The following is a 144,179-nucleotide window of genomic DNA, read 5'->3' as shown; positions in this document are numbered from 1 at the left end:
ATCTTTTTTTTAGTTGTATGTAAATTTGTTAACCATAATAGAATTGTAGAAAAGCCTCAGTGGTTTAAGTATACTTCTTTTAAAAGGAGGAAAAAGCAGTATATATTTTGGTATAGCCAGATGTGATATTAGTGGTGCTAATAGGAAAAATTGTAAGAGTTAATAGCTTGAGGTCTATTTCTATTCTAGTTGTAACCAAAAATTGGTTAAAATTTAGTCTCTGTTCTTTTTTTAAATTGAGATATAATTGACACATGATTAGCCATAGTGTGGACCCTAAACCAGGTACCAGGTACACATTAGAAATCTTCATGTTTACTTTAAACATGCTGACAGCCTAGTTCATCTTGACCCACTGCCTTGGGATTGTAGAATAACATCATAATCAGTAACTATGTAAGCAGTCCTATAGTTTAGTTCTCAAAGTTTGAATAATGGTCATTGTCATGGGTACAGACATCTTCTTAATCCTCCATGTTTTGAAACTGGTCTGTTGACTCTGCATGAGTAAAGACAAAATAAATCTACGTCATTTTACTCCTACCTCCTTTTTCTGCCATCCTACTCTTTCTTCTCCTAATTGTAGTTAGTTATATTATTTTCTTGCTTATTTGTTTAGCTTTACACTTTTAAATATGCCTATACATTTGATTTGATTTATCAGTCTTAGATGATATCCTTTGGTCACCAACTTTAAAGTATGAAGAAATCAATACACCCTACCTTTTCTCTCCCTCCCTATCTTTATTTTTTTAGTTATATAATGTTTTGCATTTTCATTTATAAGATTTCTATCTTACTCTGTAACCATAATTTCCAGGGTTATTTTAATCTTAGTCCTGTAGTTAAGTGGTTTCCGTGCTCAATGTTAATGCTCTTGCTAGAGAGTCTCCATCCATCTTTTGAATAGGCTGACATTTGTCCTGCAGCAGTTTTTTCAAGGTGCGCTTACTGGAATGTTATTCTATAAATTCTTGTATAATCTAACACATTTGTTACTTTTGTTCATGAAAGACTATGTAGCAGATTATGGCTGACATTTTCCTTTTTCTGAAGATTTTGTGGACAGACATTGCTTCACTTTCTTGTAGTGTTGACTGTTGCACTGGAGACATCTGAGGCCAGCCTAATAATATTCCTTATCAGTGTCTTTCTCTTTTTTTGTCTAGATACCCAAAGGGTTCTTTGTTCTTGAAATCTAGTTATTTTACTAAGATATATTTTAGTGCTGAGTGTTCTGTGTCAATTTTTCTAGGGTCATGGTATGTTTTTTTCAATCTATATATTTGGGTTTTTTGTTTCTGGGGAGATTTAAATATTTTCTAGTCCATGTTTTGTTTTATTTTTTATGCTCCTCAGTTGTATTTGTTTTGGATCTCCTTTGTCTATCTTTTACATATCTGTTGTGTTATTTTGAATCCTGTTAAACTTTTTGTTCATTTCCATTTTTTTAACCTTTTTTTATCCTGTATACCATATATTTCTTACCAGCTTTTCAACAGTATTAATTCTCTTTTGTGTTATTTGCAGTGTGGTTTTATTTTCTTCTTCCATTGTCTTTTTTTTTTTTTAGTTTATCAGTAAAAAGTTTTATTCTTATATATCATTTCCTCTAGGAAACTTTCTCTGACCCCTCAATTGCAGCTCTTACAGCCTTCGGTGCTTTCCTGATTATAGCACATCACACAGATTTGAAAACTCCTGTTTGTTTGTCTGGAAACTAGACTCTAAGCTTTGCGAAGTCAGGGACTGTGTTTATTGTTCTTGTTCAGTGATGCATCCCCAGCATCTGGCTTGTAATAACCCTGCCATTTATGCCCTGAATTGTCTGGAAGGGCTTCGAGATGAAGCTCATCACCAGAAAGAACACAATCTTGTGAGTCTCTAATTATGAACATTCACTGAATTTTTAGCATGGTGCAAAAAAGAGTTCTGTACTTTTTCCAGTTGTTCAACTTACAGTTCTGAGTTACATGAATGCTCTAGGAGTCCGATCTTTCCCTAATGACCCTCCAGCTTCCATTTTCTATCTTTTGCCTTCCCCCAGTGTTCTGGCTCTTTATCTAATAATCAAAGCCATGGACTTTCATTTGAGACTTTTTTCAGGGAATATTGAGGATGATTTTGTAGAATAGTTGATTAAAGTCTTTCTTGGAAGCAGGCTTAAATCTTTCAGTTTCTTCTGAGTGGTACGTGTATGTGACAGATATTTTTCTTATTAATATTGGTGGCTCATTATTTTGCTAAAATTGTCACTCATCACTAAAGATGCTAATAAGAAAGAAGGTAGATAGGGATGAGGGGTGAGAAATTCTGCTCTGCTAATTCTAGGAGGTGCTCAGTAAATACTTCTTGAGTGAAAGAATGAGTAGTGTAACTAGGAGTGATGCTTGCTTTCTTTTTTCTGTGTGTTTGCATGTGTGCACATATGTGTACACATTTTTCAAGTATTCGTCAATGTGTATATAAAAAGTTTGCAATAAGAAACGTTGTTTTAAATTTTAAAACTTAAACTGTAAAGAAAGACAATTTAAGTGGGGCTTATTACCATCCCGTTACCACCTTACATGGTATGAATTGAGAGACTCTGAAAGATGCCTCTTACCAAACTGATCTTCCATACTTGCCTCAGGGCCTGCAACTCCACCATCCTTTGGGCTGAGGTGTTAAGACATTTGAATGATTACCAGTTATATCCTGGCTTCGTGTAGCAACCCCTGCCCATTTAAATACTTTTAACATGTTATGATTCTTTTTCCTTTTTCATACCCTTCTTGTATCGTCACCCGTTTGCCCCTTTCGGTTAGGCTGTTGCTTTCTTAGTCACTTTATTGTTTTTAAGCTATCCAGCAGGAATTAGAGAAACAAACAACAACAAAATAAAACAAGTGGGCAGGGACTGGAGGGCCTAACATTTGGAGTGTCAAGCTCTGCTTACTAGCCCCAGACACATGAGCTGAAGCCAAACAAATAACAGTTCTTAGGTTGACATTCGAGTCCTATAATCCTAATCTGCAGCTCCCTAAATATTACCTTTGGTCTCTCCTATGTTTGTGCTTCTCTGAAAAACTGTGCATCTTGTTGTGGGTAGCTTTGTGTGGGGGATAGTGATGGAGATGCATTCAGACTTCTTAACCCTCTCCAGCTCTGCCCTGGAGAGTCTGGTAGCTGCTGCTGCTGCTGCTGCTGCTCATGCAAGTTGTTTCAAAGGGAATGCCTTCTTCCTAGCTTCTCTAAATCCTACAGTTTTTAAGGGTCTAGCTCAAATCCTACCATCTCCATGGTGTCTTCTGTGAATTCCTCAGTGTTCTTTTGGTCTCTGAACCTGACTATCTGGATTCAAATCCAAGCTTCATCACTATAAGAAGTGTGACCTTGGACAAGTTACTTAAGCTCTCTGTGCCTTGGTTTTCTCACCTATAAAGTGAGAATGGTAATAGTGCCTACTTTATCAAGTTGGCTGTTGTGAGGATTAAATGGGTTAATATAGGTAAAAGACTGTGGACACTACCTGGCAAAAAGAATAGCTCCTGCTCAGCAATTATTAGATATTATTGTTATTATTCTAATGTGGTTTATAACATACAGTTAATTTTTTGGTTAGGATTTTATGGCTCTACTTTATCTTCTTAAGTGATCTTGGGGTAATGTAATATAATGGAAAAAGTGTGAATTCTGGATCCAAACTGCCTGAGTTTGGGTCCTAGCTGAGGTACTTACTAACTCTCTCTCTCTGATCTTGGACAACTTGTTTAACCTTTGTGAGTCTTGGTTTCATCATTGTATAATGAGGATAATTATACCAACCTACTGCAGAGAATCTTTGTGGGGATTAAATGAGATAATGCTTATAGGGTACCAGATACAGTAGATGCTTCCTAAATGGAAATGCTATTATTATAAATTTTAGCATCCATAGTGCCTAGGCCCAGATTAGGCACTCATTATATGTTTTCTAAATGGTCTAAAAGTGAAATATTCTGCTTTTTCAGGCATCTGTCTTTTGTGTTATTCAGGGACAGAGTGAACAGAAAGAGATGACTGCATCTTTGAGCTCTTAAAGTTAACTCCAAGCTCAGTATCTTTCCTACCTATCAAGCTCTGGCCCTTTTTCTTGTGTTAGGTCCAATGATGATGATGAGGAGGAATAATAATAAGAGCAACTACTGTTCATTGATTTCTAACTATATGCAGTGTATGTGCTAAATGCTTTACATAAATTATCTGTAGTCTCATTTCCCTGCGTGCTACATTCTCTCCCTAAGTATTCTCATCCATTATCTTGTCTTCAAATACCATCTATGCCATCTATGTGCTGATGACCCCCAAATTCCTATCTTTACTCCTAGACATGAGGAGCTAGACCTGTGTAGCTCTTCTGAGCTCTAGACCTGTATATCTAACTGAAAATTTGACATTGGTGTTTGGATATTTCAGAGGCAACTGAAACCAAATGTTTCAAAAGTGGACTGTGCCTCCTACAGCGCCTGCCACCTCAATTCCATTCTGCTTTTCCCTCTGTGTATCCTGTCACTACATGGCACCACCAACTATTCAGTTGCATCCCACATTCAGAACCTTGACAAATTCTGTTAGTTTTTCTCCCAAAATGTATAATAAATCTGTCTCTTTCCTTCTTCAATATCACCATCATAGTGGAAGCTACTGTCATTTTCTCTGCGGATTATAATAGCTTTCTAACTGGTCTCACCGCTCACATACTTGTTCCGTTTTAATCTGCGTCTATACCTTGGTCAGATTTTTTCTGTTTACTTTTTAAAATGAGGTATGACATACATATAGTGATATGTACAAAGTGCATTAATCTCAAGTGTATAGCTTGATTAATATTTCCATATGTATATACTCATGTAACTATTCCCTACATCAAAATAGACTGTTTCCAGCACTCCAGAAAGCTGCTTTGAGCTTCCTCTTAGAGGTAACTGCTATTCTGTAGTCAGATTTCTAAAAGTGATCATTTGGGGGAAAGAAAAAAATGAACAAATCTTGAACTCCAGTTAATGATATGCATGGTGAAGTATTTAGGGTGAAGTGTATTGAAGACTGCAACTTACTTTGAAATGCATATGAAAATAAGGTGGACTGGATGCATAGAAGGATGACTAGATGGACCTACAGGTGATAAAACAAGTCTAATAAATGTAAATTATAGACTCAGTGGGTGGTATGTGGGTGCTTACTGTAAAATTCTTTGAATATTTTGGTAACTTTGAAAATGTTCATTATAAAATATTGGAAAAGGGGGATCTTTTGCAAACACAGAAGCATCTTGTTGTAGTACCTAAAACTCTTCAATGGCTTTCAATTGTACTTGATATAAAATATATAATCTTTAATATATCCTGAAAGGCCCAATATTGCTCCTAACAGACCTGTCCACTTTGTTCTCCCTCCACTCTCCCATCTCCCTCACTGTTCAAGCCACACTTGCCTTTTTCCAGTTCCACCAATATACAATGCTGAATGAGTGAATAAAAACAGCAAAGTTGTCCTAATAAGCAGCACACAGCAATGAAAGCAACCTGGAGAGAGGGCAATTTTTCAGAAATACGGTCTCAGGCAGGTAGTATTGTGGTTAAAGGTGGGCAAGAGGCCTAGTTTCTAGTTGTAAAACACATCCAGCCATCAATTATTACTGCCCTGCTGTAAACATGAAGTCAAGTTATAGCATAGAGGGGACACTGTTGTCTCCCCCTTGTGACTGTAAGTTCCATGAGGGCAGAAGCCATGTCTAGCTTTTTCTCTGATGTATCTGTAGCACCTAGCACGGTCTCAGCCAGCTATGAAATAGACATTCCCTAAACATTTGTTGAATGAAATAATCTCATTATATCCTTATAACAGACCTATGGGATGGTTACCAATTTGACCCACATTTTTAGGTGAAGAATCTGAAGCTCATCCAAGCTAAATACCTCTCTCAAGCCCACACAGCTAGTAATAGAAGAGCTAGGATTCATACCCAAGTTAGTGTGACTCCAAAGCCCAGGCTCTTAGGTGCTCTTTGCCTTCTCTAATGTGAATATTCTACTCTTTGTGGAAGTCACCCTGAGAGTGAAAAGGGCAGGGCTTGAGAGGGCATAGGAGAGGAAAGGGTGGTTATTTAGGTGCCACTGGGGTGATTTCCCCTCCCCCATAAACTCCTTTCTATTGGCGCTGGAAGCTGCAGTTTGGAGTCCACACCTGGAAGTGAGCAGTGCCCCTGCTGAGCCAGCACTCCTCCTTAAATTGGTGATTCATTTTGGCTAATCACCTTAGTTATATTCATTAGTTTTCTTTTCATTAAGCCAAATGTAATAACTGCCATTTTGGCTGGGTGTGGGGTTACGGTTGTGTAAAGCACTATGATGGAAAAATTGCTAGCATAAATGAAAAAGAATCTTCCCTAACCAAACCAGTTTGAGAAACTTACAAAATGAGGAGATCCATAGGCAGTCTCTGTGGCCTGACTTTCCACTGGCCTTTGGACCAAAGCACTCTCTGGCCCTGTGCCTAGGTGGAATAAATAGCTGCCCTCCTGCTGTGAAGTGAGGGGGGGGTGCTTAGAAGTCCTTGATTACCATCAAGTCTTCCCCCTTATATGTGCCACAGTATTTGAAACCTTCACTGCTTCAGGTTAAGGGACCTAAGGCCTTATTAAACTTTAAATGTATCCTCTTGGGCCACCCGAAGTCACTATCAGCCATTACCATTTTATTAGCAGCTCTTGCCCTATTTCTTTATTATCCCTCTTCCTCAGCTTTTCCCAGCTGAGCCCATATATATCCAAAAGTACAGATTTGGTCATGCCTCCTGAGCCAGTCCTGAATGAGAAAAGAAGTAATAATCACAATTGTTAACATTTATTGAGTGCTTATTGTGTGCTAGGTACCCTATTAAGTACTTTACATGTATTATATCAATTTAATTCGTAGAACAACTCAGTGAGATTTTTATCATGCTCATTTTGTGGAGGGTCAAATAGAGGCACAGAAAAGTTAAGCAAATTGCCTAAGGTTACATTTGGTTTGGACAAACTAGGATTTTAATCCAGGTGGTTTGATCTCAGAGCTCAGTATCTTAACTGTCATGCAATATGGCATTTGTCAGCCTCAGTCTGACCATTTGAAATTGTCTTATTGTTTATCTCCAAATGTGGTATACTTGTGAACTCTGAACTCCTACATGATCTTTAAGTCACAGCAAGAGAAGAACAGAGGCTGAGGAAAACAAATGGGTTTCAGAGTTGGCCTAGTGGAAAGCAAGGGTAACCAAGCAGTTGTGTTGCAGTTTTCTAAGTAATTATTATAAGAACTAACACTTATTGTGGACTTATTCTGCCAAGCACTGTGTTATGTTCATTATTTGTATTAACTTATCTGGAGGCAGTAGTTTCAGAGGTCTAGCCTAGGTCTGTCTCCATCTTATCATTATCATTACCATCTAGGATAGGATCCTATCAGGAACACTGACTCAGTTAACTAGGGCTCTAATACTCTAAAACATCTTGCCAGTACCTTCTTGAGAGGTAAGAAACGGCTGTCTTTTGGTTAGCTGCTTGTTTGGGGACTTGTTATATATGGAAGAATCAGTTAGAACCTGACTACTGACTAAGTGTTTGATTACTTCTTGGATTATTTGCTGACTTAGTAACCGACCTTATTGGATAGTAGACCAATGTTTTCAGGTTTAGGACAGAAACCATCATATCCTATGGGAGACTGAGTTGCCCTCTCGTAAACTGGCCTTTGGGGCCAATTACCCAGTCTCTATACAGACTAGTCTTATCATCTTTGCAATTCACAAAGGTGCCTTCTTGGCAAGGCCCCAGCCTGCCTTGGGCCTAAGCCTCCTTGAGTTATGCCAGTGACGATTCAAACAGAAGACAGCTACTTAGACCTTTTTCTTGATGGGATTTTTAATTTCTTTTATGCTCTTTAGTGGAAATCAGAGAAGAATTCAGAAGTCCAAAGAATCATATGAAAAATATATTTCCCTTTAGACAGTAAAAACAACTATTGCATTTTGTTTTTATTGAGGTATGATTGACAAATAAAATTGTATATCCAACTTTTGCATTTTGAAGCTACCTTGGCAGAGTGCTCTCCTCCATTTTACATCCATCCACAAAGCACCACTAACCACACTTTTCCTCCCTACTTGACTCAGTTAGAAGGATGCTTTAGCATACTTATCTAAAGATACAAAAGGTGGCACATAACACCATTATATTTGAATAGTCTCAGGTAAAAGGTCTGGTTTTACTTTATTTTTAAAAAAGGTAGTAGTCCTACCCATTCTTATTAAAACATGTGCTCTACATCTTCATTATATTCACATAGATGGGATATCTTGCACAGAGCTAGCCACACTCTGATGCCTAGTCCAGTTATATTTGCTCATTGGTGAGCTGGGGGAAGGGTAGAGTCTGTTAAGTGATGGAGAACAGCTATATAATTCATATGTAGATTAAACTCATAACCTTGGCCTCATGAGCTTTATGCCTTAACATACTGAGTTAACCATCAGGCTTACAAACTTGCTCATATATGCAAATTACATTCCCTTTACCCTGTTCCTCCAGTGCCAATTTGCAAGTGCATTTTGAGTCTTGTGCAGAAACTACCTTTATGCAGATGGCAAGAGCTCTGAGACCAAAAACCATGAAGTGCCTTCTTAAAATGTGAGGTGTCATAAAATTTTGACACAAGGGTGGTTAGGTATACAAAAGAAGTATCTTCTGTCTTGTGATTTGCAGGACAAAAAAATAATACTCATTTTATACTTGGAAATTTGGCTTTTATGAAGTCAGAAAGATAGGTAAAGGAAGAACTAGCTCCATCTCAGGCCGGATTGGTTCAGCATGCCATCACTCAGCAATACCAAGGGATCAGGATTGTATCTCAGTGTGTACATGAGCCAGTTTCTTCAGATGAACCCAAACTATTACCCTTGACCCTCAGTGGGATTTCCCTGAACAGCTCTACAGATGAACAAATTGTATGTGACTTACTAAACCTGTTTCTAGATCAGTGTTTCTTAAAGTATGATCTATAAACCACCATTATCAGAACTGTATGGGGCATATGTTGAACATGTAGACTTCTGGACCTTACCCTAGACTTATGAGTCAGAATCTCTGGAGGTAGGGTCCAGAAATCTGCACGTTTAACACATGCTCCTTTTCTAACTACTGCTCAACACTTTATATAGTTTTGCTTCATTTTGGAATGCTTTTTCCTTTATCCTTGCCTGTGGAACTCCTGCTCATCTCCCAAGACCCAGCTCAAAGGTTGTCTCCTCAGACCATGTTGGTACACTTCCCTCATTTCCACCAGATAAGTTGGCTATGGAATGGGGAACATGGGGCATCAGAACTAGGGTCCAAGGAAGAGTTGAGAGAACTGAAATGGGATAGTATGGGAAGAGTTGGAAGATGGACTTTGAGTTTTACAGGGAGATTTTGCGCTGGGTTTCACATGTACTGCAAGGGAGAGAAGTTGGATAAACCAGCAGCAAAGTAATAGCAGATATGATTGGTCACAGCATTGAATTCCAGTCACATAGCAACCATGTTTGAGGGGGAGGCTTGGTGGCCATATCAGGACAAGGAAGTAGGAGGAAAACAGAGACAAAATGCCCACTTGACAACAGCCTCAGGAGTAGGGAAGGATAAAATTATTTTAAGAACTTCAGAAAATACTTGTATGAAACTGGATAAATATATTACTTGCACATGTATGTAGCCTTATTGAATGTATATATCCTGGGATTCAGTTACTATTTGTCACCATGTTTTCTCAACCATCAGTAGTGAAGTATAGCTATTGTCATGTGGAGGTCTGAGAAAATGTTTGATGGTAAAGAGGGGTTCCCATATTTTCTGAAAACAACTAGAAACTGTTAACCTAGTGTTGCAGTCAGTTTGGGTTGCTATAAAAGAATACCATGACTGGGTGGCTTATGAACAACAGAAACTTGTCTCTCACGGTTCTGGAAGCTGGAAGTCTAAGATCAGGGTGCCAGCATGGTTGGGGTTCTTGGTGAGGGCCTGTTCCCTGGTTCTTCTTGCTGTGCCCTCACAGTGGTGGAAGAGGTGAGAGAGCTCCGTGGGCCTTTTATAAGCATATTAATCCCATTCGTGAGAGCTCCATCCTCATGAACTAATCACTTTCCCGAAGCCCCATTTCCTAATACCATCACAGTGGGGGGTTTAAGATTCCAACATAGAATTTTGGTGGGGGGGACACACAAACATTTAGTCCATACACCTAGTTATAAGATACCACAGTGTACAAAGTTTAAGTCTGCCGAAAAGAAAGGTGGAAGCCAGTCATTGCTGCAGTTAGCTCCTCAGGTAAAAGATAAATACCAGCAGGACTGGGCTCGGCTATGGTGAGAGTAGAAGCAGCTTGCTTTCTCCTCCAGGGTCACCATTCTGGGACCCTTTGTCTTATGTCCATGCTTGTCCTTCCACACATGTCACTCCTCTGCTACCCAGCAGCGCCTCTATAGGTGGTGGACTGTGACCTCTTATTGCCATGGGACATGACTGTACCGGAGAAACTTTGGTTTGTGCACGAGTCTTTTTACCTTGAGCTTTTACTGCTTTCCTACCAAGCTTCTGTCATGCTAAATGAGGTACCTGACATCCATGAACATTAGGCCTATCTCCCAGCAGTTATAAGGAGACAAAAGAAATGACAAAAGGTCACATATTGGTAAAAATAGCGTTGGGTGTCATAGTGCACATTGCTTTGAAATACCAGAGCCTTTACATTTTTCAAAAGCCAGTTAATGATCTGCCTCATTTTAGGAAGAAAGCATCTAATTGGACTAAAAGGACTTGACAGAGAGAGACTTTCATCTACAGATAAACTACTTTGTGACATGGAATGATCTAGTTGCCTTGAGCTCTCATTAATCTGTGTTACTCAAACTCACCATGTACGGACACGATAAATAGTTTTAGTTTTTGGGAAGTGCAGCAGCTATGTAACCCCTGAGGCTCTTAGCGACTACCAGGGTTCTCATGCAGTCATAGAATGACAGAGCTCATTATTTTCCAAAGCCCTCATTTCATACTTGGGGAGACTGAGGCCTGGAGAGGCCTCGAATCGTAAAATATCAGTGTTTGAAGCCATTCTAATCTAGTCAAGGAGCTAGCTCAAACTCACCCAGTTAGTTAGCAGATGAGGCAGGACCACATTCCTGAGAGAATATATCATCATGGTTATGTTTAAAGTTTTGTACTTACTATGTTCCCAGCACTGTTATAAGCTCTTTATAAATGTTAACACCTATGAGGTGTTCACAACACACCTATGAGGCTGGTAATACTATTTTCAGCTCCATTTCACAGAGAACAAACTGAGTCACAGAGAATAAGTAATTTTCCCATCATCACCCAACTATCAAATGTTTTTTAAACCTAAATCTCAGTGTTTTGAGATTATTGGAAGGATTAACAGAAATCATACCTGTGAGGTTAGTAGCAAAGGCTTCGGATGAGTGTAAACTCTCATAATTATGGTTATTTTTACCACATGTTGTAGTGGCAAAAAGTAGATTCTGAAGTTAGACATATCTGAGTTGCAATTCAGGCTGTGCCACTAATTGGTTGAGTGATCCCTGAGAGCCTCACTTTCCTCATCTGTGAAATGAGTATGATGAGTATTTTACAGGGCTGATGTGGAGATGAAATGAGATGATCTGTGCTAAGCATCTGATGCAATACCTGGTATACAGCAGATGCTGTCTTCGTTTCCTATGGCTGTTGTAACCAATCACCACAAAGTTAGTGGCTTAAACAACGCAAATGTATTATTTTACAGTTAGAGAAATCAGAAATCTGAAATGAGTCTTACAGGGCTAAAATCAAAATGTCAGTGTGGCTGGTTCCCTATAGAAGCTTCAGGGAAGAATTCATTCCTTGTTTCTTCCAGCTTCTGGTAGTTGTTGATATTCTTTGGCTTGTGGCCACATTAGTTCAACCTCTGCTTTAGTTGTCACATCGCCTTCTCTCCTCTGTCGTAGTATCTCCCTCTGCATCTCTCTTCTAAGGATATTTGTGATGGCTTTTAGGGCCCATCTCAAGATAATCCAGGACAATCTCCTTATCGCAAGATCCTTAATTTAATCATACCTGCAAAGTCCCTTTTGTCATATAAGGTAACATGCGCAGGTTCCATGGATTAGGACCAGATATCTTTGGAAGACCGCTATTCAGCCTACCTGATGCTTAGTGATTCTTCTTCTTATTAGAACCCAGGTCTTCTCAATACAGGGATGTTTCCTTTACATTTCACTTTCTTAGATCAACTTCCCATGGGCACTGTCTATAGAGCATTTAGAAACAATAATGAAACTAAAAGTTGATCTGCATTTTATCACCATATAGCAAAAATTCTAAACAACATCAATGATAAAATATTCTTTCCAACCGGGCAGACCTCTCGCTGCATCCCCCACTTTTGGTATATAGCTCCTCAGGACTGACTGTGAAGTCCTGGGAACCAGAGATAAGGAGCGATTTGGGCACAGTACTGTCTCCTGTCCTCTACTTATTTCACCATTTATTCTTGTACCCAAGTTCTCTTCTATAACTGAATGGGGTGTCATCTTACCCCTTATCCAAGGGTCCTGAAGGATGCTTTGAGGATAACTGGCAGGTGAAACTGGATGGTGTCCTTTACAACATTGGATAGCAGTCCCCCCCGCCATTCTCCTTACAAAGGGCCTCACAAGAAAGGTTTAGGGGATGGATTCAGAGCTTCCCATAGCCCTTAATTTAGAATAAAAGAAATTATTCTTTATTGCCAGGAAATGAGGCAGAGATTGCCTCGTGGGAGGGTACATAAATTACTGTTATGACAAATGGAAAATGAAGGCATAATTAGAAGATGAAGGAAAGATACAAGGAAAGGAAGACTTACTCAGTCCCTCTGTGGTCTTTGTACCTATAGCTGAAATCTAGATTTTCAAAAGGAGTTTTAGAACCAGAGACTATGAGAGCTGCAAGAGACCTCACAGATCATTCATATTGAAGCCATCATTTTCCATTTGGGGTAGATGAGTCCCCAAAAGGAGAAAAGACTCATCCAAAGTTCCACAATAAGGCAGGGGCAGAAATGTATTATGTTTTAAGAGGCAGATCACAGTTTGCACAAGACGTCTCTCTCTCTCTCTCTCACACACACTCACACTTGCAGTCATACACACTTGTTTCCTTCCCCTTGTCCATTAATTGATTTTTAAAAAATTATTCTCCAAGGACGTAGCAACCATATTTTACTTATTTTTATGGCTGTTCTTTGGCATTCTTTTTACTGTGGCTCAGGCTGCCAAATGTAAAGAGTGGCAGTCCTAGTGATAGAATAATCTGCAGCTACTTACCTCAGTTGATTGGAACACACCTTTTTAAACTACATGCAGAAAGCCTATGAGGGCCATAATTGTGGCTTAGCACCTGTCAGGAACCGGGTAGTTTAAGTCTGTAGCAGGGTCTCAGACCGTATCCTTATCTTGGGCATCCTTTTGATAAAAGCCTTTTGTTGGACTCAATTAGATAGAGTAAATACACAAGCATATATACTGTACTTCACTTTATTGTGCTTTGCAGATATTGCACTTTTTACACATTGAAGGTTTGTGGCCACCCTGAGTTGAGCAGGTCTATTGGCACCATTTTAGCACTTGCTCACTTCATGTCTCTGTGTCACATGTTGGTAATTCTCAAAATATTTCAAACTTTTTTATTATTACTATAATTGTTATGGTGACCTTTGATCGGTGATCTTTGTTACTATTGCAAAAAGATTATGGCTCGCCGAAGTCTCAGATAATGAACGGCATTTTTAGCAATAAAGTATTTTTTAAGCAAGATATGTACATTGTCTTCTTAGACATAATTCTATTGCCCACTTAATAGACTGCAGTATAGCATAAACATAACTTTTATATGCACTGGGAAGCCAAAAAATTCATGTGAGTCACTATGTATTGCGATAATCACTTTATTGTGGTGGGCTAGAGCCTAATCCGCAGTGTCTCCTAGGTCTGCCTGGATGGAAATCTCTTCCTGCACCTGGAAGGGCAACTTGGTGCTCATATTAGCTTGCCAGTAGCCCTTTAGTGCCAGCTTTAGAGGTGAAGGCAGATTGCCAGTCTCCTGGGGGCATGTTAACTTAAGCATCTGGCACACTGCTGGGTATTTTTAACCACACAGCCACCCAATCCTTATAGGTAATCCACATTCCTGAGTCCATCACTACACTTATAGCAAAATAGTTACCATTGTGCTCAACAAAGCTTGGTCTGAGTGTGTGGTCTGGGAGGTAGCAGTATAGGAAGGCAGCTGGATCTATACCTTCTCTCTTGTTATTCATTCAGCATCCCTCTTACTGGAACCTGTGCATGCCTAAGTCTTAACCCTTATTTCCTAATCTTTTGCCTGATTCCTTGGCCCTTTATTGCTTTGCTCTGCCTCTAGGCCAGGTTCGCTGCTGGCTGAGGCTTGACATCACCAGCTCTTAAGCTGGTGGGTATCCTGGTCTTCCACACTTGATTCAAGGAGAGCCACTCTGCTTATATGTTTCATGGACCGAGTTGCTATGTAAGATATTTTTTGTTTCAGGTTGGGTTGAGGGGAAAGTGCATATTTCACTGCTAGAGAAAAAAGATCAGTTTGAATGTCACTGGCCTACTGGATGGGTAAGGGATCTTGTGTGATTCTGTTTTAGGTATGTATTGGAGCCTCAAACATTTCTCAGCATGTTTAATGTTTGATACGGTCTTTTTTTGTCAAAACACTCAGACATAGAGGGTGAATTTCCAGGAGGCTTTTGGAATAATAAAGGTCTGGTTCCTTTGAGGGCCCATGGAGAAATGTTTTAAGCATTTTCAAATTATTTTGTTGCAAGACTTTTAGAAGTATTCTTATCTAGGATGGGATGGAAGAGTCAGATTAGGCAATAACCAGTAGTAAGATCCGGTGCATTTGTGAAAGCCAAGCCATTCCACTTGCTGGCTGTTTACCTCTGCTTCTGCTGTATTACTTACAAGTCGTAAAATGGCATTAATATAGAGAAAGTTGATAATAGTGGTGTCAGAAATGATCAAAGAACAACATAAACAAATGACAATAAGAACATTAAAGTTTATGAGCTGGTGGAGATTGAACACATGCTTTCGACATTGAAACCTCTTTTTGTTTGAAGAGCAGATTAGGGATAATTGTTTTGTTCTTTAAAAACGATACTCTTTAAACACCACAAGTTTCTCAGCCTGTTTGCTTGAGTGAAGTACATGGAAATTGAACACTAATGCTCAGAAATGCTTGGAGTAGGTGATAGGTGGTGTAGGAGGGAAGATGGCAGAGGGGGAAAAAGATGTTGTTTAAGGCTTTATGAGCAATTCAGTCTTAAAAGAAATTTGCATAAAATGTCTTCCCTAATACATGGCATGCTATGGTTTATCTACTTTATAGATCAACTGTATATTATTTTGGTCAATGAGCTGGTTGGAATAGCTGAAAACAGAGCAAACCAAGGAAATTAAATTCTTTATATGTGTTTGAATTTATATTGGCATTCTAAAAGCGATTCCACCCTTACAGCTTTGTAGAAGACAGAAGATTTCTCTACTAATTTGTAGTGATGATTTCCAAAATGGCAAAGCTTTGGAGTTAAAGTTAATAAGGGGCGCTGACTGGAACACCGTGGGGACTATTGCATTAGTCCACAATTTGAATTTGAGTAATAAAATTTCAGTGTTTTAAAAATATTCTATTGGGCTTCCGTGGTGGCGCAGTGGTTGAGAGTCTGCCTGCCGATGCAGGGGACGCGGTTCGTGCCCCGGTCAGGGAGGATCCCACATGCCGCAGAGCGGCTGCGCCCGTGAGCCATGGCCGCTGAGCCTGCACGTCCGGAGCCTGTGCTCCGCAACGGGAGAGGCCGCAACAGTGAGAGGCCCGCGTACCGCAAAAAAAAAAAAATATTCTATCACCTTCAAATACACTTAGTGATATCATCTATTCTTTTACTTATTTAGCAACTATTTATTAAACATCTCTACATGCCAGCTAGTGTTCTAAGTGCTGAGAATATAGCAGTGAACAAAACAGATGAAACCCTATTATCATCAAGCTTGATTTCTAGTGGAGGGAGAAAGACAAAAACAATTAAAATATTATAAGAATTAGAAATATTAAAAGTATAGTTTAATAGGGTTTCTTAGAGGAACTTCCTTAGTGAGTAGGTAATTATAATTTTCATATCTGTTATTTGCATATCTGTTATTGGCAAACAATGGACTTCTTTTAAAATGCTTGAAATTGTTGGTTAAAAGTATAAATATGTTCCTTGAAATTTTGTCCGTGTTATAATTTTGCATACCAAACTTTTTAAAAATGATAACAAATTTCACATTATTGTGGTCTAAATTAATAAGGTTCTTTTACAAACCAATCTGTAGATTTATATTTGTCTTTTGTCTCATAGTATCTTAAGGAGAAATCTTAACTATTGACCTTGGCATTAGATGAAATGTCAATAGGTTTAAAGTATATAAGGTACTTTCTTCAATTTGCTAAACAAATACAAAATAAAAGCAAACCTGGTTTAGACAAGGCTTTGGAAGAGGCATATTATCGTTGTGATTAGGAGAGACAAAAATTGATTGCCTGTGGTGCCTTTTTATCATAGGCCAGAATAGAATGACTTTCTCCATGTACAAATAAAACTTTAAAATCTATTTTCTAAATCTATTATTCCATAGCCATTGACTGCACATGCATTATTTGCAAAGCACTGTGCAGTAGGAGAGAGAGAGACAGAGTGAGAAAGAATGTGTGTGGGGTGTGTGTGTGTGTGTGTATGTGTGTGTGTATGTGTAAAGCGGGGAAAGAAGAGAAGGAACAAGAGGGGGAAGTAAGAGAGTGCAGGAATTGAGTCAGTTCTCAGTATGTGGGAATACATATGCACAGGTAAATAGAATAAAAATATTAAAATGGTAAGTTCCCTATAAAAAATTTAAAAGAAAGTTCTATATGAGTTCAAGGCAGGGAGTTGTCATTTCTGCCTGATGACAACTGGAGAAAGTTCCACACAGGAGGATGTCTGAATTTACTTATCTTTCCTTTGATGTTTTATTAAAATGAGACCAGGGTCTTGTATATTATAATATGATGGGCACTGAAATGTCCACCTGCACAAAAATGTATTCCTCCCTGACCTTGCTATAGGACCCCAAACTGCCATTGTTATTTGGTTCTTTGGAAGTTTGTGTTATAGCCCAATTACGATAAGATGGATGGAAGAACATCCAAAACCATTTGGCCTCCATCAATGCCTTAGTTAGGATTTGTTTCTGAAATAAACCATAAAGAGAAAATTCCTGAGGAAATAGGACACAGAATTGGGAGGTTCTACTTGTCAGTGTGGTGAGAAGAAAAAAGGGGTCAGGAATAGTCTAGAATGGTAGGCTAGGAGACGGGTCTTGGCCTGGATAAGCAGATGACTGCATGAATTTCCTGCGTACTTGGTGCTGAGGAGTTCTGAAGGACGAAAGGCAAACTTACATCTTTGCCTGAACACCTAGTGGTCTTCCAGTGTTACCCATTTCAGCAGATGGCAACTTCACCCATCCATTTGTACCAACTGGGAAACCGCTGGTAGTCATGGACTGGAACCTGACATGCCTCTGTCTTTCTGTTTCTCTCCTCTGTTTGCCATGGAGGAGAGAAAACACAGATTGGAAGCTTAGGGCATGGGTGAAAACAGCTGCAGTCTCTCTTTTAAGATATTGTAATGGGCCGCTAAAAGTCAATCTTTCATGTGAGAAAATTCTAGAGTGAAGAAGTTCTTTATGAGGGTTGTCCTACAGCTCCAAATTACTGCAGTAAACCTCACATACACTCAGGAGCTCCAGAAAGCTTTTTTTTTTTTTCCCGCGGTACACGGGCCTCTCACTGTTGTGGCCTCTCCTGCTGCAGAGCACAGGCTCCAGACGCGCAGGCTCAGCGGCCATGGCTCACGGGCCCAGCCGCTCCGCAGCATGTGGGATCTTCCCGGACTGGGGCACGAACCTGTGTCCCCTGCATTGGCAGGTGGACTCTCAACCACTGCGCCACCAGGGAAGCCCTCCAGAAAGCTTTTGATTCTATGAAAGAGATTCAGGGTATCTGGAGGATCATTTTTCACATCTCTCTCATAGGGAGTCAGAAATTATGGATCACAATTGAGAGTTTATGAACCAAATGTTTTTATTTCTTTAAGTCTTACTCTAAGGTAGAAACTTTTTTTGGTAAGTCTTGTTACTTTAGTGAAGTTATACTTTGAAGGAAAAAAGAATGTTAGAGAATACATATACTAAGCGATCTTTGAATCAGTTTCCCACACCTTAGGTGAGATTAGCTAATTTGTCAAGTCAGTATAAACCAGACACCAATGTAGTTACCCAAATTGTAAGCATAGTGCTAAAGAATAAACGAATAGCTGGTGAACCTGGCAACACATTCACATTGAGTGTTAGTGAAAGTCATTACACCTATAGTGACATTTACTTGATTATAAAGGACAATAATTCTAAAATGCAAGTGAATTATCTGTTACTGCAATTAAAAAAATAATATTATATCATTGTTGTATTCATATTTACATAGCCATAGATTTATCTGGGATTTTCTTTTTTTCTTTTTTATTTTTTTTTGTGGTACGTGGGCCTCTCACCATTGTGGCCTCTTCAGTTGCGGAGCACAGGCTCCGCACGTGCAGGCCCAGCGGCCATGGCTCACGGGCCCAGCCGCTCCACAGCATGTGGGATCTTCCCGGACCGGGGCCCGAACCCGTGTCCCCTGCATCGGCAGGTGGACTCTCAACCACTGCGCCACCAGGGGAGCATTCTTTTTTTCAAATTGGAAGTTGGGTATAGTATGAGAGATGGCTTTTTTAATTTTTAATTTTATTTATTATTATTTTTTATTTTTGGCTGCATTGGGTCTTGTTGCTGCACGCGGGCTTTCTCTAGTTGCGGTGAGTGGGGACTACTCTTTGTTGCAGTGCTCGGGCTTCTCATTGCGGTGGCTTCTCGTTGTGGAGCACGGGCTCTAGGTGCGCAGGCTTCAATAGTTGCAGCACGTGGGCTCAGTAGCTGCAGCACGTGGGCTTCAGTTGTTGCGGCTCATGGGGTCAGTAGTTGTGGCTCACAGGCTCTAGAGCGCAGGCTCAGTAGTTGTGACACACGGGCTTAGTTGCTCTGCAGCATGTGGGTTCTCCCCAGACCAGGGATCGAACTCGTGTCCCCTGCATTGGCAGGTGGATTCTTAACCACTGCACCACCAGGGACGTCCCTATCTGGGATTTTTGAAGATGAGCTGGAGTTGCTCTTTATACCTAAGCCTGTAGAAATCTACATTGGGTAGTACTTAAGACAACAAATTGTGGATATTTTAACATTAAAGTTCAGCCTTTTATTGATTGATTGAATAAATAACAAAAATAAATGTACTGCAGCATGATTTTTTTTTTTGGCGGTATGCAGGCCTCATCACTGTTGTGGCCTCTCCCGTTGCGGAGCACAGGCTCTGGATGCGCAGGCTCAGCGGCCATGGCTCACGGGCCTAGCCACTCCGCGGCATGTGGGATCTTCCCGGACTGGGGCACGAGCCCGTGTCCCCTGCATCGGCAGGCGGACTCTCAACCACTGCGCCACCAGGGAAGCCCTGCAGCATGACTTTATAACAGTAAGGACATTAACATAGTGCTTCTTGTGCCAGATATTATTCTAAATGCTTTTTATATTATCTCATTTAACTCTTACAACAATCCTTTGATATAAGAGTATGATTACCTCCATTTTACAGGTGAGGAAACTGAGGAACATTAACAGTACTAAATTTCACAGACCCTTGCTTCTACCTACGTATACAAGACCTCTAGCTCTTTGCAAAGCCCTTCTCCCCTTCTTGCTCTTCCCTATCCTCTGCCTAATATTTCTCAGAGTGTCCAGATACAACTAGTGAACCCACACAGCTTATGCTGTGTGCTTCTGCTGGGCACTTCTTCTTCTCTGCTATCTTTTACCTGGCACTAGTTTCCCATTGGATACTGCTGTCACTGTTAGGTACTGTAGTCTACTGTTTGTGTGTGGTGGGGTGGTACTTGGTACTTGTACTCTACTGGCTCTTAGGGGCCGCATCATTGCTCTATTACCCCTCAGGGGAAATGGCAGTCTCCTGCTGGTTGCTGCCATTCTTCCCTTGGACACTATTGCTGCTCCTCTAGACACAAACGCTCTGATAATTCAAAGCACTGATGGTGGAACAGATAAACAGTTCTCTGTGGCAGAGAGACCTCTCTTTCATTTTGTCCTGTGTGGTTAGTGGAGTTCCAGAATAATATGCTTCTTTCCCAAAGTATTAGAGCTTTTTGTTGAAACAGCATTTTGCAACTTATACGCACAATATTCTCTCTTCTTAGAACTCAGACATGTATCCATGGGGGTGGGCCAAGGACAAGAGTTGAGCAGTAGTCATTTGCTAAATGTGGAGTCACTTCTCCCCTCAGATCACTAAGACTTTGTTGCAGGGTCAAGGTTTCTGTTTTTTCCCATCTGGCTCTCTCTCTTCCTGTAGGAAGAAACTTCTTTTCTCCTAGGCCCAGCCTACCAGATTTGTTCAAGAGTTTCTTAACCAGAGCAATGGCAATAGTTGAAGCTCATGCTTGGCTCACCTTGACGGAGAAGCAGCCATTTGATTTTGTAGTACCCAGTGTACCCTCTTCAAGGTGTAGTACTCAACAATGGTATAGTTCTGAATAGAATCTGATTTTCCTTAAAAAAAAAAAAAGTGGTTTAAGCTGATGAATTAACCAATAGGAGCTATCAAACTGTGTTTTTAAAATGAATTTTTACATTTCAAGCTTTTTAAGAAAGATTGCTTAATAAAAGAATACCCATCAGTACCCAAAGCCCCAACTACTACCTCTTTCCTCTTTTGGATTTATGCTACACGTCATTATTATTTCTTTCATGAATTCTGTCAGCATATTAGTAAGAGAATGTGGCCAAAAGAAATAGCTCTTGATCAAAATTAAGCAGCTTTGCAAAGTCACACTTCCACCTGGATATATTTTCAAAATGCATGGCTACAAAGAAAACTCACTCTGTTGTTGAGATCAAAATCTTTTAGTCTCTAGTGTTTGAGTGTTGGTAATGATTGAATTTAAAGAGCATGCATTAGAGAATTTCTGGTGGTTTCAGAAAGGTTATTTCAGTAATATTCCAAGCCTTAACATTTTTTATGGGAGGGTTTGAGAGTTTAGCGTCAGATTTGGGTGATTTAGACTAATGCTTATGTATGGAGCCTCCAACAGTATTGCTAAAACAAAGCTAATGTAGTGAAATAGAAGATTCTTTGAAGAATTGCAGCCCAGCCCAATTTCCAAAGTTTACAAACGAGATAAATTTGGAAGAAAGAGAGTTTATCAGGTAGTATCCAAAATACAAGCCAAATTCAAAGATTAGTAATTTAAAATATAGGCATTTCAACAGTGCAAACAATGCAGATGAAATGCTAAAATCATTCCTTGTGTACAAAGGAAGACACATTTTGGTCTGATTCTGTGAACATTCATTATTCACTTTCTATGTGTTAGGCACTGTGTTAGATGCCTACAATACCTTAATAAAATACTATTTACAGATGTCTGTGACTCTAAAAGCTACTTCTTTAAGTACTCCTCAGTACTTGTACACAGATTTTAATTATTTTTATTGAAAATAGCTTAATAATTACAAAACGTGTTTACTGTAGAAAGATTAGAAAATATAATCAAGCGAAAAGCTTCTAAAAATCACTCATAATCCTGTTATCCAGAAATAACCATCATATCAGCTGGGTGAACGTCTTTTCAGGCCTGTTTCTATGCATATACTTCATTTTATAGGGATGTATTTCTAAAACAACTTACTCTCTTCCCAGCTTTCCTTTTTCTTAAGTGTAGTATGCTAATTATTATTTAATTTCATCATGATTACTCAAAGTTAGGATTATAAGCATCAATTATTGTTCTTTTCTTTTAATCTAAGATTGCTATATGAAGTCTTCATTCCGGAGGTCTGGGAGAGGCAGCCAAGAGGCCACTTTTAATCTAAAGAGAGCTCCAGGACTCAATGAAATCAATACCACAATAGAACAAGGGTACACATGTTCAGAGATTGTTCTGAATTACATATGGACTGTCACCTGCAGAAATGGCCTTCACACTTCATGCTTGATAGGGTCTTTTGAGAGAATGCTCCAGTCCAAGGACGGGTATAAGCATAGTTGTTTGATGAGGTGATTTGAAGGAAAATTTTGGCTACAAGTTTAGCTTTTGTTACTAGTATGAAATCTAGTTGATGGCTTACAGGTTATGATTTGAAGAGTATTAGAAAATATCTCAGAGATATCTCTCCAGAGATATCTTTCATCATGTATAAATTCACCATTAGAATTACTTCCTAGGTATAGGGTATTCAAGGTCACTGTGAAAATGCAAATGTCTTATCTTGGAGGGGGAGTATTGTAAACCACCATCATATAAAAACACCCGAGTTTGAAGGAGAAATGGAACTCAGCAAATAGCAGAGTACCTGGCATACAGTACCTGCATGATAACTAAATTTGTTACTTGAATGTTGCATGAAAGGGTACAGAGGTTTTGAGATAAGCTTGAACAGAAACAGCCCAGAAAGTAGGACAGAAGAACATCAAATACAAATAATGGTTCTTCTGCTGGTCTCAGTTTATGGAATATTCAGTGTTCACAACTTGTGGAATGGTGAATATCCTAAATAAAATAGATGAGAAAAAATATGTTGTACCTTTTGCTATTCTAAAAAGACATGTAGACAGGAGATTGAATTCCCTAATCCAAGTTGAGTTGAATATTATTCCCAGGATGACCAGACAAGAACTAGGTATCTTTAAGAGGAAGGAAAGATAACCAGTTTTCTAGACTGAGTGGAAATTATTGCCAGGTTCCAGCAAGGCAGTCCTCACCTAAAGGTATGAGACAACCGTTATTTGAATGAGAAAACAAACCTCTTCCATAGTTGACTTCATCTATGGCTGGAGCTTCAGATCAAGAGTTTGCTCATCTCCTTCCAGTGCTCTATTTATAGGAAAATTATTCTAGAGCAAATAGAGTATAATGCTGAACTTGATAGTAAAGTTAGACTGCCTGGCTTGGGATCCAGCATCTGTGTACCCTATCTGATGAGCCTGTTACCACCCAGAGACACATGGAAGAGTATAGAATTATGAAAAGACAAGAAGTTGAGCAAAGTTTGGTTAAGAAGGAAATTCAGGTGCCTGTGGTGCCATTTTGGTTAGGCATCAGGAAAGCGTCCTGCTTAGGGCTCTGTCCAAAAGGAAAGAAGCTAGGAAAGCTTGAGAGGAAGGAGGTGGAAAGGTATGAAAGGATAAGACTGAATTTGTGTCATTTTACCATGGCTGGCAGAGTATTCTCAGTCCCATGAGGTATAGGAGAGGTAAGAACGTTTAGATATTACATGGCGTTTGCTCTTGCTTTCTCTTTCCACTCCTTGGGTTTTATACTATCTTTTCTCTCTGTCCCTCCACATTGGCTAGAACATTTTGTAATAGCTTTGGATGATGAAAATAGGCTGTAAGTGTTAAAAAATGCCAGAAAGTCAAAATTTACCTTTCTGCCTTCAAATTTTCTATCTACGAGTGGATATTTTAGTTATGAAAATTCAAATTATAGTAAGGGTGTCAGGGAAAGCCCAGTAAAGGTAAGCTAATGCACTTTCATATATGCTCAATTTTAATGCTTGCAATTTTAATTTTAGGAACATACTTAAAATATGTGGCTGCTGTCTTTGGTGAGAGAGAAGTGGAAAAAAATCTTTGCATTCCAGGAAGCAGCCCAATTTTAATTAAAAATGCCGGGCTAATTTGTCTCCCTCCCAGAGCCACCGATATTTTGCCTTTGGGCTGTTGTGTAGACTTGTCTGCCATTTGTCTGAATATAAATAACTCTCATTTTCACACTTGTCTTTTCTTGCAGTTTGTCAAAATGGTTGCTTATAGCAATAAATTAATTTCCTATCTGGTGAGCATATATATATATATATATATAGAGAGAGAGAGAGAGAGACAGACAGACAGACAGACAGACAGACAGCAGACAGAGAGAGAGAGACAGCTCAAGCACACAGTGATACAAGAGCAAGCTAGCACACAACTTATCAACAAAAGACTATTTTATTAGTTGTATGAAAATAAGAAAACATAGTTGTGTCAAGACAACTCTCTAGTTGGATGATTTGCCAGAAGGACTCATAGAACTTAGAAAAGCTGTACTTGCCGTTATGGCTCATTATAGTGAAAGGATACAAATTAAAATCAGCAAAGGAAACAAGGCACGTAGGGCAGAGTCCAGGAGAAACTGGGCACAGGCTTCCAGTTGTCCTCTCCCAGTGGAGTTGTAGAGGCAGCATTTAATTCTCCCATTAACAAAGTGTGATAGCACATGAAAAGTGTTGCCAACCAGTAAGCTCATTGGAGCCTTGGTGGCCAGGGTTTTATTAGGGGTCAGTCGTGTAGGCATGGAGCTCCACATGACTGACCTTAGCTACTCAGTCTCCAGCACAGGCCCGCCACCGCCCCCCCACTTCCTCCATGATCAAACTCCAGTGTGGCCCAGGGCAACAAAAAGCAGTCTTCAAGTTAAATCACGTTGTTAGCATATTCTGTCTGGTGTGGTCCAAGGCCCCAGGTATACAAAGACATTCTGATCAGGCAGGATGTTCCAAGGGTTTATAGGTTATTTCCCTGTAGCCTGTTAAGGGTCAGTCCTGAAGACCTTTGGAATAACCAGGCCTTCTGAGTTAACTCTTTACTGCACACGGTGGTGCCAAATACAGAGGTGTCTCACACAATTCTGAATGCTGAATTAACTTCTTTTGGAAAAGTGTGAAGGCAGCATGGTTCCTTTGCCCTCAAAATGTTGAAGGAAGTGGACAATATTGCCTTATGTTGAAGGGCCTTCTTCTGTAGTGTACATGTTCTAACGGGGGATCAATTAGCATTGTGGAAGCCAATACCAGAGACTTGTGGAGTAGTCAGTACCACTAGTCATATGTGTGTTATGCTTGTTTCTAGAGACCCCTTGTAACCATTTAAAAATATTTCCTAGAAGGGGAAATACCACATGGTTAACTATTCTTGCCTCTACATAAATTTCTTTATCCTTTTATGTAACATGTCATCTAGCAGAGGAGAAACCATAAGGGAGTGGTGGATGGAAACATTTTTTATTTGGAAAAGTAGGAGCAAAGATCTGGGCACAGAGTGCTAAAAATGGTAAGCTCCTGACCTTTCATGGGGATTCCTGAGAATCAAAGGAACATTCTGATGACAGAGGGTACATGGGGAATTTTCAATATGAATTCAATATGAAGATATATTTCTCTAGCTTCCCAAAATTTTTTTGAGGGCAGGCCCTGGGGATATGATGTGTTTTTAGGCTTTGTGTTTACCTGTCAATCTCACTTGGTTTCAAACATTTAGAAGAATAATAATGGATATGTAGGGTATATGGGTATCCATGGCTTATATCAAAGACCTCTTACCCATGGTAACAAGATTAGTTCCAGACCCCACCTCTGGGTAGAACAAGGATGGCAACAGTGGTGGGAGTTTAAAGGAAAGCCGTGACAGTTTGCTGAAGGTGAACTGGAGTATAGGGTAACATACCCGATCTCATTCGACATAGATATGGTTTAGTGAAAAGACCAGTATACTTTTATGTTATGAATGTATCATTTTATATCTAAATAATTTGAGTTACCTAGAAAATACAAAATTGTTAATCACATGGTATTTTAGAACCAAACTGAGTCCTCTGTTATTTGGATCCTAAATGTATAATAGGGCACATTTGGTGTAATGTGTAATAGGGGGCGTTTGGTAAACACAGATCTGAATAAACTTGGGCCTCAAGTATTAATTGTGATGCCTGAACATGTTTAATACACAGAAAACTTAATGAGAATAACTTATCACAACAGTAAATTATACTAAAAAAATTTTGGAGGGGCCTTAACTGGTAGTTCAGTTTTATGTTGGTCTTTGTCCCTTATGGAATATAGAATTTCTTGCACTTCAGATTCTGCCAAGTTGTTTGTATAAAGGACCTCCTGCATTTTTTTTTGTAATTAAGTTTTGAAAATGTTTTCGATTTTGTTAAAGAGGGATTGATTTGATATTTGTTTTGTTTTCCAAATGTATTTTACTTTCAAACAGTACAGTTTAAACACTGTTGTGATTTTTACTTAAATAAGGAGCTGCCTAATTCTAATTTTTCTACCCTCCATTTTCCCCTCCTTTCTTTCCTGTTGCTCTCATTTTTGCCCTCCTCTGCCACCTTTTCTCCCTTCTATTCATCAATCCAGCTATCCCTGGAATATTTACTTAACACTCTCCTATTTACAGGTACAGTACTGGTTACTAGGGACAAAGAGATGAGTAATCATATCTTTTCCTTAAGAATTCCACAGCCTCACTTATATTTAGTGTTGTCAGTCTTTTTAGTTTTAGCCATTCTTGTGGCTGTGAAGTATTATCCTCTTTTGGTTTTAATTTACACTTTTCTGATGATTAATGGTGTTGAGTACCTTTTCTTGTACTCATTGGCCATTCATATATTGATACCTTATTTTGTGAAGTGTCTAGCTCTTTGGCTATTTTTTTTGGATTTTTGTCTCTATTATTATATTGTGGGGATCCTAAGTTCTGAATACAAGTCCTTTTTTAGATATATGCATTGAAAACATATTCTTCCAAGTCTGTAGCTTTTCTTGTTACTCTTTTAATGGTGTATTTTGATAGAGAAATTAATGAAGAATTCATCAGTATTTCCTTTATGTTTATTATTTTTGTGTTACAAGAAAAATCTGCCTGCCCAAAGTGATAAAGATATTCACCTATGTTTACTTCTAGAAGCTTTCCAGTTTTAGCTTTCATGCTAAAACTGGATCTGTTATCCATAAACAACTAAATTTTGTTTATGCTGGGATGTAGAGGTAAATGTCCATTTTCTTTCTATTTTAATAGACAATTTTTTTAGAGGGGCTTTAGATTCCAAAATCAAGCAGAAAGTATTACTTAACTATTCCTCTCACCCCTGCCTCCCCCACTACCGTACATCCCAGATTTTGTGTAGTGTGTGAGGTAGAGGTCAACGTTATTTTCCCCCCCATTTTAATAGATTTTAGAGCAGTTTTCGATTCACAACAAAATTGAATGGAAAGTACACCTTGCCACCACACATGCACCACCTCCCCCACCCTCCACATCCTACGCCACAGTAATGCATTTGTTACAGCCTACGAACCTACATCATCATCACCCCAAATCCATAGTTTACATTAGGGTTCCCTTTTGGTGTCATACAGTCTATGGGTTTTGACACATTTTAATGACATGTATCCTCCATCATAATATCATACAGAATAGTGTCACTGTGCTAAAAATCCTTTGTGCTCTGCCAGTTCATCTCTCCCTCCTCCCTAACCCCTGGCAACCACTGATCTTTTACTGTCTTCATAGTTTTGCCTTTTCCAGAATGTCATATATTTGGAATCATACTGTATGTAGCCTTTTCAGATTGACTTCTTTCACTTAAATATGTATTTAAAAGGTTCTTCCATATCTTTTCATGGCTTGATAGCTCATTTCTTTTTAGTGCTGAATAATATTCCATAGTCTAGATGTACCATAGTTAATTTATCCATTCACCTGCTGAAGGACGTCTTGGTTGCTTCTAAGTTTTCACAATTAAGGATAAAACTGCTATAAACATCTATGTGCAGGTTTTTTTGTAGACATGTTTTTAACTCCTTTGGAGAAACACCAAGGAGTGCAGTTGCTGAATCATATAGTCAGAGTATGCTTATTTTGGTAAGAAACTGGCAAACTATGTTCCCGTGTGGCTGTACCATTTTGCATTCCTACCAGCAGCAAGTGAGAATTCCTGTTGCTCCACATCCTTGTCAGCATTTGGTGTTGTCTGTGTTCCAGAGTTTGGCCATTCTAATAGGTGTGTACTAGAATCTCATTGTTTTAATTTGCATTTCCCTGATGACATATGACGTTGAGCATATTTTCATATGCTTATTTAACATCTGTGTATGTTCTTTGGTGGAGTATCTTGTTAGGATCTTTGGTCCGGTTTTTAAATTGAATTGTTTGTTTTCTTCTTGTTGAGTTTTAAGAGTTCTTTGTATATTTTGGATAACGGTCCTTTATCAGATGTGTCTTTTGCAAATATTTTCTCCCAGTCTGTGGCTTGTGTTCTCATTCTCTTGGCATCATCTTTTGCAGAGCAGAAGTTTTTAATTTTAGTGAAGTCCAGTTCAGTTATTTCTTTCATGGATCACGCCCTTGGTGTTGTATCTAAATAGTCATTGCCATACTCAAGGTCATCTAGATTTTGTCTTATGTTACCTTCTAGGAGTTTTATAGTTTTACATTTAGGTCTATGATCCACTTTGAGTTAATTTTCATGAAGGGTGTAAGGTCCGTATCTAGATTCACTTTTTTCATGTATAGTTGTCCAGTTGTTCAGCACCCTTTATTGAACCATTTGTTCATTTATAAAATATGATTGTCCTGTAATTCCTACAACATATGTTGAAAAACCTTTTCCCTAATTGAAATGTTTTGGTACCTTTTTGAAAATCAGTCGACCATATCTATGTGGCTCTACTTTTGGACTTTTTAGTCTGTTAATCTATTTGTCTGCTGTACCAATAACCGTGTCTTAATAATTATATTTTTACATAGAATAAGTCTTTAAATTAGGTAATGTAAGTCTTCTGACTTTGGAGCTGTAGCTCAAATTGGGGAGAATTGATATTTTGAAGTCTTGTAATCCATGAGCATAATAAATATCATACTCTTTTTACATATCCTTTAATTTCTTTCATCACTATTTTATAGTTTTCAGTAGATACCTTATACACATCTCTTATTAAATTTATTTTATAAAATTATTATTTTGATGTTACTATGAATAATAATGTAGAATTTATTTTCTAATTTGCTTGTACCTAGGGTAAAAAACAATTGATTTGTTTATTGACTTTAAAATTAATTAATAATTTAAAATATTTCAAGGGTTTTTGTGGCTTCCTTAGAATTTTCTATGTATACAGTTATGTCATATATGAAAAAAAGTTTTATTTCTCTTCCTTTCTAATATTTAAGCCTTTATTTCTTTTTCCTGCCTCATTTCACTCATTAGGACCTCTAGGTCAGTGTTGAAGTGCCGAGAGTGAAATGCTTGTCTGATTTTAAACTTAAGGGCCAAATGGCCACTATTTCACCATTACGTATGATTTTAACTGCATGTTTTTCTTGTGGATGCCATTTATCAAATCAAGAAATTTTATTTCTTTTCCCAATGTGCTAAGAGTTTTTAGCAAAAGGAGGTGTTGGATATCATCAAATACTTTCTCCACATCTACGAAAATGGTTGTTTGATTTTTGACCTTTATTCTGTTAATGTGGTAAATAACATTGTAAAATCAATGTTTAAAAAAAAACCTGTTTTATTCTTGGAATAAATTCACCATGGTCATTTTTATATAATATGGGATACAGTTTGCAATCTTATATTTAGGTATTTGCACCTATGTTCTTGAATGATTTTGGCACGTAATTATTCTTTCTAATAATGTTTTTTTTTTTGGTCAGGTATTGGAGTTAAAATTATGCTGACTTTATTAAATAATTAAGGAAGTGTTCCCTTTTTTTAAACTTAAACTCTGTAAGAGTTTAAGATTGGTGATATATTATGTTCATGAATCCTGTAATATTTGATAAAATTCACTAGAAAAGACCTCTGAGACCTCTCATGGATCCTGTAATATTTTATAAAATTCACCCAGAAATCTCCCACTGTGGTTGTGGATTTGTCTGTTTCCATTTTCTCGTGTGTGTGTGTGTGTGTGTGTGTGTGGTCTCAGCTTTTTTTTCCAGTTTTATTGAGATATAATTGACATGCAGCAGTGTACAGGCATAACTCATTTTGCGCTTTACTTTATTGTGCTTCTCAGCTACTATGTTTTTAACAAAATGAAGGTTTGTGGCAATCCTGTGATATTAGATGATGGTTTGCATTTTTAAACAATAAAGTATTTTTAAATTAAGCTATATACATTATTTTTTTAGACATAATGCTATTGCACACTTAATAGGCTACAGTATTGTGTAAACATAACTTTTATATGCACTGGGAAACCAAAAAATTTGTGTGAGTTGCTTTACTGCAACATTTGCTTTATTGCAGTAGTCTGGAACCAAACCTGAAATATCTCTGAGGTATGCCTCTATAAGTGTAAGGTGTACAGCATAATGACTTGTCTTACATATATTGTGAAATGATTACCACAGTAAGTTTAGTTAACATCTATCTTCTCATATAGATGCAAAAAAAAAGAAAAACATGTTTTTTTTCCTTGTGATAAGAACTCTTAGGGTTTGTTCTCTTAACAACTTTCAAACATACTGTACAGCAGTGTTAGCTATAGCCATCATGTTGTACATTACATCCCTAGTACTTACTGATCTTACAACTGGAAGTTTGAACCTTTTGAACAGCGTATTTCCATTTTTAATCCTGTATAATTTTTCCTTATATATTTCAAAGATATGTTATTAGGTTTATATAAATTTAGAATTGTTTATCTTCTTAATGGATTGATCCCTTTATCATTACAAAACATCCCACTCTGTTTCTAGTAATGCTTTTTGCCTTAAGGTTTACTTTGTCTATTAGTCTAGCTTCATCATCTTTCTTTCAGTTGGAGTGTGCATGACATATCCTTCTATCTTTTTAGTTTTAATTTTCCATATTCTTATATTTAAGATGTATTTCCTGTATGAAGCATATATATTTGTATTTAGTCTGACAATTTAATTGGAGTGTCTTGTTCATTTACATGCACTATAATTAGTACATATATTTGCATTTAAATCTATATTGCCAAATCCTTCATATGTTTTCCATTCATTCTAAGTTCATTTTGTCCTCTCTTATCTTGCCTTCTTTTGGATTGACTAGTTCTTATTTTTTCACCTTGTATTAGCATGGTAACTACATACTCTTCTATTATCATTTTAGTGGATGCCCTAGATATTATATCGTGAATCCTTGGCTTCTTCCAAGCTTCAAACACAGTAACTCCACTTTAACCCCTTCTCAAATTATATGCTATTCTAATTGTATTTTAAATCTCTTTTTTTTTTTTTTTTTTTTTTTTGCGGTATGCGGGCCTCTCACTGTTGTGGCCTCTCCTGTTGTGGAGCACAGGCTCTGGACGCGCAGGCTCAGCAGCCATGGCTCACGGGCCCAGCCGCTCTGCGGCATGTGAGATCTTCCTGGACCAGGGCACGAACCCGTGTCCCCTGCATCGGCAGGCGGACTTTCAACCACTGCACCACCAGGGAAGCCCTCTCTATATTTTAAACCCCCAAGACATTATTATTATTGTTATTGTTGTTTAGAGTCAATACAGTTGACCCTTGAACAACATGGGGGTTGGGGTGCTGACCTTCTGTGCAGTGGAAAATCCACATATAACTTTATAGTTGGCCTTTGTATCCATGGTTCTGCATTCAGGGATTCTGCCAAGAATGGATTGTGTAGTATTGTAGTACATATTTATTGGGAAAAAAATGTGTATAAGTGGACCCTAGTAGTTCAAACCTGTGTTGTTCAAAGCTCAACTGTATTCATCTGGATTTACCCATAAAATTTTTTTTCAAGTAAACAAATTCTTTAATTAAAAAAATCAATGTTTTATGGGAAAAATGTAAATAAAACCACTGATGAAGTAGCCGCTTTAACAGGGATTAAAAAAGAAAAGATCCAAGGGTAGGTTATGAAGTGCCTCACATAAAATTCATTCAGTACATTATTTGTAGGCAAGTTAAGTTGAAGAGAGAAGCAAAATAAATGGAAGACAGAAGCGCAAAAGTGCTGCAGGATGTCATCAATATGGTTAATTTTATAAAAACTCACATTTAATATATACTGGAATCTATAAAACATGTTGCAATGATATAGGGAGTGCAGGGGGCCAGTCAGAGCATGTGCTTTGTTGTGCAACTGGACTCTGTCCTAGACCTGGCTGGACCTGCTCTACAACCTTAGTTATTCACCTAACGTCTCTAAGGCTCAGTTTTCTCATCTGTTAAAAAAAGGGATAGTTAAGCCTACTGTGAATGATATAATGCATAAAGCACTTAATTGTACAGAGATTTTTTTAACACCTTTATTGTAGTATAATTGCTTTATAATGGTGTGTTATGTTCTGCTTTATAACAGTGAATCAGCTATACATATACATATGTCCCCATATCTCCTGCGTTTTGTGTCTCCCTCCCATCCTCCCTATCTCAGCCCTCTAGGTGGTCACAAAGCACAGAGCTGATCGCCTTGTGCTATGTGGCTGCTTCCCACTATCTATCTGTTTTACATTTGGTAGTGTATATATGTCCTTGCCACTCTCTCACTTCGTCCCAGCTTACCCTTCCTCCTCCCCGTGTCCTCAAGTCCATTCTCTATGTCTGCGTCTTTATTCCTGTCCTGCCCCTAGGTTCTTCAGACCATTTATTATTTTTTTAGATTCCATATATATGTGTTAGCATACGGTATTTGTTTTTCTCTTTCTGACTTACTTCACTCTGTATGACATCTTTAGATCCATCCACCTCACTACAAATAACTCAATTTCGTTTCTTTTCTTTTTTTAACATCTTTATTGGAGTATAATTGCTTTACAATGGTGTCTTAGTTTCTGCTTTATAACAAAGTGAATCAGTTATACATATACATATGTTCCCATATCTCTTCCCTCTTGCATCTCCCTCCCTCCCACCCTCCCTATCCCACCCCTCTAGGTGGTCACAGACCACCTAGCTGATCTCCCTGTGCTATGTGGCTACTTCCCACTGGCTATCTATTTTACGTTTGGTAGTGTATATATGTCCATGCCACTCTCTAACTTTGTCACAGCTTACCCTTCCCCCTCCCCATATCCTCAAGTCCATGCTCTAGTAGGTCTGTGTCTTTATTCCCATCTTACCCCTAGGTTCTTCATGACCTTTTTTGTTTTTCTTAGATTCCATATATATGTGTTAGCATATGGTATTTGTTTTTCTCCTTCTGACTTACTTCACTCTGTATGACAGACTCTAGGCCCATCCACCTCACTACAAATAACTCAATTTCGTTTCTTTTCATGGCTGAGTAATATTCCATCGTATATATGTGCCACATCTTTATCCATTCATCTGTTGATGGAAACGTAGATTGCTTCCATGTCCTGGCTATTGTAAATAGAGCTGCAGTGAACATTGTGGTACATGACTCTTTTTGAATTATGGTTTTCTCAGGGTATATGCCCAGTAGTGGGATTGCTGGGTTGTATGGTACTTCTATTTTTAGTTTTTTCAGAAACCTCCATACTGTTCTCCATAGTGGCTGTATCAATTTATATTCCCACCAACAGTGCAAAAGGGTTCCCTTTTCTCCACAGCCTCTCCAGCATTTATTGTTTGTAGGTGTTTTGATGATGGCCATTCTGACCGGTGTGAGGTGATACCTCATTGTAGTTTTGATTTGCATTTCTCTAATTATTAGTGATATTGAGCATTCTTTCATGTGTTTGTTGGCAATCTGTATATCTTCTTTGGAGAAATGTCTATTTAGGTCTTCTGCCCAGTTTTGGATTAGGTTGCTTGTTTTTTTTGATATTGAGCTGCATGAGCTGCTTGTAAATTTTGGAGATTAATCCTTTGTCAGTTGCTTCATTTGAAAATATTTTCTCCCATTCTGAGGGTTGTCTTTTTGTCTTGTTTATGGATTCCTTTGCTGTACAAAAGCTTTTAAGTTTCATTAGGTCCCATTTGTTTATTTTTGTTTTTGTCTCCATTTCTCTAGGAGGTGGGTCAAAAAGGATTTTGCTGTAATTTATGTCATAGAGTGTTCTGCCTATGTTTTCCTCTAAGAGTTTTATGGTGTCTGGCCTTACATTTAGGTCTTTAATCCATTTCGAGTTTATTTTTGTGTATGGTGTTAGGGAGTGTTCTAATTTCATTCTTTTTTATGTAGGTGTCCAGTTTTCCCAGCACCAGTTATTGAAGAGGCTGTCTTTTCTCCATTGTATATTCTTGCCTCCTTTATCAAAGATAAGGTGACCATATGTGCGTGGGTTTATCTCTGGGCTTTCTGTCTTGTTCCATTGAGCTATATTTCTGTTATTGTGCCAGTACCATACTGTCTTGATTACTGTAGCTTTGTAGTATAGTCTGAAGTCTGGCAGCCTGATTCCTCCAGCCCCGTTTTTCTTTCTCAAGATTGCTTTGACTATTCAGGGTCTTTCGTGTTTCCATACAAATTGTGAAATTTTTTGTTCTTGTTCTCTGAAAAATGCCCTTGGTAGTTTGATAGGGATTGCATTGAATCTGTAGATTGCTTTGGGTAGTAGAGTCATTTTCACAATGTTGATTCTTCCAATCCAAGAACATGGTACATCTCTCCATCTGTTTGTATCATCTTTAATTTCTTTCTTCAGTGTCTTATAGTTTTCTGCATACAGGTCTTTTTTCTCCTTAGGTAGGTTTACTCCTAGGTATTTTATTCTTTTTGTTGCAATTGGATTTACCCATAAATTTAAGCTTTGTAGTCTACTGCTTTCTTCACGCATTTCTATGTTTGCATCTGGGATTGTTTTCCTTCCTCCTGAAGAACACTCTTTTACTATTTCTCTCAGTTTGACTCTAGGCAGTGAAAAATATATTTTGGTTTTGTTTAACAGCTACTTTCTTTCAGCACTTTGAGGTTATCATTCAGTTTTTTTTTTCCTGGATTCCGTTGTCTCTGTGGAGATAAGCAGCAAGTTTAATTAATATACTGAACATAATCTATCTTTATTCTCTGTTTCCTTTTTTTTTCTTTTTTGCTTTTTTTTTACTGAGATGAAATTCACTATTTTAAGCATTTTAAAGTATAGAATTCAGTAGTTTTTAGTATTCTGATTTCTTTTAATGCTTTCTCTTTCATCAGTTTTACTATGATGTGCCTATGTATGGTTTTAATGATTTTATTTCCTATTTGGGGTTTATAGGGTACCTTGCATCTTTCATTTTATGTCTTTCTCCAGTTTTAGAATCTTCTCAGTCATTATCTCCTCAAATATTACCTCTCCTACACTCTTTTTCTCTTTTCCCCTTTTGAGACGTTTTTCCTCCACCCTTTTCTCTGTGCTTCTTTCTGTTTTTTTCTGGCCTATTTTCTAGTTCACTAAATTTCTCTTCAGAGTTATTTAATATTCTTTTTTTTTTTGGCTGTTATGGGTCGTCATTGCTGTGCACAGGCTTTCTCTAGTTGTGGTGAGCGAGGGCTACTCTTCATTGTGGTGTGCGGGCTTCTCATTGTGGTGGCTCCTCTTGTGGAGCGTGGGCTCCAGGTGCACGGGCTTCAGTAGTTGTCGCACGAGGGCTCAGTAGTTGTGGCTCATGGGCTCTAGAGCACAGGCTCAGTAGTTGTGGTGCATGGGAGTTGCTCTGCAACATGTGGGATCTTCCTGGATCAGGGCTCGAACCCATGTCCCCTGCACTGGCAGGCGAATTCTTAACCAGTGTGCCACCAGGGAAGTCCCTATTTAATATACTTCTAAGTTCATGAGTTGAATTCCTAACTGTGGTTATTGTATTTTTAATTCTAGAACATTTGTTTCTTTTTTATAGTTTCTAGTGTTTTTTTCAAGTATTTATAATCTTTTATTTCATTGCATATATTTACCGTTGTTATTTAAAAAACCCATGTATGATATCTCCATTGTCTTTATCTTCTGATGTTTCTTTTGGTTTTCTATCATTATTATCTTGTCTGTGTACTCATTTTTGATTTAGTGCTGGGTATAATAAAAATATTATAGTAAGAGTTTGAGTCCTAGTATGACAGTAGCTTCCTAAAGAAAGGATCATACCCTTTTTCAACTGACAAATGTCTGTGGGAACTCACAATCCTGGATCACCTTAATGCAGTTTCAGTGACTACTATGCATAGTCCCTGAGTGAGCTGGTCTTTACCAGTCCATCCTATTCTTAGGACATAAACCCTTGTGGCCCCAACTTAAAGCATTTAGCAGCATGCACCCTCTCCTCCCCAGTAGACTCTGGATTTCAGTTTTTCTCCTCTAACCTCATCAGATTTTCAGATTTATTGTTCAGTTTCTTAGTCTCTCATCTGCTTATTCCAGAATGAAAGATCCAGCTTAACCTTTCTTGGTTTCCTTCTCCTTTTATATCTTTACAAGCTTTTGCCATCTTCTTAGTTCTCCACTGCCTTCATAGAGACTTAAATTTTGTTATTTTGTAAATAGAATTGGTTTTTTTTCTTTCTTTTTCAGATAATAAACTTTTAAAATATTTATGCCAAGTTTTCTAGTTGTTTTGGGGAAAAGTTGGTCTTTATTTCTTATTACCTAGTTCACCTTTATACAAAGTAGAAATCTACTAGTTGGTTTTAAAGCGTCCTTATTTGGTCAAATAAAATTTTTGCAACCTTTTATCAGATCCCCAGAGTCTTTTTGTGAAGATTTTACTTACCCATGAAGTCTCTAGGTTTAAGAGCCACTGATTGAGGGGATACAAAAGAAATAAAAGCTCTCATCCTTGTGATTAAGGAACTTATATGTAGTTAGTAAATCATATTTACCATGGATGAAGTAATTAGTGACTTGTAGAATACTGTTTTTATACAAGCCTTTGATTGGGTAACATGACCTATAATAGCAGTTCAGAAATCACCTAGAAGATAGGGCTAGAGCTAGGGTTTGAAGGATGGAGATTGCCAGAGGGAGGGGGAAGGGTATTTTGGACATGGAATGACATAAACTAAGTCTTAGTCACCATTGAACTGATTTAATTCATAGCATGATGACTGAATAGTTTATCCCTTAATCCTTCTTTCCCTTGGTATGTTGTTAATAGTAATCAGGCTGGGTTGAAACCTTGGGAATTCATTGGTGCACACTGTGATACATGTGTTAATTTGATTGCCTGTGATTTCTGTAGCAGACCCAGGGCTGCAGCAAACATGCAGGTAATTGTATAAATTCTGCATGGTCCCCCAGCAGGGTGTTTTACAATCAGCTCCACCTCCGGAGAATTTCAGCTAATCCAGCTGTTTTCTTCTAATGCTCAGTTTGGGGACTCCCCTGTACTCACTCCCCTGCCTTGCTACCTGAGTGAGACATGTGTGACTATAAGCCTAAAGTATAAAAGTAAAGATTAAGAAGGACCCACATTGCACCTGCCTATTCAGGGTGCTGATTTCACGTGGCTGAATGACATGTTTTTGGAACTCAATATTTTTTCCTGTGAATCTGGTAAAGATGCATGAAGCATCTTATACAACTCCTGAGGTCACAGAGCCTCTATCTTTTAGGTATTCAGTGGGTCTGAATTGCTGGCAGGGGTCAGGAGAGTTGAGAAGGTAGTGTTATGAGCATGAATTTAACTTCATAAACTCAGATGCACAAGAAATATTTTATATGTTTTCTCTAAATCAGATTTAATCTGCTCTGAGCCCCCAGTTTATCAGGCTAGTTGGAAATTCAATCTCAATTATTATTGGTCCTTTTTCCTATCCCCATGCCTCCTACATTGTGCAGTGATCCTGGGAGTCTAGCACAGAATAGGACGTGCCGGGAGGGCTCTTTGTTCTTTGGTTCATACTGATCACCACTGACGTACTCCTCATCCAAGCCTGCACAGTCCCTTGAAGGTAAGTTCTGCTGTGGCTTCCATGGATTTTTGCTGAGTCTTTGTGCCCCAGGGCCCAAGATGTAGCCTCTTTGGATACCGTCATGCACCCACGTTCCTCTGAGGCCCTGCCACCATCACAGGGTGCTATGAGGGGGAGAGCATCTAAACACAGTTCCCTCCTTAGCCTTTTAGAATCTTTTCTTCTTTCACAGAGGCAGAGATGAAAGTGTAATGGCAAGTACTCTGAACTTACCTTGAAACTATGCTACTAGTAGACATCACTGTCTTCCACTGGGTGAAAGGGGGTTGTGGGAACCTGGCAACTATGAGAAGCAAAGGGACTTTACAATCATCACTTGATTTACCGATTACCTATTTACCTCTTCATTACCTATGCAATGATTAAGATCTAGTCTGTTTCCTCAGGTTCTGTTCTAATGGAGGATGAAGGTGTAGTAGGAAAAGGGGCCCTTATTGCTACTGACTTCAACTTCTGAGGGGAACATCTTACCTCTTAGGTCTCAAAGTGCCTTTTTCAGTTTCATTGGTAATTATGAGTCAGTCATTCTTTGGGGCTGTTTGGCCTGTAACTGTGGGGGATGAGTGTGCCTATTTTTGCACTAAGTGCTCCTGGGCTGTGGCCTCAAAGCCTGGAACTGTGTGGCTCAGGCACTTTTCTGAAATCTCTGGCTTTACAAGACTTCCTGCTGCAGATAAGGACACTGACTTCTCTTATCTGCTTGTTCCTAGTTGCCTCTCTGGCGAGATACTGACTTTACCTGCAGAGCTATATTGCTTTTATCCCTGAACTATATACTGCAGACACTCGAGATTAGTGCCAGGAGAGGAAAAAGGGTAACCGTTTCTGGGGAAAGGAATTGTGTAGGTGGTAGTTGCTTTAAAAAACTGGGGGCTAGAGTGGTATTTAGTCAAATATGGCTGCCACACAGCAGTGAAAGAGCCTTTTGGCATCTTTTTCAAAGAGCTCTACACTGACATGCTTTGTACGCTGACAGTTATTCTAGGAAAGAGTGTTTAAAATGTTTCAGCCTTTTAAAAAAAATCCCTCACCTGTTTTAGTTGTATATCACGTTTTCGTTGAGGCTTCTGGAATACTAACGATGTCAGGTTTTTATTAATTCAGTGATGCTGCATTGTAAACCAGAAGGTTTATGTTCTTGGCGCATACTGTTTTAATTTTCTAACCATCTGAGCAAACTGCAAATATTACTTGTTAAGTATCTGAATGCTCTTCTTGTCAAGTATTTATTTATCCCAAAAATCTTGGTCCTGGAGAGAGAGCCTTTTATGTGCAATTTTGACTTTACATTTTGTAAACCTCTATTGATTTTTTTTCATCTCCACAGAAGTGGGGTTCCTTTTCAGAGTTTTATCCCCTTTAACAAATGTAAGTGAATCTAAGTGGAACTTCTACAGAGAGCCCTTAAAATTGCCCTAATGACTTAGGGGTATCAGGGTTACAGGCATTCTTTTTTATTTAGGCAGAAAGGAGTTAATTGTGAGGAAAAGACATGTTAAACAAAGTTCTCCCAGCAGAAGAGAGGGTAGTTCCTTAAAAATCTGTCTTCCTGTCACTTGAGATCTATCTGTATGAGAGAAGGAAGGGCAGCAGGCATAACTGGAGAGTATATAAAGTAGATCACCTGGTTCCCTGATTTTTTTTCCCCCACTGGATGGTCCCTCTCCTTAGCTTGTTTGGAGACCCCCCCATGCTTTCTATACCCTGACAAAACTTGGTCTTAGGAAGGAATAGGAAACATATTCACAGTAAAGTCTGAATAACTTAAAGGCTTAACATGTCACTATCCTAAGACATTTGCATTTGAATAAGCTGGCAAAACTCAAAAGAAGGCCTCTCATAGGAGAGTTTCAGACATCAGTCCTTCAGTGGAAAGGGTATTCTTTTGGCGAGTAGTACCTTTTTGCACCCCACCCCCAGCCATCAGAATATCCGTTTGGGGTCTCCCTAAGCTTTTTTCGTAAATGTGATTCTGACTAGTAGTATCCATGCTGAGTGGCAGTTGAACTGTAGCTGACCAAGTCTCTGACTTGATCTTTGACACTGTGTGTGTGGGGGGGGTGGTGGAGGTGGTGGAGGATAGAGATGTCAAGAGGAAGAGCAGTGCTGAGAAGGGAAGCAAGTCTGCCATGCACGTGTATCCTCTGTGGGCTCAATGAGGCTATATGTTGTGGAAAGATGGAAAAGCAAGCATAATTCCTGGTTCTTAGAGTAATAAGATAAAGGTGTATAATTTAGTAAACTACATTTGGAGTCATGCCAGTCTGGGATTGTATATATCATCCTAACTTCTTCTTAACTGTATATTCTTGGATGAATTCTTTTCCCTCTCTAGCCCCAGATTCCTCAAATGTAAAGTGAGACTCATGCCTACCTGCTGTTCAAGGATGCCATGAAGAACAAATGAGATAATAGATATAAAAGCATTTTGCAAACCCAAAGCTATAAAGTGCAGTTTAAAGCTGAGATGTTTGTAACTGAGGATAATAGTTTAAGAATATTCAGCTGATGTCTTTAACCCCCTTCTCCCTGCTTTTTGCTGCAGTTGCATTGCCTTTCACTTTCTTGGTTGGGAAAGGCCACACCAGTATAAAACTGGTGGCATAGCATGGTTAGACAGAAATACTCTAGTGCTCCTGGGCAGTGATAGAGGGCCCTGTACTCAGAAGGGCCCTGTACTGGGCTTAATGCTCTGTTCTCCTCACCTTGAAATTATTATTATTATTATTATTTTTTTTTTTTGCGGTATGCGGGCCTCTCACTGTTGTGGCCTCTCCCGTTGAGGAGCACAGGCTCTGGACGTGCAGGCTCAGCGGCCATGGCTCACGGGCCCAGCCGCTCCGCGGCATGTGGGATCTTCCTGGACCAGGGCACGAACCCGTGTTCCCTGCATCGGCAGGCGGACTCTCAACCACTGTGCCACCAGGGAAGCCCGAAATTATTAATTTTTGAACAAGGTGTCACACATTTTCATTTTGCACTTAATCCCGCAAATTACGTAGCTGATCCTGGCCCTGGGCTGCTCTCTGTTCCTTTGTGGAGTTGGAACTAGAAAGAAGTTTCTTTATGACTCTGCTGGGAGGAGCATATGGAAGTTAGTTAGCTGAGATTCTGGCTGGCGGGTTTCCTGGAGGGGGTTCAGTTACAGGAGTTAAGCAGTTCTCTAGATGAGCCTTGTGGGGTGGTTAGCCTGGGCTAAGGACCAAATGTTAATTCCGAGCCAAACATCTGGGTGTCCATTGTGCTAACAAGTGCCTAGTCAGCAGCAAGGACCATCAGGCCATGACCACGCTAAAAGAAAACTTAGAATTTACCAATCCCTGGCTTTAGCAGCAAATGCCAAGAGAGTGAGCGGTGACTAGGCAGACAAGTCACATTGCCACAGAGCCCCAAGGAATCAGAGTTGGAGGACAATTACAAGAACCCGTGCATGATTGTGAGCTTGCCTCCTATTTCCTTCTGCTACAAGGTTATGTAATGGTTACAGTGAACACGTAGAACTTAGTAAAGTGAAGTCATAAAGCGCCTGCACTCTTCCCATCTCCCTCACTGCTTGCTCAAACCTGCTTGGTGATTTGGTTCTTTCTTTGCCACAGGATGAAATCTTGGCAGGTCCTAAAGCTTTTGGATGATTAAAAGTCCCCTGGTCACATTTGCCCCAAGAATTGTCTCTTTTCAGTAATGAAAATTTCAAATCCTATGTAATAATTAATATTCTGAACTTCATTTGAAGTTAAAGCTTCTTCCCTCCCTGAGAATGGTTTGTTTCAGACTTAACTGTAGTATAAAAGGGGGCATATTTTTATCTTCTTTTCTCCTTTCATTGTGCATCTCCTTTTATCCCTTCCCCCAATGTGATAGCCACATTTTATGAACTCTTTCGGTCACAGTGGGTAGAAGAATGAGAAGTAAGAAATAAGAAAATCTTACCTGAAAGGTTTTATTGTGGCTTGACTTTGATGTATCTGTTTGGCAGGTATTAAACCTTACTCTTGAGGTGTCATCTTTAGTTATTTGGTGATCTCTTACCTCCACATTCTTTAGCAAAGTTAGCCTGTCTTCTGGATGGCTATTAAGGAACACTCTCCCATTCCTACCCACTCCTAATTTTGATGTTGTATCTTCAGGCTCTTTCTCCTGAGGTCCGATTGCTCTAGGCTTAAAGCCCTTTTGAGATGGAGGATTTAAGAAAGCTCACTTCTGGTCTGTGGTAGACTGAATAATGGTCTTTCAAGGATGTCAGTGTCTGAATCTCTGGAACCTGTGAATATGTTACCTTACATGATAAAAGGGACTTTGTGGGTGTGATTAAGGATTTTGAGATGAGGAGATTATCCTGGATTATCTGGGAGGGTTTGATATAATCACAAGGGTATTTATAAGAGGGAAGCAGATCAGAGGGGAGAGAAGACAATGTAATAGTGGAAGTAGAGATTTGAGTGATGTGGCCACAAGCCAAGGGATGCCAGCAGTCTCTAGAAGCAGGAAGGGACAAGGAATGGATCGTCCCTTGGAGCCCTCAAAGGAACCTTGTTTAGTCCTGTAAGACTCATTTTGGACTTCTAACCACTAGAACTATAAGATAATAAACTTGTTTTGTTTTAAGCCACTTAGTTTGTGGTAATTTGTTACAGGAGTAATAGGAAAGAAATATATGGTCCAAAAGAGATACTAATGTGTCATTTATGTGGACAAATTCTGGGAGTGTAGGTCACTGTCCATGCACCATCGTCTCTGTACTCTCAGAACAGCTAGCCAGCCACAACCTCTTGCCCTTTAGATTTCCAGATAGACACTAGGCTCCTGTTACCCCTAAATGGCAGGGGATAAAAAGTAAGCCCTCTGAATGTTCTTCTTGAGGGACCTCTCAGTTGACTTAAGGTAATGGAAAGACATCAACTCCCTTCTCCTATGGGGAGAAGGAAGAATAATATTACTAGAAGTCAACAACTGTTTCTTTTTTTATTGAAGTATAGTTGCTGTACAATATTATATAAGATACAGGTATATAATATAGTGATTCACAATTTTTAAAGGTTATATTTCATTTATAGTTATTGTGAAATATTGGCTATATTCTCAATGTTGTACAATATATACTTGTAGCTAATTTGATACCTAGTAGTTTGTACCTCTTACTGCCCTACTTCTATATTGCCCCTCCTGCCTCTCCCCACTGGTAATCAGTAGTTTGTTCTTCATATCTTTGAGTCTGCTTCTTTTTTTGTTATATTCACTGGGTTGTTGTATTTTTTTAGATTCTACATATAAGTAAGATCATTCAGTATTTGTCTTTCTCTGACTTATTTCACTTAGGGTAATGCCCTCCAAGTCCATCCACATTGCTACAAATGGTAAAATTTCATTCTTTTTTTATGGCTGAGTAGTATTCCATTGTATATGTGTGTATATATATATATATATATATATATATACATACCACATCTTCTTTATCCATTCATCTGTTGATGGACACTTGGGTTGCTTCCATATCTTGGCTATTGTAAATAATGCTGCTATGAACATTGGGGTGTGTGAATCTTTTCAAATTAGTGTTTTTGTATTTTTTTGGATAGATACCCAGGAGTGGAATTGCTGGATCATACTGTAGTTCTATTTTTAGTTTTTTGAGAAACCTCCATACTGTTCTCCACAGTGGCTGCACCAATTTACATTCCCACCAACAGTGCAAGGTTTCCCTTTTCTCCGCATCCCTGCTAACATTTGTTATTTGTGTTCTTTTTGATGATAGCTATCCTGACAGGTGTGAGGTGATATCTCATTGTGGTTTTGATTTACGTTTCCCTGATGATTAGTGATGTTGAGCATATTTTCATGTGTCTGTAGGCAATCTGCATTTCGTCTTTGGAAAAATGTCTATTCGGTCCTTCTGCCCACTTTTTAATCAGGTTGTTTGGTTTTTTGATTTTGAGTTCTATGAGCTTCAACTATTTCTGAAAGGAATTGTTTCTTCCATTTTCCAATCCCTCCTCAACCTCAACTCACTTATACCAGAGGTGGATATTGCACTAAGGGTTGTGAAACCTTTAGAGGTTGTTGGACACCACCTTCAAAATTCTTGTATTGGTGGTTCAAGAGCCTGGCTTTGGAATGGAAGCATACTTGTGAATAATTTTTTTATTCTTAATCTTTTGAGGTGTAAGATTAAATAGATTGAAAAGACTCCATTTTAATATCTTCTTATATTCATGAAAGCCCTTTCAGAATGCCCAAGTGTGTCATCTTAGGGATGAGCAGGGGGATGGAAAGCACATTTTAAAAACTTAATTTATATAAAGAGACTGTACCTTAGAGTTTACATTATTAGATTGGGCTAAAATGAACAAATTGAGCTAGGTAAATTTTTCTCTTCTATCTTTTCTATCTTCTATCAAGTGGGTGAGGGTTTATGAGGAATATCAGATCAGTTATAGAATAAATGAATAAGCTACACTTTCTTTATGCATCTGAGTGCAGTATGAGTGGATTTTTTCCTGCTACATGCTTGGTTTTTGAGTACCTAATGATTGGCAAAGTCAGCAATGCTTCTTCCACGTCAGGACTATCTTAGGGACTACCTTAGTGATTGCTACGGAAATTGGTTACCTAATTTAATTAAAGGTCTTTATTGAGTCGTAAAATTAGAGAACTCTCCAGGTGTAGTACCTGGCCCCTGGTGGAGGAAAGAAGACCCATCCATAAGTCTTCAATATTTCTAGTATACAGATTACTGTAGTGGGATAAAATATCTCCAAAGAATAGACGTAGAAAGGAAAATTAAGAATTATATCCCTGAACCTTAGCCCAGCTTGGAGGACTCTAGGTTCTAGCCTTCATACCCTGCTGTAAGGAGAGTTATCTGTCAGTACGTGCAGTGCTTGATTACTGCATGTAATATCTCAAGTGAGAAAAAAATTATAAAACTAAACACCCAGAAACATCTGTTGGATCTGAAAAAGCACAATGCTAATTTACATCCAGAACCATCATCTGCTGAGAAACGAATTAACAGTATGGCATGTTTAATGCATAGTATACAGCATCTTAGTTGCAAGTGTCTCATCTTCAAACAGAATATAAACTTGGCTGTCACACCTATTGCTCAGACGGTAATTAAGCAAATAAAGCTTATGCTTAGATCGCGAGTGATTGTAGGAAGCTAACAATATAATTTTAGCTCTATAAAGTGAGTGGCCTCATGTGTTTTGTTAGAAGTACATGTGATATCATCCAAAAAGCATGGAGTAGGGGTTAGGAAGCAGAGGTTCTAATCCCACCTTTGACATGTGTTAGCTATTTGATCTTAGACAATTCACAACTTATCTGGGTTTATTATTTTTCATCAATTAAATGTAGGTAATATTCCCTACCCTGTCTATTTCATAAGGTAGTTGTGAGGTTCAAATGAAGAAATACACATGAAAGAGCTTCATGTAATATAAAGTGCTATACACATGAAGATTATTATGTTAAGCTTTACAACGACTCATGTATGTGGTGTCTTTATTGAATTCCCATTACCTCTCGCTTTCCCTCTAAGGAATTCCCATCACTGTCTCAAGGATAGTCTATTTTCAGTGGGCCATCTTGAGTGTGGTCTGCTATTTTAGTTTCTCAAGACATTTCCCTTTGTATTTAATGAGTTTCCATTACAGGGAGGGATGGTGAGAGTCTGTTCCTGCCACCTGAAATTGTTTCAGAATTTATCTGTTTATTTTTTTATGTTAGAATTACTGGAATTGCTGGCATATATCTCCCTTTTTGCATGTTCTTTTTCTTTGTTCATAGTTCCAATGTTTAAATACAAGATTGCTTTTCTCTATATTATTTCATTCTTGGTGGAATGTTAATTGCTAGTAGCAATTAGATTCGGGAGCTTTGAAGAATGGGTCAGAGCAATTTAAGGCATATAAACTATGTTGATTATAGTAAACCAAGTCGTATTAGTCAGGATAGGCTAGATTATGCTGCAAGAACAAAGAACCAGTGAAATCTCAACAGCTTCAAACATAAAAGGTTTATTTCTTGTCTGTTCAAGCTGTGCATCCATCTCAGGTCTTTGGGGGCTGGGCTCTGCTCTGCATTGCCGTCACCTTCACCCTAACCTTACTCTGACTCAGGCTGATGGAGAAACAACTATAGGGAGCATTGCTAGTCTTTGTAGTAGAGGGAAAAAAAGAGACCTTTGAAGGTCCTTACAGTAACAATTCTCTGGTTCATAATCAGCATATGTCACTTTCAGTAACAACCCATTGACCAGAAGTAGTCATGTAGAACCTCAGAAACCACATGGAGGCTAGGAAGTGCAATCCTACTACATGCCTGGAAGAGGGAAAATTTAAACATTTTGACAAGTTTAACTAAATTGCTCACACTTTTTTGAGGCCTCTGATCTGCAAGAGAGGAGATTGGAATCATTTGTTGGTTTTGCTGTGGACAGTCTTTCTGGTGTCTGGGTCATTGTTAATTTGCCTCTGAGATCTGATTTATACAGTTAAATTCCTTGATAAAGTCAACACAAGCATTCTTAAGTCTTTCTCTGGTTTCAGTGATGCCACTTGTTATGTTGATGGCAGGATTTGGTAATCTCCAGCCCTCCTATGTTTCTTCTTCTAAGTGGTATTAGTGAAAAATGTCACGTCTTAGCAGTGGTAAGAAACAGAAGGATTCTAGTTTGTTTATGTGACTGTTCTTGTTAATGCTTCAAGTTTCCTATCATGCATTCATTCATTCATATCCATCCATCCATTCAACTAACAGACTTTTGCTGAACACCTCCTGTATGCCAGGCTCTGTGGTAGGTGCTGAAGATAAAAAGTAGAACTAAACATGGTCTCTTTTCCAAGGAAATTTCTTGTTTTCTAATCCATGGCCCTCTGATAAACATGAAATTGTCATACTGTTAATGTTTTGAATTTCAAAATGCCGTGACTAAAAACACATCAAAGAAATGACCATTTTAGAATTTCTTTTTAAAAACCACCCACATAACTCTTTCCCCAGAAGATTTTATGCTCCATCTCTCACTGCTCCCTGTCTCTGTAGCACTCTTTCACCTCCACTCCCACCCCAGGTTGAGAATGTGTTGTCTAATTATGTCATTTGCACTTATATCCATCGTTAGAATGGATATTGGGGAGCTTTCAGGCCGTGTGTATGAGCCTACAGTGACCTTGAAGGATGAAAAGACTTTGGGTGGTCAAATTCAGGTGAGAAGAGATTTTTTAACTGAATTATGACACATTACATTATGATTCTTATTCCCATTCTATTTCTGTTTTTAGTTTCCTTTGTATACCTTCGCAGTACTGTGAACACAGTAGATGCTTCTTCTACACTTGCTTGTTCTGTGGATAAAGGAGTTAACTTACCCTAAAACTCTTGTTTGGAAGCTCAGGTATTGACAGGCAGGTAGCTGTAAAATGTATTAACTGCAGCAGAAACAAATTCTCAAATATTAAAGCCTTTCTAACCTTTCACAAGGTATTCTAAAAGACTGTAATAGCCTGGATATAGACAGAGACTTTGGGGAAGAGAAACTCAAATTCACTAATTGGATGATTTAGAGACAGAGATATATAATCTGGGACTCCAGAACCTCCCACTGCTCCCCAGAAACAGCTAGTCCTTGGCCATGGTGTGAGAACTTTGTGTTGTTCTGATTTAGCCTTGATTCTTTAGGTCCTTATTACCTGGATTTAAATCCCCATCTCTGATCTAATTTTGCAAATAAAGACTTAGGGCATTGGCTCTGCAAGACCAGCGTTAAAAGTCAGAGATATTTCCAGAGTATGCATCCCTCGCCATATGTTTTTTTTGGATGTCATCTTGGATGTCACAAAATGTCTTTCCCAGAAACCCCAAAGGGAAGCAAGAAGGGACAGTGGGAATGAGGGCTTCATGAGAATACCTAGGAAACTCTGAGTGTCACATTAACTCTGCTGATGCCCTTTACCAGTTTGGACCTGTCTCCATCTTTTCCTTCATTCTCTCTTTGCCGTCACCTTTCCTTGCTCCCAGGCCACCTGACTTTACTGCTAGGTTGGCTTCCTTCCAAACTGTGTAGCCCTGCTGGTTTGCCTAAGGAATGGCCTTCCTCACCTACTTTACAGTTTCACTCTGATTTTTACCAAAAGATAGAAACCTATTATCAGCACTTCTTGTCTTCACCTCCAGATTTTACTTTGTGTAATTGCCCAAGTGAATTCCAGGGGGTAATTGCCATGGAACATTTGGTTTATTGCTTTTTAGAAATTTGTTGTTATCCATGTTGTTGCTGTTGTTATTATTATTGTATTTGCAGCAAAGAATGATTTTATAAATCTAACAATTGACTCAGATAATCTCTTATGTAAAGGGAAAAATAAATCACACATCAGGTTTCCTTTAAGCGAGACCTTCCTGTCATCACAGACTTCCTGCTGTTCCTTTTTCTGCAAAGCGGTCCTTCTGTTACTGTTCTGGGAAATTTCAGTGGGTTGTCTTTGGGAAATGCAAAAGGACAACAACCTAATATTCTCTTCAAAGGGTAATGCCTTCTTCAGGACATGGCCACTTTTCTTTTGTACTTCAGATAATCAGCAGCTCTGTATGCTATAGAATGAGACACGTGTAATTTAAAAACCATTTCCTGCATCTTAATATCAGACTTTACTAGGAAACCAAAGTCCTGTTTCTCCCCTTTCTCCATCCCTTTGCCCTTCAGAGCCAGTATTCCTTGAGGCTAAATGAACCCGGACCGTTTATTTTTGCCCCTTTTTTCCTCTCTCGGTTCTCCTGGAGGATCAGCATTAAAAATATTATATTACTGTTTAAGTTTTTGCAATGTGTGTTTCCATTCCCTGAATGCAAGGCTCCTCAACCAGATCAGGTACCTGATGCTTTTATTTCCCTGATCACCTTCGGCATTTCATGATTTCTAGCTTTGCCTTGTGTATAAAAACATGAAACTCAGAAAAACTGTGGATCAAGGCCAGGCCCATCTTCTATTTATAAGGTTTTTCTTCCTAGTGTATTTTCTAGCTCTTGGGAAGTTGCATTCATAAAAAGTTGTAAGATTCTAATTGGAATTACTAAACTGCCCAGAAAGAGCCCTATGAGGTGAAGTTGAGAAGGGAAAGCAAACTTGATACTGACCATACTGAGAGAGTTCTAGGAACATCAGCTTGGAGAGGCTTTCATTTTATAGACTCTATGGTGATCAACATCCAGGACAAACCCCTTTAGATAAATAGTCTTCATGGTAAAGATTAATAGTTTAAAGTATCAGAATTTTGTTCCAGTTACTTTGTTACTAACCCATGGTTAAAAATCCCAATTGCAGTTTGCATCCTCTGGGTAGCCTTCCTTGATGACTCTAGACCAAATACATTTTCTTCTTTTCTGAACTCTTAGCAGTTATCTGACAATTACATATTACTCTGCACATGAATTGTTGTCTCAAATTGCTATTTTACTCTGATATTATGATTTAAATGTTTTAAAATATGTGTTAATATATCTCTTACCCTCCCACCTCCCAGAACAGACTTTGTATACTTTACTGTAGCTCCTAAAACACTTATTGTCATCCTTTGTAGAGCCCCTGTAATGCTTTTTGAATAAATGAATGTATTAAGTGACAATTCCATTTTAAATTACCAGTGAACCATAAATTATTCCAGGCGGATAAGCATATCTTTTTTTAAGACCATTCCAGCCTTAGCTTGAGCATGTTCTTTTGTGATTAATTTGAATCCTTTTTGTTGCACTCTAGTGTAACTGTTCTTAAAGAGAGGTGCTACTTATTCTCTCCGTACTTCTTAAACACTTCCTATGCTTTTCCTTATCTTATTCCATCATTATGGTTGTTCTCCCAGCTCTGTTACTCGTCCTCTGTTCTCCTGATACATTCATCCTCTTGGCAAGTTTGTCTACTATCTGGCTTCAACTATGATTTCCTTGTAGTTACTTCCCAGATCTACCTTTCCAGTCCTGTCCTGTGGACCTTATTAGTACAATGTTGTCAAAATGGGTGGACTATCACTTGGGCATATTTCAATTACCTAAAAATCAATGTTTTATAAAAGAAATGTATTATTTTTTCTACCACCCAGCCTCCCTACTCTTTCTAATATCCTTCTCCATTCTTGCCGTTTGTGCATACTTCCATCATCCAAGTCTCCTAGGCCTTGGGATCTTCTTTCTCACTCCATTCTTCTTCAGCCTTCATGTGCAGTCTATCCCCAAATCCTGTTGAATGTCTCCTTGGAATGTGTTTGAGAGTCAGTTCCTCCTCTGTGTGGCCTCTATCTAGGCCTAAATAATAGATTACTTCTAGATTACTGCCACAGCTTCCTAATTACTTTCCCTGGTATTATTGGTAATGATGATAATAATGATAATTTTAATATAAATACCTACTATTTATTAATTAGTGTATGCTCGGCTAGGCATTGTAATAATGTACTTTATGAAGATTATCTCATTTGATTCTCACAACAACCAGATGAAGTATATATTACTATTCACATTTTAGAGACAAAAACATCTGTGGCTCAGAGGGGTTGCATAACTTGCCTATGGCCTCATAGGTAATGAGTTGAAAAAACTGGGGTTTTAACTTTGAAAGCCATGCATCAGTAACAAATACCCTGCATATCACTGCTGGACTAGTGTACCCTTTTCACTATGCCACTCAGCTGTTCAAGAACACATGGATATTCCCACTGTCTACGAGAAGAATGAACTAACTCCTTTATCTGATTCTAAGGCCTTCCATGATCTTATACCACCATATCTCTCCAGTCTTATTTCTCATGACTCTCAATATCTACCCATTGCTTCATCCAGGCTGACTTGATTATTGTTTCCCACTCTCTCCCCAATGCTCAGTTCTGCTTAATGATTTCCTCTAGGCCTGCGATACCCTTCCCTCAGCTCTTCAAATCCTGCCTATACTTTTAAGGTCCAGTTCATACCCTACTTCTCTATGAAGCCTTCTCAAAATAGTCCAACATACAAAGAGATCATGTTTCTTTTCTTAACTGTTCTGCCAGTTATTGTGTGTACCGTAACACTTAGCACTCCATGATATACTCTTATGATACTCTGTAGTACGAGATGATTCAAGGGAACTTTTCAAGTTTAGTAAAATTTGCCTTTGATACCCATTCTTTTCTTCTTACCTCGTCACCATTTTCCTGCATCTAGTATCTTCAAGTTCTTCTCTGAATTTCCTAAGTCCTTACCCCTACCCAAATGCTGACATACCCTGTCCAGACTGCTTTTAGGTCTTCCCAGCTAGAAATAACCTGTCAGTCATCGACCTCTCATAATGTCTTTTATTTAAACTCAGCTAGATAGGTATAAAGAACCTATGTAACGGTATTTGTGATCGTCCATCTTTCTGAAAGGGTTGCATTTGAGTGGTAATTGCTTGTGAAACCATGTCTGCTTTGGTTGTTGGAATTTCAGAAAGTTGAGAGTGTGGAGTATGGCAGAGGGAAATAAAAGATCTCAGAGGGTGGGGAAGGGAATATATTGGGGCAGGTAAATATTCCTGGAATCCAGTAAAACATATCATATAGGTCACCTCCAATTCTGCCAGAGTATAAAGTTGGATCTGGCTGCAGTGTCTTCAGGTTTTTCCTCTACAGCAGTAGTTCTGCCTGTGGCCTGCAGCTATGAGGTATTATATAAGCATGCTGACCAAGAACTGTCTGGAGATTTAAATAAATGATTTCTTAAAAATGCATACATATAATTTTTCAGATTCATGTGTAGGCTTTATTTAAATACAAATGAATTTAAGAGCATAACTGAATTCATAGCAGCTTTTGATTATTTATTGATTTTCATAATCAGTGAACACTAAAAGTATAATTGATATGAGCAGATCCACAAAATATTGTGATGTTTTACAAGGATCCTTTTAAAAGGATCTATAGCTAGAGGGCTATCAGAAACTCTCGGAGGGCAAAGACTGTATCTTCTACTTTGTTTACATTTCCCAGAACATGCTACAACACCAGTACAACAGGGCTTTGAGACTCTTGAATGAATGATAGAAGGAAGATGTTGGATGAGGAATTTCTATTTTTATGTCCTAGTCCGTTCGTTTGTCAAATAAGAGTTTTAGATTAGGTGATTGATATCTGAGTTTCTTTCTAGCTGGTAGCACATCCTAGGTTGGTATATACTTGGATATAATCCAAATGCTTAACAGGTTCCTTGGCACTAGGGAAGGTTTGAGAGAAGCTGGCGCTTCCTAGTATGACTCTTGGTATCCACTGGAACTTGGTTTATTCATTCCCCGAAGTGTTATGGATCACAGAAAATTGATGAAAGGTTTTAGAAGTTTTCTGAGTTTTCACTACACAGCTCTATTGTTTGGAGTGACCAGTTAAAGGTAAGCCACAGATTAATTTGCTGGCAGTCGGTGACTTGTGAATTATCCTTCTCTGTGGAATAAGGCCTCAACCTTCTCCTTAAGCACAGAGTCTCAAGAGTTCAAAGTATTACTATCTCTCTGATAATGGGAACCATTCAATTAGAGGGGGAGTAGAAGAAAATGACTTCTCACAGGTGTGGTTTGATCTTGCCTAGCCACAGCACTACATTAAGTGGTCACCACTCTCTAATTTTGGTATGGAAAATAACTTCTTGCTCATCTGACAAAGGCAGCAGCTCTGACCAAGTAGTATCTTTCGTTTCTCCCTTACTTTCTAATAGCTAGTTACAGTCCAGATTCTGTATCTCATTATCTATATGATCTTCGGCAAGTACTTTTACTATTCGGAATCTGTGTCCTTTTCTGTAAAACTAGTCTAGTATTGAAAGGATTAGAAATAGTGGCATATTAAAATTCCTAGAGAAGTATCAGGCATATAATATGCATTCAGTAAATGGAGTTGTCACTGTTATTCCCTTTTTTTTTTCTCCTTTACTTTTTTTTACTTCCCTTGCCTTTTATCTCTGTCTTGAGAAATGAGCTTTACCTACTTAGAACAGACTTACCTGGCAAGTGGAAATATCAGCCTCTCATCCTGGGTATCTAGTTTTCCCCTGGACTCTTTCCCCTTGTAATTTGGGATTTCAGGCTTGAAACTAGGGCACTAACTGTGAGTGCTTGATGGCAAGTAACAGTTTGGGAAGCAATTAATCCCAGGCCCATTGCTGCTTCTCAGTGGGCTCAGTCCAGGGGATCTGGGCTAGGAATTGGATCTCATGTGGGTTGTCGCTGCATAGTTATTTCTGAATCTTCTAGATTTACAAATCATTTGGTACCCAGCTGTTATGCTACGTGATTCACAGTTATGGGTGCCTTGCTTCAAACGCTTGTCAGCAGTTTCTTCTGTGTGATTGCCTTGTGATTCAGTTGTTTTCGGGGTGGTGTGCATCTCCTCACATTCATTTGGACTGTGCCTCCCCCACCTTCTGTCATGGAACAGATGAGTCAGTGTCTAATGGTGCCGGCTTGCCATCCAATTACTTTGTTTCCTCTGGTGGGTGGGCACCAGAGAAGATGCTGCTGGTTCATAGAGGGGGCTGCCTGTCCTGTTGCCAAACTGCTCTGAGAAGGGGGAAACGAATGGCCACATTTCCCAGAATGAATATTCAGGAAGCATTCAGGATATTGGACAAGGCCAAGGAAAAGGGCATTCTTGTTCAGTAGGTGGCAGTGTGGTCCGGCTTGAAGAAGCACAACAAATTCTTGCATGTATTTGCAGTGCTTTACTCTGATGCCTTTGACAGCTCTGCTTGAGATTTTTATTCTGAGTATTTTAGTACCTTTTGTCAAGTGCTCTTTTCTCAAAAAACAACCCCCCCCAAAAAAAACCCCACTTCATTTCTTTAGAAACTTCTCTTGGTAGTGGGTGGCATGTGTTTGTGGCAAGTACTGTGATCTGAAGCTTTGGAGAGCTCAGTGGCTAATTGCTTAGTTGGAAATCTAGCCAGGTAGGCTGGACTTCTGTTTCCTAGCTGTGGTGGTGGGAGTTCTTTCCTAATGGATGCAGTCGTTATTTCACTGACATTAGCAGTGGGGAACACTTTTCTGCAGCCCCTAGAGCTGACTGGTTTCTCTGTTGGGGAGGGAGGGTCCTGAGACCCAGTGTGTCACCTCTCTCAGGGCCCATTCAGCCTTCAGGGAATAGCACACTTGGTCTGGATGAGTTGGGACTGCGATAGCATGATGTCCTCTGTCCAGCTGAGCACTGAGACAAATCCTATACTCTGTTTTTGTACCTTGCCTCCCGCTGCAAAGCCCTTTACCAGAATGGCTTATTTCTCAACAAAAGTAGAAATCTTTGAAAAGCTTTGTTTTTAAGTAAGAAGCCTACTCTCCAGCATGTGGCCTGAGCAGGAAGAAGAAAGTATGTCTAACTAGGCCACAGGCAATGTCATCCTTGGGAAGATTGGTGGCTGTTTGGCTGGGATTGAAAAGCCTGAGCAAGGGCTTCGATTTGCTGGTCTCCCTGTTTCAGAATTATAGATACTCTATCTTGAGGAGGCTGAGTGTGAGACCTTAGAGTCTCTGTTTATGTGCCTCTGTTCCTTCTCTGCCATGCTGCGGCCCATGTGTGTGTAGATGTGTGCACGTGAGCTCCAGGAAGCTAGGGTGGGATCGTAGATGTTGAGCAAGGACTCTTTTCACCTCAGACAGGAATAGGAGATTCTCAAAGTATATACAGTTGATTCTTGTTATTCATGGTAGTTATGTTCTATAAAGTTGCCACAAACACTGAATTAGGTTAGGTTAGGTTCCTGTGAGCTGATTTGTCAACTGATCAATACATAACCTGGTTTTATATGTGTCTGTTTAAAGACACCTTATTTAATATATATTGTTGATTCATTAACACTGAACTCATAGCCAACAGCACAGTATATAACTCATGCCTGAATGAAGCATATCTAACACACGTATTTTCTCCATAAGGCTCATTGAAGCCTCTTGCACTTAGAAACACCAGACAGCACTTCAGCACTGTCCTTGGGAGCCATTTTAAATAGTGAAATCATCAAGAAAAAATACAAAAATGTGGCACTAAATAAACTGTGAAAAGGACACTTGTTTAAGGCAGAGGATTCCCTTGTTCCGTCTCAACTGGAAATGTGCACACTGTGGAAATTCAAAACTTTCTCCACGCTGCACATTTGCATGCCCATGAATTACTGTGGAAACACCATGAGTATTGATCTAGGGATTACAAATAAATTTTAGGGAGAGGCAATTTTGCAAATATGGAATTCATGAATATTGAGGATCAAATGTATCTGCCTGATGATAGGTCCACAGCATTTTCTGTATTTTAGCTGTTAGAATTCTTCATCTTATCCACATTCCTCCATTATGGTAAACCAGGCTGATATGAATTAGGTGGTGGTCAGTTAATCAGATCATGAGGACTGGATTCTAAGCAACTAACTAGGGTGAGCAGACTTTTTCAGATAGCATTGATCTGTTGGTTTTTCATATATATTAGTTAGCAATTCATTGGTTAGCAATTCTATGGACTAGGTAGGTAGACTTAAAGATAGAGTTGGAGTAAAAAAATTCAAATCACATTCTGAAACTCAAGCAAACTACCACTTTACATATATATGCTTGAGTTTTGGTGTTTAAGGTCAAAGTTGTAATTTGAATTCAAAAGGTAAGGATGATGCCCTGAACCTAAATGGTCAACCTGATGACCTCTAGTAAGCCAGCAGGCCTTCCTGTTCTTCTCCTCTTTGTACAAGGAAAACAAAAGCACAAAACTGGCTTATCTGTTGATGATCAATAAAAGAAAATACTTCTACTAGCAAGACATTTATGACTTCCCAAGATAACCCCATTCTCCTGATGGACTATAACAACCCTGAGAAAAATCTTTATTATTTTTAGTTAATATCTGACACCCTACAGCTTCTGCCCCTAGAGCCAAATTGATTCTTAGAATAATATCTCTTCTACATGATTACCCTTTAAACATCTTAAGGTAGCACTGAAGTCATTTATTTATCTTTTCCTCCATTAATTCATTCATCCATTTATTCAACATATATTTATTGAGAACCTACTATATTGGTAGGTGTTGTGGTAGAAAGTGGGGATATATGAGTGATTAAAAGACACATAATCCCCGAGTTCATGGATCTTATGTCCACCTAAGTTTTTTTCTCTTCATGATGAATATCTTTAGTTTCTTGAACTTTTCCACATGTGGCATAGTTTGGAATCCCCTCACGGCCTTGCTCATCTTCCTCTGTACATGCTATCAGTTTCTCCCTAGGAGTGTGGGTCTTGAATCAGGAGTGATCTGACAAATGATTGGCATATCTGGGTTCAAATAGCAGCTGTGTGTCTTACTGTGCTGTATTGAGTAAGGTATTTAACCTCTCTGGACCCCCATTTCCTCTTCTATAAAATGGGAAGAATAATAATTGCCGGGCTGTTTGTGAGGATTAAACAAGATAATATACTAAAAATACTTAGCATAGTACCTGGCATGTAAGTGCCTAATGAAGCAGAAAACATTATTCATATTTGTTAAACTGCCTTAGCTGGCATTAGCATGTTTGGCAGACACATTCCACTGTTATTGCCTCCTGAGGTTGCAATCACCCTAAACCCCCAAGTCATTTTTGTCTTCCTGGGAAATTACTTCTGTCTTCTAGAGCTGTGCTCAGATGTCAGTCCTCTATCAACCTTGTTGAGACGCATTTTGACCAACTCTTGTCTGTTTGACTGGCTTATGTGTCATCTTCCTGAAAGATGGATGTAATTTCAGTGCCAGGATCCATGTCCTTGACTTGACTTTTCTTTATCTCTGGGTTTGCTATGAATATGGAAATGTGGCTTGTGGCCTCCCTCAGCTTTAGAGTCTTTTCTATGTAGATGAACAGATTATAAATATAACACTTCAAGCAATTGGGGGAAAATGTTGCCCATTCTATTTGTGCCTTGCTTTATTACATTTAGTCAGTCTTTGATAAATATACCTTTACAAGATGATTGTTGAACAAAATGAATCCCATTTCTTAATGTGATGCATTTAATGATGGCTTGGCTGCCTTTGCCTGCTACATCATTTTATTCTTGGAATTTACCTGGACTGCTATTTATGATTTTGTTTCTTGGATGCACACAAAAACACACGTATAACTTTTTCCCTCCCCTCACTGTTCTCCAGAAATCTTTGGCAATAATTCAGAGGAATTATTAAGGACTCATGAGTGGGAATGGGGGTGGAGAGAGGATTTGAGTTGTGGCTTATATAGATTACATGAATGAATATAACCCTATGGACAAGGATTTTTTTCACTGTTTCTGAGCCAGACATAAATCAGGAGCATAGGAACCAGGGAACTGGGGTGTTAGACGCTGTTTGAGCACACTGGCGTGAGAGAAAGCAGTACAGAAGATGAAACAGTGGAGGTTAGAAAGGAGATCCAGAAATAAAGCTCATTTAATTACTTAGGGCCTGTCCAATCCTAGACCTGGGCAAGGGGTGCTACTGCCCTGGGCTCCATGCTCTAAAAGGTCCATACTCTGGCCCTCCTTTGGCCGCCCCTTTCCATAGGAAGAGGACTTAGTGCTGCCAATGTGTTCCCCTTTAGGCCTGAAGGAAACTGTGGAAGGGAGTATATTCTAGGGTTGCCAGATAAAATGTATGACACCCTATATTTCTGTTTGCTGAATCTGACAACCCTAGTATAGTCAGAACTTGGATTTGGGGGCTGGAATATCTACATGCATGTGTGCAAGGCCCTGCACTCTGTAGAACAGAGCTTTGAGTGGGAAGAGAAGGAAGCAGGCCAGTGACCCGGGGCCACTGACATATTCTGGTGCAGAACTCTGGGGAATCTGAGAATTCAAAATTTGAACCTGGCCTTCAAAGTTATGAATTATATTTTTCAAGGTAGGAGGAGAGAACATATTTTATTTAACTTCTTAAATTTTGATTTATATTTTTAAAATGTGTAGACACCTGGTATGTGGGCCTCCATTTGTGCTCTTGTCTCAGCCTCCAGAAATACTAGTGGAGGGCCTTTAATAATGGCAACAGATTACCAAATCAAGCTCTGTGCCATATACTTTAGATCCAAAATTGTATTTAATCCTCATAACAACTCTGAGAATTTGGCACTGTAAGTGTTCCCATTTAATGGATGAGGAAACTGAGGTTCAGTGAATTGAGATAGCTTATCCAAGGTCAAAGAGAGAGTGAATGGCAGAACTGAGATTAGACCTCAAACCTTAGTCTATCTGGATGCATATAATGAGCTTTGGATCTAGACTGCTTGAGTAAGAATCCTGCCTCTGATACTTGCTAGCACTTTGATCTTGCCTCAGTTTCTTGAGCTGCAAAATGTAGGGATATATGTGATAATAACAGGCCAGGGATCATTGGGGGCTGGGGGGGGGTCATCTTTGAAAGCTGCCTACCAAAAGCATGTGGCATTATGCCAGCGTGTATGAGGCTCCATAGGATAAACGTGATGCATCTTCTTGGAGAGGCAGTTTTACTTACGTGGCAAATGCAACTTAATGTCAAAATGCAGCTGCACTATGTAATAGATGGCAAAATTCACACAGATTAAAAATAAATAAAAGCATGAAATTCTAAAGATGTCTTATGTTTGTGGTCACTGCTTTGACTGTACTGCCTTCCCGCCTTCTGTCGATTCTACTGCACTGATTTTCAGATCACAGAAAAAAAGATTCATTTTGAAAAGGCTTGTTGTTAGGGTGCATGCATTTTCTCTATGTGCCCCAGCGTTCTGTTCCTTCTGGAAGAAGCTGAGCCAGTCACCTCTGTTGCCTCACTGCTGTAAGATTTGAGGGAGGTCAGGGAAATACAGTGTCCAGTGCAATGATCTTCAACCTTGGCTGCATATTAGAATCACCTTGGAAATTTTTGAAAAAAAGAATGATGAGGTTTGAGCCTCATCTCCAGAAATTGTTGTTAACAAATAATGTCTAGGAGAAGTTATATCACATGTTAGCTGTGTGCTTATTAGAATGATGGAGGGGTTGATTTGCTGGTGTTCTTGTTGCCTTTCACCACTGATAATAATGTTAGTTAATATTTCATGTACTTATGATATGCCTGGCAGGTGCTGTACTAGGAGCTTTGTGTGTCGTACCTTCCTCAATCGTCACAAAAATATTATTATCCCCATTCTGCAGACAAGGAACTTGAAGCTGTGTTAAGTAAACTGTTCAAGGTTACAAAGCTCACAAGCAGTAGATAATTGTAGCAAATACTTATATAATGCTCACTGTGTGACATTCACTCTCCCAAGCATGATTTATAGGATCATTTAATCTTCACAGCAGCCCAATGGGAGTACTATTGTTATTGCTGTTTGACAGATGTGGAAACTAAGGCACAGAGAGATTAAGTGATTTGAGTCCAAGATCACACAGAATATAACAGAGCCACTATTTAAGCATAGGCTATCACAGGGTGTTTTCAGAATCCACCCTTCTAACCACCTTGCATATTGTTTCTTGTATAATAGTCAAACCCACGTAACTTGAATCAGAGTCTAAACCAACTGCCATGCTACACTGCCTCAAAATAATGGTAGCTAGTATTTACTGAGCTGTCTTGACATGATGGACACAAAGTAAGGCCTTCATTTTGATCATCTTATTTAATCTTTATGATAGCCCTGCTATATTAGTACACAAGAGAAGCAGGTAGTAAAGCCTACCAACCATATCTGGCAGGTTCCAAAGGCCAACCTCCTACCCACGGCTCAAAGAATCTGCCTCCAGAGATTGAGTCCTTGGCCTACCTCTCTACTAGTTAACTATGAAACCTTAAGTAATTAACACAGCGCTTCATATGTTTGGAAAGAGTTATTATTCTTTTTCAGCCCCCTTTTTTTTCTTCCGGGCTAGATATTCTCAGTCATTTCCACTCTGCCTCTTATGACTTGGTTCCTAGACTCTTCCCAATCCTGGTTTCTCTTGCTAGTTTAATGTTTCTCATTGGGGATGGATGCTGTTTGTATTTTAGACAAGAAAGTTCTGTATACATGTAGGATCCTTTTGCACATTTGCTAGATTTTTAGCATCTCTGACCCTTACCCAATGGATGCTAGTGGTTCTCCTGAGTCATTGTGACAACCCCAAATACCCCCAACACATTTTCATATGCTCACTGGGGGCACTACTGCCTCTAGATAAGAATAAGCATAACCAAACCCAGAATCCTATGAAGAAGAACAGCTCTATTTTTTGGATCAATTGCCTATTGCAGCCTATTTATTGGCTTTGTAATGACTGATAGTACATTTCTCTTAACGCAGTTATATTGGCAGTTTTGAGGAGCCACAGCACTCTGTTGACTCAACAGAATTTGATAACAGAAACTTCTAAAACATTTTCATGTGTCAGATCTCCCTGTCTTGAACCTATACATTTGATTTTTGGGACACAAGTGTGGTACTTTATTCCTATTCTGTTTTGACTCCTTATGTCTTGATTCTGTCAACCAATGTATTTGCTCTTCTTTTAAACTACTTGTCACCTGGAATTTTGACCAACAGGCTCTCTATATCTTCATTCAAGTTACTGATTACCATGTTGTATAGGATTGGGTGAAGGTTGACATTGAGCCTTTTGGCAGTGTCAGTTAAGGTTGCACCTCACTGTATTGTTATCTAGACATTCTGCATTTCTTTATCTTGCCCATAAGGATATCATGGAATTCCTTTTTAAAAATTCCTTGAAACAATCAGGAATCACTCCGGCCACAGATTTCCTTTGATCTACCACCTCAGAGTACTTTGCATGTAGCTATCAACTGTAAGGGTCATTATTTTATAGGTCAGTTCTATTAGCAGTTAGAAATTACATGGAAATAAGAAATTTGATACGCGATTTAGGGTTTAGTGATTTTATTGCTTCCAACATTCATGAGTAATATCAAGATGAACCTTACCTGCCAGGTCTGTACTTGGAATCAGTCCCAGTTTTGGATGGATTCTCTGACTTCAGGGCACAGGAGAAGGGTTGTAATTCCCCTCACCCCAAATTGCTCACTAAATCCAGAAACCCTTTCAATAGGAGATGACAGAGCCTGTCATTTGACAGTGAGAGAGGCCTTGAAATTTACCCACTGCTGGGAAAAGAACACAGTGTCCTACCCTAATAGAGGTATTAATGACACTGCAGTTTTTAAAAAATAATAAAAGTGAATATTGTTTATTGTTGAAAACACGCAGAATATAGGAAAGACAAATGTAAATGTATACCTCATTCATAATCCCACTACTCAGGGATGCCACTGTGAACACTGCCTGGTTTATATATGTATCGTTGCATAATTAGAATCCTGCAGTTTGTTTTATGGGAGCAGAATTTGATAAAAGGAGGGGAGAGAGGATGAAGACACTGGTTACCTGTTCAAGATAGATTTTAGAGGGTAGGCAAGCAGGAAGAACAAAGTACAGAAACGAGAGACTGAGACCATAGAATGTTTCTCTGGCAGTCAGGCCTTGGATCAGTTCTGTCCTCTACCAAATTTCTATGGAGACTGAAATTTCTACCTTTTGGAATTACTTTTTGAAGGTGTTTTCAAAACGTGCCTCTTCTCTGGTTAGAGGTGTCTGTTTATCTGATTCTGACCTGCAGTCACCTAGCAGAGAGCAGATTTTGAAGCCAGAGGGCTTCCTGAAAAGCCAGGGGACAAGCAGCAGGAGGACAGTGAATATTTGGGGTGGGGGCTGGGAGCCCAAAGGGGTTCCAGGGATACAGTAAGAGGAGCAGCTGGGTTGCTGAACACCCACATTTATCTAATTAGCGATTTCAGGCTTTTGCCCAGAGCGTGTCTGTCCATATGGCTAGAACTGGCACCCCTCATCCCATTTGGACACAGATCTAGGCCTGGAAGCCCCTTTAACCCCTTCAGGTGCTTCTCTGCCTTCAGTTTTTCTCTAGTTTGCATTTTTGCTTTTGCAAGCTTCTGTGCAATGCTTTATTGGCGATGTGGTTTTTGCATCCTTCTCTAGAGACTGGACATTGTTGAATTTAGCTGTACTTCTTGTGGTACATGCAGCATTAATCTGCCTGTGTGTCTTTTTCCTTTTTTCCCTTCCCTTTGAAGTTTGAAGCTGGTCTGCTGGCTGAGTGGCAGAGAAGGTTCTTCCATCCTTTTTTTCTTTTTGAATTTTATTTTATTTTTTATATAGCAGGTTATTATTTATCTATTTTATACATATTAGTGTATATATGTCAATCCCAATCTCCCAATTTATCCCACCACCACCCCCCGCCCCACCACGCCACTTTCCCCCCTTAGTGTCCATACGTTTGTTCTCTACATCTGTGTCTCTATTTCTGCTCTGCAAACCAGTTCATCTGTACCATTTTTCTAGGTTCCACATATATGCGTTAATATGCGATATTTGTTTTTCTCTTTCTGACTGACTTCACTCTGTATGACAGTATGTAGATCCATCCACGTCTCTACAAATGACCCAATTTCATTCCTTTTCATGGCTGAGTAATATTCCATTGTATATATGTACCACATCTTCTTTATCCATTCGTCTGTCAATGGGCATTTAGGTTGCTTCCATGACCTGGCTGTTGTAAATAGTGCTGCATTGAACATTGGGGTGCATGTGTCTTTTTGAATTATGGTTTTCTCTGGGTATATGCCCAGTTGTGGCATTGCTGGGTCATATGGTAGTTCTATTTTTAGTTTTTTAAGGAACCTCCATACTGTTCTCCATAGTGGCTGTACCAATTTACATTCCCACCAGCAGCGCAAGAGGGTTCCCTTTTCTCCACACCCTCTCCAGCATTTGTCGTTTGTAGATTTTCTGATGATGTCCATTCTAACTGGTGTGAAGTGATACCTCATTGTAGTTTTGATTTGCATTTCTCTAATAATTAGCGATGTTGAGCAGCTTTTCATGTGCTACTTGGCCATCTGTATGTCTTCTTTGGAGAAATGTCTATTTAGGTCTTCTGCCCATTTTTGGATTGGGTTGTTTGTTTTTTTAATATTGAGCTGCATGAGCTGTTTATGTATTTTGGAGATTAATCCTTTGTCTGATGATTCGTTTGCAAATATTTTCTCCCATTCTGAGGGTCGTCTTTTCATCTTGTTTGTAGTTTCCTTTGCTTTGCAAAAGCTTTTAAGTTTCATTAGGTCCCATTTGTTGATTTTTGTCTTTTTTTTTTTTTTTTTTTTTTGCGATACACAGGCCTCTCACTGTTGTGGCCTCTCCCGTTGTGGAGCACAGGCTCCGGACGCGCAGGCTCAGCGGCCATGGCTCACGGGCCCAGCTGCTCCGCGGCATGTGGGATCTTCCCAGACTGGGGCATGAACCCGTGTCCCCTGCATCGGCAGGCGGATTCTCAACCACTGCGCCACCAGGGAAACCCTGATTTTTGTTTTTATTTCCATTACTCTAGAAGGTGGATCAAAAACGATCTTTCTGTGATTTATGTCAAAGAGTTTTCTTCCTATGTTTTCCTCTAAGAGTTTTACAAGGTCTGGGCTTACATTTAGGACTCTCATCCATTTTGAGTTTATTTTTGTGTATGGTGTTAGAGAGTGTTCTAATTTCATACTTTTACATGTACCTGTCCAGTTTTCCCAGCACCACTTATTGAGGAGACTGTCTTTTCCCCATTGATTATCCTTGCCTCCTTTGTCATAGATTAGTTGACCATAGGTGCATGGGTTTATATCTGGGCTTTCTATCCTGTTCCATTGATCTATACTTCTGTTTCTGTGCCAGTACCATATTGTCTTGATAACTGTACCTTGGAGTATAGTCTTAACTCAGGGAGACTGACTTCTCCTGCTCTGTTTTTTTCCCTCAAGACTGCTTTGGCTATTCAGGGTCTTTTGTGTCTCCATGCAAATTTTAAGAGTTTTTGTGCTAGTTCTGTAAAAAATGCCACTGGTAATTTGATAGGGATTGCATTGAATCTGTAGATTGCTTTGGGTAGTATAGTCATTTTGACAATATTGATTCTTCCAATCCAAGAACATGGTATATTTCTCCATCTGTTTGTGTCATCTTTGATTTCTTTCGTCAGTGTCTTACAGTTTTCTGAGTACAGGTCTTTTACTGATTTAGGTAGCTTTATTCCTAGGTATTTTATTCTTTTTGTTGCAGTAGTGAATGGGATTGTTTCCTTAATTTCTCTTTCTGATCTTTTGTTGTTAGTGTATAGGAATGCAAGAGATTTCTGTGCATTAATTTTGTATCCTGAAACTTTACCAAATTCATTGATTAGCTCTAGTAGTTTTCTGGTGGCATCTTTAGGATTCTCTATGTATAGTATCATGTCATTGCAAACAGTGATGTTTTACTTCTTTTCCAATTTGTATTCCTTGTATTTCTTTTTCTTCTCTGATTGCTGTGGCTAAAACTTCCAAAAGTATGTTGAATAATAGTGGTGAGAGTGGGCATCCTTGTCTTGTTCCTGATCTTAGAGGAAATGCTTTCAGTTTTTCACCCTTGAGAATGATGTTTGCTGTGGGTTTGTCCCATATGGCCTTTATTATGTTGAGGTAGGTTCCCTCTATGCCCAATTTCTGGAGAGTTTTTATCATAAATGGGTGCTGAATTTTGTCGAAAGCTTTTTCTGCATCTACTGAGATGACCGTATGGTTTTTATTCTTCAATTTGATAATATGGTGTATCACATTGATTGATTTGCGTGTATTGAAGAATCCTTGCATCCCTGGTATAAACCCCATTTGATCATGGTGTATGATCCTTTTAATGTGTTGTTGGATTCTGTTTGCTAGTATTTTGTTGAGGATTTTTGCATCTGTATTCATCAGTGATATTGGTCTATAATTTTCTTTTTTTGTAGTGTCTTTGTCTGGTTTTGCTCTCAGGGTGATGGTGGCCTCATAGAATGAGTTTGGGAGTGTTCCTTCTTCTGCAGTTTTTTGGAAGAGTTTGAGAAGGATGGGTGTTATCTCTTCTCTAAATCTTTGATAGAATTCACCTGTGAAGCCATCTGGTCCTGGACTTTTATTTGTTGGAAGATTTTTAATCACAGTTTCAATTTCATTACTTGTGATTGTTCTGTTCATATTTTCTCTTTCTTCCTCGTTCAGTCTTAGAAGGTTATAACTTCCTAAGAATTTGTCCATTTCTTCCAGATTGTCCATTTTATTGGCATAGAGTTGCTTGTAGTAGTCTCTCATGATCCTTTGTATTTCTGCATTGTCAGTTGTTGCTTCTCCTTTTTCATTTCTAATTCTATTGATTTGAGTCTTCTCCCTTTTTTCTTGATGAGTCTGGCTAATGGTTTATCAATTTTGTTTATCTTCTCAAAGAACCAGCTTTTAGTTTTATTGATCTTTGCTATTGTTTTCTTTGTTTCCAAATTATTTATCTCTACTCTGATCTTTATGCTTTCTTTCCTTCTGCTAGCTTTGGGGTTTTTTTGTTCTTCTTTCTCTAATTGCTTTAGGTGTAAGGTTAGGTTGTTTATTTAAGATGTTTCTTGTTTCTTAAGGTAGGATTGTATTGCTATACACTTCCCTCTTAAAACTGCTTTTGCTACATCCCATAGGCTTTGGATCGTCATGTTTTCACCGAAATTTGTCTTTATGTGTTTTTTGATTTCCTCTTCGATTTCTTCAGTGATCTCTTGGTTATTTAGTAATGTATTATTTAGCCTCCATGTGTTTGTGTTTTTTATGTTTTTTTCCCTGTGATTGATTTCTAATCTCATAGGGTTGTGCTCGGAAAAGATGCTTGATATGATTTCAGTTTTCTGAAATTTACCAAGTCTTGATTTGTGACCCAAGATGTGATCTATCCTGGAGAATGTTCCGTGTGCACTTGAGAAGAAAGTGTAATCTGCTGTTTTTGGATGGAATGTCCTATAAATATCAACTAAATCTATCTGGTCTATTGTGTCATTTAAAGCTTGTGTTTCCTTATTAATTTTCTGTCTGTATGATCTGTCCATTGGTATACGTGAAGTTAAGGTCCCCCACTATTACTGTGTTACTGTCAGTTTCCCCTTTTATAGCTGTTAGCAGTTGCCTTATGTATTGAGGTGCTCTGGTGTTGGGTGCATATATATTCTTGGATTGATCCCTTGATCATTATGTAGTGTCCTTCCTTGTCTCTTGTAACGTTCTTTATTTTAAAGTGTATTTTATCTGATATGTATATGTTACTCCAGCTTTCTTTTGATTTCCATTTGCATGGAATATCTTTTTCCATCCCCTCACTTTCAGTCTGTATGTGTCCCTAGGTCTGAAGTGGGTCTCTTGTAGACAGCATATATATTGGTCTTGTTTTTGTATACATTCAGCCAGCCTGTGTCTTTTGGTTGGAGCATTTAATCCATTCACATTTAAGGTAATTATTGATATGTATGTTACTATTACCATTGTCTTAGTTGTTATGGTGTGTTGGGTTTGTTTTTGTAGGTCCTTTTCTTCTCTTGTGTTTCCCACTTAGAGAAGTTCTTCTAGCATTTGTTGTAGAGCTGAATTTTGTGGTGCTGAATTCTCTTAGCTTTTTCTTGCCTGTGAAGGTTTTAATTTCTCTGTCGAATCTGAATGAGATCCTTATGGGGTAGAATAATCTTGGTTGTAGGTTCTTCCCTTTCATCACCTTAAACATATGCCAGTCCCTTCTGGCTTGTAGAGTTTCTGCTGAGAAATCAGCTGTTAACCTTATGGGATTTCCCTTATATGTTATTTGTCATTTTTCCTTTTTTGCTTTCAATATTTTTTCTTTGTCTTTATTTTTTGTCATTTTGATTACTTTGTGTCTCAGTGTGTTTCTCCTTGGGTTTATCCTGCTTGGGACTCTCTGTGCTTCCTGGACTTGGGTGGCTATTTCCTTTCCCATGTCAGGGAAGTTTTCAAGTATAATCTCTTCAGATATTTTCTTGGGTCCTTTCTCTCTCTCTTCTCCTTCTGGGACCCCTATAATGTGAATGTTGTTGCGTTTAATGTTGTCTCAGAGGTCTCTTAGGCTGCCTTCATTTCTTTTCATTCTTTTTTCTTTGTTCTGTTCCGCAGCAGTGAATTCCACCATTTTGTCTTCCAGGTCACTTATCCGTTATTCTGCTATTGATTCCTTCTAGTGTATTTTTCATTTCAGTTATTGTATTGTTCATCTCTTGTTTGTTTGTTCTTTAATTCTTTTAGGTGTTTTTCTTTAATTCTTCTAGGTGTTTGTTAAACATTTCTTGCATCTTCTCGATATTTGCCTCTATTCTTTTTCTGAGGTCCTGGATCATCTTCACTATCATTATTCTGAATTCCTTTTCTGGAAGTTTGCCTATCTCCACTTCATTTAGTTGTTTTTCTGGGGTGTTATCTTGTTCCTTCATTTGGTACATAGTCATTTGCCTTTTCATTTTGTCTGTCTTTCTGTGAATGTGGTTTTTGTTCCACAGGCTGCAGAGCTTTAGTTCTTCTTGCTTCTGCTGTCTGCCCCCTGGCGGATGAGGCTATCTAAGAGGTTTGTGCAAGTTTCCTGATGGGAAGGACTGGTGGTGGGTAGAGCTGGGTGTTGCTCTGGTGGGCGGAGCTCAGTAAAACTTTAATCTGCTTGTCTGCTGATGGGTGGGGCTGGGTTCCCTCCCTGTTGGTTTTTTGGCCTGAGGCGACCCAGCACTGGAGCCTACCCAGCTCTTTGGTGGGGCTGATGGCGGACTCTGGGAGGGCTCACACCAAGGAGTACTTCCCAGAACTTCTTCTGCCAGTGTCTTTGTCCCCACGGTGAGCCACAGCCACCCCCTGCCTCTGCAGGAGGCCCTACAACACTAGCAGGTAGATCTGGTTCAGTCTTCTATGGGTCACTGTTCCTTCCCTTGGGTCCTAATGCACACACTGCTTTGTGTGTGCCCTCCAAGAGTGGAGTCACTATTTCCCCCAGTCTTGTAGAAGTCCTGCAATCAAATCCCGCTAGCCTTCAAAGTCTGATTCTCTAGAAATTCCTCCTCCCGTTGCCAGACCCAGGTTGGGAAGCCTGACGTGGGGCTCAGAACCTTCACTCCAGTGGGTGGACTTCTGTGGTATAAGTGTTCTGCAGTTTGTGAGTCACCCACCCAGCAGTTATGGGATTTGATTTTATTGTGATTGCGCCCCTCCTACTGTCTCATTGCGGCTTCTCCTTTGTCTTTGGATGTGGGGTATCTTTTTTGGTGAGTTCCAGCGTCTTCCTGTCAATGATTGTTCAGCTGTTAGTTGTGATTCTGGTGCTCTCACAAGAGGGAGTGAGTGCAGGTCCTTCTACTCCGCCATCTTGAATCAATCTCCTGTTCTTCCGTTGTTGAGCAGTGCTTGAGGGAACATGATTTGGTCTGCATCTCCTCAGCCCTCAGCCCTCCTCTTCCTTGCTGCAGCCCTCTGCTTGTTCAGCTGCCCTACCTGTTGGGACTGAATTATGGATTCTAGTCAAGGGAGTGACAAATAAGCCTGAAAGAAGTGAAGTGAAATTAGTGGTGAGGCTGGTCTGGAACCCAGGTCTCCTGACCCCAGTCCATGGCTCTTTCTGTGGCACTGTTCTGCTGGGAGCATTCATGGGAATGTTTCTGATGGTGCCATGTTTGTCTTCTATATCTTTTGCCTAGTGGTGCTGCTACCATCAGTATAAGCAGGCAACCGAGAGAGAAGACAGCAGAGATGATAGCACGGGGGATTTATTGACTGGATAGCCATACTTCCTGGACACTTATTTTTTCTTGTATGGGGCATGCTTGATGCAAAGAAGTCAAGAATTTCAGTTCTCTACCACTTGCTCCCATTTCTCTTTTAATCTGGCTTCATCATAACTGTCTTCATCTTATGCCCATACACAGCCTCAGGCTACCACTGGGCTAACGTCCCCCTATTGCTGTTCTCCTACCCCAGCAGTACCTCAAGTTCCAGTCTTCCTCTTCCCTCTATCTCAAGCAAAATCCTACACACAAAATCAACTTATCTCTTAAGATCACCGTTGTTAAAGAGCCATTAGGAGGTCATGGGTCAATATGTTCATATTATGTGGTTTTTATAATGGGCTACTGGAAGCAATAGCTTACCTGAAGGCATCAGAACCATTCAGAGTACTTGATAACAATATGTACATCACTAGGACCTACCACAGATTTTCTAAATTAGGAACTTAGGGGGTTAGGACCTGAGTGTCTACATTTTGATAAAATTCTTAGGTGATTCTGAAATATACTAATAGTTGAGAATTAATACACTTTGTTGAGCTTAGAATTAAAGCAGGTGCATAAACATGTTAGCAGGTAGCAATGGTCATTGTTGGGCTAGCTCATGATATCTTGCCTTGAAAATTACATTTCATTTGTTACTCCCCCACCCCCTCCCAAATACATACAGTGGACCAGAATCTTTCTCTGAGTCTGGATTTGTCTTCCCAAGAATCTTGGGCTTCTTCTCTTGTATGCTGAAGGTATATGCATAACCTGTGACCTCTGTATGATTTTGTTTTCTGGAAAAAATTCTAATTTCCATGTCTAGCTACATTGCATGATATATTTGATAAATATCTATTGAAAGTACAACTGTGTGTTCCACATGGCAGAAAGCACTCTATTTCATCATAACAAGGGAACCCAATTCATTCTTCCATGATTTGAAAGCAGTTATGACATGAAAGAGGGAGATTGGTAGGTAAATGGGAAGTCTTCAAAAGATGACTGTATTTATTTCCCATCTTGTAGTCTTGTTCTCCTCTCTGGAGAGATTCATGCTTCATGTGTGTCCTGGAAAGTGAGATAGGAAAAAGAAGAAAATAAGAATAGATTATAAAACTCTTTCTCCCTTGGGCTCCAGTATAATCTCTTCACATGGGCAGATATTTTAAAACTCAGGTATCTGGATTCACTGAAGAGATACACAGTAAATAAAAATATGACTCAAATGCCACCTTGTAGCCAGGGGGGCTGTTTTCTGCCTGTTCTCAGAATTGGTGCCATAACTTATCTATTGAATTTCATGTTCATGCAATGAATAGATAGTCTCTGATTGCACAGATGCCAGGCTTAGCTAAGTAAGGTATCTCTGCTCTTGATATAAACTGCAGAGCTACTCTGTGGCCGTGCTGCTCCTTGTGCAAGTGTGATCAGTGATACCAAAGTCACATCCTTGGTCCGTTTCACATCATTTGCAAGACGGGGGCATGCTTTTTGTCATTCCATCCATTACCCATCAAATAAGATGATTGATTTTGAATTTGCGAGAAATATCTAAGTTCCATGTGTTTAGTAGGACCTTCAAAACTCTCTACTGGGAAGATTTATTTCGGTCTTAGATTCACTCACACTGCAATACTGATTTTGACCACGGGGGTGAAACTGGTGATTGCCCTGGTGGATATAGGAAGGGAGGTGGTAATATGTGCTTATCAAAGCTCAACTGGAGACACTGACCCATTTTCAAATAGGTCTGTCCTTTGGCAAATTCACTCAGTTACTTACACATAGAAATTCTTCCTTTAAGGTTTAAAAATGTCACATTAAAAATCAAGTTAAAATGTTTTTTTCATTTAGTTCATTGAGTTTAAAAAGCAGGGACTTCCCTGGTGGTGCTGTGGTTAAGAATCCGCCTGCCAGTGCAGGGGACATGGGTTCGATCCCTGGTCCAGGAAGATCCCACATGTTGCAGAGCAACTAAGCCCGTGCACCACAACTACTGAGCCTGTGCTCTAGAGCCCGCGAGCCACAACTGCTGAAGCCCGCATGCCACAACTACTGGAGCCTGTGCTCTAGAGCCCGCGAGCCACAACTACTGAAGGCTGCGTGCCACAACTACTGAAGCCTGTGCACCTAGAGCCCACGCTCCACAACGAGAGAAGCCACCGCAATGAGAAGCCCACACATTACAACAAAGAGCAGCCCCCGCTCACCGCAACTAGAGAAAGCCTGTATGCAGCAACAAAGACCCAACGCAGCCAAAAATAAATAAATAAATTTATTTAAAAACCATAAATTTTCAATTAAGTTAACTTTTACAAATATCTGAAAGCATCATCTTTTGCAACTTTATTGGCTTTTCAGTGGCAAATGGGGACAGGTAAGGTAAATGGATTATAGAGGCAGGCTCTCTCTCTCTCTCTCTCTCTCTCTCTCTCTCTCTCTCTCTCTCTCTCTCTCTTTTTCTCTTTCTCTTTCTCTCTCTTTTTTTAAACCATGAATCATGCAAGCCAGAGAAATAGAAAGGCATTAGTGATGTTCAAGTTTTTCCCTTACCACTAGTTATAGGTAAGGAACCATGCCCGTTCTCTCCCTATGATGCAGAGGCATCTCTCTCTCTGTTACAAGTAGACAACCTCATTTGAGCTTTTGGGAAGAGTAATTCTGCTTTTAATGAGACTCTAATGAGGTGACAGGTTATTTATGTAATTTTATAGTCCTCACACTTCTACACGGAAGTGCCAGCCGTTTTCTTTACCATCACTATAATCATCTTAGTGAACTTGATTCATTCACATCTGAGAAGGAGCATTCTGTCCGACTCTCACACAATCCTGTTCTCTTTACTATGGCTGATATTTATATGGACATCAGATTCTCCAAGAACTGTGGAGTTGAGATTACAAAGACTGAGTCAGTTAGACTGTTGAGTCATGAACATGCACAAGTTGGTTAGCAGGAAGATAATAAGGCAGACATATAGAGAAATGGAGATGGGTGACCACATGGCCTAGAGGTGGGGGGTGGGGAGGACAGGGAGACAGAGAAGCTGCCTTTTGACTTTCTAGTTCCTGTAAGGTCCAGTACTTCTTACAATAGTATTTTATGGAAATGTTCTGCATTCATAAACAAGTCTCCTTTTCTAAAATAAATCTACTTTCAGCAGGTCTCTGCTCCTTGCAACCTATAATCCATGAGAAGGAATATTTTGAACTTGGTACACAAAAGTTGATAGTGTATTTCCAAAGGGCTTTCATATCTATTATCTCGCTTATTTCCTCTAACAATCCCATGTCAGAAATAGGGTAGGAATGATAATTGCTTTGAAAGCTAAAGAAACTGAGGCCTCAAATAGGAAAGGGGCTTAAGTCATACAGCTACGTTGAGGCAGAGCCAGGCCTAAAATCCATGTCTTCTGGCTCCCAGGCCTGGTGTTGGGCACTTCCTAGGCACCCAGGGATTGTTTGTAGGTTGATAGATATATCCAAAGGGTGATTCCAGTCAGAAAAAATGATAAAGTAGCTGGTCTTTTTAATAGACATGAGTAATATTCTGGAGGAACCTAACAAAGGAAAGCCTCTGAAGTCTCCAGCAAATTTTCCTACCTGAACCTCTTCACTTAAGGAAAAACAGTGTATTTTCCCCTTGTGCCTCTGCAATGGAGTGCAAATCAGATCTTGCCTTTGAGAATGCTCACCCTACCTCACCTCTCTGCAGCTGCTGCCAGTGGAGGTGCCAATTATGTGGCTCTATTTGGTGGTTTCTACCTCAACATTTAAAAAATAAAATTGCCCTTGGGGTGAAACTTTGAATGCCAGCTCAACTAGAAGCAACTTTCCCAGGCAAATTAGAAAGCTCTTGGAGATCATCATTTAGAACCAGAGTCCTGACAGGACCTAGCTACTAATGGAATATTTAGAGTTGCAAATAGATGTATCCCTTTAAGTTTAACTGTTGCAACCTTTTCAAGCAAGGCCTGATAGGGCCTGGTTTTAAAGTATTATATATGTTTCAGTGACACTGTTCTATTTTATTTTCCAAGTAATGACTGATGTAATTTGTCCTTCCAAAAATAAATAATGAGATGTGTGTGTCAGAAGGAGTTGTAGGGCATGGACTACAGTTCTATTTTATGATACCTTAATAGGTGTTAAATAGACCAGAAAATCCATCCTCTCTTAAGAGCATACGGGTTTGACTCAGTATTTCACATGGTCTCTGAAGGTTTGTGTTGCCCATTTAAATAAAAGAAAACCAATCAGAGCATGCAACACAAGGTTATTCTGTACTTTTTATTTATAAACAAAGTAGCATTGAAGAGTGATGCTAAGGAAAGAACCGTCTTAGAAGCATGGCCCAGTGAGAAAATCTGGATTATGAAACAGTGGTTGTCAAAGAGGAGGTTATTATAGGTTATGAGAAATCCTTAAGTAAAGAAGCCTGTTTTAACTTTTTTTCAATCAGTGTTTCTAAACTGTTTTGACCACAGGACCCTTTACTTCGCATAACGCCTATTAACATATCATCTCCCATTGAGGAACACTGGGTTAGACTGTGGCTTGCATAAGGAGGTAAGGTGAGAGATAAGACTACAAATATAGATTGACAACATATTATAGATGGTCTTGAATACTATGCTAAGAAGATTTGGCTTCATTGTAAAAGCGATGGCATAATTATATAGCTTTTTTTTTCTTTCATAGCTTCACCACTTGTCTCTGTGCTTTCATTGATACTCCTTTTCAGTCCATCCTGAATAGCACTGCTAGACTAATTTTCCTAAAACTCTTTCCGTCATTTGTCTTCCCTACTTGAGAACCTAAATGGTACTATTTAGGACCCTACATTTTGTTATCTTTTCATCTTCAAACAGATTTTTTTTTGCACCAAATTCAAAGGTTTATTTCCTAACTACCATTTTGTTTTAACATCTTTATTGGAGTATAATTGCTTTAAAATGGTGTCTTAGTTTCTGCTTTATAACAAAGTGAATCAGTTATACATATACATATGTTCCCATATCTCTTCCGACTTGCATCTCCCTCCCTCCAACCCTCGCTATCCCACCCCTCTAGGTGGTCACAAAGCACCAAGCTGATTACCCTGTGCTATGCGGCTGCTTCCTACTAGCTATCTATTTTACATTTGGTAGTATATATATGTCCATGCCACTCTCTCACTTCGTCCCAGATTACCCTTCCCCCTCCCCGTAACCTCAAGTCCATTCTCTAGTAAGTCTGCATCTTTATTCCCATCTTGCCCCTAGGTTCTTCTGACTGTTTTTATTTTCTTTTTAGATTCCATATATATGTGTTAGCATATGGTATTTTTTTTCTCGTTCTGACTTACTTCACTCTGTATGACAGTCTCTAAGTCCATCCACCTCACTACAAATAACTCAGTTTTGTTCTTTCTTATGGCAGAGTAATATTCCATTCTATATATGTGCCAAATCTTCTTTATCCATTCATCTGTTGATGGACACTTAGGTTGCTTCCATGTTCTGCTATTGTAAATAGAGCTGCAAGGAACAATTTGCTACATGACTCTTTTTGAATTATGGTTTACTCAGGGTATATGCCCATTAGTGGGGTGGCTGGGTCATATGGTAGTTCTATTTTTAGTTTTTTAAGGAACCTCCATACTGTTCTCCATAGTGGCTGTATCAATTTACATTCCCACCCAACAGTGCAAGAAGGTTCCCTTTTCTCCACACCCTCTCCAGCATTTATTGTCTGTAGATTTTTTGATGATGGCCATTCTGACCGGTGTGAAATGATATCTCATTGGAGTTTTGATTAGCATTTATCTAATGATTAATGATGTTGAGCATTCTTTCACGTGTTGGTGTGCAATCTGTATATCTTCTTTGGAGAAATGTCTATTTAGGTCTTCTGCCCAGTTTTGGATTGGGTTGTTTGTTTTTTTTTTGATATTGAGCTGCATGAGTTGCTTGTGTGTTTTGGATATTAATCCTTTGTCCGTTGCTTCATTTGAAAATATCTTCTCCCATGCTGAGGGTTGTCTTTTTGTCTTGCTTATGGTTTCCTTTGCTGTGCAAAAGATTTGCAGTTTCATTAGGTCCCATTTGTTTATTTTTGTTTTTATCTCCATTTCTCTAGGAGGTGGGTCAAAAAGGATCTTGCTGTGATTTATGTCATAGAGTGTTCTGCCTGTGTTTTCCTCATGAGTTTGATGGTGTCTGGCCTTACATTTAGGTCTTTAATCCATTTTGAGTTTATTTTTGTGTATGGTGTTAGGGAGTGTTCTAATTTCATTCTTTTACATGTAGCTGTCCAGTTTTCCCAGCACCACTTACTGAGGAGGCTGTCTTTTCTCCACTGTATATTCTTGCCTCCTTTATCAAAGATAAGGTGACCATATGTGTGTGGGTTTATCTCTGGGCTTTCTATCCTGTTCCATTGATCTATATTTCTGTTTTGTTGCCAGTACCATACTGTCTTGATTACTGTACCTTTGTAGTATAGTCTGAAGTCAGGGAGCCTGATTCCTCCAGCTCCGTTTTTCGTTCTCAAGATTGCTTTGGCTATTCGGGGTCTTTTGTGTTTCCATACAAACTGTGAATTTTTTGTTCTAGTTCTGTGAAAAATGCCCTTGGTAGTTTGATAGGGATTGCATTGAATCTGTAGATTGTTTTGGGTAGTAGAGTCATTTTCACCATGTTGATTCTTCCAATTCAAGAACATGGTATATCTCTCCATCTATTTGTATCATCCTTAATTTCTTTCATCAGTGTCTTTTAATTTTCTGCATACAGGTCTTTTGTCTCCTTAGGTAGGTTTATTCCTAGATATTTTATTCTTTTTGTTGCAATGGTAAATGGGAGTGTTTTCTTAATTTCACTTTCAGAGTTCTCATGATTAGTGTATAGGAATGCAAGAGATTTCTGTGCATTAATTTTGTATCCTGCTACTATACCAAATTCATTGATTAGCTCTAGTAGTTTTCTGGTAGCATCTTTAGGATTCTCTATGTATAGTATCATGTCATCTGCAAACAGTGACAGCTTTACTTCTTCTTTTCCGATTTGGATTCCTTTAATTTCCTTTTCTTCTCTGGTTGCTGTGGCTAAAACTTCCAAAACTATGTTGAATAAGAGTGGTGAGAGTGGGCAACCTTGTCTTGTTCCTGATCTTAGTGGAAATGCTTTCAGTTTTTCACCATTGAGGATGATGTTGGCTGTGGGTTTGTCATATATGGCCTTTATTATGTTGAGGAAAGTTCCCTTTATGCCTACTTTCTGGAGGGATTTTATCATTAATGGGTGTTGAATTTTGTCGAAAGCTTTCTCTGCATCTATTGAGATGATCATATGGTTTTTCTCCTTCAATTTGTTAATATGGTGTATCACATTGATTGATTTGTGTATATTGAAGAATCCTTGCATTCCTGGAATAAACCCCACTTGATCGTGGTGTATGATCCTTTTAATGTGCTGTTGGATTCTGTTTGCTAGTATTGTGTTAAGGATTTTTGCATCTATGTTCATCAGTGATATTGGCCTGTAGTTTTCTTTCTTTGTGACATCTTTTTCTGGTTTTGGTATCAGGGTGATGGTGGTTTCGTAGAATGAGTTTGGGAGTGTTCCTCCCTCTGCTATATTCTGGAAGAGTTTGAGAAGGATAGGTGTTAGCTCTTCTCTAAATGTTTGATAGAATTCGCCTGTGAAGCCATCTGGTCCTGGGCTTTTGTTTGTTGGAAGATTTTTAATCACAGTTTCAATTTCAGTGCTTGTGATTGGTCTGTTCATATTTTCTATTCCTTCCTGATTCAGGCTTGGCAGGTTGTGCATTTCTAAGAATTCGTTCATTTTTTCCAGGTTGTCCATTTTATTGGCATAGAGTTGCTTGTAGTAATCTCTCCTGATCCTGTGTATTTCTGCAGTGTCAATTGTTACTTCTCCTTTTTCATTTCTAATTCTATTGATTTGTGTCTTCTCCCTTTTTTTCTTGTTGAGTCTGGCTAGTGGTTTATCAATTTTGTTTATCTTCTCAAAGAACCAGCTTTTAGTTTTATTGATCTTTGCTGTCGTTTGCTTCATTTCTTTTTCATTTATTTCTCATCTTATCTTTATGATTTCTTTCCTTCTGGTAACTTTGGGTTTTTTTTTGCTCTTCTTTCTCTAATTGCTTTAGGTGTAAGGTTAGGTTGTTTATTTGAGATGTTTCTTGTTTCGTAAGGTAGGATTGTATTGATATAAATTTCCTTCTTAGAACTGCTTTTGCTGCATCCCATAGGTTTTGAGTCATCGTGTTTTCATTGGTATTTGTTCCTAGGTATTTTTTGATTTCCTCTTTGATTTCTTCTGTGATCTCTTCGTTATTAAGTAGTGTATTTTTTAGCCTCCATATGTTTGTATTTCTTACAGATTTCTTCCTATAATTGATATCTAGTGTTATGGCGTTGTGATCAGAAAAGATACTTTGTATGATTTCAATTTTCTTAAATTTACCAAGGCTTGATTTGTGACCCATGATATGGTCTATCCTAGAGAATGTTCCATGAGCACTTGAGAAGCATGTGCATTCTGTTGTTTTTGGATGGAATGTCTTTTAAATATCAATTAAGTCCATCTTGTTTAATGTATCATTTAAAGCTTGTGTTTCCTTATTTAGTTTTCATTTTGGATGATCTGTCCATTGGTGAAAGTGGGGTGTTAAAGTCCCCTACTCTGATTGTGTTACTGTCAATTTCCCCTTTTATGGCTGTTAGTATTTGCCTTATGTATTGAGGTGCTCCTATGTTGGGTGCATAAATATTTACAATTGTTATATCTTCTCCTTGGATTCATCCCTTGATCATTATGTAGTGTCCTTCCTTGTCTCTTGTAATAGTCTTTGTTTTTAAGTCTATTTTGTCTGATATAAGTATTGCTACTCCAGCTTTCTTTGGATTTCCATTTGCATGGAATATCTTTTTCCATCCCCTCACTTTCAGTCTGTATGTGTCCCTAGGTCTGAAGTGGGTCTTTTGTAGACAGCATATATACGGGTCTTGTTTTTGTATACATTCTTCCAGTCTGTGTCTTTTTGTTGGAGCATTTAATCCATTTACATTTAAGATAATTATCAGTATGTATATTCCTGTTACCATGTTCTTAATTGTTTTGGTTTTTTTATTGTAGATCTTTTCCTTCTCTTGTGTTTCCTTCCTAGAGAAATTCATTTAGCCTTTGTTGTAAAGCTGGTTTGGTGGTGCTGAACTCTCTCAGGTTTTGCTTGTCTATAAAGCTTTTAATTTCTCCGTCAAACCTGAATGAGATCCTTGCTGGGTAGAAAAATCATGGTTGTAGGTTTTTCTCCTTCTTCACTTTAAATATGTCCTGCCACTGCCTTCTGGCTTGTAGAGTTTCTGCTGAAAGACCAGCTGTTAACTTTATGGGGATTCCCTTGTGTGTTATTTGTTGTTTTTCCCTTGCTGCTTTTAATATTTGTTCTTTGTATATAATTTTTGATAGTTTGTTTAATATATGTCTTGGCGTATTTCTCCTTGGATTTATCCTGTATGGCACTCTCTGTGCTTCCTGGACTTGATTAACTATTTCCTTTCCCATATTAGGGAAGTTTTCAACTATAATCTCTGCAAATATTTCTCAGTCCCTTTCTTTTTCTCTTCTTCTTCTGGGACCCCTATAATTCGAATGTTGGTGTGTTTAATGTTGTCCCAGCAGTCTCTGAGACTGTCCTCAATTCTTTTCATTTTTTTTCTTTATTCTGGTCTGCAGTAGTTATTTCCACTGTTTTATCTTCCAGGTCGCTTATCCGTTCTTCTGCCTCAGCTATTCTGCTATTGATCCCTTCCAGAGAAGTTTTAATTTCATTTATTGTGTTGTTCATCACTGTTTGTTTGCTCTTCAGTTCTTCTAGGTCCTTGTTAAACCTTTCTTGTATTTTCTCCATTTTATTTCCAAGATTTTGGATCATCTTTAGTATCATTCTGAATTGTTTTTCAGGTAGACTGCCTATTTCCTCTTCATTTGTTAGGTGTGGTGAGTTTTTGCCTTGCTCCTTCATCTGATGCATATTTCTCTGTCTTGTCATTTTGTTTAACTTACTGTGTTTGGGGTCTTCTTTTCGCAGGCTGCAGGTTTGTAGTTCCCATTGTTTTTGGTGTCTATCCCCAGTGGCTAAGGTTGGTTCAGTGGGTTGTGTAGGCTTCCTGGTGGAGGGGACTAGTGCCTGTGTTCTGGTGGACGATGCTGGATCTTGTCTTTTTTTTGGGCAGGTCCACGTCTGGTGGTGTGTTTTGGGGTGTCTGTGGCCTTATGATTTTAGGCAGCCTTTGTGCTAATGGATGGGTCTGTGTTCCTGTCTTGCTAGCTGTTTGGCATAGGGTGTCCTGCACTGTAGCTTGCCGGTCTTTGAGTGGAGCTGGGTCTTGGCCTTGAGATGGAGATTTCTGGGAGATTTTCGCAGTTTGATGTTACATGGAGCTTGGAGGTCTCTTGTGGACCAGTGTACCTGAACTTGGCTCTCCCACCTCAGTGGCACAGCCCTGACGCCTGGCTGGAGTACCAAAAGCCTGTCCTCCACACGGCTCAGAATAACAGGGAGAAAAAAAAGAGAGAAAGAAAAAGGAAAATAAAATAAAGTAAAATAAAATAAAGGTATGAAAGTTAAAAATAATTATGAAGAAAAAAATTGTTTTAAGTAAAAAACAAGAAAAAAACTAACAGAACCCTAGGACAAATGGTAAAAGCAAAGCTATACAGAGAAAATCACACACAGAAGCATACACATACACACTCATAAAAAGAGAAAAAGGGACTCCCAAAGTCCCCCTCCTCAACTTGGGATGATTCGTTGTCTCTTCAGGTATTCCACAGATGCAGGGCACATCAAGTTGATTGTGGAGATTTAATCCACTGCTCCTGAGGCGGCTGGGAGAGATTTCGCTTTCTCCTCTTTGTTCGCACTGCTCCCGGGGTTCACCTTGGATTTGGACCCGCCTGTGCGTGTAGGTCACCTGAGGGCGTCTGTTCTTCGCTCAGACAGGATGGGGTTAAAGGAGCAGCTGAATCGGGGGCTCTGGCTCACTCAGGCCGGGGGGAGGGAGGGGTATGGATGTGGGGCGAGCCTGCGGCAGCAGATGCCAGCATGACATTGCACCAGCCTGAGGCCTGCCGTGTGTCCTCCCGGGGAAGTTGTCCCTGTATCACGGGACCCTGGCCGTGGCGGGCTGGACAGGCTCCTGGGAGGGCAGGTGTGGAGAGTGACCTGTGCTCGCACACAGGCTTCTTGGTGGCTGCATCAGCAGCCTTAGCGTCTCATGCCCGTGTCTGCGGTCCGCACTGATAGCCGCGGCCCGTGCCTGTCTCTGGAGCTCCTTTAAGCCGTTCTCTGAATCCCCTCTCCTCGCGCACCAGGAAGCAAAGAGGGAAGAAAAAGTCTCTCGTCTGTTCGGCAGCTCCAAACTTTTTTCCCAGACTCCCTCCCTGCTAGCCGTGGTGCACTAACCCCTTCAGGCTGTGTTCACCCCGCCAGTCCTCTCTCTGGGATCCGACCGAAGCTGAGCCTGAGCTCCCAGCCCCCACCCGCCCGGGCGCGTGAGCAGACAAGCCTCTCGGGCTGGTGAGTGCAGGTCTGCACCGATCCTCTGTGCGGGAATCTCTCCGCTTTGCCCTCCGCGCCCCTGTTGCTGCGCTCTCCTCCGTGGCTCTGAAGCTTCCCCCCTCCTGCCACCCTCAGTCTCCGCCCGCGAAGGGGCTTTCTAGTGTATGGAAACCTTTCCTCCTTCACAGCTCCCTCCCACTGGTGCAGGTCCCGTCCCTATCCTTTTGTCTCTGTTCATTCTTTTTTCTTTTGCCCTACCCAGGTATGTGGGGGTTTCTTGCTTTTTGGGAGGTTTGAGGTCTTCTGCCAGCGTTCAGTAGGTGTTCTGTAGGAGTTGTTCCACATGTAGATGTATTTCTGATGTATTTGTGGGGAGGAAGGTGATCTCCACGTCTTACCCTTCCGCCACCTTGAAGCTCCTCTCCAAACAGATTTTTTGATAAAATATATTTTATTGCTCTCCGCTGTTACCCATATATCTGCCATTTCATCAGATAGGTTCTACTCATTAAAATCTCTTATAAGGTGGTTTTCAGCCTTGGCTGTATGTTAGAATGACCTAGGGATCTTCTCTGAATTCCTGTGCCCAGACTCCAACCCTGACTGATTATATGAGAATCTCTAGGGGTGGGGCTCAGGCATTAGTCATGCATAATACTTCCCAGGTGATTCCGATGTGCAGCCACATTTGAGAACCAGTGCCTTGTAATCTGGCATGAAGCTGAGCCCATACTATATACTCACTTCAGACTTGTTGAAGTCACATTGGTTGTTGGTATCACATTGATCAATTTCAGTGGAACTTACATTTATCAAGAGGAGACTAACTCTCCTGTGGGAAAATCAAAGCTGTCAATTTTGTGCTTGGAAAGAGGAGATGACTTTATTAATAAATATTCTCATTTTTTGAAGCAAATCATAAGTACAACAACAGGAACTTCCAAGACCAAAGTACTACTGAAGTTTTTCCTGGTAAACTGATTGCAGATATCTTTGTCAGTCAATTTGATTGATTACAGCATACACACATTGAAGTACTCTTCAAGAAGCCATTTGTCTGATGCCTTGCTGATAAATCTCTTGTAATTTAAGATTTAACCTCCAGAGAATTCTGAACTGCTGTTTGAAGGCAACAAGTTCTATTAAATATCTCATCACTGCATAATATCGGAGAAATCAGATGAACATTCAATTTTGGCATTTAATGATAATAATAAAGGTAGTATGTTCAGAAAGATTGCCTTTTCCCATTTTCCAAGCTTGGCTTTTAGCAGAAAGGATGCCAGGGGAGCCATACAAGAGCATAGGCTGTCTAGGCATGTGGTACTGAGAGAATGGGGGGAGCGAGGGTTAAGCCCCAGGGTATGTGCAGGACTCCTTAAAGAGGGATGAATCTAAGCTGTCTTTGAACTGGCATTTTTTACCCTGGCTAAGCTACATTATTTGACAGTCCTCTTTTCCAGGTTTGCCCATATGGAGAGCAGGAAGAGCACCCATCCACCTTATAAGCATGGGAAGGGGTTTCAAGTTAATTGGTTCTGGATAAATTCTACTTTTCTTCCCAAGAGTTTCTTAATTCTGGTCTTCCATGGGACCCATTTTCCCTTGTTTCTTACCCTAGATAATAATCCCTCCACCCACCAGATGGTTATTCTAAAAGTGGTAAAACCTGGGCTTCATCTTGGCCATCTCTGTCACTCACTTTCTGTTTCCTCCAATAAATCTACAATTTCTACAATTCCTATAGATCAGTGGTACTCAGACTTTAGTGTGCGCCAGAACCACCTAGAGGTCTCGTTAAAGCACAGACTGCTGGACCCTGCTTCCAGAGTTTCTGATTCAGTAGGTCTGAAGTGGGGCCTGCGAATTTGGATTTTTGACCACTTCCCAGGTAATGCTGATGATCCGGAGGGCCACACTATGATTCTGAGCAGACTCTCTGCTCTAGTGCAGTGGCTGTTCTTAGCCTTAGCTACACATTGGAATCACCTGGAAAGTTTTTAGTATATATGTATGCAAGTCCTATTCCCCAGTGGTTCTGATTTATTTGGTGTGGGATGGGACCCAGGCATGGTTGTGATTTTTTTTAATCTCTAATGTGTAGTCAGGGTTGATAATCATTGTAAATTTTACCTCTCAAATACCTTTCGATTTCTTTTTTCCTCTTTTGTGCTTGTCACCTTTAAATGTTTTCCCACTGCCTGCAGAATATAGACCATACTCCCTGGCATGGTTTATAAGGTCCTTTATGATCTCATTATATTCATTCATTCTTTCAGAAAATCTGTTGATAATGATGGTTGTACAACAATGTGAATGTACTTATTGCCACTTAACTTTCCACTTAAACATGGTTAAAATGATGAACGTTATGTGTATTTTACCACAATAATAAAAAAATTTACTGAGCACCTTCTAAGCATCAGGCATCTCCCAACCTCATGAAGCCTCTTGCTTTCTCCTGAACACACCAGGCTTTTTCATATTCAGTCCCAGCTATTGAGAATGTCCTTCTCTTCCCTGACTGGTGAACTTCCCTTTGACATTAAAGATCTAGTAAATAAGGGGCTTCCCTGGTGGCGCAGTGGTTGAGAGTCCACCTGCTAATGCAGGGGACACGGGTTCGTGCCCTGGTCCGGGAAGATCCCACATGCCGCAGAGCGGCTGGGCCCGTGAGCCATGGCCGCGGAGCCTGCGCGTCCGGAGCCTGGGCTCCGCAATGGGAGAGGCCACAACAGTGAGAGGCCCATGTACCGCAAAGAAAAACAAACAAAACAAAACAGACAAACAAACAAAAAAAAAGATCTAGTAAATGTCCCTTTCTAAATAAAGCCTTCTTAAATTGCTAGGTACAAAGGAATTTACCACATTAAGATTATATTGAGGTTATTGAGTGTATATACACTCTATAATTGGGTGTATTTCTTCTTACACTCTTTTCCTTACAGAGGGGACTGTTTCCTCTATCTTACTTAATTTTTTTTTCTGTCTGATTTCCACCTTTGGGTGAGTGGGTTAGGCAGACTTGACTAGGTGCTGGGGTTGGGATTTGACTTCTGAGGGTCCAGTGCTGGAGCAGGCGCCAGGAAACAATAGGTATCAAAGGAATGGGCCAAACCAGAGCCTGAAGGGGAAAGCTGGGGCTTAAGAGTCAGGGCCAAGTCACAAGGAACAAGTGGCAGTGAGTTCAGATTTGGGTGAAGATGTGATCCAAAATCTTTCTCCCACTGACCTGCCACAAACAGCTAAAGTCCCTATTATTAGAGACTTTTTGTTGTACTCAAGGTATAGTGCCTCCTGGAAATAAACTCTTGTGAAAAATATCAATAACCACAGGATATTGTATCACACTGACTCTCCTTTGACACCTCAGCAGAAATGAGTTTTCAGTGATGACTTTGGAAAGTGATGAATAAGAGCCTGAGTGATGTTTCCGGAGGAAAGGGAAGGGTTTTCCATGCTCGAGTAGCTCTAGTAGCAGATTTGGGTGACTTGGGCAGCAGAAAAGCAATGGATTCCTAGGACTGTTGCTGACAGAGAGAATAGACATACACTTTACCTTTGTCCAGATCCTGTTCCGAACTGAATCTGTATCCAAAGGAAACATGGTTCAGTCTCTGATCCCTGGAAATTTGGTAGCTATGTGCATAAAATGTGGATATTTTAAAGGAAATGAAGGCCAAAGAAAAGTTGGGATATGACTGTTTTCTCTCAGCAGCAAATGTAGAAGAGAAGAAAGATTGAGATGGATTCAGTGCTTTAGTATAGGTAGTGGGATAAGGGAGGAAGCTGCTTACTTTTGCCCCTAGCTGGCCCTTCTCTTGAGTGTCCTGAGAGCCTAATTGTTTACTTGCTTGTTTGCTGTACATAGTATGTTCATTGTATTCTTCTTCCTGACTTCCAACTTACTGTTGGCATCACTTTTAGTAATTGCGGGTGTCTATGGGAGCAGGAAATGCTCCTCTGGCTTGCTGCAATTTTAGATGCTCCCTTGTTTCCTGCTACGTGGCCATTCTTAAATTAGACTGTTTATACTTGTGCTCAACGAGTGTGCTATCTGCTGTAAATGACCCAAGAAGTGAGTGTGTGTTGGAATCAAGTCTATACTTGGAATGTACTTAGTTGCTATAGTTTGTGTTTTGTGCTTGGGTGAGGGGGGTCTTATGCAAATGTCTCTTTGTACATTTAAATAATCACAACCAAATCTGTAAGTCCTGCTTGCAATGCTCAGTAGGAAATTCAGGTGCGTGTCAAAGCACTTTGAAAAGTATAAACCACTTTATAAATTGAAAGGATGCTGACAAATACCTAAACACATTGGATAGCCCCTGAAAGTTCCTCATTAGCAAGCAGGCTGAGCCTACTGGGCCAAGTGCAGAGATAAAACAGCAAATTTATTATTATCTCTATCCACTGGAGGATAATATTGGCACAGTTAATCCAAGAGCAACAGATAATCTAGGCATCCTTGATACTTGAGTTAGAGGTACATCATATTACAGATTAACTTTTGTGTTTTATTGAAACCAATAGAAATACCAGTTGTCTGTCTCTGAGCTTGAGTACATAGGATATGGAGAATTGATAGCTTAGGAATTAAACACTCCCTTGACTAATCCACAGAATGGTTATTTCTCATAAAAATACCAATTTTGAGACCTGAGATTATTCCATGTGACACCTGAGTCTATATTGCCTTAAAGTGTTCTCCGTTTATTTCTAAGACATGTGGTTTATTGCTCTAACTAGATTATATGACTTAAACACAAATCATTTTTTATGAAATGAAACTTTCGTTTATTGAGAAAAATTCTATGTGGTCATTATTTTGCTAGGGTCTTTCACATACATTATCTCATTGACTTTTCAGAATATTCACGTGAAATGGAACTTTATCTTTCTTTCTTTCTTTCTTTTCTTTGCTTTTCTTTCTTTTCTTTCTTTTCTTTCCTTTCTTTCTTTTTTTGCGGTACGCGGGCCTCTCACTGTTGTGGCCTCTCCCGTTGCGGAGCACAGGCTCCGGACGCGCAGACTCAGCGGCCATGGCTCGCGGGCCTAGCCACTCCGTGGCATGTGGGATCTTCCCGGACCAGGGCACGAGCCCATGTCCCCTGCATTGGTAGGCGCACTCTCAACCACTGCCCCACCAGGGAAGCCCCTTTATCTTTATTTTTATAGATGAAATGCTGAGAGCTTAAGTAAACCTGTGCAAGGTCACACTACCACTCAATGATGAGCTGGAACTCAGAGCCAGGCATTTCTATCACACGTCACTGCTTTTCCAGTTTTGGTACCCCTTAGTCTCTTTTATCTGGCTCTATGATTTCCCTAAATGTTTGGAAGAATATGTCTATTCCCTATATCTCAGTTGATGGAGAAGTGACTCCGAGTCTCTTTGTTAGTTCGCAGTGTTAGAAAGGATCACAATTCTTTAACTGGAAACAAGAGGGCCTTAAACCTCATTTGAGACTCTTCTAATGTAGAAACCTGGGAATTATCATGATGTTTTTCACTGTTCTGTGGTGTACACTTGAGGAGACTTTTGGGAAGCACACTTTGAATCTCTTACTTCATCTGTGAATTTCAAAATGTGCATGGAAAATGGTATGATTGTCAGGGGAACAGAGAGGTAGCTATTTCTCCATAGGCGCTAAGCTGTCTTATCCATTTTTCACCAGTCACTCATTTTCTAAAAATGAATCTGCCATGTTTTTTTTTGTTTTTGTTTTTTACAAGATGGAACGGAAACTCATTTATGTTAACTTTTCAGCTATAAAATCCACTTTTAATCTTTCACTGGAGTACTAGTATCTCAGTCAGGAGAAAAAGATCTCATTAAAAAAATGATATACAGTGTCTATTAATCAATTGGATGGAACTACTTTATGCCCTGAATGCAAAATGTTGAAATGTATCTCTTAAGGATCAATATTGTTTCTAAGTAACTAAAGCTAAATCAATACCAGCTCCACACTTCACTTTGGTAACAGATGATTAGACTCTCGTGTTTCTGAACCTGTAACTACAAATACAGAGTGCCCAGAAATAGTTTTCAGACTGAATTTTTCCCCATTTGTCTTTTTAGATGTTGATTTATTTGTGTTTTCTGTGCTTAGTGAAATCCTTTTATAATATTACTGTTGAGGTAAAGCAAATTCTCTTAGAGAAATTGTATTAGACTTTATTGTATAGGGTTTTTAAGTCTCAAAGGGCTTCCTTTGATCTATGTATGTCCAAAATCATGTAATAACAGTGTTCAGCTGTATTTTGTATTATTGATTTTTGCTTACTCATTTTAGTTGTAGTGTACACTGGACTTAGAGGGAATTAATGAGTTCTGTGTTAAATGTTTAAGGACAAAAGGGCAAATTCTAAACCATGGCATTACTGCATTTCAGGATTAAAGAAAACCCTAAAGGTATATGGTTCAACCTCTTAGGTGAGGCTTCCATCAGTACCCTGTACAGGATCCCAGCAAGCTAATTCACTCTTAGGTTGGATTAAATCAAGCATAAAATTTAGAGGGAAGGAGATTGAACCATTCACATCCCTGGCAGGAAAAAGATTATACCCTCTAAAGGCAAATTTGAGAAGCATTTTATTAAGGGGGTATTTACAGAGGTATGGGGAGGGCTATAGATACTAATAAGAGATAAGTGAAACACTCAGAGGCTGGCAATAATATGGAACTGTGGGGGAGGAAAAATAATTTTCCCCCTACCCTTTAGGTTCTTGGCTGAGAATGCCCTGTAATAAAAAGATTAACAGGAGAAAAACAAAAGTTTAATAACATGTATACTTCCTGTATACATGGGAGAGACCCAGGAAAACTGAGTAGCTCCCTGAAATGGCCCAGGCCCAAGCTGCAACCTTACATACCATCTCCAGCCAAGGACAAAAGAAGATGTTGGGGGTGGGGTGCTGTTGAGGGGAGGGGAAACCAGTTATGGGAGGTGACCAGGAAGAGCACAGTAAACAACGGTAAGGTTATTATGCAGATTTAAGTGGTCACAGTCTCCACTGACAAGATTTTCTAGAAATTCATTCTTCTCTTCCTGGTAGAGGGAGACCCTTTACAAATGAAGATTTACCTTACAAATGTAAATATCTCTTACAAAAGGGTAACTTCTACTCTGTTTTCAGAGCTTTTCCAGTGTCTACTGTTTCTCAAAAATAATCAGCCTAAAATATTCCTTATGCCAAAGAGGCATATTTTGAGGTGGTATATGCTAGTCCTCTTCAGAACCATTGCCTTTCTTAGACCTGAAGGAGCAAGGAGGGGAGAGCAGTTCCTGGAACTCCGGGAGGGTAGTTCAGAGAGAGCATCTACTGATAGGAACTGTACCTTGGGTAGAGAAACACAACTACAGCCAACCTGAGACCCAGCAGGGGTGAGTGCCAGGGGAATAAAATACCTTCCTCCTCATCTTCATGTTCCTCCTCCATTCTCTCTCCGTTGATTTCTTTAGGCCAAAACCAACTGAGAGCCATAGGGCAAGAGAGCCTAGTTAATGAAATACAGAGAGGTCAGCCTTGTAGGACACAGAGCAGAGAGTAAATTGGAAGAGGTAAACAGAAGATATTCAGCACGGAGATGACAGCCCCCTTCTACCCAGACTCCATTAGAGCATATCTAGAGGGCAGTTATTAGTTCTGAACAAAAGGGCTGTAGTCAAGCAAATGTGTTCAAAGAAAGAATACCAATATAATGAGTGAATTGAAAAGCTGTCCATATAAAAATGTTGAGAGGAAGTAGGATTGTTATTTCTAGAAAAGATTTGAGGGTCAATATAATATGATAGTTAAGAGTACAGACTCTGAAGGCAGCTCTGAATTTACTAGCAGTTTGACTTTGGGCAAGCCACTTCACTTCTGTTTGCTTCAGTTCTCTTATTTGTAAAATTGGGCATAATAATAGTAATATCTACCCCATAGGGTTGTTATGAGAATTAAATGATTTAATACTCAAAGCACTTAAAACAGTGCTTAGTATACAGTAAATGTTATATAAGTTACATAATTGAGGAGGGGCACAGTTAAGAAATTTGTGTGGGTCTTGAAGCAGTTAAATTAAGTCCAGTGGGTGAAAACTCTAAGATGACAGATTTTCATTCAGTACAAATATAACTTGCTTTATAGACATAAAAAATGATCTTATATGGTACTGAGTTCTCCATCCTACAGGTAGTCAAATTTAGATTAAATAACAAATTATACAGAGAGATTCAAGCATAAATTGGGAGGTTGGATTAGAAGACCTTCAGAATCCATTCCTGGCATATCTATGATTCTTCAGCAAAGTCATGTGCATTACCACTGAATGTATAACCGTGTTAGGTAAACCTCTGCCTTGAAGAGCCAATGATTGCTTTGTAGATGTTGACCTAAGACGAATAGACTGCCAGTTATTTCTCCAGCAAAAATGGGTTTATTCAGGATCAGCAGAGAATTGCACTTCTGGGTTTGCAACCATGGCAAGCCATGTGCAAGCCCCCAGTAAAAATGGAGAGGAGAACTCTTATAGGGGGGAAAGGGAACTTGGGAGGGCTATAGTAATCAAAGAGTCCAGGACTGTTCATTGACTGAGCTGTTGCCAGTGTCAGGGAAGAAGAAAATTTTCTCTCCCCTTCTAGGTTTTTCTGGCTGGTCTAAGAATTAAATTGACATGAAACTGATTAACAGGGGAAATTCACACAAAATTTTAATAACATGTATACATGGGAGAGACCCAGGAGAACTGAGTAAGTCACCAAAATGGCTGAAACCCTCACCTTGAATACCACCTTTAGCTACAGGCAAAAGAGGATGTTGGGGGTAGTGGTTTGGGACTTCAGAGGGGAAGAAAGCAATTCACATGGAGATGGAAAAACAAGTGTTTGGTAAATAAATGTTCCTGGGCCAGGCAGGCAGAGACAGTGGGACACAGAGTAGACTCTGATCTTTAGGCCCTGCCTAGAGTTTCCCCCAGCACACCTAGCCCATATTCTTTGCAGATAGCTCTGGTGATAGCTTTATTCTAGGAACAGATCCTCTATCTAAATTCTTTAGGTAGCTAAGGGGGAGGTAAAAAAGAAAGATTTCCTGAGTCTTCTGTTTTTTAAAAATAATCAGCCTAAACTAATCCCCATGCTGAAGGGACACATTTTGGAGTGGCAAATAGGAGGTCTTTGCTGTTGTCTCAGGGCATGAGAACTCCCCGTTCTGGTCTCCCAACTCTATTTAATTTAGGTTTCTGTTTATTAATTTTTACATAGGGCACACATTGCCCAGATATCATTCTTGACCTTTAGGTAGTGCATGAAAAAGCACATTCTTAAGGCTGTTTGTGATTATATTGTTTTCCACCCTCCATCATCTTGCAACCATCTCTCTCTCCAGTTCAGTTTTCTTCAGTGAAAATATATGAAGCAATGGTCAGTTTGCTGTTTAAGCTTGTAGGCTCTACAGTTATATAATTTAGATTTAATATTTAAGATCAGCCTTCTACTACATGTGTGATTTTGTACAGATTAGTTAACTTCTTAGAGCCTGGATTTTCTTCACTGTAAAACACAGATAATAATGAAACCGCTGACCGATAGGTGTCGTTTCCACGGGTCTCCAAAGAGCCCAGTCCTTCATATCTCATCACAGAAAGAATTCAGCGAGAGGCAAAGTGATAGATAAGAAGTGATTTATTAGAATAGGATGCTTGTGAAGCTTACAAGCGGGTGGGTGAGAGAGTGCTGCACCCTGAGAACTTAGTGGGCTACAGTTTTATAATCAAAGGAAAAGGCGGGGGGCGTGAAAGACTACTTTCTTCTTCATTCTTGAGTAGACGTCATGCTTCCATCATCAGCTCCTCCTCCAGGTTGGGCAGGGGAGTATGCTTTGTCCCTACATGGTCAAGCCAGGACTGTAAAAATTATTTGAGGTCTCTGTACAATGAGCACTTTTCCATAAATTATTGTTTTTTATGTGTGCAGAGAGCATGTCCTAGGGATCATCAACTTAGCTCACTGGGTAGGATGTGGGCCTCATGCCACCATTGTTTTATTGTTTGGGGGCATGTCTCATGCTTCTGTGTCATGGTTTTGTGGCTAGGCAAGCCTGCTTGGTTTTGTGGTTAAGTAAACCTGCTTTCTTGAGTAATCGTTAACTTACAGGTGTCTCCCATATTTTTCTACTTACAGTCCCCTAGCAGGATTAACTATTTAATCACCTACTTTGTCCCTTTACTCTGTCCCTATCAATAATAGCCTTTATCTCACAGGCTCATTGAAAAGATTAAATGAGTTACTCTTTGCATGCAAAGTTCCTGGCATATAGTAAACTTTCAATAAATGTTAGCACTTGTTATAATGCTATATTTTATCATATATTAATGATATATTATGTCATATGTTATTATAAAACTATTTCCTGAGATGCGTGGTTACCTTGTATGCAGCAGATTTTCACACTCCCTTTGAAAGGAGCCTGCACTCTCCAGTTAATTCTGGAGGATTTCTACAGGGATTTGTAAAGCTGCTGGGGAAAAGGAAAAGAGGTAATTTCTCTTTCAATGAGAGACATCTTCCTCCAAGGCCATCCCCATTCCAAAGTCATGAGTCATGAGGAACTGTATTCAGCAGAAAAGCAGTCCGTGCAGTTCCTCCAGCTGTATGGAGGAAACTGTGTCAAAGAAGGGATTCTTGCCTCTCAGCAGCCAAGCATGAAGTTTATATTTAGATTTTCATATGAATAAAACTTCAGAAGTTAGAAGGGGCCAGCTGCAAAAGGCCCAGTTGCTCTTTGATCTGTGGAATAAGAGCTCAAAACAAAGAAAAATAAGAGAGAAATACCACCTTCCCAGTCTTTGTCTATGTAATGAAAGGAGTTTTCAAACTTCCTTTAGCTGCAAATAATTTTAATTAGCATTTTAGAGGGGACTGAATGTAAATACCAATTCTGCTTAGGCTGGAGCCAGTTGATTAACCATTGTATGAAGTGCTAAAAGCTTCTGGTTGGGGGAGGAGGAAAAACAGACACTCTTGTTTGGCATTCTGTTCTGGTCCCCAACAGAGGCTTTGAGTCTTATCCTCCCCCCTCTCTTATTCATCTACCCACCCCCAAATGCAAATTGATTTTTCATGGGTGGCATCTCAACGCTAGGATGACAAGGAAAGGACATATAAGGGCAAGATGACAGATTCATCCTAGTTTGTTCGTCCACTTTTAACCCTGAAAGTCTTGGGTATACCCTCAGTTCTGGGCAAACCAGAATGAACACTATCAGGAAATATTATTCAGAAAACCATGGGTTAAGTCCCCTATGAAAAACCTTGACAGGCTGAAGGGTAGTATCTCCATATCAATAGATACCCTAGACCACAGTGAAAGTTCCTGAGACTCAGTGAATAAGCTGAAACACACTAATTGGAGGAGAACCAATATTAATAATGAAGAGGAAGAAAAACAAGAGGAGGAGGAAGAGAAGGAATCACAGCTAGTATTTATTTAATGCTTTCTACATGCCGGGTTCCATGTTGTTATTTTATAGATACCACCTAATTCAATCCACTATTATTATGCTCATTTTATAGATGAGAAAACTGAGGCTCGGTGATCCTGTGACTTGCAAGGTCAAGTGGAGCCAGGATTCAAATCCATGTCTAACTCCAAAGTGTACACTCTTAACCACCATATGATATTGTCTTATTTACTGAGAACTTGCTATATTTCAGGCACTGTGCTAGGCCTCTGGGATAGAGCAGTGAGCAAAGCACACATGATCCCTACCCTCATGGAGTTTCAATCCATGTTAGAACGACCCATATGAAAACTGGATTCTTTTGTTTTGATATCATTGCAGTTACATGAGTGCCACTTCTATCTTACCAGAATTCCAGAGAGAGAGAGGTGTGCTGTTTATTGATGTTCACGCCTAAGCAATTACAGAAAATGACTAGACTAGCTGTTGACTAGCCTTAGAAGAATGAGGCCTTTGTTTTAGGAAGCTAAATTAAGTATGCCAGGATGAGCAGCTACTGATGAAATAGGAAAGTAAAGGTGATTGTTCTTTATCAGTTTCCTACTATATATCAAACAAAAAGGAAATGATTGAAAACATTTATTCATGGTGTTTCTTTGGAACCAAAGAATACCTGTTAATATGGATCTCCTGCCAGTTGTAAGTTTCTTTCTTTCTTTTTTTTTTTCCTGCTGTCAGTAACTGTCAAAATTAAGATTTCATATTTAGAGCTGCTATTGTGGGGGTTTGTAACTCTCCAAATCTGAACCTTACAGTATTATGAGACATGGCACCTCAGGTGACCTTGATAATTGGTGTAGCCTATTAAGTTCTGCCATTATCCATTTCTGACTCTACAGGATCAATATCAAAGTCAAAATATATATCACCTCCTTTTAGGATCTGCTTGATCCATACCTAGGTTAGGAATTGGCAACTATGGTGTCAAGGCCAAATCCAGTCTGTTGCCTGTTTTTGTATAGCCTATGAGCTAAGAATAGTTTTTACATTTTTAAATGGTTGAAAAATTCAAATGAAAAATAATATTTTGTGACATGTGAAAATTATATAAAATTCCAATTTCAGTGCCTATAAATAAATTCTTATTTGATCACAACCACCCACATTCCTTTATATATATGGTCCGTGGCTGATTTCCTGCTACAGTGTCGGAGCTGAGTAGTTACTACAGAGAATGTGTGGCCCACAAAGCCTAAATATTTACTATTTGATCCTTTATGAAAGAGGTATGCTGACCCCTGGCCTAGAGGAAGGGACTGATCCTATTTATTGAACATGTACATGAGAAAGCTCATAATTACAGGTAAAGTGAACCATCATTGTTTTGTTTTGGAAGAAACAACAATAACAGCAAACGTAAGTTGACCCAGTAGTTGCAAGTCATGTGGAATCTATGTAAGTTAAGAAAAAACTTACATTATATCTCTAATCGTAGTCTTCCTAGATATTTCTAAAAACTTCTCTTTATCTTGGTTATGTTCAATAGCTATTGGTCACTGATAAGTAGAAGCTACAAGCATTTACCTTAAGATTCATATTTCAGCTGACATTTACTTACGTAGTACATGTATAATATATATATATATATATATATATATATATATATATATATATATATATATATATACAGTGTAAATACTTTATATGTCTCTGTTCATTTGAGTTTGCCTTCTGGCTTCATTATGACTGGTGTTAACCCTGGAGACGCCACTGAGTCAAATGATGTAAAGACATCATTTACTTTTTGTTACCTGTTTCTCAGAGTTTCTTAGTAATACTTTTGACTCAGAATTGTGGTGCTACTTTTTCCTTCAAAGCAAAGAGAGGGAAGATTTTCTCCCTTGTTCTCTTCTCCCTGGCTTTTTTTTCCTGCAGCAGTACCATTACCTGCTATGCAGAGATGATGAGCTCAAAAATATTCAGCTAAGATATCACTGTCAGTGTCGGTTTAATAAATCAACACTTGAAATTAAACGATTAATTTTTCAGAACATTAAACAGCAAAGGAGCACCAGAAGAAAGATGAAGGGAATAGGAAATTAGCACCTAAGAAATATTTACCCTTCATGGTAGCCATTGTATAACATTGCAGATTCTGACATTTGTAATTGAATAACATAGCAAAGGAAACAGGTTGTTGTACATCTTTTTCAGAGCTGGCTTGGGTTCTGGGTGAGTGAGCAAATGAGCAGAGGTCTAGGGACTGAGTAGGCCAGGTCAAAGGCCACTGTAGTGAAATATGAAACAGACTCAGATGTTTTCATCATACTGAGAGAAGCTGATGGGGTTCAGGGTAGGCCGCCCCAGAATGTGCCACTTTGGCACGTAGGTTATTATGAGCTGAAAATAATCAAGGCCCAACAGACTCAAGAGGAGCTTTTTACCTCCCCCTTAACTGCCTAAAAGAATTGAGATAGAGGGCCTGGTCCAGGAAGAGGACTATCACCAGAGATAACTATGGGCTCAATGTGGTAAGCTGGGGGTAGCTCAGCAGGACTTGTTTGTTCAAATTTCTCTCTGTGCCCCATCATCTCTGCATGGCATGGCAAACATTTATTTACCCAAAATTTGCTCTTCCCATCTTCCTGTGAATTGTCTTCCTCCCCTTTGAAGTTCCAGACTCCATCCCCATCTCCTTAGCTTAGGATGCGTGAAGCCTTAATTGCCTGACTGTCTTTGAGCCTTTCATGTCTATGTGAGACTCTCGGACCTACAAAGTTAAATTTGTTTTTCTCCTGTTAATCTGTCTTATGCAAGTTTAATTATTACAACAGCTAACAGAACCTAGAAGGGTAGAGGAAAAATTTTCCTCCCCTACAAAGCACAGTGATTGGGAGCATGGACTCTGGGACCAAATGGACTTGGGTTTGAATTCTGGTGCTGCCATTTACTGGCTGAAGGGTCTTAGTCAGGTGATTTAATCTTAATGAACTTTGATTTCCTCATTTGTAAAATGGAGATAATAAGACTACTTCCTTTTTAGGGTTGTTGTGAGAATTGAATGAGATGTATATAAATGTGCTTAGCAATGGGCCTGGCAAAAGTACTCAATGTATGTTTGTTACTTTTATTGTTAGTATGGATTCTAAGTGAAATTGTACCAGAAATCATTGCAGTAACTAGCCAATACTTTGTTAAATGGCAAATCTCTGCCTACTCATGTAGAGGAAGGTAGTGAAAGGAATAATAAGTGGAAATTAGGAGAGCTGTGCTTTAGACTGAAAAAATGATGACAGCAACAATAAAAGGTTAGGATTTATTAGGCCTTTGCTAAGTGTTTAATACTCACAACAACCCTAAGTATGTAATGTCATTATCCCCATTTTAAATATGGGGGAACTGAGGTTTAAAAAGACTTGGCTGTTGTATAAGGTAACACAGCTAGCACTTAGCAGAAGTGGGATTTGAACTCAGGTAGGTTGTCTTCACATCCTCCATACTTAACCATGAACCTTCTTGGTTCTACAGTTAGCTAGCTCTATGACCAAGGGCCTACAGGATACACATATGGTTGTGCAGGTTGTGCACTGCACAATTCAAGGGGGGGGTATTCTACTCATATTGGGTACATGTAGTGAATAACCTGCACACTTATATGGGTGGCCGTGGCTTAGTTCCTTAGCATATCTGAGTTTTAGTTTCCTTGTCACTAAAATAAAAGGTTTGAACTAATGGTCACTGGGCCTCTTCTAACTGAGGGTCTAGTATGAATGTGTGGATAATTTAAAAATAATTTCTAATTTGTTTTGGAGAGTTTTATATTTGAATTTATCAGTATCTGATGAAATGAATTCCTAGAATAAACCAAATAAAGCCACAGCACTGGGAAGACCTGGAGCTGGCGGATTAGGGGAGCTGCCTAGTCTTCCTGTCAGGTTCCCCTGCTCAGGTTCTCCATGCCATGTAGAGACAGTTCATATCTGCAGCTGATGCAATGAACAGCAGAAACCAAATGTCCCTTTCGTAGATATCCCCAGGATTGGGATATGGTTAAGCGAATGGATTTGCAAGGCTTTCTTTACTATGCTGTGAACTGCATGAAAATTAAGTGTAAATAGCATCATAGATTTGAAAGCAGATATTCAAGTAAATTAGGTGTTGTCTACAAAAACCCATTGTAATGAAGCAATTAATTAAGCAAGAATTTTATGTGCTACTTATCAATAAAGGCACAACTTGGTTGATAATATTGTGAATCTATACGTATGTACAGATAAATTAGCTTTAGGTATTGGGATATCACTAGCACTATAGTAAGACTCAGACTATCCCCTCTTAGATATTTGCTTTCTTTCAGTTAAATGATGCTTTCTGTAGGCATGCTTAACTGAAAAATAGATTAGCATGTTCTTCTACTCAATTGTATTCCACCCCTAATTAGAATTCTTTTTTAGTAGTTTACACATCACCATTAAAGATATATAGTTAAAGTAAATAAAAAAAAGTATAGCAGTCTTGTTCTTCTCGTCCTTCCACCTGCCCCATCCCCTAAACACCGCCCCCCCCCCCCCACCAAGCAAGGCTTCTTTCTAACTCTTCTTAGAGTTACAATTTCTCCCCATTCCGAAGAAGCTTTCATGGCTCTGGCACCTCACCAAGTGTCACAGCCTCTGCAGCCTGTCTTCCTGTGTAAACAGTCAACTTAGCTCCCCTATGAGAAAGATATCTGCTTACAGCTAACCAAAGGTCAGGAATTCCTTTGCCATTTCTAATGTTCCTTAAGCTTTAAGGTGACTTATTGTTCCCTATTCCTGTCATACTGGTTTATTCATCATTCCTTGGCGCCATCCTTCTTCTTCCTCCCTCAGAGCTTTTGCTTAGGCTGATTTCCTTTGCCTGAAATTTCTCTCCCCTTTACTCATTTCTGCCTGTCACTCGCCCTGTTCAAAGCCCAATTTAAATTGCAGTTCCTCTAATAAGTCTTTCCATCTTCTGTACCCCACAGCAATTTGCTTATACTTTAGTTATAACTACAGTGACTGCATTTGCTGAACTCTAAAATCAGGACACATGCTTTGACAACTATAAGTATACTTATAGGAACAATGTGATAGATTATTTGAAATCAAGATGTTTCCAGAAAATTCAGAGTGCATGTTTTCCTTAATTATAGCATTCATTACAGTCTGCCTTGTGTTGGCGTTAATTATGTATTTGTTTGGATCCTTTCTGATGTTGTGAGCAAGAATTGTGTCATATGCATCCCTGTATCACCCCACACCTGTCAGATTCCTTTGTCTACAGTAGGCAGTCTTTTTTCTACACAGTCATCAACTACTTATTAAGCTCATATGATGTGGCAGGCACTGTGCTAGGTGCTGGAGGTGAGATGAGGTATTTTCCACTATGAAATAAACTACCATGAGATGAGTGCCATGTTAGGGTAGACCTGAAACACATAGAGGTCCCCCTCACCCAGACTTGGAGAGTTAAGGAGGTCTTGAAGGAAGTGGTTTATAAGCAGAGAACTGAAGGATGAGAAAGATTTTGTCAGGGAATGATAGGGCTTAGGGGCTGCGGATTACAGAGGTGACAAAGATATGGTCCTTTGCTCTCAGAAATCTTGTAGAGAGAACAGTCTGTGTAATAAGTCCAAAGATGAGAGAGAGAGAGCGGCCTATTGCAGAAATTCAATTTTTTTTCTTCAGTCCCATTTGGAGTGTGGAGTGTGAAGCGGGCAATAAGAGAAGAGGCTGAAAATGGAAGCGAGTCAGGTGCTAGGGATATAGGCATGAGTAAGACATGGCCCCTTGTCTCCCAGAATTTACATTAGAGGAGAGGTTCCCCTGTACTGTAGGAACATGTATTAAGGCACCTTACCCTCCTGAGGGTAGGGGAGGTTTACCCCAAAATGTGAGCTCTAAGTTGAAATCTAGATCACTTAGTGCAGAAGGAATTAAATTGCTAGTATTTAGCTACTTTGCCTTTTCTGCTTTTCTGAATCTTAGCATGAGATGGAAACTGTCAGGGAGTAAGAGAAGAACAGCATCTCCTCTCTGCTTCCGTACTACTACTAGCTTTCCTCTCTACATACATGCTGAAATAGAGAGATTGATTACATAAAACATAATCTGTTTTTTTTTTCCTTCCAATCAGAAAGCAGTTTCTCCAGTCACTTTGTTACTTGGCTTGAAGCTTCTTCCCTTTTTTTCTGATCAATATTTTAATTGAGTCTTATGTAAAATGAAATTTACATTTAGGTGTTCCCTTAGCAACCATAACATAAAATCAAATACATCTGCTTTCAGAATCAGTTCATCTTTTGAAAAAGCTTGTAGTTACCCAATTTTCTATTATTAGCAAAATTGCTTTCTAAATGGGCTAACAAAGCGCTTTAAGAACCATATTTAAATAGAATTTATGAGGTTTTATAATAGAGATAAGAAGTGGCTTTACCATTTATTTAATCAATCTGTCAGTCAATCAATAAATATTTATTATTACCTATAGGTGCTATGTTAGGTGCTGTGGATTACAAAGATGACAAAGATATGGTCCTTTGCTCTCAGAAATCTTGTAATAGGACAGACACTTACAGCAATAACTGTAATACAAGGTTTAAAGATGAGGGTACAGATTAAATGTGGGAGCATGCACATATGAGTTTGTTTTAATAGGATTTGTTAAAATGATCTTTAACTTCTTTTGAACTGAATTTGAGAGATATCAGCTGTCAGCTCCTAAAGCTCTAGTTCCAGAAGTAAATTCTAAAGATCTAAAAAGTCCTTGCATCTCAGAGTTCTCACATTGTCATAGGAATCTGGGAAAAAATATCCTAACGTGCCATGAGAAACTGTCAGAAACCGTTTGCTACATTAAGTTGATGTCAAGTTCACAGAGGGATTTCTGGACTCTAATTTTGCAGTAAATGTGGTGTCCTTGCCAAGGAAGAACATGGAAAACTGAAAGGATGCAAAATGTTCAAATATTCCTATGCTTAAAATGATATTTAAAATAACCTGATAACCTGAGCTAGGCTCACCAGCAATTTAGACTTGCAGTTGTCCAACAAAGCAGGATTCTGACCAGGATTACAAAAGACTGAAGAGCCAATGAACATGGATTCTAACAGTGGTTTAAAACTCCATAATGTGGAATTAAGCACAGTCTCTCCCTTCATCCTTTTTCCCCCAGTTTTCTTGGGAAATAATTGACATACATTACTGTATAAGTTTAAAGTGTACAGCATAATGGTTTGATATACATAATATTGTGAAATGATTGCCACAAAAGGTTCAGGTAACACCTATCTTCTCACTTAGATACAGTAAAAAGAAAAGAAAGAAAAAAAGGAAAAGAATTCTCCTTCTGATGAGAACTTTCAGGGATTACCCTCTTAAGTTTCCTATATATTGTCAGCAGTGTTAGCAATAGTCATTACCTTCTACAGCATTGTTTCATCTTGCTAGCCTCCCTCCTCATGCTCACCTGTGTTCCAAAGCCTGCCCTCCAAACATGTGATCTTCCGGGCATCATTTTAGCTCTCTGGAAAATGTAGGATAATCACTCTCCATCCAACCTACTCGCTACCCTGAATGTTTCTTTTGTGAAGAGTAGTCTCTTAGGGCCCATCTGCTTTTCCCAATTCCTCCAGAAATTAGGGAAGTACTTTTTCTTTATCTTTTTACGCCTTCATCATATAGCTCTTAAGGTTACATTCAAATGGTTTGCTTACTTGTTTCTCTCTTCCACTGTAAGGGTGGAAGAGACCACATTTGTGATATTCATTACTGTGTCTCTAGGGTTTAGCACAGTGCTTGACACATAATAGATCCTTAATGTATGTATGGGAAACTGTCTTTTGAACACATTTTGGAAAGCTTTGAGTTAGTGCTCATGCTAATGTGTTCAAGGTTTGTAGGTTTGGTCTCTGGGTAGGGCATTTTCTTTTGTTTAGTTCCATAGTCAAATTTATACCACAAAGTCATGTTAACTGGTACTTTGTAAACAGACACTGTATCCTATAGTGTGTACTAAAAATAGGTTAAAAGAACGAATAAAAGCTACCTAATGAAAACTGGCACTGTTCTAAGCACTTTATGCATAAATTACATTTCACAACAATCTCTATGAAGTAGATGTTAACATCTCCATTTTCCAAATGGAAATTGAGGCACAGTAAGGTTAAGTAACTCGTTCAAGGTCACGCATCTAATAAGCAGAATAGCTGGGATTTTTGCCTAGGTAGCCTAAGAACCTGCTCTCTTAGTCACGGTATAATGCTGCGTTGAGAGCACAAGGATACGATTGTCATGTACAGATTGTAAAGTCTGTAAGCATTAGAGAAGAAAATCTTCTCAAGGGATGGAATAATCACCAAAGTCTGCATGAGAGAGGTGCACATTGCAAGACAAATGGATATCTATTTTTTATTCAACTCTAATTGGCTAGAATTGTTTTTGCCACAACCAAATTAATATAAAGACTATAACCTTTGGATTGATGGTCAGCAAAAGCCAAAGCTGTTGGCACTGGATGGGCCACTTGACCTTTCTTCCACTGTGTGAGTTATTTCACATGGCCAGTATATTCTTGGGATTGGCTTACTGGTAGTAGGTCACCTGGTTTGTTTGAATTGCACAGGAATTAGAAATGCCTTGGTGTTGACAACTTAAAAACATAATTCACACCAATGGCCTGCTACTTTTTTTGTGAATATAATTATCTGGGTTCAGATTTTAGTGCCCAGAAATTTAGAAGCCTTGTGTCCTCAGAGTTATTTGCAATTCCTGTAAAAAGATGCCCATATTCAAAAAGTCCTTTTTTTCTTAAATATTCAGCAAAATACTTTAAATTATAACAAGTATTTTGTAATTATCTCTTAAAAGCTGTAATGAAACTCGTAGATAATATCTTTATCTAGGAATATGTATATATTCATAAATGTACTATAAATGCTAAAGGAGAAGAAATAATTTTTAATAGAATATGTATTTGAATATGTATATGCTCAGGTACTACTATTGATATATATGTTATAATAAATATTTTCATTCACACGTTGAACTACTATGAATACAACTTCTATAAATGTAGGGTGGTGTGTTGATGACTTAAATGCAGTGATATTTATTGCCATTGGTCATATAATTATCTTAAATGGTGAACAATTCTTGCTTAAGTTGTGAACTTATATAAGCAGAACAATCTTCTGCTTATATAAGTAGATGCTTTCCTGGAAAATTCAGTGTATATTAAAACCATGCAAAGCATTTTATATAAAATGAAGTTGAGATCTTGGCTCAGATAGTAATAAACAGATTTTTCACCTGAATAAATATCTGGTGGGGCATCAAAGATTGGGAGAAACATGGTCACATTAAGTCTTGGTTGTATGGTTGCATTTAGGAAGTCTAGCAACCCTAGACCTCTCCTGGTCAGTATCTCCTCCCATGCCAATAATGTAGACTTTAAGGCAAAAAGAATTACGAGGGTGTAAACCAGATTGTATGTAATAAAAGTTTCAGCCACTCAGGAAGAAAACAATTATAAATTTGTATGCACCTAATAACATAGCCTCTAAAAATATAAAGCAAAAATTGACTGAAATACCAGGGAAATTTGGCAAATCCGCAATCAAAGAGATTTTACACACCTCTCTTGCTAAATGATAGGAGATAAATATCTTTGTTCAGGCTGCTATGGCAAAATACCATAAACTAGGTGACTTATACAGAACAAAAGTTTATTTCTCACACTTCTGGAGGCTGAGAAGTCCAGGATCAAGGCACTGGCAGATTTGGTGTTGGCTGAGGGCCCACTTCCTTATATATGGCCATCTTCTAGATGCAATCTCACATGGCAGAGGGGGACTAGAGAGCTCTGTGGGCTCTCTTTTTTAAGACCACTACTCCTATTTATGAGAGCTCCACCCTCATGACCTAAGCCCCTCCAAAAACTCACACCTTCTAGATTTCAGCATGTGAATTTGGGGACACAGATATTCAGTCCATAGCAATAAATCAGTCAGGATATCAAATATTGAACTATTCAACTGATAACTTGATCTAATAAGACATATATACAGTGATAAAGTAGCCCATTCTGACTTGTGAGAGTCACATGTGTGCATCAGTGATCTCATGTTGATTGCTTGCAATTGGATGGTGAGAGTATTCACACCGTGGAAATTGTCCAGCAGTGCACATCTGGGTATCTGAGAGTCAGCTGTTAAACATTTACCAACATACCACTGCATGTACAGAGAACTACATCTAACACTTGCAGATTATACATTTTTTTCAATTACATACAGAAATGTTCCCAAATTGACCATATGCTGGGCCATAAAGCAAATCTCAATAAATTTTTATGGATTTAAGTTACGCAAAGTGTATCATTTGGCTGTAATGGAATCAAGCTAGAAATCAATAGCAAAATCATAACCAGTAAATTATGAAATATTTGCAGAATTACCAGTATACCTCTATATAATCCGTTAAGTCAAAGAAAAAATTATAATGGGCATTAGGAAATATTTTGAATTGAATGATAAAAATATATATCAACACTATGGGATGTAGCTATTATTAGAGGGATATTTGTAGCCTTAAATACATTAGAAAGAAGACAGGCTGAAAAGTGATGATACAGACATCCATTGCATGAAGTTAGAAAAAGCAGCAAATAAAATTCAAGAAATATAGATTGGGAGTTTGGGATTGACATGTACACACTGCTATATTTAAAATAGATAACCAACAAGGACCTACTGTATGGCACAGGGAACTCTGCTCAATATTCGGTAATAACCTAAATGGGAAAAGAATTTGCAAAAGAATAGATACATGAATATGTATAACTGAATCACTTTGCTGTACACCTGAAACTAACAACATTGTTAATCAACTATGCCCCAATATAAAATAAAAATTAAAAAAGAAAAAGTCAATTATCTTCTGATAACCAAAAAAAAAAAAAAAGACAAGAGCAGATATGAAATAGAAAACAAGCCTACAGTAGAGAAACTCAACAGCGCCAAAAGTTGGTTGTTTGAAAAGATTAATAAAATATATAAACTTCTAACAACATTGTCCAACTAAAAACCAGGGAAGGCACAAATAACCAGTATCAGGGATGAAAAGGGGAACATTCCAGTAGATTTTTAAATGTAAAAAAGATATGAACAACTTTACGCTGGTAAATTTGAAAGTTTAGTTGGTATGGACAAATTCCTAGGAAAATACATCTTACCAAAGCTGGCAGAAGAAATAGAAAATTATAAATGGTTTTATACCTTTTGACATGGTTGTGTTGTTGTGTACTTACTATTTTGTGCTCTAATTTTTTTCACATAACAGTTTTACATATTATATATAACAAATTCCTCTCATTTGTCACTTTTAATTTCTATAAAAGATCTCTTTGTTACATTATCAGTAATAAAGAGCATTTGGAGTCTTTCCTAGTCTTTATATTGGGTTGGCCAAAAAGTTCGTTCGGGTTTTTCGTAGCATCTTACAAAAACCTGAATGAACTTGCTGGCCAACCCAATAGTTGCACAGAGCACTGCCATGAGAATCATAGTACAAATCATGTTTTCCTTTCGGTTATTTCCTTAGGGGTGTACTCCTTACAATGGAATTAGTAGGAGAAAAATTATGAGTGGTTTCTTTATTCTTTTTTTTATAGCCGAATTACCATCCTGCAAAACGGAATCAATTTACAGAGCCAATAGCAATGTATAAGCGCACCCATTTCCCAAATTCCTGCTAGCAATTGACTTTATAAACTGTATGTGTTTATGTTAGTTTAATAGATAGAACTTTTAAGTTTTAAATTGTATTCATTTAATTGCTAATGAGGCTTTTTCTTTTTTCACATGATGATATCCTATTTCAGTTATTTTTATATAAACTGCCTGTTCATCTTCGTTAACTTACCAAGTAGAATCTAAGTATTAGCCTCATGTATGTGCATTAATTTTTTATTTAAGTTGGATAGTGAGCCTTTATCAGTTACATTTTTCTCATGAATTTTTCCCATTATGATACTTCCTTTTGATATTCATTTTATTACATTTCATAGCTTAACAGCCTTTTTATTTTTAAGGCATTTGAATACATTTATGTTGTATGAGATGGCATACTCTATTTCTTTAAAAGTCAGAAATATATCTCCCTTCCACAGCTGCAATAAAATTCCATTTCGTAGTGAACTATCTGGTTCACTATCCCCAAGCTCTTTAAATCCTCACAGTTAGAACCACTTAACCTGTACTTGTATACTAAGCCTGAACTGGATCAATCCGTTTTCTACTAAATTGGTTTCTGCCTCATTCCTTGTAATTGTGTTTATACTTGTACAGCAGTTCTGTGACAGGGCCTCTGCTTTGATAATCTACCTAGTTTCTGATTCTTATAAGACTGGGGCTTTGGGGACTTCCCTGGTGGTCCGGTGGTTAAGAGTCCGCTTTCCAGTGCAGGGGACATGAGTTCGATTTCTGGTCAGGGAACTAAGATCCCACATGCTGCGGGGCAGCTAAACCCACACACTCTAGAGCCCGAGCCCCACAACTAGAGAGAAGTCTGCAAGGAAGAGCCCACGCACCGCAAAGAAGACCCAGTGAAGCCAAAAAAGAAAAGACTAGGACTTTGCCTTTTCCTCCCCTGTTCTTTCAGGAACTTGAATTCTGATTCTAAGTCCCAGACTAGCAACTGGGACTGCAGAACTTGCTGCCACAACTCTGGACATTTACTGCCTAGCCAAATAATGCCTATCTTCATCGCCACTAACATTGTTCTTTACCTGCCTACCACATCACCAACAGCTGCCCCTTCTCCTGGCCTTCCCTAATGCTGACTGCTTACCTGGACTGCCATCTCTTATGCCCAGATTCTCCAGGCATTGGCCTGCCGGGCTGGACTTCTTCCCCATTGCCTTTAGCTAAATCCATCTTGTCCCAATGTAGTGAATTTGTTTTTATTCTCAGATACTAGCTTTGTTTGACTTCTCCTGACACTGAATTTCAATTCTTAAAACATAACTTAACTTTATAACTTAACAAAATACTTTGTCATTAAGGCTTTGACTGTTATCTGGAATTCGCTGCAAATCTACAGTGTAAGGCGTGGGTCTGACTGAGTTATTTATTTTTTACATCTTTATTGCAGTATAATTGCTTTACAATGGTGTGTTAGTTTCTGCTTTATAACAAAGTGAATCAGTTATACATATACATATGTTCCCATATCTCTTCCCTCTTGCGACTCCCACCCTCCCTATCCCACCCCTCTAGGTGGTCACAAAGCACCAAGCTGCTCTCCCTGTGCTATGTGGCTGCCTCCCACTAGCTATCCATTTTACGTTTCGTAGTGTATATATGTCCATGCCACTCTCTCACTTTGGCACGGCTTACCCTTCCCCTCCCCATATCCTCAAGTCCATTCTCTAGTAGGTCTGTATCTTTATTCCCGTCTTACCCCTAGGTTCTTCATGACATGTTTTTTCTTACATTCCATATATATGTGTTAGCATATGGTATTTGTCTTTCTCTTTCTGACTTACTTCACTCTGTATGACAGACTCTGAGTCCATCCACCTCACTACAAATAACTCAATTTCGTTTCTTTTTATGGCGGAGTAATATTCCATTGTATATATGTGCAACATCTTCTTTATCCATTCATCCGATGATAGACACTTAGGTTGTTTCCATCTCCGGGCTATTGTAAATAGAGCGGCAATGAACATTTTGATACATGACTCTTTTTGAATGATGGTTTTCTCAGGGTATATGCCCAGTAGTGGGATTGCTGGGTCATATGGTAGTTCTATTCTTATTTTTTAAGTAACCTCCATACAGTTCTCCATAGTGGCTGAACCAATTCACATTCCCACCAGCAGTGCAAGACTGTTCCCTTTTCTCCACACCCTCTCCAGCATTTATTGTTTCTAGATTTTTTGATGATGCCCATTCTGACCGGTGTGAGGTGATATCTCATTGTAGTTTGATTTGCATTTCTCTAATGATTAATGACGTTGAGCATTCTTTCATGTGTTCGTTGGCAATCTGTATATCTTCTTTGGAGAAATGTCTATTTAGGTCTTCTGCCCATTTTTGGATTGGATTGTTTGTTTTTCTGTTATTGAGCTGCGTTAGCTGCTTGTAAATTTGGGGGATTAATCCTTTGATGATTCGTTTGCAAATATTTTCTCCCATTCTGTGGGTTGTCTTTTGGTCTTGTTTATGGTTTCCTTTGCTGTGCAAAAGCTTTGCAGTTTCATTAGGTCCCATTTGTTTGCTTTGTTTTTATATACATTTCTCTAGGAGGTGGGTCAAAAAGGATCTTGCTGTGATATATGTCATAGAGTGTTCTGCCTATGTTTTCCTCTAAGAGTTTGATAGTTTCTGGCCTTACATTTAGGCCTTTAATCCATTTTGAGGTTATTTTTGTGTATGGTTTAGCGATTGTTCTAATCTCATACTTTTACATGTACCTGTCCAGTTTTCCCAGCACCCCTTATTGAAGAGGCTGTCCTTTCTCCACTGTACATTCCTGCCTCCTTTAATAAAGATAAGGTGACCATATGTGCGTGGGTTTATATCTGGGCTTTCTATCCTGTTCCATTGATCTATCTTTCTGTTTTTGTGCCAGTAGCAGACTGTCTTGATTACTGTAGCTTTGTAGTATAGTCTGAAGTCAGGGAGCCTGATTCCTCCAGCTCCATTTTTCGTTCTCAAGATTGCTTTGGCTATTCGGGGTCTTTTGTGTTTCCATATAGACTGTGAAGTTTTTTGTTCTAGTTCTGTGAAAAATGCCAGTGGTAGTTTGATAGGGACTGCATTGAATCTGTAGATTGCTTTGGGTAGTAGAGTCATTTTCACAATGTTGATTCTTCCAATCCAAGAACATGGTATATCTCTCCATGTATTTGTATCATCTTTAATTTCTTTCATCAGTGTCTTATAATTTTCTGCATACAGGTCTTTTGTCTCCTTAGGTAGGTTTATTCCTAGATATTTTATTCTTTTTGTTGCAGTGGTAAATGGGAGTGTTTACTTAACTTCACTTTCAGATTTTTCATCATTAGTATATAGGAATGCCATAGATTTCTGTGCATTAATTTTGTATCCTGCTACTTTACCAAATTCATTGACTACCTCTGGTAGTTTTCTGGTAGCATCTTTAGGACTCTATGTATATTATCATGTCATCTGCAAACAGTGACAGCTTTACTTTTTCTTTCCTGATGCGGATTCCTTTTATTTCCTTTTCTTCTCTGATTGCTGTGGCTAAAACTTCCACAACTATGTTGAATAAAAGTGGTGAGAGTGGGCAACCTTGTCTTCTTCCTGATCTTAGTGGAAATGGTTTCAGTTTTTCACCATTGAGGACGATGTTGGCTGTTGGTTTGTCATATATGGCCTTTATTATGTTGAGGAAAGTTCCCTCTATGCCCACTTTCTGGAGAGTTTTTATCATAAGTGGGTGTTGAATTTTGACGAAAGCTTTCTCTGCATCTATTGAGATGATCATATTGTTTTTATCCTTCAATTTGTTAATGTGGTGTATCACGTTGATTTGTGTATACTGAAAAATCCTTGCATTCCTGGAAAAAAACCCACTTGATCATGGTGTATGATCTTTTTAATGTCCTGTTGGATTCTGTTTGCTAGTATTTTATTGAGGATTTTTGCATGTATGATCATCAGTGATATTGGCCTGTAGTTTTCTTCCTTTGTGATATCCTTGTCTGGTTGTGGTATCAGGGTGATGGTGGCATCGTAGAATGAGTTTGGGAGTGTTCCTCCCTCTGCTTTATTTTGGAAGAGTTTGAGAAGGGTAGGTGTTAGCTCTTCTCTAAATGTTTGATAGAATTCGCCTGTGAAGCCATCTGGTCCTTGGCTTTTGTTTGTTGGAAGATTTTTAATCACAGTTTCAATTTCAGTGCTTGTGATTGGTCTGTTCATATTTTCTATTCCTTCCTGATTCAGGCTTGGCAGGTTGTGCATTTCTAAGAATTTGTCCATTCTTCCAGGTTGTCCATTTTATTGGCATAGAGTTGCTTGTAGTAATCTCTCATGATCTTTTGTATTTCTGCAGTATCAGTTGTTACTTCTCCTTTTTCATTTCTAATTCTATTGATTTGAGTCTTCTCCCTTTTTTTCTTGATGAGTCTGGCTAATGTCTTGCAATTTTCTTTATGATCTCAAAGAACCAGCTTTTAGTTTTATTGATCTTTGTTATCGTTTCCTTCATTTCTTTTTCAGTTATTTCTGATCTGATTTTTATGATTTCTTACTTTCTGCTAACTTTGGGGTTTTTTTGTTCTTCTTTCTCTAATTGCTATAGGTGCAGGGTTAGGTTTTTTATTCGAGATGTTTCCTGTTTCTTAAGGTAGGATTGTATTGCTATAAACTTCTCTCTTAGAACTGCTTTTGCTGCATCCCATAGGTTTTGGGTCGTTGTGTCTCCATTGTCATTTGTTTCTAGGTATTGTTTGATTTCCTCTTTGATTTCTTCAGTGATCACTTCATTGTTAAGTAGTGTATTGTTTTGCCTCCATGTGTTTGTATTTTTTACAGATCTTTTCCTGTAATTGATATCTAGTCTCATAGCATTGTGGTCGGGAAAGATACTTGATACAATTTCAATTTTCTTAAGTTTACGTAGGCTAGATTTGTGACCCCAGATATGATCTTTCCTGGAGAATGATCCATGAGCACTTGAGAAAAATGTGTATTCTGTTGTTTTTGGATGGAATGTCCTAGTAAATATCAGTTAAGTCCATCTTGTTTAATGTATCATTTAAAGCTTGTGTTTCCTTATTTATTTTCATTTGGGATGATCTGTCCATTGGTGAAAGTGGGGTGTTAAAGTCCCCTACTCTGAATGTGTTACTGTTGATTTCCCCTTTTATGGCTGTTAGTATCTGCCTTATGTATTGAGGTGCTCCTGTGTTGGGTGCATAAATATTTACAACTGTTATATCTTCTTCTTGGATCGATCCCTTGATCATTATGTAATGTCTACTTTGTTTTTTGACATCTTTATTGGAGTATAATTGCTTTACAATGGTGTGTTAGTTTCTGCTTTACAACAAAATGAATCAGTTATATATATACATATGTTCCCCTATCTCTTCCCTCTTGCATCCCCCTCCCTCCCACCCTCCCTATCCCACCCCTCTACGCGGTCACAAATCACGGGCTGATCTCCCTGTGCTATGCGGATGATTCCCACTTGCTATCTACCTTACGTTTGGTAGTGTATATATGTCCATGCCACTCTCTCGCTTTGTCACAGCTTACCCTTCCCCCTCCCACCTCCCCATGTCCTCAAGTCCATTCTCTAGTAGGTCTGTGTCTTTATTCCTGTTTTACCCCTAGGTTCTTCATCACATTTTTTTTCTTAAATTACATATATATGTTTTAGCATACGGTATTTGCCTCTCTCTTTCTGACTTACTTCACTCTGTATGACAGACTCTAGGTCTATCCACCTCACGGCAGATAGCTCAATTTCATTTCTTTTTATGGCTGAGTAATATTCCATTGTATATATGTGCCACATCTTCTTTATCCATTCATCCGATGATGGACACTTAGGTTGTTTCCACCTCCGGACTATTGTAAATAGAGCTGCAATGAACATTTTGGTACATGACTCTTTTTGAATTATGGTTTTCTCAGGGTATATGCCCAGTAGTGGGATTGCTGGGTCATATGGTAATTCTATTCATAGTTTTTAAGGAACCTCCATACTGTTCTCCACAGTGGCTGTATCAATTTACATTCCCACCAACAGTGCGAGAGGGTTCCCTTTTCTCCACACCCTCTCCAACATATATTGTTTCTAGATTTTTTTGATAATGGCCATTCTGACTGGTGTGAGATGATATCTCATTGTTGTTTTGATTTGCATTTCTCTAATCATTAGTGATATTGAGTATTCTTTCATGTGTTTGTTGGCAGTCTGTATATCTTCTTTGGAGAAATGTCTCTTTAGGTCTTCTGCTCATTTTTGGATTGGGTTGTTTGTTTTTTTGTTGTTAAGCTGCATGAGCTGCTTGTAAACTTTGGAGATTACTCCTTTGTCAGTTGCTTCATTTGCAAATATTTTCTCCTATTCTGAGGGTTGTCTTTTGGTCTTGTTTATGGTTTCCTTTGCTGTGCAAAAGCTTTTAAGTTTCATTACGTCCCATTTGTTTATTTTTGTTCTTATTTCCATTTCTCTGGGTGGTGGGTCAAAAAGGATCTTGCTGTGATTGATGTCATAAAGTGTCCTTCCTATGTTTTCCTCTAAGTGTTTGATAGTTTCTGCCCTTAAATTTAGGTCTTTAATCCATTTTGAGGTTATTTTTGTGTATGATGTTAGGGAGTGATCTAATCTCATACTTTTACATGTGCCTGTCCAGTTTTCCCAGCACCACTTATTGAAGAGGCTGTCCTTTCTCCACTGTACATTCCTGCCTCTTTTATCTAAGATAAGGTGACCATATTGCGTGGGTTTATCTCTGGGCTTTCTGTCCTGTTCCATTGATCTATATTTCTGTTTTTGTGCCAGTACCATACGGTCTTGATTACTGTACCTTTGTAATATAGTCTGAAGCCAGGGAGTCTGATGGCTCCAGCTCCGTTTTTTGTTCTCAAGATTGCCTTGGCTATTCGGGGTCTTTTGTGTTTTCATACAAATTGTGAAATTTTTGTTCTAGTTCTGTGAAAAATGCCAGTGGTAGTTTGATAGGGACTGCATTGAATCTGTAGATTGCTTTGGGTAGTAGAGTCATTTTCACCATGTTGATTCTTCCAGTCCAAGAACATGGTATATCTCTCCATCTATTTGTATCATCCTTAATTTCTTTCATCAGTGTCTTATAATTTTCTGCATACAGGTCTTTTGTCTGCTTAGGTAGGTTTATTCCTAGTTATTTTATTCTTTTTGTTGCAGTGGTAAATGGGAGTGTTTTCTTGATTTCAGTTTCAGATTTTTCATCATTAGTGTATAGGAATGCCAGAGGTTTCTGTGCATTAATTTTGTATCCTGCTACTTTACAACATCCATTGATTAGCTCTAATAGTTTTCTGGTAGCATCTTTAGGATTCTCTATGTATAGTATCATGTCATCTGCAAACAGTGACAGCGTGACTTATTCTTTTCCGATTTGGATTCCTTTAATTTCCTTTTCTTCTCTGGTTGCTGTGGCTAAAACTTCCAAAGCTATGTTGAATAAGAGTGGTGGGAGTGGGCAACCTTGTCTTCTTCCTGATCTTAGTGGAAATGATTTCTGTTTTTCACCATTGAGGACGATGTTGGCTGTGGGTTTGTCATATATGGCCTTTATTATGTTGAGGAAAGTTCCCTCTGTGCCTACTTTCTGCAGGGTTTTTTATCATTAATGGGTGTTGAATTTTGTCGAAAGCTTTCTCTGCATCTATTGAGATGATCATATGGTTTTTCTCCTTCAGTTTGTTAATATGGTGTATCACGTTGATTGATTTGCATATATTGAAGAATCCTTACATTCCTGGAATAAACCCCACTTGATCATGGTGTATGATCCTTTTAATGTGCTGTTGGATTCTGTTTGCTAGTATTTTGTTGAGGATTTTTGCATCTGTGTTCATCAGTGATATTGGCCTGTAGTTTTCTTTCTTTGTGACTTCCTTGTCTGGTTTTGGTATCTGGGTGATGGTGGCCTTGTAGAATGAGTTTGGGTGTTCCTCCCTCTGCTATATTTTTGAAGAGTTTGAGAAGGATAGGTGTTAACTCTTCTCTAGATGTTTGATAGAATTCGCCTGTGAAGCCATCTGGTCCTGGGCTTCTGTTTGTTGGAAGATTTTTAATCACAGTTTCAATTTCAGTGCTTGTGATTGGTCTGTTCATATTTTCTATTTCTTCCTGATTCGGTCTTCGCAGGTTGTGCCTAAGAATTTGTCCATTTCTTCCAGGTTGTCCATTTTATTGTCATAGTGTTGCTTGTAGTAATCTCTCCTGATCTTTTGTATTTCTGCAGTGTCAGTTGTTCTTTCTCCTTTTTCATTTCTACTTCTGTTGATTTGCGTCTTCTCCCTTTTTTTCTTGATGAGTCTGGCTAGTGGTTTATCAATTTTGTTTATCTTCTCAAAGAAGCAGCTTTTAGTTTTATTGATCTTTGCTATCGTTTCCTTCATTTCTGTTTCATTGATTTTTGATCTGATTTTTATGATTTCTTTCCTTTTGCTAACTTTGGGGTTTTTTTGTTCTTCTTTCTCTAATTGCTTTAGGTGCAAGGTTAGGTTGTTTATTCGAGATGTTTCCTGTTTCTTAATGTAGGATTGTATTGCTATAAACTTCTCTCTTAGAACTGCTTTTGCTGCATCCCATAGGTTTTGGGTCATTGTGTCTCCATTGTCATTTGTTTCTTTGTATTTTTTGATTTCCTCTTTGATTTCTTCAGTGATCACTTCGTTATGAAGTAGTGTATTGTTTTGCCTCCATGTGTTTGTATTTTTTACAGATCTTTTACTGTAATTGATATCTAGTCTCATAGCGTTGTGTTTCGAAAAGATACTTGATACGATATCAATTTTCTTAAATTTACCTAGGCTAGATTTGTGACCCCAGATATGATCTTTCCTGGAGAATGATCCTTGAGCAGTTGAGAAAAATGTGTATTCTGTTGTTTTTGGATGGAATGTCCTAGTAAATATCAATTAAGTCCATCTTGTTTAATGTATCATTTAAAGCTTGTGTTTCCTTATTTATTTTCATTTTGGGTGATCTGTCCATTGGTGAAAGTGGGGTGTTAAGGTCCTCTACTCTGAATGTGTTACTGTCGATTTCCCCTTTTATGGCTGTTAGTATCTGCCTTATGTATTGAGGTGCTCCTATGTTGGGTGCATAAATATTTACAATTGTTATATCTTCTTCTTGGTTGGAGCCCTTGATCATTATGTAATGTCCTTCTTTGCCTCTTGTAATAGTCTATTTTAAAGTCTATTTTTGTCTGGTATGAGGATTGCTACTCCAGCTTTCTTTTGATTTCCATTTGCCTGGAATATCTTTTTCCATCCCCTCACTTTCAGTCTGTATGTGTCCCTAGGTCTGAAGTGCGTCTCTTGTAGACACCATATATATGGGTCTTGTTTTTTTATCCATTCAGCCAGTCTGTGTGTTTTGGTGGGAGCATTTAGTCCATTTACATTTTAGGTAATTATCGATATGTATTTTCCTATTCCCATTTTCTTAATTGTTTTGGGTTTATTATTGTAGGTCTTTTCCTTCTCTTGTGTTTGTTTCCTAGAGAAGTTCCTTTAGCATTTGTTGTAAAGCTGGTTTGGTGTTGCTGAACTCTCTCAGGTTTTGCTTGTCTGTAAAGGTTTTAATTTCTCCATCAAATCTGAATGAGATCCTTGCTGTGTAGAGCAATCTTGGTTGTAGGTTTTTCTCCTTCATCAATTTAAATATGTCCTGCCAGTCCCTTCTGGCTTGCAGAGTTTCTGCTGAAAGATCAGCTGTTAACATTATGGGGATTCCCTTGTGTGTTATTGTTTTTCCCTTGCTGCTTTTAATATGTTTTCTTTGTATTTAATTTTTGACAGTTTGATTAATATGTGTCTTGGTGTGTTTCTCCTTGGATTTATCCTGTATGGGACTCTCTGTGCTTCTTGGATTTGATTAACTGTTTCCTTTCCCATATTAGGGAAGTTTTCAACTATAATCTCTTCAAATATTTTCTCAGTCCCTTTCTTTTTCTCTTCTTCTGGAACCCCTATAATTCGAATGTTGGTGCGTTTAATGTTGTCCCAGAGGTCTCTGAGACTGTCCTCAGTTCTTTTCATTCTTTTTTCTTTATTCTGCTCTGCAGTAGTTATTTCCCCTATTTTATCTTCCAGGTCACTTATCCGTTCTTCTGCCTTAGTTATTCTGCTATTGATCCCTTGTAGAGTATTTTTCATTTCATTTATTGTGTTGTTCATCGTTGCTTGTTTCCTCTTTAGTTCTTCTAGGTCCTTGTTAAATGTTTCCTGCAGTTTCTCTACTCTTTTTCCAAGAGTTTAGATCATCATTACTATCATTATTCTGAATTCTTTTTCAGGTAGACTACCTATTTCCTCTTCATTTGTTAGGTCTGGTGGGTTTTTATCTTGCTCCTTCATCTGCTGTTTTTTTTTCTGTCTTCTCATTTTGCTTTTCTTACTGTGTTTGGGGTCTCCTTCTTGCAGCCTGCAGGTTCGTAGTTCCCATGGTTTTTCTTGTCTGTCCCCAGTGGCTAAAGTTGGTTCAGTGGATTCTGTAGACATCCTGGTGGAGGGGACTAGTGCCTGTGTTCTGGTGTCTGAGGCTGGATCTTGTCTTTCTTTTGGGCAGGTCCACGTCTGGTTGTGTGTTTTGGGGTGTCTGTGGCCTTATTATGATTTTAGATAGCCTGTCTGCTAATGGGTGGGTTTGTGTTCCTGTCTTGCTAGTTGTTTGGCATAGGGTGGCCTGTACTGTAGCTTGCTCGTCGTTGAGTGAAGCTGGGTGTTGGTGTTGAGATGGAGATCTCTGGGAGATTTTTGCCGTTTGATGTTACGTGGAGCTGGGAGGTCTCTTGTGGGCCAGTGTCCTGAAGTTGGCTCTCACACCTCAGAGGCTCACCACTGACTCCTGGCTGCTGCACCAAGAGCCTTTCATCCACATGGCTCAGAATAAAAGGGAGAACAAGTAGAAAGAAAGAGAGAGAGAGAGAGAGAGGGAGGGAAGGAGAGAGAGAGAGAGAGAGAGAGTAAAATAAAATAAAGTTATTAAAATAAAAAATAATCATTAAGAAAATAATCTTTTTAAAAAGTAAAAAAGAAAAACAACGTACGGACAGATCCCTAGGACAAATGGTGAAAGCAAAGCTATACAGACAAAATCTCACACAGAGCCATGCACATACACACTCACAAAAAGAGGAAAAGGGGAAAAAATAATAATCTTGCTCTCAAAGTCCACTCCCTCAATTTGGGATGATTTGTTGTCTATTCAGGTATTCCACCGATGCAGGGTACATCAAGTTGATTGTGGAGATATAATCCGCTGCTCCTGAGGCTGCTGGGAGAAATTTCCCTTTCTCTTCTTTGTTCACACAGCTCCTGGGGCCCAGCTTTGGATTTGGCCCCGCCTCTGCATGTAGGTCACTGGAGGGCGTCTGTTGTTCGCTCAGAAAGGACGGGGTTAAAGGAGCAGCTATTCAGGGGCTCTGGCTCACTCAGGGCGGGGGGGAAGGGAAGGGCATGGAGTTCGGGGCTAACATGTGGCGGCAGAGGCTGGCGGGACATTGCACCAGTCTGAGGAGCGCCCTGCGTTCTTCCGGGGAAGTTTTCCGTGGATCCCGGGACCCTGGCAGTGGCAGGCTGCACAGGCTTCCCGGAAGGGAGGTGTGAATAGTGACTTGTGCTCACACACAGGGTACTTGGTGGCGGCAGCAGCAGCCTTAGCGTTGCATGCCCGTCTCTGGGGTCCGCGCTGTTAGCCGTGGCTCGTGCCCGTCTTTGGAGCTCCTTTAAGCAGCGCTCTTAATCCCCTCTCCTCGCGCACCAGGAAACAAAGAGGCAAGAAAAAGTCTCTTGCCTCTTCGGCAGGTCCAGACTTTTTCCCGGACTCCCTCCCGGCTAGCCTTGGTGCACTAACCCCCTTCAGGCTGTGTTCACGCCACCAACCCCAGTCTTCTCCCTGGGATCCCACTGAAGCCTGAGCCTCCGCTCCCAGCCCCCTCCCGCCCTGGCGGCTGAGCAGTCAAGCCTCTCGGCCTGGTGAGTGCCGGTCGGCACTGACCCTCTGTGCGGGAATCTCTCTACTTTGCTCTCCGCACCCCTGTTGCTGTGCTCTCCTCCGCAGATCCGAAGCTTCCCCCCTCCAACACCTGCAGTCTCCGCCCACGAAGGGCCTCCTAGTGTGTGGAAACCGTTCCTCCTTCATAGCTCCCTCCCACTGGTGCAGGTCCTCTCCCTATTCTTTTGTCTCTGTTTATTCTTTTGCTCTACCCAGGTACGTTGGGAGTTTCTTGCTTTTTGGGAGGTCTGAGGTCTTCTTCCAGCTTTCAGTGGGTGTTCTGTAGGAGTTGTTCCACGTGTAGATGTATTTCTGATGTATCTGTGGGGAGGAAGTGATCGCCGCATCTTTTCCGCCATCTTGAGAGCCCCCCCCCCCGAGTTATTTATTTTTAACCATGTATGTAACCACCTGGTAAAACATTTATAAATGATTCTCTTCTCCATTTCTGTATTACTTATATTGTTTACAATATTTTTAGTTATTATAATAATTATTTGAGTGTGTTTCTGCACATTCTATACCACTGATTAGTCTCCCTCATTTAGTTAAAATATCACATAATTCTGACAACTGTTGTAGCATGTATTTGTGAGTTTAAGTACTCTCATTTTTAATCTTTCTAACAATGAGGAAGGTACATTTCTTCATTTATTTAAATCTTCCACTTTTCACTCATTAGGGTCTCAATTTTCTTTGTGTCACAAACTTAATGCACTGGCATTAATGTTTCTAGTAACTACTGTGAATGTAATCTCATTTCTTTTTTGAATTATTCATTGTATTTTCTGTATTATTAGTATATAGGGATGCATTTAATTTATTTTTGTGGACTTACTTCACTTCACAATTCTGATGGACTCATTTTATTACCTCAGGTAATTTTTTGGTTAACTTCTTTGGATTTTCTTAGTACTGTATATGCATGTCATAAGCAGGAAATGATTTTTAGTATCTTCCTTTCCTAAATGTACCTTCAGTTCCTTTTTCTTCTCTCTGATAATCTTAGTCAATATTCCATTAAAAGAGAGTGGCAACCAGGAAAAAAGAAAACAGCATTTGTGGGGTTCTGTTTTTGCCTCTTCTTGATTTTAGAGAAAGTAATTCCGGTCATACTTCTCTGTTAAATATATTATTGATTCTATTTTTTAAATGTGTCCTTTTCATGTTAGGAATGAAAACGTGTAGTTTTGTTAATCAAGAAAATATGTTGAATGTTACCAGTGTTTCTTGGCAGCTATTGAAAAAATAATTTAATATATTTTCCCATTAACGCATTATATTAGCTTGTATTCATAGAATAAATAGTTATAGTTGATACTTTAAAAAATTATGTCCTAGTGTTCTATTTCTTAAGACTCTAGGATTTTAGTCAGGTTATACACACATACATAGCTTAAATAATATATAATAATATATATGATATATGTATATACAAACACACACATTATTTGAGCAAAAGTAAGATCAGCCTAGAATGCCCTCATTTGGTACTTTTCTTCTCAATTTTAGAATAAAACCATATCTGCCTTATACAGTGACATGGGTAGCATACCTCCTTTATCTGTATTTAAAAATAATTTGAAGCAAAAGAATGTGTAGTGTAAGAAAGTTTGAAAGAAGTTCTACTGAATCCATCAGTTCCAGTTGACTTAAGCATTTGTCTTAAAAAAATGTATTTTTCTATTGTTGGAGTATATGCATCTCTATTTCTTATGGTGCTGATTTTCATTTTTTTTATTTTAGTAGAAATTTATTCTTTTTTAATGAATGATTACCAAATTTATTTGAAAATACCCAAGAAGATTTAAGTTTTCCTCTTATTCTGATTAAAACATGTGGTTGAATATATTTTTTGAGCACTTACTGTGTGCCAAATGCGCATTCAGGCACTAAGGATGAAGCAGCTAAAAATAATAGATAAAAGGCTCTGTCCTCATTTATAGAGTTTGTAGTCTAGTAGACAGACCTGGTCATGTGGGTAGAGTGGTCTACTTTAGATTGCATTATCAGGGAAGGCCTCTCTGAGGAGGTGATTTTTAAGCCAAGTCAGTCAAGGAAAGGGCTGGGGGAGGAGTATTCTAAACAGGGGGAACAATAAGAGCAAAGACCCTGAGATGGGAGAGATGGTATGTCTGTGGTTTGCATTTTTCCTCTTTTTAATTAATTGGTGTAATCTTTTATTTGCCAGTTGTAGTATTTTTCCCTTATACCCAATCATTGGCTTTATTTATTATCCTGCCATTTTTTTCTTTCTATATTTTGCTTCTATCTCAGTGTTCTTGTTTTCCGTTTCCTTTTTTTTATTTTTGGATTATAATACGTGTTTCTCTTTCTGTTCCTAAGAAATTGGATTGTTTTTTTCTTTACTGAACAACAACAGGACTCATGTAACCCATTGGACCTCCCTGTTTGTATCAATTGCTGGGATGCCCTAAACTAAATTTGTGACCATTCTCTAGGAAGTGGAAAGACATTATAGTGTGCATTTTTGTACTAACCTCACTGCTAGTTTAATCTGAATTGTACTGCCCATGTGTTTTCTCTGCTATGATTTCCTTACTCACTTTTTTGGGGGAAGGAACTTCGATCATCACAATTTATTACATTGTTATTTCAAATGATAGCACTTATTTTTAAAATGATTATAAAATTTGTTACCTTTTGCATTAGATCTATTTGTAGCCATATCCCCTCCTTTTTTGAAACAAGATAGGACTAAAAAGTGCGAATAGTTTCATTATAAGTGAGGCTTTTTTTAATTAAAAAAATTGAGGTATAATTGACATACAGTAAAATTTGCCCTATTTAGCATACAGTTCTGTAAGTTTTGACAAGTGCAAACCAACAAAATTAAGATATGAAACATTTCCAGTAGCCCCCTCATCTCTTTTCCATCCCTATTGTTTTCCCTTTTCCAGAATGTCATATCAATGGAATCATACAGCGTGTAGCCTTTTGTGATGGCTGTTCAGTTATCGTAATGAATTTGACATTCATCCATGTTGTTACATATCTGTGGTTCATTCCTTTTAATTGCTAAATAAGCTTTGAGCTTCCATTATTTGATGTGATGCACTACAATTTATTTATGTACTAGTTGATAGGAATTTTTCCCCAGATTTTGATGATTAAGAATAAATCCTGCATAAATACATGCATGTTTTTGTGTGAGCATAAGTTTCATTTCATTTAGTTAAACACCTACGAACATAATCACTGTGTCATATGGTAAATGTATGTTTTTTATAAGAAACTGACAAACTATTTTCCAAAGTGGCTGAACCATTTTACCTTCCCACCTAGGTAGAGATTTAATTCATTACATTTCTCTTTTTCAGGTGCTACTCATATTTTTATTGCTTTTGGCCAATGGTAGTTGTAAGGTTTTCAAAGCAAAGAGAAGATATGGTGTGTAATATTTAAAATTAGCTATAATTTTCAAAACAAAAACTAAAAGCATGTCACAGGTAGTACGTTCATTTTGATTTCATAAAATGTCAAATCCATTCATTGATTTTGTTTTAATCTTGCAATTTTCTTTTGGGCTTATGCTGCTTCTAATAAGTGATGACAAGTCTAAGATAGCTCTATTTTGTATGGAGTGTTGTCCTTTAGCAAGTAATGTATTGAGAATGAATTAAAAATGGGATATTTATTTAAAAGTGGAATAGCATATTGAAAGCCTTCTATTTTATTTTTCTGTAACTTTACATTTATTTACTTATTGAACAAATATTTGTTTAGTATTATGTACAAGTAACTGGGCTATGTGTTGTGGGCAATACAAAGATGTGTGAGATAGAGTCCCTGCTACCAAGCAAACTCCCATGGGGTCATTTTCTCAATCTCTTTCCCAGATTCAGCTTCTCCATTTGATATATAAAAGGTTATATTATGTGTGCAGTTGTTGCTGTCTTTGTAATATAACAAAACCAGACTCAAACCCTGACTCTGTTACTTACCAGATGTGTGACCTTGAGAGCAAGTTGCTTAATGTTTCTAAGCATCACTTTCTTCATCTAATAAATGGGCTGATAATACTTTCTTTACATTTTGCTATAGGATTAAAATTTAAATGCAATAATATATTTAAAGTGGTCGTAGAGTAACTGATACATAGTAAGTGTTCAAAATTGGTACCTTTAAAATTATTTCTATGACATTTACAATTTATAATCTAGTAGTCAAGATAAGATGTATATACCACTATTGTAGTTTAATTGCCTTGTATAACCATGAAATGGTTCTTTTGTTGCAAAACACAGTCTGCATCAAAAGTAATTGTTTGTTTGATTAAACAAGTCCTGGTCATTTTACCGTTGTTAGAATATTCTTATTTTAGATGTATGGGATATATACTAGTGCCAAATGAGGAGCAAAGCTCCAGAGACCGTTCATTTTCTTAAAAAAAAAAAAGTTATATATAGTTGGTGCTTTGGAAACTGAGAGGCAAATTCTAGTTAAGTTACTGATAAAGAGGCAGCTTACAAGTTTGCAAGTTTTAAAAATGGGAAAATCTCTATTGAAATAGTTGAAGAAGGGCCAAATATGCACAGTGTGACAAGCAGAGAGGTGTGATCTCTCAAAATATGCATGTTTTGACCTTTTTTCCTTTGTTTTGGCTTTCAGCCCTGCAAACTATTAGAAAATGGAGGACTTTGGACATTTTGGTAAGTTGGGATGGACTTTCATTTCAAATCGCTTTGATCCAATACCAGTTTCCTTTTTGGATATGGTTTCGTGCCTGTGAGTCCAGGGAAGCAGTCGTTGGCTTGGACGGATTTGTGGCCTGGTGCTGAGGAAATGTAGAGCTGTAGAGCCATGCCCAAAAGAGATGTGCAGGGCCAAGTAGTTGGTAGCTGTGAACAAGGAGAATTATTTCATGCCAGGGAGAATTCTTCAGCATTTTATGTCTTCTCATTCCAGGGTCAGAGTTTCTTTTCTTTCTAATTTTAATTAATGTCTTAATTACATTGTTCTTTTTAAAAAATGAAACATTATATATGAGACAGTAGACCCAACTCCAGTCTACTCTTTCTTCTCAGAATTGACTGTTTCCATGAGTTTGATTTTTATCCTTCCAAAATTTTGCCAGGCTTTTTCATACTTATATATGTATGCTCCTATTGGGGTGTGTCTGTGTGTGTAGGTGCCTGTGTATTCCTGTGTGCATGATCACATAATTGGTTTTTTTCTGTACAAAGTATCTTGCAACTTGTGTTTTCTTCACTCAACAAAGTGTCTTGGGAGAGTATTTGTTGCTGCATGTGTATCTAGCTCATCCATTTTACTAGCTTTGTATTGTCCTATAATATGAACACTCCATAGTTAATTTAGCTATTCTCCTTTTCATGGGTTTTTAGGTTGTTTCCAAATTGTCAGTAGTAGAAACAGGGCTACAATCAACAATTTTGTGTATGGCTTTGTGTGTACAGGTGCAAGTATTTTCTGTAGCGGTAATGGAGATGATTGAATTTATTTTATCTTTGGGTACAAGCAATCTTAATAACTATGTATTATCAAATTGCCCTCCAAAGCTCTTTGTGGCATTTTCTTCACATCTTATGCAAATATTATTAACAAAATCAGACTTTTAAAAATTGAAGTGTAGTTGATTTACAGTATTGTGTTAGTTTTAGGTATACAGCATATTGATTCAGTATTTTTGCAGGTTATAATCCATTATGGGTTATTACAAGATAATGGCTATAATTCCCTGGGCTATACAGTAAATTCTGCTTGCTTATCTATTTTATTTATAGTAGTTTGTGTCTGTTAATCCCATACCCCTAATTTGTCCCTTCCTCCACCCTCTCCCCTTTGGTAACTACAAGTTTATTTTCGATGTTTGTGAGTCTAGTTGTTTTGCATATACATTCATTTGTATTATTATTCAGATCCCACATATAAGTGATATCATATAGCATTTGTATTCCTCTGTCTGACTTATTTCACTAAGCATAATGTTCTCTAGGTCCATCCATGTTGCTGCAAATGGCAGTATTTCATTTTTTTATGGCTGAGTGATATTCCATTGTATATATATTCCACATCTTCTTAATCCAGTTGTCTGTTTATGGGCACTTGGGTTGCTTCCATGTCTTTGCTATTGTAAATAGTGCTGCTGTGAACATTGCAGTGCGTGTATCTTTTTTTTTTTTAACATCTTTATTGAGTATAATTGCTTTACAATGGTGTGTTAGTTTCTGCTTTATAACAAAGTGAATCAGTTATACATATACATATGTCCCCATATCTCTTCCCTCTTGTGTCTCCCTCCCTCCCAGGTATGCTTCTGGAAAAAATGAAAACACTAATTTGAAAAGATACATGCATGGGGTGCATGTATCTTTTCAAATTAGTGTTTTCATTTTTTCCAGAAGCATACCTGGGAGTGGAATTGCTGGATCATATGGTAGTTCTATTTTTGTTTTTTTGAGGAATCTCCATATTGTTTCTCATAGTGGCTGAACCAATTTACATTCCCACCAACAGTGTACAAGGGTTCCCTTTTCTCCTTATCCTCGCCAACATTTGTTATTTGTAGACTTTTTGATGATAACCATTCTGATAGGTGTGAGGTGATATCTCATTTTGGTTTTGATTTGCATTTCTCTAATAATTGGCAATGTTGAGCATCTTTTCATGTGCCTGTTAGCTATCTGTATATCTTCTTTGTTCCAAAGTCTATTGAGGTTTTCTGTCACAAGTAACACCTAGATTAGCAAAGTAGGTGAGTACTATAGTCTAAGCAGGTTGCCACAAAATTAATCATTACAAGTAGTTAAGTGGAAGAAATGGAATTGTGAACCCTTTCATGATTGGCTATAAAGCCTCCCCATATAACCACTGGGATCCTGTCTTATTTTCCTGTATCTGAGTTTTTAGAATAAATAAATAAAATTAATTAATTAATTAATTTTACTGGATGAATCAGTAAAATCAGCTACCTCAATAACTGAATTTCTTGACTTTATGAACCCCAGTCTCTCTGGGACTCAGCATATTTGCTTTAGGCTGTACGCTGTTCCAACTGACTGCCTGTTTGGCCTAATGATTAACTGAATATCCAGAATCGTGGGATTACTTTCCATTGCCCTACCTATCCTTTCTCATACCTGGTTTTGGATCTCCCCATGCCTGTCTATCAAAAGTAATATAACTGACAGCGTTTCCTGGATCAGATGCCTGGCTTTTTTGGCCCTAAATTCCAGGACCCAGGCTTTCTCAGAATCTCCTGTCCTCTTCTAACCTAAACCACAGTTCAGGACGTTAAGGGTATCGTGGTATAAATCAATGATCATGGTCCAGGATTAGTATTAACAAGCAAGAGACTGGGCTGAATCTGTACCGACCTCAGGGCTTTTCCTAGAATTTGGCTTGTTACTACTGATGTTTTTAATAAACCTCTGACACAAGTTTATCCTGTGATAATAATCTTTATACTAAAATGTGAACACAGTGGGGAAAAACAGTTTAATTGAAAGGACTGTTAGTTGGATTCCAATTAATTGAGATTTTATGGTATTTGTTTTTGATAATGTAACAGTTATCCTGGCACTATCTTATTTAATATCTGCTAAAAACATTATTGAGAAGTGAATTAAAATAAACGACAAGGAAGTCCATTGCCAGTCATTGACTCTTATGAAAGAGTGAGAATGTAAACAAGCATGGTGGCAAATCACAGTTCCTATTTACCCAAATAGAGTGTAATTTATTTCAAGTAGTGTCACTTTCTCTACAGTATTTGGACATCAGAAAATATCCTGTGCTGAGTTGTAAGAAATCAGTGCTTGCTTTAGCTCTCTAGGCTGATTGTTTCCTGTGAAGTGAGGTGAAACCACTAGATTTGTATATACTCATATTTAACAGTTGTAAAGAAATTTATTCTTAAAAAGGACAGAGAAAAATAAATCCTTCCCACAGGGCCAGTTTGGAGTACTTATTTGTGAAAAGGGCTGGTCTGTGATAACCTCATGTAAGTTGTTCCTAGCATTCTCATTATTGTTCTCAAGGGAGCATTTCCTAGATGCATTCCTGGAATAAGCCTGGCCCACAGGATCATTCCCTAGCTCTGAATTATTTCAGCACTTACATTGCTTTGAAATATTCACGAGTTGTAAGAACTTGATTATAATTCAGTCATTTAACAAGTATGCCTACTGTGTGCCTATGGAGCACCTACTATGTGCCATACACTGTTCTAGGCAATTGAGGATAAACCTATGAATGTAATCGTAGAGTCTTTAATCCCTGCTCCAGCTAGCCCCACACAGGGTCAAACCTACCCTGGTCTTCTTAACTAATGTTGTTGCTTCAGCTTCAGTATCCCTGACTTACTGAGCTCTGGATTTCTTTCTCCTTGGTTCCTGAAGACCTGCCTGATCCTGGGGTATAGTGGAGTCAGAGAGTGGATTCCAGACCTGATTCTGTCAGTTTTCCTAAAGAGTATGCATTATTTCCTTTCATCTCCTTCCCTGCAGTTCACACAGACCTTCACAGAAGCCTATATGTAAGAGATTGGAGGATGGTAAAATCCTGGGCCTTGTAAGCAGCAAAATGTTGGCTGTGTCACTTTACTGGGTGTATGACCTTGGCCAAGTTAATCTTTCTGAACATTAATTTCCTCAACAGTAAAATGAGAATAACATCAGTCACATAGAAGGGAGCTGGGAGGAAGTTTAATAATATTATTTTTCAAGTAAGATGCCTAACATATAGTGCTAAAGAAATGGTATCTTGTTGTTATTATGTTATTGCACGTACCCCAGAAGACAATAATGATTTAAGGCTTGATGTATTCAAACAGCACAGGGTACTAAACAAGCTAATCAGTACAGCCAGCCTCTCCTCTGCTTCTTTCTCCTCTTTATCCCGAATTTTTGGATTTTCTAGGCCTTACATCTCTTTATCTTAGTGACGAGGCATCTGGGCTTAGCTTTGGTTTCTTTATCCTGCTGTGGCCTATATTAATGCAAAATGCTGAAAGTGCTGAATTATTCAAATAAGTTAAATAGCATCCCAACAGAAGCTTAGTGGCCAGGAACTCTTTGGGGATATGTGGTCCTTGGAATATGAGGGATTTTAGTGAGATGTAGGAGAGAGAAGTGGGGATAAAGGTAGCTTGTCAGATTCAAGTTTTTTAGAGGCCTTTAGGTAGTCCCTGTTTAGGTAAAAAATTAGTTTGCTTAATTAGGTAATTCTAGTTGATCCCACATTTCTACCAATCATGTTTTAAAGTCATGGGAAAGAGGGAAAAGAGAACAGTAAAAGAAATTAAGAGGATTGAAGTCTCATTCTTTTTTTAAAAAATATTTATTTATTTAATTTATTTGGTTGCGCCGGGTCTTAGTTGCGGCTTGCGAGCCCCTTAGTTGCAGCTCGCCTGGCTCCTTAGTTGCGTCATGCATGTGGGATCTAGTTCCCTGACCAGGGATCGAACCCAGGCCCCCTGCATTGGGAGCACGGAGTCTTAACCACTGCGCCACCAGGGAAGTCCCAAAGTCTCATTCTTTATTTGTCACTGAGTATGGTATATGATCTTAGGTTGGACATTGAGGAATAATCGAGGAATATTTGGGTTAAAGAAGAAGATTTAGTTCAGACACAGTCGCTGTCCTCCAACATGTAACTTCTACTAAGTGGCCTCGAGATATAAGAGCTAAGACCAATGGATAGAAGCTATAGTAAATATAGACTTTGACTTAATATGAGAAAGAAGTATTGAAAAAGGAAATAAATGTCCTTAATGAGCTTCCCATAACTGGGAGTTTTCAAGTATTTGGAATTGCAACATCTAATGGAGAGTTAGGTAACAAGACCCTTAAGGATCTTTTCAATCCCGAGATTACATTTTTTGAGTCACTTTATTTCTGTGGACCTTAGTTATTCCATCTAAAATGAGAAGCATGAATTATATGATTGTGTGGTTGCTTTCCACCTTTAACAGTCTACAGTTTGTCTAATGAGCAACATGTGGAGGAAGTTCGAACTAGATTTCTTTTTTATTGCTCTTACCTGAGGTTTGCTTTTGTGGGTCATGAGACAAGTCAGTAGACAAATACGGTAGAAGAGGCCCAGTAGTCTCAGTCTGGCGGCTTCGTGTGTCTAACCAACGCTTTAGCACTTTAGGTCTCTTATAAAAATTATTTTAGTTTATCTTTTTTCTGTGGTAATTCATGAATTTTGCCAGTTATGGGGGGAAACTGTTTTATTTCTACTCTGGCGATTTGTACATACCAGCACTATAAAGAAATTCAAAGCAATGTATTACTTCAATTTCCTGTATTTTCCCTTGGAGGAAGTTATTATTAGTCAGGTCTGCTCATTATAGCAAAGTATTTAGCTGTATGGGAATTTTATCAAAGGCGAGAATAAGCTGTGACATTCACAATCTATAAGACTTGCACATGAACAATGGCCTCTTTGTAGTGACCAGGCATGTAGAAGGAAATGTTTCAGATAAAGAAAGGAGGGAGTTTTCTGATAACTAGCACTAGTTCTATTGTTCGTCTTCAGGGATTGCATTACAGATGAAGACAGGCTGCTGAATTTGAGGGGTCCAGTACAAAATGAAAATGTGAGGCCTCTTGTTCAAAATGCAAGGACTACGTACCATTAAAAAGTACTAAAATATAAAGTTTTTCCCTTGCATTCTTCCTTGATGTCTGTCTCTCTCCATCTTTCTCTTTATATCTCTCTCTCTTTCGTTATGGTATTTTTATTTATTATATAAATATAATATATTTTATTATATAAATCTTATTCAAGCAGTGCTTCCAACTTCACAGAAGTTTCAGGGATAAGGTTGGCATTATGATTTTAAGCTGGAACTGGTAGTTCAGAGGAAAGCTCGCAGTATGTTGTGCACACATTGTAGAACATCAACTACACCTAACAGAGCTAACAAGTACACGTGTTCTCTGACCCCTCCATTTTAGCAGGGTAGGTATGGGCGGATAAACAGAAGAGGGGGATGAGGTATTTTTGTTTACTCAGCAGTGTAACCAGGGGCCATTAGAGAACATAGAGAAATTCAACAATGTTCAGCTCTTGATACTTAGAATATGATTCTTTCCTTAAATTCCGTTGTGCTTTCCAGAAGCACCTTTCTTCCCTAGAATTTTTACTACTAATTCTAGATATTCTGGCAATGATGGCGAAACATGACACCTGTAGCTAGAACTAGGAAATTTTCCACCTTGACTAATTAATAGCACTTTACTTTTTAGATTTCTTTTTCTTTGGTATTGTACAGCGCTAGAGCCTGGCTTCCTTCTGCCATCACAGATTTACCCAGGAGATAGACCAGTTGGCAGGAGAAAGCATACATTTGGTTATCTCATCTGCCATTTGATCGTTAGGCAGGTCAAGAGAAGATGAGTCTTTTCCACTGACTAATGCACACTAGTTGCACCCTCCCCTTTGTCTATAATGCCTTCTCTCCCTGTGTACTTGGTGAACCAACACTTAAGGTCATCTCATGTGTAAAGCTTTCTCTGACCCTTTCAGCCAAATAAGTCACTCTCTTTTATTCCTTAGTATTTTTTTAAAACCTAAATCTCTCATAGAATTCATCATGTTGTATTAGGGTTATGCAATTCAGATCTCAGCCTTGAGTTGTGTTTACCAAAGCATTCAGAAAAGTTTTGGCCCACCAGAGATCTATTTGTGTGTAGGATTAAGAACTTCTGGGGAACAGCTTATCATAGGGGTAAAAACAATGAAGTTAATAAAGTGACTTCCTCGACCCTAGGAACTTAAGGGCTGTTTTCTGGGGATAGTAGGTTATTACTCAGACCTTCTTTTTATTGCATGCCTGAAATAAGTGTGACTAGAATTTTGAAGAGCTGTTTCTTTTCTTTTTCTTTTTTTCAGTAAACACGTGAGCTCCTGAGAGTTTAAAATATCAACAGTATTGGTGGCAATAGTGTCTTTAATGTATCTTTGCCATGGAAGTTAGTGTTCATGGTACAGACATTGGTGCCATACCCTTTGCACAGAGTTGAGTGCAGCTGACTGTGGTATCTTTGGTGGGCATCAATCACGTGACTGCCACTTTTGTCTTTGGCAGCAATCAGGCATTGCCTTTGCTAGCTGAGCAGGACAGGAGAAAAATGTCAGATGCCACATGGTGGTTGAGAAAAGCAGATCTCAGAGGCATTTGAGATACCCGCTAAGGCTTCAGAACTCTTTGAGGGGAATTTTGGGGAAAGGAGGGGTCAGTCTGGAGTTCTACAAAGTAAATGAGATAGAGTCAAAGAAATGTGTAAGGTGGTAAAGGTGAGTTTTGCCTGTTTTTTCCTCCCATATATCTCCCTTACTGGGCTGGAAGTTGTTTATGATAGGGACCATGTGGATAGGTTGTATTATTTGCTTACAGTGCTTCCTTTCATCTTTACCCTCATTGTGGCTTACTGTGGGCACAATATATTTTCCTATCCCATTGATTTTGGACTTGGTCATATGATTTTGGCCAATGGAATATGAGTGTATATAACAGCCTGCCAACACACCCCTCTTGAGCTTCTGACTTATGCCATGAGAAGAACATGACCCAAGTATCCATTCTTCCTTCAGCCTAGGTCCAGGGATGAAGACTGGAGCAGACCTGGACCTAACCTGAAGTCTAGCGTCCAGTCTACCTTAGATGAGCCCAGCTGAGATCAGTCAAACCCCAGCTATCCCACAGACCCATGAATGTGCAAAATAAATGTGATAGTCCACTGAGATTTTGAGATTATTTGTGATACAACATTATTGCATCAGAAACCTGACTAATACAGATCATATCTTGGAGTTTGTATATCCATAATACCTAGGTCAGTGCCTAGTAGATAGTTGCTGAATGAGTGAAGGAAGGACTTTATGAAGGTTGGACTGATTATATTGCCTCACTTATTACCTCAGTGGTATTTCAGTTGTTAGAGCAGGGTACTTGGGGGAGTCAAATCCTGCATTTATGGACTAGTTTTCTTCACTTCAAAATCTAAGGCAGATGTCTCAATAATACATAAGCCTTTCAACGGATATCAATCTAGCTGGAGGGGGGAAAAATGAGATAATACACAGCCACATTACTACCAGAAAAGCACTACACACGTCTTGCTGCTGGTGGATCAAAAGGACTGTCTCTACATATGAAGGTCAGCTCTAAATGAAACAAATAATCCTTGCTAGTTTATCCTTTTTAGTGTGTGGTTTTAGATTAGCTCTTAGGAACACCAAGGGTTTGGAGTTTGGATACCTGAAGGGTTCCAAAGGAAATGGAAGTGGTATGGTTTGGGGTTAGTAACAAGCAAAGAGAGGTAGCAGAAGTGAAGAGGCACCTTAAAAGGAGTGGAAACCTTGAAGAAAGAATTGTCAGGATGGAGGGGGAAGGAATTACACATGAGAATATGGGTGCCCTTTGAGGATGCTATAAGCAGGGTGGTCTGGGGGTGGAAAGAGAGATGGGGTTTTGCAATAAGAGAGAGTGGTACAGGCAAGCAGATGGACTTGTTGCTGAGACAAGGGAGGTCCTGGATAAAGATGGGGGATCAAACTAACATGGGTATCTTGGGTTAGCTGCCAATAAGTAATTTGGGGCATTTTTCGAGATTCTGTAACCCAAAGAACTATTTATTTTTAGTGAAAAATACTGCATATTATGATTTTTAAAAAATTGAGTAATAGTCCTTGAAAACAAAACAAAACAAAAAAACACTTTTAGAATCTGTTTTTCATTGCTGCTCTAATCCTAGTGGAAGAAGCACTGCTTTCCACAGTTTAAGGAGGATTTGGAACTCAGACAACGATTGATTTTCTCTGGGATAGAGGTTGGAATTAGGTCTGATTAGCTTTTTGATCACTCTAAAAATATGTACAGCATTTTACTTTCTTTTTGTGTCTTTGAGACTAAGGAACAAGGAAAGAAAAATTATGCCCTGAGTAATGGAAGCTATTACCAATCAGATTGCTTGGTGGTGGGGAGGAGGAGGGGCTCAAAAGCAGGTTCTTTCAAAACTTTTTTTTTCCTTTTTGCTTACAGGATTTGGAAAATGGTTATTTTTGTAAGAAAAATAATTTTATTGGACTTAGTGATTGATCACAAGCAAAGTGCTTATTAATGAGATTTTGAATCTTTGGTATTTCTAGTCAATAATACTTAAAACATAAGAAAGGAGTCAGATTTTAGTTATCTTGGACTTAGTTATTTCTTGAAAAGGCAATTAGTGACGCTTTGTTGTGAATGCATTTTGATCAAAGGGTATGACGTCTTATGGCTCAGTGGTAAATGCCTTCAAGTTGATAGCTACAGTTTGAGTACCCTGGCACAGTAAGTGTTCCAGGATTTTTTGAACATTGTTTCAGAGGTAGGCAAATACCCAAGACTTTTTCCCAGTCAGTTCTGTTGTTTCAGTTTGAAAGGGACATCAGGTGGCTTTGGTGAACAATTTCATGGGTACTCTTATTTAACAACTTTGTATAGGTGTCACAAACCGGGGTTGGTTGATTTCTTTCGTTTTCTTTCCTCCTTTCTTTTCCCCCTCCTTCTTCCCTTCCTTTTTTGTCTTTCTTTCTTTTTAATTCTGGAGGTTGTGTATACATATATTTGAATCTTCACTTTAGTTGTTCCCAAACTTCTTACCAGCTAGTTCTCTAAACCTTACCCCTTCACCTGCTTTCTGATTATTTTAATCTCAATTTTGATTCTGAAGAGAATGCATTTTTAAAGATAAGCCTGTTATTAATGAAATGTATATGTTCATATCTATCTTACGAAAGAGAATAAAGGCATCAGATACAATTGTAGGTGTTTGCCATCTTTAAATAGACCCAACATGTGAAGAGGCAGGTTTATAAAATTAATAAGTATTTGCTATGCAAAAAATGATAACTTTAGAAAATAATTCATAGCAGCATTCACAGAGTCAAAGAGTCAAAAGAATCACTAAGTTTGAAAAGACCTTAAAAGTTACTACTGAAGCCGAATCCAGCCTCGGTACCCCGACACCGAATTAAATCTTGGAAACAGAGTTTTGTGTGAAGTAGAAAAGGATAGCTTTATTGCTTTGTCAGGCAAAGGGGGTCACTGCAGGCTAATGCCCTCAAAACTGTGTGTCCCCCTTGGAGAGAGGGTAGTGAGAAGTTTTATAGTAATGGTTCAAAGAAGGTGTGATCAGTTTTTGGACATTCTTCTGATTGGTTGGTGGTGAGGTAGGTGGGAGTCAGCATCATCAACCTGATTCCAGCCCGTCTGGGGTCTACCGCTTAACTTCTCCCACCTGGTGGAGGTTTAAGTATCTGTAAAACAGCTCAAAGATATTGCTGTGTGTATCCCTTGATGAGGAACCAGGACCTTGCCCCAAGGCTGCACTATTGTTTCTCTTGACTGTTTGTTTCTCCCTTGTCTCATATCCCCTCCCTTCCCTAATTAACAACTACTTGAACCTGCCCTTTGGAACTCAGGGAAGGTCATGGAGGCTGAATAAAGCCTGTTTCCTGTAATCAAAGAAATGGGGAACACAGAAAGGCTTTTGTGCCCAGGAACCACACAGGGCCCTGCTTGGTATCACTACTGTAAATCCAATGACTGAATTGCATTACTAAATTCATGATAAGTATTATTTGCCTATCCTTGGATGTCTCTAGTAACAGGGAACTCACCACCACCAGAGGCAGTCCCCCCCCATTTTTTTTGTTTACTATTATGCCATATTATTATTTTAAATGACCAGACACATTTTTCATATCTGTTCTCTTACAACTTTTATATATTGCTTCTAATTTTATTTATTGCTTTTGCTTGGCCCTCATAATAAAAGGAGGTTCGTTAGCTGAAGAAGGTGTCATTTTCAAAAATTTGCAGGTAAGAAATGTGGAATGTGGAGAAGATATGTGATTTGCCCAAAATCTGGTAAGAAGTTAATGAATTCCTGATCCCCAGCCTCTTTCCACTTTTTGAGATCTGAGTAACAAAATTACACTTACATCCAACTGTTAGGGAAACATCTTGCAATGTGAAATATGATAGTGTATGAATGTAGCCTAGAGAATATGCATCTGAGGCCTGAATGCAAAAAAAAGAGAAAACAACCCACAAACTTCTAGAATCTTCCTTTATTTCCTCCAATATGTTTTCAAACTGTGTAGTTACTGTTGCTTCAGCATAATTCTTTATATCTCTGTAGAGGAGTATTGTTAGTCTTCTGTGAGAAGACATAAAGAAGAGAAAGATGCCCAAATATCTGGTGGATTTTTGGGTACTATTGATTTGGCATATTGATGGTCCATTATCTGAGAATAAAAAGGACATCATTCTCTTACTCCTTGCCCACTCCCTGCCCAAGAGCCCTGAGACACTTTGTTCTTTTATTTCTAAATTGTAGGTGGATAGTTAGCTGAGAGTGTTCTCTCTGGCTTTTAATTTTGGAAAGACGCCCAAAGTGAATTGAAAGAAAAAGGAATTCTAGCTAAGGGGCACTGGGCAGATGCCTCATGTTTGCGTCCCTGATGACATAAGCTTTGACCTTGGGTCTGTGTCATTGTTAAAGGAGTAGTCACACTCACTGGTTTTTGGTGTATAATAGTAATAATGGTGCTAGCTTTGGGGGAAGTGTAAGTTTAGACCCGCTATGATTTTTCATATTTTGTGGGACAACTGTACTTGAATTCTTCTTCATTATCCAATGATTTCTTTGTATTTCCATGACAGCCAAAATGAGCTGTTTGGTTAACTTGTGTGTATGTTTATTTTTGCATGTGAAAAGGACTCCATGTAGCTTTATTAAACTGCTTTCAGGAACAAGCAGTTTAATAATCATATGTTGGAATTGTATGCTTGTTTTAACTGTTAGAACTATTTTTCTGTTTTACTGAATTTTTAGTTCCACTGTCATGTGAATAAAATTTAAATGCTTCTTTATTCAGTTATGTATGTCCTTGAATGGATTTTAAGAGCAAATGTGCTCATAATGTGAAGAAACGTAGGGAAATACAATATAACGAGAAAATTTTTAGCTGATCAGATTGATCCTTAGTCATAATTGAAAATGTGTTTTCTTTACTTTCTTCGTGTGTGCATATATACAAAGCTGTTTGTATTGTGGGGCAATGCATTTTGCAGTGGGGTGAGTAGTCCACAAAGAGGAAGGCCTGTCTTATTGGCTTCTCAATGGCACTAGCCCTGTTGCTGCTAGGCATGTTTTAAGAACTGCCTCCTCAGACAGGAAGAGAGTCAAAACTATCTCCTACGTCACAAACCAAACCTTTGCTTAGGCTTGCCACCCTGTTAACTTGAACCTCAGTGTTCCAGAAGTTTTCTTATTTGCTTATATTTCCTAGGTTCAAATAGACAGTATTTTCTCTTCGAATTAAAGACCTTGAGGATGTTCATTTAGTTTTTACATACCTATTTGGCTTCATAGGCCCACAAGTCCAACTGCCAAGCCTTTGAGTCTAGCAGCTTTGCAGCTGACAGGAATGCTGGGGATATGGGTTTTCTTCATATTTATGACAATTGGGAATATATATATATACACACAATATATATATACTGAAATATACAGTATTTCAGTATATATATTGAATATATACTAAAATAATAGCATTCCTTCTTTATATCCCTGGAAAACAGAAAGTTAAAATCTGTAGGTTTTTGTTTTAGATTTCGGCCAGAAGTTGAGCAGAGGAGAGAAGGGAGAAGAGAGTCATTTTATAAAAATGTACACTAGTACTTGTAGGTGTTAAGATTCTTAATATCCTTGTTAGAGAGTAAAATGGCCTCCCAAGGTATAGATCCTTTCAGCCCTTAGTCTTTCAGCAATAGCTATATTTAAATTATACTTCCATGTGGCAAGCATTTAATTTTTGCAGCAGCATTTGTTCCTTTTACTATTCCACACATCATGTTTTTTTTCCAAGTCAAATCTCACCCTTTGCCATGAATCATTTATCTGGGGGTAAAGTAAATCTGCCTGCTGCAGGTCATTCTGTGGGCTGCTCCTGTTTCCCTCCTAAAGTGGCCTGGGCTTACGGAAACTGGGATTAGTCAGTCAGTCATAGAGATCACCTCAGAGCCTGTAGTTGATACCAGATATGGTAGACAGTCGTATGAGGAAGAGGATTAGCATACACCAATTGTTATACATCCTCAATAAACATCATTTCAGATTTTCCAATCTTGATGTGATTAATTTAAATAGGCAGACAGCTTTGCATCATGTTCCTCTGGTGGAGGGAGGCTGACTCATGTCAGTTTAAGAATAAAAATAGGGAGTACTAATATCCACAGAGTTTTTATAGAATGTGTCCCCATGTTTGTCATCCTTTTCTTCCCTCTGTTCCTTTTAAATCAAGAGATTTGCTTTCTCTTGGCCCTTCCCGGAAATTGTTCGTGCATTGAATAGGCAGATGGTGGGTTGAGCTTTGAGAGACCTAAAAGGGCACAGCCGTGCCCCTAGCACAGATGCCTGTTTATGCGTTGGTATCTGGTAAACCTTTGCTTATTGCAGTCAGATCTTAATTTTTAGTGTAGTTCAATACTCTTTTTCTGTTTTACAATTTTCCATTCTTGAGTCCTTATGTAGTTGGCCTCTCAGCTAACTGCGAAGTATTCATCCTCATTCCCTCTGCATATACAGATCAGTATGTAAAGGAGGAGGAGGTCACTGCACTCCCAAACCAAATAAAGCAGCTGGACTGAGTTCTGGGGAGTTGGGAGTCATTTTGGTAATATTAAGCTAAGAAATGGGAGACAGGACTTGAAGTGCAGAAAGATGGTCCTTGACTAATCCCCATAGCTCTAGACCTTATTCTAGGCTTTCTCAGAAGAAATCATGAAAGAGAGTGGAATTCTGTACCCAATGTTTTCCTTCCCTTTGTGGCAACTTACTGTAATTTAACTTCACCTGTTCTGTTTGAGTGTCAGTCAGCTTCAGAGCTGTTCTTATATTTATCTCTTCTTTCATATATTCTTATACGTATTTCTTTTTTTCCATTTGGATTTTTGGAGAAGTCAGAGAATTTAGACAGAATAATCTAGAAAAGTTGACCAAAACATACTCAAAGTACCAGAATGAGGCTCTCCTTTAGTCCTGCTTAGTCAAATATTAGAAACAAGTAAGATATCCTAAGGTAATTTTATCCTTAGGAAGCATCACAAATACCATCTTCTCTAAGGCCTCTTAACTTCCTGAAATTTTGTTCTATAAGGTATTCCCTCTATAAATAATTTCAATCTCTATTACTTCCTTTGCCTTACCCTGTACACATACTTAAATAGCTTTGGTTAAAAATAAAATCTTCCCTTCGTGCTGTGTTTTCAGATAGACAGTATTCTCTCTTTTTCAGTATAGTGTAGCAGTTACCAGCTCAAACTTTGGAGCCAGATATCTTAGTTTGAATTTCAGCCATTCCAATTACAAACTATGTGAACTTGGGCAAAGTTACTTTAGAAAACAAAAAAACTCTCTGTGTCTCAGTTTCCTCATTTGTAAAGTGGGGATAATAATTGTACCTATCTCATAGTGTTATAAGGATTAAATGACTAAATATATGTAAAGCACGCAGAACAGTATGTGGCAATTATTAGCTTTATTTAAATATCTGTTATTATAATTCCTTTAGAGATAAGCTTTACTACTCTTTGTTTGTAATACTTAACACTTTCCATCATACTACATGATTGATTGTGTTGACCTCCCCCCCCCCCCCGCTCTCTCTCTTCCTCCTGCTAAATTATAAGCTCTATGAGGACAGGGATTTTTTCTATTCTCTTCATTGCTGTATATCCTCTGTGTTTAGCACACAGTAGGTGTTCAATAAATATTTGTTGAATGAACTCATTGTAATCTGGCTTCCTCTCCTACCAATCTGTTGAAATTGCTCTGGCAGAGGTTATTAGTAACTGCAAACCTGTGAACCATCTTTAACACCTCCCCCCCTCTTGCTCACAGTATCTAATCAATGATGACATCAGGTTAATCGTACTGCCAAGTATCTCTCAAATTCATCTGTGTCCTCCCAGTTCCACTGCTACTACCTTCTCTAGTCCTAGTCACCATCTGTTTCCTGAGTCTTGCAATAGACCTCTAATTAATTTTCCTTTATCCATTTTTGCCTCTTTCTACCCATTCTCCATATAGTAGCCAAAGACGGTTTTAAAAATGTAAATCGAACAATACCATGCTTTAAAAACTCTTTACTAATTTCCTATTGTCCTGTAGAGTAAAATGCAAGATCATTTGATGATCTACATGAAACTCTGATATCTGACCCTTTAGTTACTTAAAAAGTTAGTTACCATTTGACCCAATAGTTCTACTCCTAGGTATATACCCAAGAGATTGAAAATGCCCAGGTATAAACTTGTACACAAATGTTCTTAGAAGCATTATTCATAATAGCTAAAAAGTAGAATCAGGTCAAATGTCCGTCAATTGATGAATGGATAAACAAATTATCCATACAAAGGAATATTATTCAGCTGTAAAAAGCAATGAAGTACTGATACACGCCACAACATGGATGAACCTTGAAATCATTGTGCTAAATGAAAGAAGCCAGAAACAAAATGCCACGTATTGTATGATTCTATTTATATGAAATGTCCAGAATAGGCAAAAGTATAGAGATAGAAAGTAGATTAGGGGTTGGGAGGAGGGGAACGTAAATGCTAATGGGTATTGGACTTCTTTTTGGGGTGTCAAATGACAAAAATAATACAATTTAGTCATGAGCTTGATGTCCTTTATTCAAGGGGAAACAATCCATGGGTTGGGGGTGTTGACTGAAAAAAATGCACAACGTAAAGTTTGAGAGTTATGCTTTATTCGGCAGACATCCTGAGGACTTCAACCCAGGGAGAAGGACTCTCAGATCATGCTGAGGGACTGCTCCAAAGAGGCAAGGGGTGGGGGCAGGATATATAGGAGTTTTTGCAACAAAGACCAGGTAGTCATAACATCAAAAGATAACTGTTAATTAAAGAAAACCAGATATCTCAAGTTAAGGAATTTAGCGCTTTTCTAGGTATGGGAAGGTGCAAAGTCTGGGCTCATCGAAATCATCTCTTTGATGTGCACCTCAGCTATCTGGGGCCAGTATCCTGTGTTTTGTCATTCTGAGTCTCCTCAGGGTGCACCATTGTTGGGGGTGGCTGCAGCAGTTGACTGCTAGGTGGTGAGTATCCTGTTCCATCCTGAGTCTCCTTGATGGCTGCAACATCCTTTGTTTACTGATATGGCAGGCGACATTTTTCATTCATGGGGCAGTACCTCACAAGCAGTGGAGCATGCTTCCCGAGGGATTTTGGGCAAGAGCGAGTTTGATGGAGAGTTAGAGGAGGCAATGTGGAAAAGGGCATGATTGGCTAGGAGGTTGGGGATTTCCTTATAAGACTAGCATGTCCTGTTTTCTAGGGTAATCTTTAATTCACTAAAGCTGACTTGGAGGATTATAATTGGTTTATGTTAGATTTCCTTGACAGTATTTCCTGTAAGTGTAGGCTTACTTAGGTTCAGATTTGTGATATGGGCCAGGCCACTGCGTGTGGCCTCCATTTTGTGGGTCTGAAACCACGCAACCCAGATTGGGACTTGAACCCAGGTCTTTTAACTGAGATCACACACCGGGTCTCAGGACTTAATGAAGCTCAGGTTCTTTATGTCTCATTGCAGAAAGAATTCAGTGAGAGGAAAAGTGATAGGTAAGAAGTGGATTTATTTAGAGAGATGCACATTCCATAAACAGAATGTGGTCCATCTCAAAAGGCGAGAATGACCTTGGGAGAAACACACTTTGCAGACAGAGTGTGCATCATCTGAGAAGGCGAGAGGCCCTGAAATATGGTGTGGTTAGTTTTTATGGGCCGGGTAATTTCATAGCCTAATGAGTGGGAGGATTATTTCAACTATTTTGGAGAAGGTGCATGGATTTCCAGGAATTGGGCCACCGCCCACTTTTTGGCCTGTTATGGTTAGCCTCTGAACTATCATGGTGCTTGTGGGTGTGTCATTTAGCATACTGATGTATTACAATGAGTGTATAATGAGGCTCAAGGTCTACTGGAAGGTGAATCTTCTGCCATCTTGGACCTAGTTGGTTCTAACCAGTTTTTGTCACATCCTATGGCTATGTCATTCTTTTAAAGGTTGTGCCCTGCCCCCTTCCCTGCTGTTTCAGGTCCTGATATATGAATGAACTTTATTAGGGGTGATGAAAATGTTCTGAGAGTAGATAGTTTGATGGTTGTATAACCTTGCGAATGTTAAAGAAAACACAGTGAACGATATACTTTAAACTTTATAGTATATTAATTATACCTCAATTTAAAGAAATTTAGTCCTTGCCTACCCTCTAATCTCACCTCCTGACATTTTCTCTCTCACTTGCTATACTCTAGCCACAATGGTCTTCTCTCAGTTTCCCAAACATGGCATGTTCTCTCTTATCTCAGGACCTTTGTGTGTGCTTGTCTGTGTTATAAAACTAATTTCCCATCTTCCTTACCTAACTCACTCTTGTTGATTATTCAGGATGGAGGTGAAACACTACTTCTTCCTTCTTTCAGGAAGCCATCCTTGACTCCCTCCAAATTATGCTTGTTCCCTTTTTATACATTCCCCGCAGCATCCTGCATTTCTCCATTAAAATTACTTGATCATATCTGTCCTTCAGATTGGCTCCATAGACCATAAGCTCCATGAGATCAGAGACCATACCTATCTTTGCTTATTCTTCTCCCTCCCTCATCCCTTCTTCAAAACCAACAAATATTTATTAGGCAGAGACTATGGTGCTAGGCCCAGTGCTAGCTGCTAAGAATACAATAATGACCAAAAGAAACAATGCCTATGCCTTCATGAAGCTTACTTTTTAGTGGAACATAACAGACAAATAAGAAAACAAATATCTAAACAAAATACTTTATTTCATTGATTCTGAGATCCCATTTTTTTCTACATTTTAACATCTGTGTAATTGGGGTGTGTCTTAGAATCAGTGTAAGAAGGAAGCATTTTCTTTCTTTTTTATTAATACCTAAAATATTTGTGTGCCTTGCAGTTGAAGATATCTTAGATTTGATGAAATAGGATAGTTAACAAATAAGTTAAATGCTGGAAAGGAAATAAAGTGATAAGAAAGAGGATAAGTTTGGAGGACAGGCTATATTCTCAGTATTTAGAATCATGGTTGGTACCAGTATAAATACATCTTGAACTCAGTCTTTTCTATCTTCCTGAATAACCTCTTCACTCCCGCTTCCTAGTACTTGCTATGTTGTTTATTTAAGGACACTTAGATTCACCTAGTTGACAAAGCCAGAAACCTGTGTTACATACCTGATTTTTGCCCCAAATCTTTTAGTTTACAACTGATCTCCAAGTGCTGTTGAAATCAACATTTTATATATCTTCTACATCCCCCCACCTCCCACCATCCCCGCTGCTACTACTGCCTTTTAAGATTAGGCGTTCATTGTTTATTGACGTAATTATTACAATAGCCTTCTAACTCAGTCTCTCTGATTTATTCATTTATTTCTTTAACCCATTCTCTCAGTGCCAACAAAGTAGTCTGCATACATTGCCAAACTGTTCCTCACTCATCACCCTCCATCACCAAAGACCCATGACATTTTGTATATATTTTGGTTCATAGCTATTATCACCTTGTATTATCTCCTGTAAGTCTCAGGAGGGCAGGGATCATGTCTGCTTCAGTTCACCATTGTGTCATGGCAATCCAGGCACATAGTGGATAGATACTCAATAAATGTTTGTTGAATAAATGACTGTGATGCTTCCCCCCCCTTTTTTTTTGGCGGTACGCGGGCCTCTCACTGTTGTGGCCTCTCCTGTTGCGGAGCACAGGCTCCGGACGCACAGGCTCAGCGGCCATGGCTCACGGGCCTAGCCACTCCGCAGCATGTGGGATCTTCCTGGACCGGGGCACAAACCCGTGTCCCCTGCATCGTCAGGCGGACTCTCAACCACTGCGGCACCAGAGAAGCCCTATGCTTTCCCCTTTTAACCTCAGCTATCTGAGCATCAGCACAGATGTTTAAATGTGGGAAGTTTAGGTGATTTTCTGGTTAAAACTGAATATTCCCAAATGTGGCCCTTTGTTGCCTTTAGACATTTTCAGTCTGTGCACTTTATAGTGTATCAGTTTCTTGGCATTTCTAGTTTTCTTTGAGGGGGGTTGGTAAATAAAAGTATCAAACAAATTGCCCCAGGAGTACACATAAACTCATAGTATAACATGTCCTTTTTTTGGACATGTAAGCCTCCTCCCGCACCCTGTACCCATGGGAATCAGTAGTGAAGCATTGTGACAGTAATAGGAGACATATATTGTCATCCAGATACGGGCATTCAGTGGTATAACTCTCTTAAATAAAAGGAACTTTGTATGCCTTTTAAAAGGTATCTGTTATATTAGAATCACCTTTCAAAATGCAGGTAGTATGTGAAACTTGAAGTGGTAGAACCAAAATGAAGTTGGAAAGAGAATGTTGAGTGCTTCCATGAGTTGCATAACAGTAGTTTCTCTTCTTCCCCTGAGCTCACCATGAATGGTTACAAATCACCCCTCAGGGTCTTTGCTTGAATCTCCTGCTTGTAACAGCAGGTTTGTGAGTAAAAGAGCAGCTGCCCATCCCCTAGGAAAATGAAAGGAAATAAATCAGGCTTATCCATTTTATGCTGAAGATCCTTGTTATCTGAGGTGGCTTTTAAAAAGTACTTCTTAGTTTAAGTTAAATGAAAATATAGCTTATTTCCTAGTCATAGAGGCAAAAAAAACTTAGTTTCTTAAAATGAATCAACCTCAATGAGGCCTTTAAATCATTAGTGACCTGGCTCATTTTTTTGAGGGGATAATTCTATTTATTTTTGATATATACAAAAAGCTGTGTATAATTAACATAAACAACTTGATGAGTTTGGAGGTTAACATACACCCATAAAACCATCACCGCAATCTATGCCATAAACTATCCATAACCTCCAAAAGTGTCCTCCTGCCCTCTATCTATTATTATGATTTTTTTGTGATAAGAACACTTAAAATCTACCCTCTTACCAAAATTTTCAGCATACAATACAGTATTGTTAACTATAGGCACTACCTTGTACAGTAAGTCTCTAAGGCTTATCATAACTGAGACTTATACCCTGGCTCATTTTAAAAATTATTGTTTTTCTTATTACACAAGTAATGCATGTACATTTTAGACAATTAAGAAACTCAGACAAGCAGAAATAGGAAAAAAAATCACTATAAGCTCATCAGACGGACAATGTTAACATTTTGATATGTGTGCATAGCATGTGTATATATGTACAATGTGTATTTGTGACAACAGAATTGGATCATACTGTACGTGTTTTTATAACCTGCTTTATTCACTCTGTTATATCATGAACATCTTTCCTTGTCAATAAATATATGTATAAAGCCTCATTTTGAATGGCTACATAGTATTAACTATATGTAATTATTTTTTAAAATTAATTAATTTTCTGGCCGCATTGGGTCTTCGTTGCTGCGTGTGGGCTTTCTCTAGTTGTGGCGAGTGGGGGCTACTCTGTTGTGGTGCGCGGTCTTCTCATTGCGGTGGCTTCTCTTGTTGCGGGGCACGAGCTCTAGGCACGAGGGCTTCAGTAGTTGTGGCTCACGGGCTCTAGAGCGCAAGCTCAGTAGTTGTGGCACACGGGCTTAGTTGCTCCGTGGCATGTGGGATCTTCCTGGACCAGGGATCGAACCCGTGTCCCCTGCATTGGCAGGCAGATTCTTAACCACTGCGCCACCAGGGAAGTCCCTGTAATTTTAAATTCCTAGGGGCTTTTAGCTTGTTTCCAATTTTCTAGCGTTATTTTAAAAATCTGTTTATGTACATTTATACTTATTTTTTAGGATAAACTACTCTATCAGTTAGGATAGGCTTGGTTATGTGGTGACAACAAACACTTGAAAATCTCTGTAGCTTAAAACAACAATGGTTTATTTTTTGCTCACACTACAACTACATTATAGGTCGACAGGAGAGTTCTGATTATTAAGTAGAGACCCAAACTTACTGAGGCTCCTTCATTTTCTGGCACCCTCTCAACATGTGCTCTCATGAATACCTTGGCAGGGAATGAGAATATAGAAAATTGCCTACTGGCTCTTAAGTGCTTTTGCATAGAAGTGAAACATAGATGCTCACAACTCACTGGCCAGAACTAGTCATGTGGACACATTTAACCTCAAAGAGGTGGGGAAAGTCCGTGCTCCCATTTGCTCCAAAGTAGAGGAGAACCAGATATTGTCTCCCACAGTAGCTAAATGCTGAATTAAATGCTGAAATAGCTATTAGAATATGCACATTTAGTAAATGTTTGTGTTACCTATCTAAAAATTACTCTCCAGGAGGATTATAACATGTTATGTTCAAACCATTAGTGATTTAAGGAAATTTACCTACGCTTTCCCTCTTCTAATCAGTAGTATATTTTTAAAATATCTTTTGATAATTTAATGAACAAAAACAGCATCTGTGTTTTTGTTTAATTGACATTTCTTTGATTATTAAGAGGATAACCATTTTCATATAGTTATATGGCCTGGTTCATATTGATGGCTTTAAGGAAGCTTTTAAAAAACATGACTTTGAGCATGACGCAGTGATGTTGTTATATCTGGAGTGACTGCAATAGTGGAATGCACCTTAAAAGGTATAAATTGCTGTTGGTATGGTGCTCTTTTGGCTGTATTTTCTTATCCTTCAAATTCAGGAAGAAATTGAGTTCGTGAATACAATTAAATTTGGAATGAATATAGCTTTCTCAAAGAAGGCATGGTAGAATATTTGAAAATTATGCCTATGTGTTTAGTCAGGAAATAGAAGATTCTCTACTTGTACCCAGATTTTAGGAATATGTTAGTTCTATAATTGTTTCATGCAAGATGCCTCACCTCCCTTACCATATTGGCAGCACCTCATTGTTAAAGGCATTATCCTCTTCTTTTGACTCCCCATGTGTCTAACAAAAGTGCCGGGTATGTAGGGAGGATCTTAGTAACATGTATTCAGTGAAATTAATTGAAAAGGAAAGGTAATTTATTTTGCATATGTATTATTCACTCATCTTATGTCAAGCATTTGGGTTGGAAAGTGCTTCTTTGCTAAGAGAAATTTTAAGTATTTTGTAATACTGTCAAAGGCAAGACCAAAGACAGTGTTATGTCCCTCTTTGTGTCTGTAGGTGAGAAGCCATGCTGAAAGGAATTCTCCAAACCTGGATAGAGTGTAGACATTTTTACTTCACAGAGTGCTTTTATAAACTGTGTTTGGTTGGGACCATGGAGATTAAATGCCTCCCATTTATGATTTAGCTTCTATTGAGATATTACACTAAAAATCCCCCTAGCCTTAGAGCTGAAGAGTCCGTCCTGAGGAGCCAAGGTGGACTTTACCACTTTGGCCTGATTTAAGGGGGGGCCCAAAGTTAAAAGGGATTGAAAAGCATTCTCATGACCTGAACTGTAAGATATTGAGATTTCATGTTAACACACTGTTGAACTTTGACAGGTCGATGTGTACCAAGATGGAGGGAATTTATTATGAATTTCCATTTCTTTGTGGATGTGTTTGGCACTTGACCAAAACTGCTGAGGACTGGAGGCTGGACATAAACAGAAGGGAGTAAGATTGTTCTCTTCTGAATTAGTGATCTAGCATGAACCATTTCTCAGTGGCTCTGGCAACATGATACCCAACTGAATCAGTCAGTTTAAATGAAGAAGAAATAATCAGAGGAATCACTGTGTGTTTGAAATAGTATAGATTAATGTAGGCAATTTCATTTTCAGAAAGTAGGAATTTTTAACGTGGGGGGGGAGATATTGGAAATAACATTCAAGGTAAGAATTGGATGTTTCTGTCTCTCTGTTCTTTAATAAGAGAGCTAATTTGGTTAAATACCCATCTGTCTGAAGACAGGAGGCTGGACCAAATAATCCCTTACTGTTCCTCCTGGCAAAAAGACCCCAAGATTCTGTGCAGTCTCCCATATTCCAATTACAAGCTAACTTCAGTTCAGCATTATTCTCATTTTGGCTTTTAATGCTTCCCAACTTGTAGAGGTGGAGCATACATCTTAAGGTGGACTAGTGAGTTAATCTATGTCAATCAGTTCTGAACTATTTATTGGGTTTTTCTAAACAGTACTGCTAGGCATATTAATATATAAGAAACTGTTCTTGTCCTCAAGGACCATGCAGTCTATTTGAATAGAGAGGCAAAAATCACACTGGAGGGCTTCCCTGGTGGCGCAGTGGTTGGGAGTCCTCCTGCCAATGCAGGGGACACAGGTTCGTGCCCCGGTCCGGGAAGATCCCACATGCCGTGGAGCGGCTGGGCCTGTGAGACATGGCCGCTGAGCCTTCGCGTCCAGAGCCTGTGCTCCGCAACGGGAGAGGCCACAGCAGTGAGAGGCCCATGTACTGCAAAAAAAAAAATCACACAGGAAACAGAGACCAACCTAGTAAAATTTTGTATGTTATTTCTCTGTTTCAGTAGCAGTTTGTAGAAAGCTTTTTATCAATGTGAGTTAGAGTGAATGAATTGTGGAGGAGGTAGGCCTTGAGGAAATCCCTGTGGATAAGAAGGATTTAGATAAGCTGAGGTCAGAGTCAGAGGGAATCACAAGTAGGGGTAGCAGATATAATGAGAGGTACCAGAGTTCCACCCCGTAAAGTTTTCCTTTACTCAAATGAACACTGTCCCATTTGTTTGTTCAATAGCAACTTTCTTCTAGGTATCTTTATTCTCCTCTGTGAACTAGTTTCTCCAATTAAATACTA

Source organism: Delphinapterus leucas, chromosome X (assembly GCF_059928025.1).
Source record: "Delphinapterus leucas isolate spDelLeu-1000000601 "Yukka" chromosome X, BTC_Dleu_Yukka2, whole genome shotgun sequence".
NCBI lineage: Eukaryota > Metazoa > Chordata > Mammalia > Artiodactyla > Monodontidae > Delphinapterus > Delphinapterus leucas.
The sequence above is the reverse complement of the archived record's forward strand: the minus strand, read 5'-3'. Positions refer to the sequence as shown.